The sequence below is a fragment of the Brienomyrus brachyistius genome, chromosome 16, assembly GCF_023856365.1.
Source record: "Brienomyrus brachyistius isolate T26 chromosome 16, BBRACH_0.4, whole genome shotgun sequence".
NCBI classification, from domain to species: domain Eukaryota; kingdom Metazoa; phylum Chordata; class Actinopteri; order Osteoglossiformes; family Mormyridae; genus Brienomyrus; species Brienomyrus brachyistius.
In genome coordinates, this window is record NC_064548.1 from 21,618,896 (window position 1) to 21,730,811 (window position 111,916).

At 43.5% G+C, this 111,916-nt stretch overlaps 2 protein-coding genes and 3 long non-coding RNA genes across 7 annotated transcripts; 4 read left to right on the top strand and 1 right to left on the bottom strand.

The window, feature by feature from the left end:
* Positions 1-6,995: 6,995 nt before the first annotated feature.
* col6a3 (collagen, type VI, alpha 3) lies at positions 6,996-77,874 on the top strand. The gene is made up of 47 exons (XM_048979949.1): positions 6,996-7,382; positions 7,590-8,189; positions 8,397-8,996; positions 9,204-9,803; positions 15,660-16,259; positions 30,186-30,785; positions 44,712-45,194; positions 46,002-46,118; positions 53,589-54,188; positions 57,604-58,215; positions 58,382-58,978; positions 60,521-61,114; positions 61,437-62,048; positions 62,837-63,171; positions 63,276-63,354; positions 64,124-64,275; positions 64,462-64,554; positions 64,980-65,033; positions 65,788-65,859; positions 65,967-65,993; positions 66,097-66,141; positions 66,281-66,334; positions 66,525-66,587; positions 66,688-66,753; positions 67,081-67,134; positions 67,245-67,280; positions 67,494-67,556; positions 67,942-68,004; positions 68,349-68,411; positions 68,494-68,556; positions 68,935-68,985; positions 69,260-69,295; positions 69,429-69,491; positions 69,745-69,807; positions 70,562-70,594; positions 70,688-70,724; positions 70,977-70,988; positions 71,635-72,128; positions 72,245-72,347; positions 72,704-73,408; positions 73,544-73,652; positions 73,932-73,984; positions 74,208-74,471; positions 74,590-74,670; positions 75,673-75,723; positions 76,776-76,949; positions 77,203-77,874. Exons 1-47 carry the CDS (start codon positions 7,244-7,246, stop codon positions 77,241-77,243), a joined length of 10,506 nt encoding a protein of 3,501 aa, XP_048835906.1. The 5' UTR covers positions 6,996-7,243; the 3' UTR covers positions 77,244-77,874.
* Positions 77,875-92,416: 14,542 nt separating this feature from the next.
* Positions 92,417-94,679, top strand: LOC125709905 (uncharacterized). The gene is made up of 3 exons (XR_007382864.1): positions 92,417-92,496; positions 93,827-93,930; positions 94,319-94,679. It is a non-coding gene; the product is annotated as an uncharacterized LOC125709905 (long non-coding RNA).
* A 299-nt stretch (positions 94,680-94,978) lies between these two features.
* On the bottom strand, positions 94,979-106,318 carry LOC125709902 (COP9 signalosome complex subunit 8). 2 transcript variants are annotated; one of them, XM_048978892.1, is made up of 7 exons: positions 106,161-106,318; positions 105,462-105,532; positions 104,177-104,225; positions 103,242-103,374; positions 96,614-96,721; positions 96,379-96,441; positions 94,979-95,889 (listed from the first exon to the last, which is right to left on the bottom strand). In XM_048978892.1, exons 1-7 carry the CDS (start codon positions 106,230-106,232, stop codon positions 95,810-95,812), a joined length of 576 nt encoding a protein of 191 aa, XP_048834849.1. In that variant the 5' UTR covers positions 106,233-106,318; the 3' UTR covers positions 94,979-95,809. The 2 variants fall into 2 exon arrangements, with proteins under 2 accessions (XP_048834849.1, XP_048834850.1); XM_048978893.1 differs by lacking the exons at positions 94,979-95,889; positions 96,379-96,441; positions 96,614-96,721 and adding an exon at positions 98,160-99,685.
* Positions 100,585-102,715, top strand: LOC125709906 (uncharacterized). Its single transcript, XR_007382865.1, has 3 exons — positions 100,585-101,108; positions 101,592-101,720; positions 102,644-102,715. It is a non-coding gene; the product is annotated as an uncharacterized LOC125709906 (long non-coding RNA).
* On the top strand, positions 104,253-105,446 carry LOC125709904 (uncharacterized). 2 transcript variants are annotated; one of them, XR_007382863.1, is made up of 3 exons: positions 104,253-104,595; positions 104,751-105,060; positions 105,123-105,446. It is a non-coding gene; the product is annotated as an uncharacterized LOC125709904 (long non-coding RNA). The 2 variants fall into 2 exon arrangements; XR_007382862.1 differs by having other exon boundaries at positions 104,751-104,905; positions 104,999-105,446.
* Positions 106,319-111,916: the final 5,598 nt, after the last annotated feature.

Genomic DNA, 111,916 nt, shown 5'->3' on the forward strand with positions numbered 1-111,916 from the left:
ACCTAGATATGCTCAGTCTGTCTCAGACTTCAACGAGCTCCCAAGGATGCAAGAACAGCTTCTGTCTTCTGTAGATGCGGTTGTAACTAGTATATCAACAGAAGGACCAACAGTCATAGGTATGAGAAGGGTTTTGCCATCAAAGCTAGTCTGCCATGTTAAATGTAGTCTTATGGGATTTCTCAGGAGTGCATGCCTTCTTTGAAATCAGTAGCTCCTTTCAGCAAGCACAATGCTCGAAAGATAACTGCTTCTATCTCTTACAAAACATGGCCTGGATCCACTTCTCTCATTCACTTGCTGTGTTTTCTCCTTTTTTCGAATAGTGGACCGTGGCGTTACAGGAAAGGATGTTGTCTTGCTGCTGGATGGTTCTGATGGCACTAGAAATGGATTCCCAGCAATGCGAGACTTTGTTCAAAGAGTTGTGGATAAACTGAAGCTGGAGGAAAAGCAAGACAGAGTCTCAGTGGTGCAATATAGCGGAGACCCTACAGCTCATTTCTATTTGAACACATACCAAAGGAAAGGAGATATCCTTGATGCTGTTAGAAATCTGAGACACAAGGGAGGACGAGCCGTGAACACTGGAGCGGCTCTCCAGTTTATTAGAGACAACATCTTGACCGCTCCTTCTGGCAGCAGGCGTCTGGAGGGTGTTCCTCAGATTTTGATTCTGTTGAGCGGCGCAAAGTCCACTGACAATGTAGATGCACCCGCTGCTGCTCTGAAAGAGCTTGGGGTCTTGACTTTTGGAATTGGAAGCAGGAACGCGGATAGCCGAGAACTGCAGAAAATATCCTATGAACCTAGATATGCTCAGTCTGTCTCAGACTTCAACGAGCTCCCAAGGATGCAAGAACAGCTTCTGTCTTCTGTAGATGCGGTTGTAACTAGTATATCAACAGAAGGACCAACAGTCATAGGTATGAGAAGGGTTTTGCCATCAAAGCTAGTCTGCCATGTTAAATGTAGTCTTATGGGATTTCTCAGGAGTGCATGCCTTCTTTGAAATCAGTAGCTCCTTTCAGCAAGCACAATGCTCGAAAGATAACTGCTTCTATCTCTTACAAAACATGGCCTGGATCCACTTCTCTCATTCACTTGCTGTGTTTTCTCCTTTTTTCGAATAGTGGACCGTGGCGTTACAGGAAAGGATGTTGTCTTGCTGCTGGATGGTTCTGATGGCACTAGAAATGGATTCCCAGCAATGCGAGACTTTGTTCAAAGAGTAGTGGATAAACTGAAGCTGGAGGAAAAGCAAGACAGAGTCTCAGTGGTCCAATATAGCGGAGACCCTACAGCTCATTTCTATTTGAACACATACCAAAGGAAAGGAGATATCCTTGATGCTGTTAGAAATCTGAGACACAAGGGAGGACGAGCCGTGAACACTGGAGCGGCTCTCCAGTTTATTAGAGACAACATCTTGACCGCTCCTTCTGGCAGCAGGCGTCTGGAGGGTGTTCCTCAGATTTTGATTCTGTTGAGCGGCGCAAAGTCCACTGACAATGTAGATGCACCCGCTGCTGCTCTGAAAGAGCTTGGGGTCTTGACTTTTGGAATTGGAAGCAGGAACGCGGATAGCCGAGAACTGCAGAAAATATCCTATGAACCTAGATATGCTCAGTCTGTCTCAGACTTCAACGAGCTCCCAAGGATGCAAGAACAGCTTCTGTCTTCTGTAGATGCGGTTGTAACTAGTATATCAACAGAAGGACCAACAGTCATAGGTATGAGAAGGGTTTTGCCATCAAAGCTAGTCTGCCATGTTAAATGTAGTCTTATGGGATTTCTCAGGAGTGCATGCCTTCTTTGAAATCAGTAGCTCCTTTCAGCAAGCACAATGCTCGAAAGATAACTGCTTCTATCTCTTACAAAACATGGCCTGGATCCACTTCTCTCATTCACTTGCTGTGTTTTCTCCTTTTTTCGAATAGTGGACCGTGGCGTTACAGGAAAGGATGTTGTCTTGCTGCTGGATGGTTCTGATGGCACTAGAAATGGATTCCCAGCAATGCGAGACTTTGTTCAAAGAGTAGTGGATAAACTGAAGCTGGAGGAAAAGCAAGACAGAGTCTCAGTGGTCCAATATAGCGGAGACCCTACAGCTCATTTCTATTTGAACACATACCAAAGGAAAGGAGATATCCTTGATGCTGTTAGAAATCTGAGACACAAGGGAGGACGAGCCGTGAACACTGGAGCGGCTCTCCAGTTTATTAGAGACAACATCTTGACCGCTCCTTCTGGCAGCAGGCGCCTGGAGGGTGTTCCTCAGATTTTGATTCTGTTGAGCGGCGCAAAGTCCACTGACAATGTAGATGCACCCGCTGCTGCTCTGAAAGAGCTTGGGGTCTTGACTTTTGGAATTGGAAGCAGGAATGCGGATAGCCAAGAACTGCAGAAAATATCCTATGAACCTAGATATGCTCAGTCTGTCTCAGACTTCAACGAGCTCCCAAGGATGCAAGAACAGCTTCTGTCTTCTGTAGATGCGGTTGTAACTAGTATATCAACAGAAGGACCAACAGTCATAGGTATGAGAAGGGTTTTGCCATAAAAGCTAGTCTGCCATGTTAAATGTAGTCTTATGGGATTTCTCAGGAGTGCATGCCTTCTTTGAAATCAGTAGCTCCTTTCAGCAAGCACAATGCTCGAAAGATAACTGCTTCTATCTCTTACAAAACATGGCCTGGATCCACTTCTCTCATTCACTTGCTGTGTTTTCTCCTTTTTTCGAATAGTGGACCGTGGCGTTACAGGAAAGGATGTTGTCTTGCTGCTGGATGGTTCTGATGGCACTAGAAATGGATTCCCAGCAATGCGAGACTTTGTTCAAAGAGTAGTGGATAAACTGAAGCTGGAGGAAAAGCAAGACAGAGTCTCAGTGGTCCAATATAGCGGAGACCCTACAGCTCATTTCTATTTGAACACATACCAAAGGAAAGGAGATATCCTTGATGCTGTTAGAAATCTGAGACACAAGGGAGGACGAGCCGTGAACACTGGAGCGGCTCTTCAGTTTATTAGAGACAACATCTTGACCGCTCCTTCTGGCAGCAGGCGCCTGGAGGGTGTTCCTCAGATTTTGATTCTGTTGAGCGGCGCAAAGTCCACTGACAATGTAGATGCACCCGCTGCTGCTCTGAAAGAGCTTGGGGTCTTGACTTTTGGAATTGGAAGCAGGAATGCGGATAGCCAAGAACTGCAGAAAATATCCTATGAACCTAGATATGCTCAGTCTGTCTCAGACTTCAACGAGCTCCCAAGGATGCAAGAACAGCTTCTGTCTTCTGTAGATGCGGTTGTAACTAGTATATCAACAGAAGGACCAACAGTCATAGGTATGAGAAGGGTTTTGCCATAAAAGCTAGTCTGCCATGTTAAATGTAGTCTCATGGGATTTCTCAGGAGTGCATGCCTTCTTTGAAATCAGTAGCTCCTTTCAGCAAGCACAATGCTCGAAAGATAACTGCTTCTATCTCTTACAAAACATGGCCTGGATCCACTTCTCTCATTCACTTGCTGTGTTTTCTCCTTTTTTCGAATAGTGGACCGTGGCGTTACAGGAAAGGATGTTGTCTTGCTGCTGGATGGTTCTGATGGCACTAGAAATGGATTCCCAGCAATGCGAGACTTTGTTCAAAGAGTAGTGGATGAACTGAAGCTGGAGGAAAAGCAAGACAGAGTCTCAGTGGTCCAATATAGCGGAGACCCTACAGCTCATTTCTATTTGAACACATACCAAAGGAAAGGAGATATCCTTGATGCTGTTAGAAATCTGAGACACAAGGGAGGACGAGCCGTGAACACTGGAGCGGCTCTCCAGTTTATTAGAGACAACATCTTGACCGCTCCTTCTGGCAGCAGGCGCCTGGAGGGTGTTCCTCAGATTTTGATTCTGTTGAGCGGCGCAAAGTCCACTGACAATGTAGATGCACCCGCTGCTGCTCTGAAAGAGCTTGGGGTCTTGACTTTTGGAATTGGAAGCAGGAATGCGGATAGCCAAGAACTGCAGAAAATATCCTATGAACCTAGATATGCTCAGTCTGTCTCAGACTTCAACGAGCTCCCAAGGATGCAAGAACAGCTTCTGTCTTCTGTAGATGCGGTTGTAACTAGTATATCAACAGAAGGACCAACAGTCATAGGTATGAAAAGGGTTTTGCCATCAAAGCTAGTCTGCCATGTTAAATGTAGTCTAATGGGATTTCTCAGGAGTGCATGCCTTCTTTGAAATCAGTAGCTCCTTTCAGCAAGCACAATGCTCGAAAGCTAACTGCTTCTATCTCTTACAAAACATGGCCTGGATCCACTTCTCTCATTCAGTTGCTGTGATTTCTCCATTTTTCGAATAGTGGACCGTGGCATTACAGGAAAGGATGTTGTCTTGCTGCTGGATGGTTCTGATGGCACTAGAAATGGATTCCCAGCAATGCGAGACTTTGTTCAAAGAGTTGTGGATAAACTGAAGCTGGAGGAAAAGCAAGACAGAGTCTCAGTGGTGCAATATAGCGGAGACCCTACAGCTCATTTCTATTTGAACACATACCAAAGGAAAGGAGATATCCTTGATGCTGTTAGAAATCTGAGACACAAGGGAGGACGAGCCGTGAACACTGGAGCGGCTCTCCAGTTTATTAGAGACAACATCTTGACCGCTCCTTCTGGCAGCAGGCGTCTGGAGGGTGTTCCTCAGATTTTGATTCTGTTGAGCGGCGCAAAGTCCACTGACAATGTAGATGCACCCGCTGCTGCTCTGAAAGAGCTTGGGGTCTTGACTTTTGGAATTGGAAGCAGGAACGCGGATAGCCGAGAACTGCAGAAAATATCCTATGAACCTAGATATGCTCAGTCTGTCTCAGACTTCAACGAGCTCCCAAGGATGCAAGAACAGCTTCTGTCTTCTGTAGATGCGGTTGTAACTAGTATATCAACAGAAGGACCAACAGTCATAGGTATGAGAAGGGTTTTGCCATCAAAGCTAGTCTGCCATGTTAAATGTAGTCTCATGGGATTTCTCAGGAGTGCATGCCTTCTTTGAAATCAGTAGCTCCTTTCAGCAAGCACAATGCTCGAAAGATAACTGCTTCTATCTCTTACAAAACATGGCCTGGATCCACTTCTCTCATTCACTTGCTGTGTTTTCTCCTTTTTTCGAATAGTGGACCGTGGCGTTACAGGAAAGGATGTTGTCTTGCTACTGGATGGTTCTGATGGCACTAGAAATGGATTCCCAGCAATGCGAGACTTTGTTCAAAGAGTAGTGGATAAACTGAAGCTGGAGGAAAAGCAAGACAGAGTCTCAGTGGTCCAATATAGCGGAGACCCTACAGCTCATTTCTATTTGAACACATACCAAAGGAAAGGAGATATCCTTGATGCTGTTAGAAATCTGAGACACAAGGGAGGACGAGCCGTGAACACTGGAGCGGCTCTCCAGTTTATTAGAGACAACATCTTGACCGCTCCTTCTGGCAGCAGGCGCCTGGAGGGTGTTCCTCAGATTTTGATTCTGTTGAGCGGCGCAAAGTCCACTGACAATGTAGATGCACCCGCTGCTGCTCTGAAAGAGCTTGGGGTCTTGACTTTTGGAATTGGAAGCAGGAACGCGGATAGCCGAGAACTGCAGAAAATATCCTATGAACCTAGATATGCTCAGTCTGTCTCAGACTTCAACGAGCTCCCAAGGATGCAAGAACAGCTTCTGTCTTCTGTAGATGCGGTTGTAACTAGTATATCAACAGAAGGACCAACAGTCATAGGTATGAGAAGGGTTTTGCCATCAAAGCTAGTCTGCCATGTTAAATGTAGTCTCATGGGATTTCTCAGGAGTGCATGCCTTCTTTGAAATCAGTAGCTCCTTTCAGCAAGCACAATGCTCGAAAGATAACTGCTTCTATCTCTTACAAAACATGGCCTGGATCCACTTCTCTCATTCACTTGCTGTGTTTTCTCCTTTTTTCGAATAGTGGACCGTGGCGTTACAGGAAAGGATGTTGTCTTGCTACTGGATGGTTCTGATGGCACTAGAAATGGATTCCCAGCAATGCGAGACTTTGTTCAAAGAGTAGTGGATAAACTGAAGCTGGAGGAAAAGCAAGACAGAGTCTCAGTGGTCCAATATAGCGGAGACCCTACAGCTCATTTCTATTTGAACACATACCAAAGGAAAGGAGATATCCTTGATGCTGTTAGAAATCTGAGACACAAGGGAGGACGAGCCGTGAACACTGGAGCGGCTCTCCAGTTTATTAGAGACAACATCTTGACCGCTCCTTCTGGCAGCAGGCGCCTGGAGGGTGTTCCTCAGATTTTGATTCTGTTGAGCGGCGCAAAGTCCACTGACAATGTAGATGCACCCGCTGCTGCTCTGAAAGAGCTTGGGGTCTTGACTTTTGGAATTGGAAGCAGGAATGCGGATAGCCAAGAACTGCAGAAAATATCCTATGAACCTAGATATGCTCAGTCTGTCTCAGACTTCAACGAGCTCCCAAGGATGCAAGAACAGCTTCTGTCTTCTGTAGATGCGGTTGTAACTAGTATATCAACAGAAGGACCAACAGTCATAGGTATGAAAAGGGTTTTGCCATCAAAGCTAGTCTGCCATGTTAAATGTAGTCTAATGGGATTTCTCAGGAGTGCATGCCTTCTTTGAAATCAGTAGCTCCTTTCAGCAAGCATAATGCTCGAAAGCTAATTGCTTCTATCTCTTACAAAACATGGCCTGGATCCACTTCTCTCATTCAGTTGCTGTGTTTTCTCCATTTTTCGAATAGTGGACCGTGGCATTACAGGAAAGGATGTTGTCTTGCTGCTGGATGGTTCTGATGGCACTAGAAATGGATTCCCAGCAATGCGAGACTTTGTTCAAAGAGTAGTGGATAAACTGAAGCTGGAGGAAAAGCAAGACAGAGTCTCAGTGGTGCAATATAGCGGAGACCCTACAGCTCATTTCTATTTGAACACATACCAAAGGAAAGGAGATATCCTTGATGCTGTTAGAAATCTGAGACACAAGGGAGGACGAGCCGTGAACACTGGAGTTGCTCTCCAGTTTATTAGAGACAACATCTTGACCGCTCCTTCTGGCAGCAGGCGCCTGGAGGGTGTTCCTCAGATTTTGATTCTCTTGAGCGGCGCAAAGTCCACTGACAATGTAGATGCACCCGCTGCTGCTCTGAAAGAGCTTGGGATCTTGACTTTTGGAATTGGAAGCAGGAATGCGGATAGCCAAGAAATGCAGAAAATATCCTATGAACCTAGATATGCTCAGTCTGTCTCAGACTTCAACGAGCTCCCAAGGATGCAAGAACAGCTTCTGTCTTCTGTAGATGCGGTTGTAACTAGTGCATCAACAGAAGGACCAACAGTCATAGGTATGAAAAGGGTTTTGCCATCAAAGCTAGTCTGCCATGTTAAATGTAGTCTAATGGGATTTCTCAGGAGTGCATGCCTTCTTTGAAATCAGTAGCTCCTTTCAGCAAGCATAATGCTCAAAAGCTAACTGCTTCTATCTCTTACAAAACATGGCCTGGATCCACTTCTCTCATTCACTTGCTGTGTTTTCTCCATTTTTCGATTAGTGGACCGTGGCGTTACAGGAAAGGATGTTGTCTTCCTGCTGGATGGTTCTGATGGCACTAGAAATGGATTCCCAGCAATGCGAGACTTTGTTCAAAGAGTTGTGGATAAACTGAAGCTGGAGGAAAAGCAAGACAGAGTCTCAGTGGTGCAATATAGCGGAGACCCTACAGCTCATTTCTATTTGAACACATACCAAAGGAAAGGAGATATCCTTGATGCTGTTAGAAATCTGAGACACAAGGGAGGACGAGCCGTGAACACTGGAGCGGCTCTCCAGTTTATTAGAGACAACATCTTGACCGCTCCTTCTGGCAGCAGGCGCCTGGAGGGTGTTCCTCAGATTTTGATTCTCTTGAGCGGCGCAAAGTCCACTGACAATGTAGATGCACCCGGTGCTGCTCTGAAAGAGCTTGGGGTCTTGACTTTTGGAATTGGAAGCAGGAACGCGGATAGCCGAGAACTGCAGAAAATATCCTATGAACCTAGATATGCTCAGTCTGTCTCAGACTTCAACGAGCTCCCAAGGATGCAAGAACAGCTTCTGTCTTCTGTAGATGCGGTTGTAACTAGTGTATCAACAGAAGGACCAACAGTCATAGGTATGAGAAGGGTTTTGCCATCAAAGCTAGTCTGCCATGTTAAATGTAGTCTCATGGGATTTCTCAGGAATGCATGCCTTCTTTGAAATCAGTAGCTCCTTTCAGCAAGCACAATGCTCGAAAGCTAACTGCTTCTATCTCTTACAAAACATGGCCTGGATCCACTTCTCTCATTCACTTGCTGTGTTTTCTCCATTTTTCGAATAGTGGACCGTGGCATTACAGGAAAGGATGTTGTCTTGCTGCTGGATGGTTCTGATGGCACTAGAAATGGATTCCCAGCAATGCGAGACTTTGTTCAAAGAGTAGTGGATAAACTGAAGCTGGAGGAAAAGCAAGACAGAGTCTCAGTGGTGCAATATAGCGGAGACCCTACAGCTCATTTCTATTTGAACACATACCAAAGGAAAGGAGATATCCTTGATGCTGTTAGAAATCTGAGACACAAGGGAGGACGAGCCGTGAACACTGGAGCGGCTCTGCAGTTTATTAGAGACAACATCTTGACCGCTCCTTCTGGCAGCAGGCGCCTGGAGGGTGTTCCTCAGATTTTGATTCTGTTGAGCGGCGCAAAGTCCACTGACAATGTAGATGCACCCGCTGCTGCTCTGAAAGAGCTTGGGGTCTTGACTTTTGGAATTGGAAGCAGGAATGCGGATAGCCAAGAAATGCAGAAAATATCCTATGAACCTAGATATGCTCAGTCTGTCTCAGACTTCAACGAGCTCCCAAGGATGCAAGAACAGCTTCTGTCTTCTGTAGATGCGGTTGTAACTAGTGCATCAACAGAAGGACCAACAGTCATAGGTATGAAAAGGGTTTTGCCATCAAAGCTAGTCTGCCATGTTAAATGTAGTCTAATGGGATTTCTCAGGAGTGCATGCCTTCTTTGAAATCAGTAGCTCCTTTCAGCAAGCACAATGCTCGAAAGCTAACTGCTTCTATCTCTTACAAAACATGGCCTGGATCCACTTCTCTCATTCACTTGCTGTGTTTTCTCCATTTTTCGAATAGTGGACCGTGGCATTACAGGAAAGGATGTTGTCTTGCTGCTGGATGGTTCTGATGGCACTAGAAATGGATTCCCAGCAATGCGAGACTTTGTTCAAAGAGTAGTGTATAAACTGAAGCTGGAGGAAAAGCAAGACAGAGTCTCAGTGGTGCAATATAGCGGAGACCCTACAGCTCATTTCTATTTGAACACATACCAAAGGAAAGGAGATATCCTTGATGCTGTTAGAAATCTGAGACACAAGGGAGGACGAGCCGTGAACACTGGAGCGGCTCTGCAGTTTATTAGAGACAACATCTTGACCGCTCCTTCTGGCAGCAGGCTCCTGGAGGGTGTTCCTCAGATTTTGATTCTGTTGAGCGGCGCAAAGTCCACTGACAATGTAGATGCACCCGCTGCTGCTCTGAAAGAGCTTGGGGTCTTGACTTTTGGAATTGGAAGCAGGAACGCGGATAGCCGAGAACTGCAGAAAATATCCTATGAACCTAGATATGCTCAGTCTGTCTCAGACTTCAAAGAGCTCCCAAGGATGCAAGAACAGCTTCTGTCTTCTGTAGATGCGGTTGTAACTAGTGTATCAACAGAAGGACCAACAGTCATAGGTATGAGAAGGGTTTTGCCATCAAAGCTAGTCTGCCATGTTAAATGTAGTCTTATGGGATTTCTCAGGAGTGCATGCCTTCTTTGAAATCAGTAGCTCATTTCAGCAAGCATGATGCTCGAAAGCTAACTGCTTCTATGTCTTACAAAACATGGCCTGGATCCACTTCTCTCATTCACTTGCTGTGTTTTCTCCATTTTTCGAATAGTGGACCGTGGCGTTACAGGAAAGGATGTTGTCTTCCTGCTGGATGGTTCTGATGGCACTAGAAATGGATTCCCAGCAATGCGAGACTTTGTTCAAAGAGTAGTGGATAAACTGAAGCTGGAGGAAAAGCAAGACAGAGTCTCAGTGGTGCAATATAGCGGAGACCCTACAGCTCATTTCTATTTGAACACATACCAAAGGAAAGGAGATATCCTTGATGCTGTTAGAAATCTGAGACACAAGGGAGGACGAGCCGTAAACACTGGAGCGGCTCTCCAGTTTATTAGAGACAACATCTTGACCGCTCCTTCTGGCAGCAGGCGCCTGGAGGGTGTTCCTCAGATTTTGATTCTGTTGAGCGGCGCAAAGTCCACTGACAATGTAGATGCACCCGCTGCTGCTCTGAAAGAGCTTGGGGTCTTGACTTTTGGAATTGGAAGCAGGAATGCGGATAGCCAAGAACTGCAGAAAATATCCTATGAACCTAGATATGCTCAGTCTGTCTCAGACTTCAACGAGCTCCCAAGGATGCAAGAACAGCTTCTGTCTTCTGTAGATGCGGTTGTAACTAGCGTATCAACAGAAGGACCAACAGTCATAGGTATGAAAAGGGTTTTGCCATCAAAGCTAGTCTGCCATGTTAAATGTAGTCTTATGGGATTTCTCAGGAGTGCATGCCTTCTTTGAAATCAGTAGCTCATTTCAGCAAGCATAATGCTCGAAAGCTAACTGCTTCTATCTCTTACAAAACATGGCCTGGATCCACTTCTCTCATTCACTTGCTGTGTTTTCTCCATTTTTCGTTTAGTGGACCGTGGCGTTACAGGAAAGGATGTTGTCTTCCTGCTGGATGGTTCTGATGGCACTAGAAATGGATTCCCAGCAATGCGAGACTTTGTTCAAAGAGTAATGGATAAACTGAAGCTGGAGGAAAAGCAAGACAGAGTCTCAGTGGTGCAATATAGCGGAGACCCTACAGCTCATTTCTATTTGAACACATACCAAAGGAAAGGAGATATCCTTGATGCTGTTAGAAATCTGAGACACAAGGGAGGACGAGCCGTGAACACTGGAGCGGCTCTCCAGTTTATTAGAGACAACATCTTGACCGCTCCTTCTGGCAGCAGGCGTCTGGAGGGTGTTCCTCAGATTTTGATTCTGTTGAGCGGCGCAAAGTCCACTGACAATGTAGATGCACCCGCTGCTGCTCTGAAAGAGCTTGGGGTCTTGACTTTTGGAATTGGAAGCAGGAACGCGGATAGCCGAGAACTGCAGAAAATATCCTATGAACCTAGATATGCTCAGTCTGTCTCAGACTTCAACGAGCTCCCAAGGATGCAAGAACAGCTTCTGTCTTCTGTAGATGCGGTTGTAACTAGTGTATCAACAGAAGGACCAACAGTCATAGGTATGAGAAGGGTTTTGCCATCAAAGCTAGTCTGCCATGTTAAATGTAGTCTCATGGGATTTCTCAGGAGTGCATGCCTTCTTTGAAATCAGTAGCTCATTTCAGCAAGCATGATGCTCGAAAGCTAACTGCTTCTATCTCTTACAAAACATGGTCTGGAACCACTTCTCTCATTCACTTGCTGTGTTTTCTCCATTTTTCGAATAGTGGACCGTGGCGTTACAGGAAAGGATGTTGTCTTGCTGCTGGATGGTTCTGATGGCACTAGAAATGGATTCCCAGCAATGCGAGACTTTGTTCAAAGAGTAGTGGATAAACTGAAGCTGGAGGAAAAGCAAGACAGAGTCTCAGTGGTGCAATATAGCGGAGACCCTACAGCTCATTTCTATTTGAACACATACCAAAGGAAAGGAGATATCCTTGATGCTGTTAGAAATCTGAGACACAAGGGAGGACGAGCCGTAAACACTGGAGCGGCTCTCCAGTTTATTAGAGACAACATCTTGACCGCTCCTTCTGGCAGCAGGCGCCTGGAGGGTGTTCCTCAGATTTTGATTCTGTTGAGCGGCGCAAAGTCCACTGACAATGTAGATGCACCCGCTGCTGCTCTGAAAGAGCTTGGGGTCTTGACTTTTGGAATTGGAAGCAGGAATGCGGATAGCCAAGAACTGCAGAAAATATCCTATGAACCTAGATATGCTCAGTCTGTCTCAGACTTCAACGAGCTCCCAAGGATGCAAGAACAGCTTCTGTCTTCTGTAGATGCGGTTGTAACTAGCGTATCAACAGAAGGACCAACAGTCATAGGTATGAAAAGGGTTTTGCCATCAAAGCTAGTCTGCCATGTTAAATGTAGTCTTATGGGATTTCTCAGGAGTGCATGCCTTCTTTGAAATCAGTAGCTCATTTCAGCAAGCATAATGCTCGAAAGCTAACTGCTTCTATCTCTTACAAAACATGGCCTGGATCCACTTCTCTCATTCACTTGCTTTGTTTTCTCCATTTTTCGTTTAGTGGACCGTGGCGTTACAGGAAAGGATGTTGTCTTCCTGCTGGATGGTTCTGATGGCACTAGAAATGGATTCCCAGCAATGCGAGACTTTGTTCAAAGAGTAATGGATAAACTGAAGCTGGAGGAAAAGCAAGACAGAGTCTCAGTGGTGCAATATAGCGGAGACCCTACAGCTCATTTCTATTTGAACACATACCAAAGGAAAGGAGATATCCTTGATGCTGTTAGAAATCTGAGACACAAGGGAGGACGAGCCGTGAACACTGGAGCGGCTCTCCAGTTTATTAGAGACAACATCTTGACCGCTCCTTCTGGCAGCAGGCGTCTGGAGGGTGTTCCTCAGATTTTGATTCTGTTGAGCGGCGCAAAGTCCACTGACAATGTAGATGCACCCGCTGCTGCTCTGAAAGAGCTTGGGGTCTTGACTTTTGGAATTGGAAGCAGGAACGCGGATAGCCGAGAACTGCAGAAAATATCCTATGAACCTAGATATGCTCAGTCTGTCTCAGACTTCAACGAGCTCCCAAGGATGCAAGAACAGCTTCTGTCTTCTGTAGATGCGGTTGTAACTAGTGTATCAACAGAAGGACCAACAGTCATAGGTATGAGAAGGGTTTTGCCATCAAAGCTAGTCTGCCATGTTAAATGTAGTCTCATGGGATTTCTCAGGAGTGCATGCCTTCTTTGAAATCAGTAGCTCATTTCAGCAAGCATGATGCTCGAAAGCTAACTGCTTCTATCTCTTACAAAACATGGTCTGGAACCACTTCTCTCATTCACTTGCTGTGTTTTCTCCATTTTTCGAATAGTGGACCGTGGCGTTACAGGAAAGGATGTTGTCTTGCTGCTGGATGGTTCTGATGGCACTAGAAATGGATTCCCAGCAATGCGAGACTTTGTTCAAAGAGTAGTGGATAAACTGAAGCTGGAGGAAAAGCAAGACAGAGTCTCAGTGGTGCAATATAGCGGAGACCCTACAGCTCATTTCTATTTGAACACATACCAAAGGAAAGGAGATATCCTTGACGCTGTTAGAAATCTGAGACACAAGGGAGGACGAGCCGTGAACACTGGAGCGGCTCTCCAGTTTATTAGAGACAACATCTTGACCGCTCCTTCTGGCAGCAGGCGCCTGGAGGGTGTTCCTCAGATTTTGATTCTGTTGAGCGGCGCAAAGTCCACTGACAATGTAGATGCACCCGCTGCTACTCTGAAAGATCTTGGGGTCTTGACTTTTGGAATTGGAAGCAGGAATGCGGATAGCCAAGAACTGCAGAAAATATCCTATGAACCTAGATATGCTCAGTCTGTCTCAGACTTCAACGAGCTCCCAAGGATGCAAGAACAGCTTCTGTCTTCTGTAGATGCGGTTGTAACTAGCGTATCAACAGAAGGACCAACAGTCATAGGTATGAAAAGGGTTTTGCCATCAAAGCTAGTCTGCCATGTTAAATGTAGTCTCATGGGATTTCTCAGGAGTGCATGCCTTCTTTGAAATCAGTAGCTCATTTCAGCAAGCATAATGCTCGAAAGCTAACTGCTTCTATCTCTTACAAAACATGGCCTGGATCCACTTCTCTCATTCACTTGCTGTGTTTTCTCCATTTTTCGATTAGTGGACCGTGGCGTTACAGGAAAGGATGTTGTCTTCCTGCTGGATGGTTCTGATGGCACTAGAAATGGATTCCCAGCAATGCGAGACTTTGTTCAAAGAGTAGTGGATAAACTGAAGCTGGAGGAAAAGCAAGACAGAGTCTCAGTGGTGCAATATAGCGGAGACCCTACAGCTCATTTCTATTTGAACACATACCAAAGGAAAGGAGATATCCTTGATGCTGTTAGAAATCTGAGACACAAGGGAGGACGAGCCGTGAACACTGGAGCGGCTCTCCAGTTTATTAGAGACAACATCTTGACCGCTCCTTCTGGCAGCAGGCGCCTGGAGGGTGTTCCTCAGATTTTGATTCTGTTGAGCGGCGCAAAGTCCACTGACAATGTAGATGCACCCGCTGCTGCTCTGAAAGAGCTTGGGGTCTTGACTTTTGGAATTGGAAGCAGGAATGCGGATAGCCAAGAACTGCAGAAAATATCCTTTGAACCTAGATATGCTCAGTCTGTCTCAGACTTCAACGAGCTCCCAAGGATGCAAGAACAGCTTCTGTCTTCTGTAGATGCGGTTGTAACTAGCGTATCAACAGAAGGACCAACAGTCATAGGTATGAAAAGGGTTTTGCCATCAAAGCTAGTCTGCCATGTTAAATGTAGTCTCATGGGATTTCTCAGGAGTGCATGCCTTCTTTGAAATCAGTAGCTCATTTCAGCAAGCATAATGCTCGAAAGCTAACTGCTTCTATCTCTTACAAAACATGGCCTGGATCCACTTCTCTCATTCACTTGCTGTGTTTTCTCCATTTTTCGATTAGTGGACCGTGGCGTTACAGGAAAGGATGTTGTCTTCCTGCTGGATGGTTCTGATGGCACTAGAAATGGATTCCCAGCAATGCGAGACTTTGTTCAAAGAGTAGTGGATAAACTGAAGTTGGAGGAAAAGCAAGACAGAGTCTCAGTGGTGCAATATAGCGGAGACCCTACAACTCATTTCTATTTGAACACATACCAAAGGAAAGGAGATATCCTTGATGCTGTTAGAAATCTGAGACACAAGGGAGGACGAGCCGTGAACACTGGAGCGGCTCTCCAGTTTATTAGAGACAACATCTTGACCGCTCCTTCTGGCAGCAGGCGCCTGGAGGGTGTTCCTCAGATTTTGATTCTGTTGAGCGGCGCAAAGTCCACTGACAATGTAGATGCACCCGCTGCTGCTCTGAAAGAGCTTGGGGTCTTGACTTTTGGAATTGGAAGCAGGAACGCGGATAGCCGAGAACTGCAGAAAATATCCTATGAACCTAGATATGCTCAGTCTGTCTCAGACTTCAACGAGCTCCCAATGATGCAAGAACAGCTTCTGTCTTCTGTAGATGCGGTTGTAACTAGTGTATCAACAGAAGGACCAACAGTCATAGGTATGAGAAGGGTTTTGCCATCAAAGCTAGTCTGCCATGTTAAATGTAGTCTTATGGGATTTCTCAGGAGTGCATGCCTTCTTTGAAATCAGTAGCTCATTTCAGCAAGCATGATGCTCGAAAGCTAACTGCTTCTATCTCTTACAAAACATGGCCTGGATCCACTTCTCTCATTCACTTGCTGTGTTTTCTCCATTTTTCAAATAGTGGACCGTGGCGTTACAGGAAAGGATGTTGTCTTCCTGCTGGATGGTTCTAATGGCACTAGAAATGGATTCCCAGCAATGCGAGACTTTGTTCAAAGAGTAGTGGATAAACTGAAGCTGGAGGAAAAGCAAGACAGAGTCTCAGTGGTGCAATATAGTGGAGACCCTACAGCTCATTTCTATTTGAACACATACCAAAGGAAAGGAGATATCCTTGACGCTGTTAGAAATCTGAGACACAAGGGAGGACGAGCCGTGAACACTGGAGCGGCTCTCCAGTTTATTAGAGACAACATCTTGACCGCTCCTTCTGGCAGCAGGCGCCTGGAGGGTGTTCCTCAGATTTTGATTCTGTTGAGCGGCGCAAAGTCCACTGACAATGTAGATGCACCCGCTGCTGCTCTGAAAGAGCTTGGGGTCTTGACTTTTGGAATTGGAAGCAGGAATGCGGATAGCCGAGAACTGCAGAAAATATCCTATGAACCTAGATATGCTCAGTCTGTCTCAGACTTCAACGAGCTCCCAAGGATGCAAGAACAGCTTCTGTCTTCTGTAGATGCAGTTGTAACTAGCGTATCAACAGAAGGACCAACAGTCATAGGTATGAAAAGGGTTTTGCCATCAAAGCTAGTCTGCCATGTTAAATGTAGTCTCATGGGATTTCTCAGGAGTGCATGCCTTCTTTGAAATCAGTAGCTCATTTCAGCAAGCATAATGCTCGAAAGCTAACTGCTTCTATCTCTTACAAAACATGGCCTGGATCCACTTCTCTCATTCACTTGCTGTGTTTTCTCCATTTTTCGATTAGTGGACCGTGGCGTTACAGGAAAGGATGTTGTCTTCCTGCTGGATGGTTCTGATGGCACTAGAAATGGATTCCCAGCAATGCGAGACTTTGTTCAAAGAGTAGTGGATAAACTGAAGCTGGAGGAAAAGCAAGACAGAGTCTCAGTGGTGCAATATAGCGGAGACCCTACAGCTCATTTCTATTTGAACACATACCAAAGGAAAGGAGATATCCTTGATGCTGTTAGAAATCTGAGACACAAGGGAGGACGAGCCGTGAACACTGGAGCGGCTCTCCAGTTTATTAGAGACAACATCTTGACCGCTCCTTCTGGCAGCAGGCGCCTGGAGGGTGTTCCTCAGATTTTGATTCTGTTGAGCGGCGCAAAGTCCACTGACAATGTAGATGCACCCGCTGCTGCTCTGAAAGAGCTTGGGGTCTTGACTTTTGGAATTGGAAGCAGGAATGCGGATAGCCAAGAACTGCAGAAAATATCCTATGAACCTAGATATGCTCAGTCTGTCTCAGACTTCAACGAGCTCCCAAGGATGCAAGAACAGCTTCTGTCTTCTGTAGATGCGGTTGTAACTAGCGTATCAACAGAAGGACCAACAGTCATAGGTATGAAAAGGGTTTTGCCATCAAAGCTAGTCTGCCATGTTAAATGTAGTCTCATGGGATTTCTCAGGAGTGCATGCCTTCTTTGAAATCAGTAGCTCCTTTCAGCAAGCACAATGCTCGAAAGCTAACTGCTTCTATCTCTTACAAAACATGGCCTGGATCCACTTCTCTCATTCACTTGCTGTGTTTTCTCCATTTTTCGAATAGTGGACCGTGGCATTACAGGAAAGGATGTTGTCTTGCTGCTGGATGGTTCTGATGGCACTAGAAATGGATTCCCAGCAATGCGAGACTTTGTTCAAAGAGTAGTGGATAAACTGAAGCTGGAGGAAAAGCAAGACAGAGTCTCAGTGGTGCAATATAGCGGAGACCCTACAGCTCATTTCTATTTGAACACATACCAAAGGAAAGGAGATATCCTTGACGCTGTTAGAAATCTGAGACACAAGGGAGGACGAGCCGTGAACACTGGAGCGGCTCTCCAGTTTATTAGAGACAACATCTTGACCGCTCCTTCTGGCAGCAGGCGCCTGGAGGGTGTTCCTCAGATTTTGATTCTGTTGAGCGGCGCACAGTCCACTGACAATGTAGATGCACCCGCTGCTGCTCTGAAAGAGCTTGGGGTCTTGACTTTTGGAATTGGAAGCAGGAATGCGGATAGCCAAGAACTGCAGAAAATATCCTATGAACCTAGATATGCTCAGTCTGTCTCAGACTTCAACGAGCTCCCAAGGATGCAAGAACAGCTTCTGTCTTTTGTAGATGCGGTTGTAACTAGCGTATCAACAGAAGGACCAACAGTCGTAGGTATGAAAAGGGTTTTGCCATCAAAGCTAGTCTGCCATGTTAAATGTAGTCTCATGGGATTTCTCAGGAGTGCATGCCTTCTTTGAAATCAGTAGCTCATTTCAGCAAGCATAACGCTCGAAAGCTAACTGCTTCTATCTCTTACAAAACATGGCCTGGATCCACTTCTCTCATTCACTTGCTGTGTTTTCTCCATTTTTCGATTAGTGGACCGTGGCGTTACAGGAAAGGATGTTTTCTTCCTGCTGGATGGTTCTGATGGCACTAGAAATGGATTCCCAGCAATGCGAGACTTTGTTCAAAGAGTAGTGGATAAACTGAAGCTGGAGGAAAAGCAAGACAGAGTCTCAGTGGTGCAATATAGCGGAGACCCTACAGCTCATTTCTATTTGAACACATACCAAAGGAAAGGAGATATCCTTGATGCTGTTAGAAATCTGAGACACAAGGGAGGACGAGCCGTGAACACTGGAGCGGCTCTCCAGTTTATTAGAGACAACATCTTGACCGCTCCTTCTGGCAGCAGGCGCCTGGAGGGTGTTCCTCAGATTTTGATTCTGTTGAGCGGCGCAAAGTCCACTGACAATGTAGATGCACCCGCTGCTGCTCTGAAAGAACTTGGGGTCTTGACTTTTGGAATTGGAAGCAGGAACGCGGATAGCCGAGAACTGCAGAAAATATCCTATGAACCTAGATATGCTCAGTCTGTCTCAGGCTTCAACGAGCTCCCAAGGATGCAAGAACAGCTTCTGTCTTCTGTAGATGCGGTTGTAACTAGCGTATCAACAGAAGGACCAACAGTCATAGGTATGAGAAGGGTTTTGCCATCAAAGCTAGTCTGCCATGTTAAATGTAGTCTCATGGGATTTCTCAGGAGTGCATGCCTTCTTTGAAATCAGTAGCTCATTTCAGCAAGCATGATGCTCGAAAGCTAACTGCTTCTATCTCTTACAAAACATGGCCTGGATCCACTTCTCTCATTCACTTGCTGTGTTTTCTCCATTTTTCGAATAGTGGACCGTGGCGTTACAGGAAAGGATGTTGTCTTCCTGCTGGATGGTTCTGATGGCACTAGAAATGGATTCCCAGCAATGCGAGACTTTGTTCAAAGAGTAGTGGATAAACTGAAGCTGGAGGAAAAGCAAGACAGAGTCTCAGTGGTGCAATATAGCGGAGACCCTACAGCTCATTTCTATTTGAACACATACCAAAGGAAAGGAGATATCCTTGATGCTGTTAGAAATCTGAGACACAAGGGAGGACGAGCCGTGAACACTGGAGCGGCTCTCCAGTTTATTAGAGACAACATCTTGACCGCTCCTTCTGGCAGCAGGCGCCTGGAGGGTGTTCCTCAGATTTTGATTCTGTTGAGCGGCGCAAAGTCCACTGACAATGTAGATGCACCCGCTGCTGCTCTGAAAGAGCTTGGGCTCTTGACTTTTGGAATTGGAAGCAGGAATGCGGATAGCCAAGAACTGCAGAAAATATCCTATGAACCTAGATATGCTCAGTCTGTCTCAGACTTCAACGAGCTCCCAAGGATGCAAGAACAGCTTCTGTCTTCTGTAGATGCGGTTGGAACTAGCGTATCAACAGAAGGACCAACAGTCATAGGTATGAGAAGGGTTTTGCCATCAAAGCTAGTCTGCCATGTTAAATGTAGTCTCATGGGATTTCTCAGGAGTGCATGCCTTCTTTGAAATCAGTAGCTCATTTCAGCAAGCATGATGCTCGAAAGCTAACTGCTTCTATCTCTTACAAAACATGGCCTGGATTCACTTCTCTCATTCACTTGCTGTGTGTTCTCCATTTTTCGAATAGTGGACCATGGCGTTACAGGAAAGGATGTTGTCTTCCTGCTGGATGGTTCTAATGGCACTAGAAATGGATTCCCAGCAATGCGAGACTTTGTTCAAAGAGTAGTGGATAAACTGAAGCTGGAGGAAAAGCAAGACAGAGTCTCAGTGGTGCAATATAGCGGAGACCCTACAGCTCATTTCTATTTGAACACATACCAAAGGAAAGGAGATGTCCTTGACGCTGTTAGAAATCTGAGACACAAGGGAGGACGAGCAGTGAACACTGGAGCGGCTCTCCAGTTTATTAGAGACAACATCTTGACCGCTCCTTCTGGCAGCAGGCGTCTGGAGGGTGTTCCTCAGATTTTGATTCTGTTGAGCGGCGCAAAGTCCACTGACAATGTAGATGCACCCGCTGCTGCTCTGAAAGAGCTTGGGGTCTTGACTTTTGGAATTGGAAGCAGGAACGCGGATAGCCGAGAACTGCAGAAAATATCCTATGAACCTAGATATGCTCAGTCTGTCTCAGACTTCAACGAGCTCCCAAGGATGCAAGAACAGCTTCTGTCTTCTGTAGATGCGGTTGTAACTAGCGTATCAACAGAAGGACCAACAGTCATAGGTATGAGAAGGGTTTTGCCATCAAAGCTAGTCTGCCATGTTAAATGTAGTCTCATGGGATTTCTCAGGAGTGCATGCCTTCTTTGAAATCAGTAGCTCATTTCAGCAAGCATGATGCTCGAAAGCTAACTGCTTCTATCTCTTACAAAACATGGCCTGGATCCACTTCTCTCATTCACTTGCTGTGTTTTCTCCATTTTTCGAATAGTGGACCGTGGCGTTACAGGAAAGGATGTTGTCTTCCTGCTGGATGGTTCTGATGGCACTAGAAATGGATTCCCAGCAATGCGAGACTTTGTTCAAAGAGTAGTGGATAAACTGAAGCTGGAGGAAAAGCAAGACAGAGTCTCAGTGGTGCAATATAGCGGAGACCCTACAGCTCATTTCTATTTGAACACATACCAAAGGAAAGGAGATATCCTTGATGCTGTTAGAAATCTGAGACACAAGGGAGGACGAGCCGTGAACACTGGAGCGGCTCTCCAGTTTATTAGAGACAACATCTTGACCGCTCCTTCTGGCAGCAGGCGCCTGGAGGGTGTTCCTCAGATTTTGATTCTGTTGAGCGGCGCAAAGTCCACTGACAATGTAGATGCACCCGCTGCTGCTCTGAAAGAGCTTGGGGTCTTGACTTTTGGAATTGGAAGCAGGAATGCGGATAGCCGAGAACTGCAGAAAATATCCTATGAACCTAGATATGCTCAGTCTGTCTCAGACTTCAACGAGCTCCCAAGGATGCAAGAACAGCTTCTGTCTTCTGTAGATGCGGTTGTAACTAGCGTATCAACAGAAGGACCAACAGTCATAGGTATGAGAAGGGTTTTGCCATCAAAGCTAGTCTGCCATGTTAAATGTAGTCTCATGGGATTTCTCAGGAGTGCATACCTTCTTTGAAATCAGTAGCTCATTTCAGCAAGCATGATGCTCGAAAGCTAACTGCTTCTATCTCTTACAAAACATGGCCTGGATCCACTTCTCTCATTCACTTGCTGTGTTTTCTCCATTTTTCAAATAGTGGACCATGGCGTTACAGGAAAGGATGTTGTCTTCCTGCTGGATGGTTCTAATGGCACTAGAAATGGATTCCCAGCAATGCGAGACTTTGTTCAAAGAGTAGTGGATAAACTGAAGCTGGAGGAAAAGCAAGACAGAGTCTCAGTGGTGCAATATAGCGGAGACCCTACAGCTCATTTCTATTTGAACACATACCAAAGGAAAGGAGATGTCCTTGACGCTGTTAGAAATCTGAGACACAAGGGAGGACGAGCAGTGAACACTGGAGCGGCTCTCCAGTTTATTAGAGACAACATCTTGACCGCTCCTTCTGGCAGCAGGCGTCTGGAGGGTGTTCCTCAGATTTTGATTCTGTTGAGCGGCGCAAAGTCCACTGACAATGTAGATGCACCCGCTGCTGCTCTGAAAGAGCTTGGGGTCTTGACTTTTGGAATTGGAAGCAGGAACGCGGATAGCCGAGAACTGCAGAAAATATCCTATGAACCTAGATATGCTCAGTCTGTCTCAGACTTCAACGAGCTCCCAAGGATGCAAGAACAGCTTCTGTCTTCTGTAGATGCGGTTGTAACTAGCGTATCAACAGAAGGACCAACAGTCATAGGTATGAGAAGGGTTTTGCCATCAAAGCTAGTCTGCCATGTTAAATGTAGTCTCATGGGATTTCTCAGGAGTGCATGCCTTCTTTGAAATCAGTAGCTCATTTCAGCAAGCATGATGCTCGAAAGCTAACTGCTTCTATCTCTTACAAAACATGGCCTGGATCCACTTCTCTCATTCACTTGCTGTGTTTTCTCCATTTTTCGATTAGTGGACCGTGGCGTTACAGGAAAGGATGTTGTCTTCCTGCTGGATGGTTCTGATGGCACTAGAAATGGATTCCCAGCAATGCGAGACTTTGTTCAAAGAGTAGTGGATAAACTGAAGCTGGAGGAAAAGCAAGACAGAGTCTCAGTGGTGCAATATAGCGGAGACCCTACAGCTCATTTCTATTTGAACACATACCAAAGGAAAGGAGATATCCTTGATGCTGTTAGAAATCTGAGACACAAGGGAGGACAAGCCGTGAACACTGGAGCGGCTCTCCAGTTTATTAGAGACAACATCTTGACCGCTCCTTCTGGCAGCAGGCGCCTGGAGGGTGTTCCTCAGATTTTGATTCTGTTGAGCGGCGCAAAGTCCACTGACAATGTAGATGCACCCGCTGCTGCTCTGAAAGAGCTTGGGGTCTTGACTTTTGGAATTGGAAGCAGGAACGCAGATAGCCGAGAACTACAGAAAATATCCTATGAACCTACATATGCTCAGTCTGTCTCAGACTTCAACGAGCTCCCAAGGATGCAAGAACAGCTTCTGTCTTCTGTAGATGCGGTTGTAACTAGCGTATCAACAGAAGGACCAACAGTCATAGGTATGAAAAGGGTTTTGCCATCAAAGCTAGTCTGCCATGTTAAATGTAGTCTCATAGGATTACTCAGGAGTGCATGCCTTCTTTGAAATCAGTATCTCATTTCAGCAAGTATAATGCTCGAAAGCTAACTGCTTCTATCTCTTACAAAACATGGTCTGGAACCACTTCTCTCATTCACTTGCTGTGTTTTCTCCATTTTTCGAATAGTGGACCATGGCGTTACAGGAAAGGATGTTGTCTTGCTGCTGGATGGTTCTGATGGCACTAGAAATGGATTCCCAGCAATGCGAGACTTTGTTCAAAGAGTAGTGGATAAACTGAAGCTGGAGGAAAAGCAAGACAGAGTCTCAGTGGTGCAATATAGCGGAGACCCTACAGCTCATTTCTATTTGAACACATACCAAAGGAAAGGAGATATCCTTGATGCTGTTAGAAATCTGAGACACAAGGGAGGACGAGCCGTGAACACTGGAGCTGCTCTCCAGTTTATTAGAGACAACATCTTGACCGCTCCTTCTGGCAGCAGGCGCCTGGAGGGTGTTCCTCAGATTTTGATTCTGTTGAGCGGCGCAAAGTCCACTGACAATGTAGATGCACCCGCTGCTGCTCTGAAAGAGCTTGGGGTCTTGACTTTTGGAATTGGAAGCAGGAACGCGGATAGCCGAGAACTGCAGAAAATATCCTATGAACCTAGATATGCTCAGTCTGTCTCAGACTTCAACGAGCTCCCAAGGATGCAAGAACAGCTTCTGTCTTCTGTAGATGCGGTTGTAACTAGCGTATCAACAGAAGGACCAACAGTCATAGGTATGAGAAGGGTTTTGCCATCAAAGCTAGTCTGCCATGTTAAATGTAGTCTAATGGGATTTCTCAGGAGTGCATGCCTTCTTTGAAATCAGTAGCTCATTTCAGCAAGCATGATGCTCGAAAGCTAACTGCTTCTATCTCTTACAAAACATGGCCTGGATCCACTTCTCTCATTCACTTGCTGTGTTTTCTCCATTTTTCGAATAGTGGACCGTGGCGTTACAGGAAAGGATGTTGTCTTCCTGCTGGATGGTTCTGATGGCACTAGAAATGGATTCCCAGCAATGCGAGACTTTGTTCAAAGAGTAGTGGATAAACTGAAGCTGGAGGAAAAGCAAGACAGAGTCTCAGTGGTGCAATATAGCGGAGACCCTACAGCTCATTTCTATTTGAACACATACCAAAGGAAAGGAGATATCCTTGACGCTGTTAGAAATCTGAGACACAAGGGAGGACGAGCCGTGAACACTGGAGCGGCTCTCCAGTTTATTAGAGACAACATCTTGACCGCTCCTTCTGGCAGCAGGCGCCTGGAGGGTGTTCCTCAGATTTTGATTCTGTTGAGCGGCGCAAAGTCCACTGACAATGTAGATGCACCCGCTGCTGCTCTGAAAGAGCTTGGGGTCTTGACTTTTGGAATTGGAAGCAGGAACGCAGATAGCCGAGAACTACAGAAAATATCCTATGAACCTACATATGCTCAGTCTGTCTCAGACTTCAACGAGCTCCCAAGGATGCAAGAACAGCTTCTGTCTTCTGTAGATGCGGTTGTAACTAGCGTATCAACAGAAGGACCAACAGTCATAGGTATGAAAAGGGTTTTGCCATCAAAGCTAGTCTGCCATGTTAAATGTAGTCTCATAGGATTTCTCAGGAGTTCATGCCTTCTTTGAAATCAGTATCTCATTTCAGCAAGTATAATGCTCGAAAGCTAACTGCTTCTATCTCTTACAAAACATGGCCTGGATCCACTTCTCTCATTCACTTGCTGTGTTTTCTCCATTTTTCGAATAGTGGACCGTGGCGTTACAGGAAAGGATGTTGTCTTGCTGCTGGATGGTTCTGATGGCACTAGAAATGGATTCCCAGCAATGCGAGACTTTGTTCAAAGAGTAGTGGATAAACTGAAGCTGGAGGAAAAGCAAGACAGAGTCTCAGTGGTGCAATATAGCGGAGACCCTACAGCTCATTTCTATTTGAACACATACCAAAGGAAAAGAGATATCCTTGATGCTGTTAGAAATCTGAGACACAAGGGAGGACGAGCCGTGAACACTGGAGCGGCTCTCCAGTTTATTAGAGACAACATCTTGACCGCTCCTTCTGGCAGCAGGCGCCTGGAGGGTGTTCCTCAGATTTTGATTCTGTTGAGCGGCGCAAAGTCCACTGACAATGTAGATGCACCCGCTGCTGCTCTGAAAGAGCTTGGTGTCTTGACTTTTGGAATTGGAAGCAGGAACGCAGATAGCCGAGAACTACAGAAAATATCCTATGAACCTACATATGCTCAGTCTGTCTCAGACTTCAACGAGCTCCCAAGGATGCAAGAACAGCTTCTGTCTTCTGTAGATACGGTTGTAACTAGCGTATCAACAGAAGGACCAACAGTCATAGGTATGAGAAGGGTTTTGCCATCAAAGCTAGTCTGCCATGTTAAATGTAGTCTCATGGGATTTCTCAGGAGTGCATGCCTTCTTTGAAATCAGTAGCTCATTTCAGCAAGCATGATGCTCGAAAGCTAACTGCTTCTATCTCTTACAAAACATGGCCTGGATCCACTTCTCTCATTCACTTGCTGTGTTTTCTCCATTTTTCGATTAGTGGACCGTGGCGTTACAGGAAAGGATGTTGTCTTCCTGCTGGATGGTTCTGATGGCACTAGAAATGGATTCCCAGCAATGCGAGACTTTGTTCAAAGAGTAGTGGATAAACTGAAGCTGGAGGAAAAGCAAGACAGAGTCTCAGTGGTGCAATATAGCGGAGACCCTACAGCTCATTTCTATTTGAACACATACCAAAGGAAAGGAGATATCCTTGATGCTGTTAGAAATCTGAGACACAAGGGAGGACGAGCCGTGAACACTGGAGCGGCTCTCCAGTTTATTAGAGACAACATCTTGACCGCTCCTTCTGGCAGCAGGCGCCTGGAGGGTGTTCCTCAGATTTTGATTCTGTTGAGCGGCGCAAAGTCCACTGACAATGTAGATGCACCCGCTGCTGCTCTGAAAGAGCTTGGGGTCTTGACTTTTGGAATTGGAAGCAGGAACGCAGATAGCCGAGAACTACAGAAAATATCCTATGAACCTACATATGCTCAGTCTGTCTCAGACTTCAACGAGCTCCCAAGGATGCAAGAACAGCTTCTGTCTTCTGTAGATGCGGTTGTAACTAGCGTATCAACAGAAGGACCAACAGTCATAGGTATGAAAAGGGTTTTGCCATCAAAGCTAGTCTGCCATGTTAAATGTAGTCTCATAGGATTACTCAGGAGTGCATGCCTTCTTTGAAATCAGTATCTCATTTCAGCAAGTATAATGCTCGAAAGCTAACTGCTTCTATCTCTTACAAAACATGGTCTGGAACCACTTCTCTCATTCACTTGCTGTGATTTCTCCATTTTTCGAATAGTGGACCATGGCGTTACAGGAAAGGATGTTGTCTTGCTGCTGGATGGTTCTGATGGCACTAGAAATGGATTCCCAGCAATGCGAGACTTTGTTCAAAGAGTAGTGGATAAACTGAAGCTGGAGGAAAAGCAAGACAGAGTCTCAGTGGTGCAATATAGCGGAGACCCTACAGCTCATTTCTATTTGAACACATACCAAAGGAAAGGAGATATCCTTGATGCTGTTAGAAATCTGAGACACAAGGGAGGACGAGCCGTGAACACTGGAGCTGCTCTCCAGTTTATTAGAGACAACATCTTGACCGCTCCTTCTGGCAGCAGGCGCCTGGAGGGTGTTCCTCAGATTTTGATTCTGTTGAGCGGCGCAAAGTCCACTGACAATGTAGATGCACCCGCTGCTGCTCTGAAAGAGCTTGGGGTCTTGACTTTTGGAATTGGAAGCAGGAACGCGGATAGCCGAGAACTGCAGAAAATATCCTATGAACCTAGATATGCTCAGTCTGTCTCAGACTTCAACGAGCTCCCAAGGATGCAAGAACAGCTTCTGTCTTCTGTAGATGCGGTTGTAACTAGCGTATCAACAGAAGGACCAACAGTCATAGGTATGAGAAGGGTTTTGCCATCAAAGCTAGTCTGCCATGTTAAATGTAGTCTAATGGGATTTCTCAGGAGTGCATGCCTTCTTTGAAATCAGTAGCTCATTTCAGCAAGCATGATGCTCGAAAGCTAACTGCTTCTATCTCTTACAAAACATGGCCTGGATCCACTTCTCTCATTCACTTGCTGTGTTTTCTCCATTTTTCGAATAGTGGACCGTGGCGTTACAGGAAAGGATGTTGTCTTCCTGCTGGATGGTTCTGATGGCACTAGAAATGGATTCCCAGCAATGCGAGACTTTGTTCAAAGAGTAGTGGATAAACTGAAGCTGGAGGAAAAGCAAGACAGAGTCTCAGTGGTGCAATATAGCGGAGACCCTACAGCTCATTTCTATTTGAACACATACCAAAGGAAAGGAGATATCCTTGATGCTGTTAGAAATCTGAGACACAAGGGAGGACGAGCCGTGAACACTGGAGCGGCTCTCCAGTTTATTAGAGACAACATCTTGACCGCTCCTTCTGGCAGCAGGCGCCTGGAGGGTGTTCCTCAGATTTTGATTCTGTTGAGCGGCGCAAAGTCCACTGACAATGTAGATGCACCCGCTGCTGCTCTGAAAGAGCTTGGGGTCTTGACTTTTGGAATTGGAAGCAGGAACGCGGATAGCCGAGAACTGCAGAAAATATCCTATGAACCTAGATATGCTCAGTCTGTCTCAGACTTCAACGAGCTCCCAAGGATGCAAGAACAGCTTCTGTCTTCTGTAGATGCGGTTGTAACTAGCGTATCAACAGAAGGACCAACAGTCATAGGTATGAGAAGGGTTTTGCCATCAAAGCTAGTCTGCCATGTTAAATGTAGTCTAATGGGATTTCTCAGGAGTGCATGCCTTCTTTGAAATCAGTAGCTCATTTCAGCAAGCATGATGCTCGAAAGCTAACTGCTTCTATCTCTTACAAAACATGGCCTGGATCCACTTCTCTCATTCACTTGCTGTGTTTTCTCCATTTTTCGAATAGTGGACCGTGGCGTTACAGGAAAGGATGTTGTCTTCCTGCTGGATGGTTCTGATGGCACTAGAAATGGATTCCCAGCAATGCGAGACTTTGTTCAAAGAGTAGTGGATAAACTGAAGCTGGAGGAAAAGCAAGACAGAGTCTCAGTGGTGCAATATAGCGGAGACCCTACAGCTCATTTCTATTTGAACACATACCAAAGGAAAGGAGATATCCTTGACGCTGTTAGAAATCTGAGACACAAGGGAGGACGAGCCGTGAACACTGGAGCGGCTCTCCAGTTTATTAGAGACAACATCTTGACCGCTCCTTCTGGCAGCAGGCGCCTGGAGGGTGTTCCTCAGATTTTGATTCTGTTGAGCGGCGCAAAGTCCACTGACAATGTAGATGCACCCGCTGCTGCTCTGAAAGAGCTTGGGGTCTTGACTTTTGGAATTGGAAGCAGGAACGCAGATAGCCGAGAACTACAGAAAATATCCTATGAACCTACATATGCTCAGTCTGTCTCAGACTTCAACGAGCTCCCAAGGATGCAAGAACAGCTTCTGTCTTCTGTAGATGCGGTTGTAACTAGCGTATCAACAGAAGGACCAACAGTCATAGGTATGAAAAGGGTTTTGCCATCAAAGCTAGTCTGCCATGTTAAATGTAGTCTCATAGGATTTCTCAGGAGTTCATGCCTTCTTTGAAATCAGTATCTCATTTCAGCAAGTATAATGCTCGAAAGCTAACTGCTTCTATCTCTTACAAAACATGGCCTGGATCCACTTCTCTCATTCACTTGCTGTGTTTTCTCCATTTTTCGAATAGTGGACCGTGGCGTTACAGGAAAGGATGTTGTCTTGCTGCTGGATGGTTCTGATGGCACTAGAAATGGATTCCCAGCAATGCGAGACTTTGTTCAAAGAGTAGTGGATAAACTGAAGCTGGAGGAAAAGCAAGACAGAGTCTCAGTGGTGCAATATAGCGGAGACCCTACAGCTCATTTCTATTTGAACACATACCAAAGGAAAAGAGATATCCTTGATGCTGTTAGAAATCTGAGACACAAGGGAGGACGAGCCGTGAACACTGGAGCGGCTCTCCAGTTTATTAGAGACAACATCTTGACCGCTCCTTCTGGCAGCAGGCGCCTGGAGGGTGTTCCTCAGATTTTGATTCTGTTGAGCGGCGCAAAGTCCACTGACAATGTAGATGCACCCGCTGCTGCTCTGAAAGAGCTTGGGGTCTTGACTTTTGGAATTGGAAGCAGGAACGCAGATAGCCGAGAACTACAGAAAATATCCTATGAACCTACATATGCTCAGTCTGTCTCAGACTTCAACGAGCTCCCAAGGATGCAAGAACAGCTTCTGTCTTCTGTAGATGCGGTTGTAACTAGCGTATCAACAGAAGGACCAACAGTCATAGGTATGAAAAGGGTTTTGCCATCAAAGCTAGTTTGCCATGTTAAATGTAGTCTCATAGGATTTCTCAGGAGTTCATGCCTTCTTTGAAATCAGTATCTCATTTCAGCAAGTATAATGCTCGAAAGCTAACTGCTTCTATCTCTTACAAAACATGGTCTGGAACCACTTCTGTCATTCACTTGCTGTGTTTTCTTCATTTTTCGAATAGTGGACCATGGCGTTACAGGAAAGGATGTTGTCTTGCTGCTGGATGGTTCTGATGGCACTAGAAATGGATTCCCAGCAATGCGAGACTTTGTTCAAAGAGTAGTGGATAAACTGAAGCTGGAGGAAAAGCAAGACAGAGTCTCAGTGGTGCAATATAGCGGAGACCCTACAGCTCATTTCTATTTGAACACATACCAAAGGAAAGGAGATATCCTTGATGCTGTTAGAAATCTGAGACACAAGGGAGGACGAGCCGTGAACACTGGAGCGGCTCTCCAGTTTATTAGAGACAACATCTTGACCGCTCCTTCTGGCAGTAGGCGCCTGGAGGGTGTTCCTCAGATTTTGATTCTGTTGAGCGGCGCAAAGTCCACTGACAATGTAGATGCACCCGCTGCTGCTCTGAAAGAGCTTGGTGTCTTGACTTTTGGAATTGGAAGCAGGAACGCAGATAGCCGAGAACTACAGAAAATATCCCATGAACCTACATATGCTCAGTCTGTCTCAGACTTCAACGAGCTCCCAAGGATGCAAGAACAGCTTCTGTCTTCTGTAGATACGGTTGTAACTAGCGTATCAACAGAAGGACCAACAGTCATAGGTATGAGAAGGGTTTTGCCATCAAAGCTAGTCTGCCATGTTAAATGTAGTCTCATGGGATTTCTCAGGAGTGCATGCCTTCTTTGAAATCAGTAGCTCATTTCAGCAAGCATGATGCTCGAAAGCTAACTGCTTCTATCTCTTACAAAACATGGCCTGGAACCACTTCTCTCATTCACTTGCTGTGTTTTCTCCATTTTTCGAATAGTGGACCGTGGCGTTACAGGAAAGGATGTTGTCTTCCTGCTGGATGGTTCTGATGGCACTAGAAATGGATTCCCAGCAATGCGAGACTTTGTTCAAAGAGTAGTGGATAAACTGAAGCTGGAGGAAAAGCAAGACAGAGTCTCAGTGGTGCAATATAGCGGAGACCCTACAGCTCATTTCTATTTGAACACATACCAAAGGAAAGGAGATATCCTTGATGCTGTTAGAAATCTGAGACACAAGGGAGGACGAGCCGTGAACACTGGAGCGGCTCTCCAGTTTATTAGAGACAACATCTTGACCGCTCCTTCTGGCAGCAGGCGCCTGGAGGGTGTTCCTCAGATTTTGATTCTGTTGAGCGGCGCAAAGTCCACTGACAATGTAGATGCACCCGCTGCTGCTCTGAAAGAGCTTGGGGTCTTGACTTTTGGAATTGGAAGCAGGAACGCGGATAGCCGAGAACTGCAGAAAATTTCCTATGAACCTAGATATGCTCAGTCTGTCTCAGACTTCAACGAGCTCCCAAGGATGCAAGAACAGCTTCTGTCTTCTGTAGATGCGGTTGTAACTAGCGTATCAACAGAAGGACCAACAGTCATAGGTATGAAAAGGGTTTTGCCATCAAAGCTAGTCTGCCATGTTAAATGTAGTCTCATGGGATTTCTCAGGAGTGCATGCCTTCTTTGAAATCAGTATCTCATTTCAGCAAGTATAATGCTCGAAAGCTAACTGCTTCTATCTCTTACAAAACATGGTCTGGAACCACTTCTCTCATTCACTTGCTGTGTTTTCTCCATTTTTCGAATAGTGGACCGTGGCGTTACAGGAAAGGATGTTGTCTTGCTGCTGGATGGTTCTGATGGCACTAGAAATGGATTCCCAGCAATGCGAGACTTTGTTCAAAGAGTAGTGGATAAACTGAAGCTGGAGGAAAAGCAAGACAGAGTCTCAGTGGTGCAATATAGCGGAGACCCTACAGCTCATTTCTATTTGAACACATACCAAAGGAAAGGAGATATCCTTGACGCTGTTAGAAATCTGAGACACAAGGGAGGACGAGCCGTGAACACTGGAGCGGCTCTCCAGTTTATTAGAGACAACATCTTGACCGCTCCTTCTGGCAGCAGGCGCCTGGAGGGTGTTCCTCAGATTTTGATTCTGTTGAGCGGCGCAAAGTCCACTGACAATGTAGATGCACCCGCTGCTACTCTGAAAGATCTTGGGGTCTTGACTTTTGGAATTGGAAGCAGGAATGCGGATAGCCAAGAACTGCAGAAAATATCCTATGAACCTAGATATGCTCAGTCTGTCTCAGACTTCAACGAGCTCCCAAGGATGCAAGAACAGCTTCTGTCTTCTGTAGATGCGGTTGTAACTAGCGTATCAACAGAAGGACCAACAGTCATAGGTATGAGAAGGGTTTTGCCATCAAAGCTAGTCTGCCATGTTAAATGTAGTCTCATGGGATTTCTCAGGAGTGCATGCCTTCTTTGAAATCAGTATCTCATTTCAGCAAGTATAATGCTCGAAAGCTAACTGCTTCTATCTCTTACAAAACATGGTCTGGAACCACTTCTCTCATTCACTTGCTGTGTTTTCTCCATTTTTCGAATAGTGGACCGTGGCGTTACAGGAAAGGATGTTGTCTTGCTGCTGGATGGGTCTGATGGCACTAGAAATGGATTCCCAGCAATGCGAGACTTTGTTCAAAGAGTAGTGGATAAACTGAAGCTGGAGGAAAAGCAAGACAGAGTCTCAGTGGTGCAATATAGCGGAGACCCTACAGCTCATTTCTATTTGAACACATACCAAAGGAAAGGAGATATCCTTGACGCTGTTAGAAATCTGAGACACAAGGGAGGACGAGCCGTGAACACTGGAGCGGCTCTCCAGTTTATTAGAGACAACATCTTGACCGCTCCTTCTGGCAGCAGGCGCCTGGAGGGTGTTCCTCAGATTTTGATTCTGTTGAGCGGCGCAAAGTCCACTGACAATGTAGATGCACCCGCTGCTACTCTGAAAGATCTTGGGGTCTTGACTTTTGGAATTGGAAGCAGGAATGCGGATAGCCAAGAACTGCAGAAAATATCCTATGAACCTAGATATGCTCAGTCTGTCTCAGACTTCAACGAGCTCCCAAGGATGCAAGAACAGCTTCTGTCTTCTGTAGATGCGGTTGTAACTAGCGTATCAACAGAAGGACCAACAGTCATAGGTATGAAAAGGGTTTTGCCATCAAAGCTAGTCTGCCATGTTAAATGTAGTCTCATGGGATTTCTCAGGAGTGCATGCCTTCTTTGAAATCAGTAGCTCATTTCAGCAAGCATAATGCTCGAAAGCTAACTGCTTCTATCTCTTACAAAACATGGCCTGGATCCACTTCTCTCATTCACTTGCTGTGTTTTCTCCATTTTTCGAATAGTGGACCGTGGCGTTACAGGAAAGGATGTTGTCTTCCTGCTGGATGGTTCTGATGGCACTAGAAATGGATTCCCAGCAATGCGAGACTTTGTTCAAAGAGTAGTGGATAAACTGAAGCTGGAGGAAAAGCAAGACAGAGTCTCAGTGGTGCAATATAGCGGAGACCCTACAGCTCATTTCTATTTGAACACATACCAAAGGAAAGGAGATATCCTTGATGCTGTTAGAAATCTGAGACACAAGGGAGGACGAGCCGTGAACACTGGAGCGGCTCTCCAGTTTATTAGAGACAACATCTTGAGCGCTCCTTCTGGCAGCAGGCGCCTGGAGGGTGTTCCTCAGATTTTGATTCTGTTGAGCGGCGCAAAGTCCACTGACAATGTAGATGCACCCGCTGCTACTCTGAAAGAGCTTGGGGTCTTGACTTTTGGAATTGGAAGCAGGAATGCGGATAGCCAAGCACTGCAGAAAATATCCTATGAACCTAGATATGCTCAGTCTGTCTCAGACTTCAACGAGCTCCCAAGGATGCAAGAACAGCTTCTGTCTTCTGTAGATGCGGTTGTAACTAGCGTATCAACAGAAGGACCAACAGTCATAGGTATGAAAAGGGTTTTGCCATCAAAGCTAGTCTGCCATGTTAAATGTAGTCTCATGGGATTTCTCAGGAGTGCATGCCTTCTTTGAAATCAGTAGCTCATTTCAGCAAGCATAATGCTCGAAAGCTAACTGCTTCTATCTCTTACAAAACATGGCCTGGATCCACTTCTCTCATTCACTTGCTGTGTTTTCTCCATTTTTCGATTAGTGGACCGTGGCGTTACAGGAAAGGATGTTGTCTTCCTGCTGGATGGTTCTGATGGCACTAGAAATGGATTCCCAGCAATGCGAGACTTTGTTCAAAGAGTAGTGGATAAACTGAAGCTGGAGGAAAAGCAAGACAGAGTCTCAGTGGTGCAATATAGCGGAGACCCTACAGCTCATTTCTATTTGAACACATACCAAAGGAAAGGAGATATCCTTGATGCTGTTAGAAATCTGAGACACAAGAGAGGACGAGCCGTGAGCACTGGAGCGGCTCTCCAGTTTATTAGAGACAACATCTTGACCGCTCCTTCTGGCAGCAGGCGCCTGGAGGGTGTTCCTCAGATTTTGATTCTGTTGAGCGGCGCAAAGTCCACTGACAATGTAGATGCACCCGCTGCTGCTCTGAAAGAGCTTGGGGTCTTGACTTTTGGAATTGGAAGCAGGAACGCGGATAGCCGAGAACTGCAGAAAATTTCCTATGAACCTAGATATGCTCAGTCTGTCTCAGACTTCAACGAGCTCCCAAGGATGCAAGAACAGCTTCTGTCTTCTGTAGATGCGGTTGTAACTAGCGTATCAACAGAAGGACCAACAGTCATAGGTATGAAAACGGTTTTGCCATCAAAGCTAGTCTGCCATGTTAAATGTAGTCTCATGGGATTTCTCAGGAGTGCATGCCTTCTTTGAAATCAGTATCTCATTTCAGCAAGTATAATGCTCGAAAGCTAACTGCTTCTATCTCTTACAAAACATGGTCTGGAACCACTTCTCTCATTCACTTGCTGTGTTTTCTCCATTTTTCGAATAGTGGACCGTGGCGTTACAGGAAAGGATGTTGTCTTGCTGCTGGATGGTTCTGATGGCACTAGAAATGGATTCCCAGCAATGCGAGACTTTGTTCAAAGAGTAGTGGATAAACTGAAGCTGGAGGAAAAGCAAGACAGAGTCTCAGTGGTGCAATATAGCGGAGACCCTACAGCTCATTTCTATTTGAACACATACCAAAGGAAAGGAGATATCCTTGATGCTGTTAGAAATCTGAGACACAAGGGAGGACGAGCCGTGAACACTGGAGCGGCTCTCCAGTTTATTAGAGACAACATCTTGACCGCTCCTTCTGGCAGCAGGCGCCTGGAGGGTGTTCCTCAGATTTTGATTCTGTTGAGCGGCGCAAAGTCCACTGACAATGTAGATGCACCCGCTGCTGCTCTGAAAGAGCTTGGGGTCTTGACTTTTGGAATTGGAAGCAGGAACGCGGATAGCCGAGAACTGCAGAAAATATCCTATGAACCTAGATATGCTCAGTCTGTCTCAGACTTCAACGAGCTCCCAAGGATGCAAGAACAGCTTCTGTCTTCTGTAGATGCGGTTGTAACTAGCGTATCAACAGAAGGACCAACAGTCATAGGTATGAGAAGGGTTTTGCCATCAAAGCTAGTCTGCCATGTTAAATGTAGTCTAATGGGATTTCTCAGGAGTGCATGCCTTCTTTGAAATCAGTAGCTCATTTCAGCAAGCATGATGCTCGAAAGCTAACTGCTTCTATCTCTTACAAAACATGGCCTGGATCCACTTCTCTCATTCACTTGCTGTGTTTTCTCCATTTTTCGAATAGTGGACCGTGGCGTTACAGGAAAGGATGTTGTCTTCCTGCTGGATGGTTCTGATGGCACTAGAAATGGATTCCCAGCAATGCGAGACTTTGTTCAAAGAGTAGTGGATAAACTGAAGCTGGAGGAAAAGCAAGACAGAGTCTCAGTGGTGCAATATAGCGGAGACCCTACAGCTCATTTCTATTTGAACACATACCAAAGGAAAGGAGATATCCTTGACGCTGTTAGAAATCTGAGACACAAGGGAGGACGAGCCGTGAACACTGGAGCGGCTCTCCAGTTTATTAGAGACAACATCTTGACCGCTCCTTCTGGCAGCAGGCGTCTGGAGGGTGTTCCTCAGATTTTGATTCTGTTGAGCGGCGCAAAGTCCACTGACAATGTAGATGCACCCGCTGCTGCTCTGAAAGAGCTTGGGGTCTTGACTTTTGGAATTGGAAGCAGGAATGCGGATAGCCGAGAACTGCAGAAAATATCCTATGAACCTAGATATGCTCAGTCTGTCTCAGACTTCAACGAGCTCCCAAGGATGCAAGAACAGCTTCTGTCTTCTGTAGATGCGGTTGTAACTAGTGTATCAACAGAAGGACCAACAGTCATAGGTATGAGAAGGGTTTTGCCATCAAACCTAGTCTGCCATGTTAAATGTAGTCTCATGGGATTTCTCAGGAGTGCATGCCTTCTTTGAAATCAGTAGCTCCTTGTAGCAAGCACAATGCTCGAAAGCTAACTGCTTCTATCTCTTACAAAACATGGCCTGGATCCACTTCTCTCATTCACTTGCTGTGTTTTCTCCATTTTTCGAATAGTGGACCGTGGCGTTACAGGAAAGGATGTTGTCTTGCTGCTGGATGGTTCTGATGGCACTAGAAATGGATTCCCAGCAATGCGAGACTTTGTTCAAAGAGTAGTGGATAAACTGAAGCTGGAGGAAAAGCAAGACAGAGTCTCAGTGGTGCAATATAGCGGAGACCCTACAGCTCATTTCTATTTGAACACATACCAAAGGAAAAGAGATATCCTTGATGCTGTTAGAAATCTGAGACACAAGGGAGGACGAGCCGTGAACACTGGAGCAGCTCTCCAGTTTATTAGAGACAACATCTTGACCGCTCCTTCTGGCAGCAGGCGCCTGGAGGGTGTTCCTCAGATTTTGATTCTGTTGAGCGGCGCAAAGTCCACTGACAATGTAGATGCACCCGCTGCTGCTCTGAAAGAGCTTGGGGTCTTGACTTTTGGAATTGGAAGCAGGAACGCAGATAGCCGAGAACTACAGAAAATATCCTATGAACCTACATATGCTCAGTCTGTCTCAGACTTCAACGAGCTCCCAAGGATGCAAGAACAGCTTCTGTCTTCTGTAGATGCGGTTGTAACTAGCGTATCAACAGAAGGACCAACAGTCATAGGTATGAGAAGGGTTTTGCCATCAAAGCTAGTCTGCCATGTTAAATGTAGTCTCATGGGATTTCTCAGGAGTGCATGCCTTCTTTGAAATCAGTAGCTCATTTCAGCAAGCATGATGCTCGAAAGCTAACTGCTTCTATCTCTTACAAAACATGGTCTGGAACCACTTCTCTCATTCACTTGCTGTGTTTTCTCCATTTTTCGAATAGTGGACCGTGGCGTTACAGGAAAGGATGTTGTCTTCCTGCTGGATGGTTCTGATGGCACTAGAAATGGATTCCCAGCAATGCGAGACTTTGTTCAAAGAGTAGTGGATAAACTGAAGCTGGAGGAAAAGCAAGACAGAGTCTCAGTGGTGCAATATAGCGGAGACCCTACAGCTCATTTCTATTTGAACACATACCAAAGGAAAGGAGATATCCATGATGCTGTTAGAAATCTGAGACACAAGGGAGGACGAGCAGTGAACACTGGAGCGGCTCTCCAGTTTATTAGAGACAACATCTTGACCGCTCCTTCTGGCAGCAGGCGCCTGAAGGGTGTTCCTCAGATTTTGATTCTGTTGAGCGGCGCAAAGTCCACTGACAATGTAGATGCACCCGCTGCTGCTCTGAAAAAGCTTGGGGTCTTGACTTTTGGAATTGGAAGCAGGAACGCGGATAGCCGAGAACTGCAGAAAATTTCCTATGAACCTAGATATGCTCAGTCTGTCTCAGACTTCAACGAGCTCCCAAGGATGCAAGAACAGCTTCTGTCTTCTGTAGATGCGGTTGTAACTAGCGTATCAACAGAAGGACCAACAGTCATAGGTATGAAAAGGGTTTTGCCATCAAAGCTAGTCTGCCATGTTAAATGTAGTCTCATAGGATTTCTCAGGAGTGCATGCCTTCTTTGAAATCAGTATCTCATTTCAGCAAGTATAATGCTCGAAAGCTAACTGCTTCTATCTCTTACAAAACATGGTCTGGAACCACTTCTCTCATTCACTTGCTGTGTTTTCTCCATTTTTCGAATAGTGGACCATGGCGTTACAGGAAAGGATGTTGTCTTGCTGCTGGATGGTTCTGATGGCACTAGAAATGGATTCCCAGCAATGCGAGACTTTGTTCAAAGAGTAGTGGATAAACTGAAGCTGGAGGAAAAGCAAGACAGAGTCTCAGTGGTGCAATATAGCGGAGACCCTACAGCTCATTTCTATTTGAACACATACCAAAGGAAAGGAGATATCCTTGATGCTGTTAGAAATCTGAGACACAAGGGAGGACGAGCCGTGAACACTGGAGCGGCTCTCCAGTTTATTAGAGACAACATCTTGACCGCTCCTTCTGGCAGCAGGCGCCTGGAGGGTGTTCCTCAGATTTTGATTCTGTTGAGCGGCGCAAAGTCCACTGACAATGTAGATGCACCCGCTGCTGCTCTGAAAGAGCTTGGGGTCTTGACTTTTGGAATTGGAAGCAGGAACGCGGATAGCCGAGAACTGCAGAAAATATCCTATGAACCTAGATATGCTCAGTCTGTCTCAGACTTCAACGAGCTCCCAAGGATGCAAGAACAGCTTCTGTCTTCTGTAGATGCGGTTGTAACTAGCGTATCAACAGAAGGACCAACAGTCATAGGTATGAGAAGGGTTTTGCCATCAAAGCTAGTCTGCCATGTTAAATGTAGTCTCATGGGATTTCTCAGGAGTGCATGCCTTCTTTGAAATCAGTAGCTCATTTCAGCAAGCATGATGCTCGAAAGCTAACTGCTTCTATCTCTTACAAAACATGGCCTGGATCCACTTCTCTCATTCACTTGCTGTGTTTTCTCCATTTTTCGAATAGTGGACCGTGGCGTTACAGGAAAGGATGTTGTCTTCCTGCTGGATGGTTCTGATGGCACTAGAAATGGATTCCCAGCAATGCGAGACTTTGTTCAAAGAGTAGTGGATAAACTGAAGCTGGAGGAAAAGCAAGACAGAGTCTCAGTGGTGCAATATAGCGGAGACCCTACAGCTCATTTCTATTTGAACACATACCAAAGGAAAGGAGATATCCTTGACGCTGTTAGAAATCTGAGACACAAGGGAGGACGAGCCGTGAACACTGGAGCGGCTCTCCAGTTTATTAGAGACAACATCTTGACCGCTCCTTCTGGCAGCAGGCGTCTGGAGGGTGTTCCTCAGATTTTGATTCTGTTGAGCGGCGCAAAGTCCACTGACAATGTAGATGCACCCGCTGCTGCTCTGAAAGAGCTTGGGGTCTTGACTTTTGGAATTGGAAGCAGGAATGCGGATAGCCGAGAACTGCAGAAAATATCCTATGAACCTAGATATGCTCAGTCTGTCTCAGACTTCAACGAGCTCCCAAGGATGCAAGAACAGCTTCTGTCTTCTGTAGATGCGGTTGTAACTATTGTATCAACAGAAGGACCAACAGTCATAGGTATGAGAAGGGTTTTGCCATCAAAGCTAGTCTGCCATGTTAAATGTAGTCTCATGGGATTTCTCAGGAGTGCATGCCTTCTTTGAAATCAGTAGCTCCTTTCAGCAAGCACAATGCTCGAAAGCTAACTGCTTCTATCTCTTACAAAACATGGCCTGGATCCACTTCTCTCATTCACTTGCTGTGTTTTCTCCATTTTTCGAATAGTGGACCGTGGCGTTACAGGAAAGGATGTTGTCTTGCTGCTGGATGGTTCTGATGGCACTAGAAATGGATTCCCAGCAATGCGAGACTTTATTCAAAGAGTAGTGGATAAACTGAAGCTGGAGGAAAAGCAAGACAGAGTCTCAGTGGTGCAATATAGCGGAGACCCTACAGCTCATTTCAATTTGAACACATACCAAAGGAAAGGAGATATCCTTGATGCTGTTAGAAATCTGAGGCACAAGGGAGGACGAGCCGTGAACACTGGAGCGGCTCTCCAGTTTATTAGAGACAACATCTTGACCGCTCCTTCTGGCAGCAGGCGCCTGGAGGGTGTTCCTCAGATTTTGATTCTGTTGAGCGGCGCAAAGTCCACTGACAATGTAGATGCACCCGCTGCTGCTCTGAAAGAGCTTGGGGTCTTGACTTTTGGAATTGGAAGCAGGAACGCGGATAGCCGAGAACTGCAGAAAATATCCTATGAACCTAGATATGCTCAGTCTGTCTCAGACTTCAACGAGCTCCCAAGGATGCAAGAACAGCTTCTGTCTTCTGTAGATGCGGTTGTAACTAGCGTATCAACAGAAGGACCAACAGTCATAGGTATGAGAAGGGTTTTGCCATCAAAGCCAGTCTGCCATGTTAAATGTAGTCTAATGGGATTTCTCAGGAGTGCATGCTTTCTTTGAAATCAGTAGCTCATTTCAGCAAGCATGATGCTCGAAAGCTAACTGCTTCTATCTCTTACAAAACATGGCCTGGATCCACTTCTCTCATTCACTTGCTGTGTTTTCTCCATTTTTCGAATAGTGGACCGTGGCGTTACAGGAAAGGATGTTGTCTTCCTGCTGGATGGTTCTGATGGCACTAGAAATGGATTCCCAGCAATGCGAGACTTTGTTCAAAGAGTAGTGGATAAACTGAAGCTGGAGGAAAAGCAAGACAGAGTCTCAGTGGTGCAATATAGCGGAGACCCTACAGCTCATTTCAATTTGAACACATTCCAAAGGAAAGGAGATATCCTTGATGCTGTTAGAAATCTGAGGCACAAGGGAGGACGAGCCGTGAACACTGGAGCGGCTCTCCAGTTTATTAGAGACAACATCTTGACCGCTCCTTCTGGCAGCAGGCGCCTGGAGGGTGTTCCTCAGATTTTGATTCTGTTGAGCGGCGCAAAGTCCACTGACAATGTAGATGCACCCGCTGCTGCTCTGAAAGAGCTTGGGGTCTTGACTTTTGGAATTGGAAGCAGGAACGCGGATAGCCGAGAACTGCAGAAAATATCCTATGAACCTAGATATGCTCAGTCTGTCTCAGACTTCAACGAGCTCCCAAGGATGCAAGAACAGCTTCTGTCTTCTGTAGATGCGGTTGTAACTAGCGTATCAACAGAAGGACCAACAGTCATAGGTATGAGAAGGGTCTTGCCATCAAAGCTAGTCTGCCATGTTAAATGTAGTCTCATGGGATTTCTCAGGAGTGCATGCCTTCTTTGAAATCAGTAGCTCCTTTCAGCAAGCACAATGCTCGAAAGCTAACTGCTTCTATCTCTTACAAAACATGGCCTGGATCCACTTCTCTCATTCACTTGCTGTGTTTTCTCCATTTTTCGAATAGTGGACCGTGGCGTTACAGGAAAGGATGTTGTCTTGCTGCTGGATGGTTCTGATGGCACTAGAAATGGATTCCCAGCAATGCGAGACTTTGTTCAAAGAGTAGTGGATAAACTGAAGCTGGAGGAAAAGCAAGACAGAGTCTCAGTGGTGCAATATAGCGGAGACCCTACAGCTCATTTCAATTTGAACACATACCAAAGGAAAGGAGATATCCTTGATGCTGTTAGAAATCTGAGGCACAAGGGAGGACGAGCCGTGAACACTGGAGCGGCTCTCCAGTTTATTAGAGACAACATCTTGACCGCTCCTTCTGGCAGCAGGCGCCTGGAGGGTGTTCCTCAGATTTTGATTCTGTTGAGCGGCGCAAAGTCCACTGACAATGTAGATGCACCCGCTGCTGCTCTGAAAGAGCTTGGGGTCTTGACTTTTGGAATTGGAAGCAGGAACGCGGATAGCCGAGAACTGCAGAAAATATCCTATGAACCTAGATATGCTCAGTCTGTCTCAGACTTCAACGAGCTCCCAAGGATGCAAGAACAGCTTCTGTCTTCTGTAGATGCGGTTGTAACTAGCGTATCAACAGAAGGACCAACAGTCATAGGTATGAGAAGGGTTTTGCCATCAAAGCCAGTCTGCCATGTTAAATGTAGTCTAATGGGATTTCTCAGGAGTGCATGCTTTCTTTGAAATCAGTAGCTCATTTCAGCAAGCATGATGCTCGAAAGCTAACTGCTTCTATCTCTTACAAAACATGGCCTGGATCCACTTCTCTCATTCACTTGCTGTGTTTTCTCCATTTTTCGAATAGTGGACCGTGGCGTTACAGGAAAGGATGTTGTCTTCCTGCTGGATGGTTCTGATGGCACTAGAAATGGATTCCCAGCAATGCGAGACTTTGTTCAAAGAGTAGTGGATAAACTGAAGCTGGAGGAAAAGCAAGACAGAGTCTCAGTGGTGCAATATAGCGGAGACCCTACAGCTCATTTCAATTTGAACACATTCCAAAGGAAAGGAGATATCCTTGATGCTGTTAGAAATCTGAGGCACAAGGGAGGACGAGCCGTGAACACTGGAGCGGCTCTCCAGTTTATTAGAGACAACATCTTGACCGCTCCTTCTGGCAGCAGGCGCCTGGAGGGTGTTCCTCAGATTTTGATTCTGTTGAGCGGCGCAAAGTCCACTGACAATGTAGATGCACCCGCTGCTGCTCTGAAAGAGCTTGGGGTCTTGACTTTTGGAATTGGAAGCAGGAACGCGGATAGCCGAGAACTGCAGAAAATATCCTATGAACCTAGATATGCTCAGTCTGTCTCAGACTTCAACGAGCTCCCAAGGATGCAAGAACAGCTTCTGTCTTCTGTAGATGCGGTTGTAACTAGCGTATCAACAGAAGGACCAACAGTCATAGGTATGAGAAGGGTTTTGCCATCAATGCCAGTCTGCCATGTTAAATGTAGTCTAATGGGATTTCTCAGGAGTGCATGCTTTCTTTGAAATCAGTAGCTCATTTCAGCAAGCATGATGCTCGAAAGCTAACTGCTTCTATCTCTTACAAAACATGGCCTGGATCCACTTCTCTCATTCACTTGCTGTGTTTTCTCCATTTTTCGAATAGTGGACCGTGGCGTTACAGGAAAGGATGTTGTCTTCCTGCTGGATGGTTCTGATGGCACTAGAAATGGATTCCCAGCAATGCGAGACTTTGTTCAAAGAGTAGTGGATAAACTGAAGCTGGAGGAAAAGCAAGACAGAGTCTCAGTGGTGCAATATAGCGGAGACCCTACAGCTCATTTCAATTTGAACACATTCCAAAGGAAAGGAGATATCCTTGATGCTGTTAGAAATCTGAGGCACAAGGGAGGACGAGCCGTGAACACTGGAGCGGCTCTCCAGTTTATTAGAGACAACATCTTGACCGCTCCTTCTGGCAGCAGGCGCCTGGAGGGTGTTCCTCAGATTTTGATTCTGTTGAGCGGCGCAAAGTCCACTGACAATGTAGATGCACCCGCTGCTGCTCTGAAAGAGCTTGGGGTCTTGACTTTTGGAATTGGAAGCAGGAACGCGGATAGCCGAGAACTACAGAAAATATCCTATGAACCTACATATGCTCAGTCTGTCTCAGACTTCAACGAGCTCCCAAGGATGCAAGAACAGCTTCTGTCTTCTGTAGATGCGGTTGTAACTAGCGTATCAACAGAAGGACCAACAGTCATAGGTATGAAAAGGGTTTTGCCATCAAAGCTAGTCTGCCATGTTAAATGTAGTCTCATGGGATTTCTCAGGAGTGCATGCCTTCTTTGAAATCAGTATCTCATTTCAGCAAGTATAATGCTCGAAAGCTAACTGCTTCTATCTCTTACAAAACATGGCCTGGATCCACTTCTCTCATTCACTTGCTGTGTTTTCTCCATTTTTCGAATAGTGGACCGTGGCGTTACAGGAAAGCATGTTGTCTTCCTGCTGGATGGTTCTGATGGCACTAGAAATGGATTCCCAGCAATGCGAGACTTTGTTCAAAGAGTAGTGGATAAACTGAAGCTGGAGGAAAAGCAAGACAGAGTCTCAGTGGTGCAATATAGCGGAGACCCTACAGCTCATTTCTATTTGAACACATACCAAAGGAAAGGAGATATCCTTGATGCTGTTAGAAATCTGAGACACAAGGGAGGACGAGCAGTGAACACTGGAGCGGCTCTCCAGTTTATTAGAGACAACATCTTGAGCGCTCCTTCTGGCAGCAGGCGCCTGGAGGGTGTTCCTCAGATTTTGATTCTGTTGAGCGGCGCAAAGTCCACTGACAATGTAGATGCACCCGCTGCTGCTCTGAAAGAGCTTGGGGTCTTGACTTTTGGAATTGGAAGCAGGAATGCGGATAGCCGAGAACTGCAGAAAATATCCTATGAACCTAGATATGCTCAGTCTGTCTCAGACTTCAACGAGCTCCCAAGGATGCAAGAACAGCTTCTGTCTTCTGTAGATGCGGTTGTAACTAGCGTATCAACAGAAGGACCAACAGTCATAGGTATGAAAAGGGTTTTGCCATCAAAGCTAGTCTGCCATGTTAAATGTAGTCTCATGGGATTTCTCAGGAGTGCATGCCTTCTTTGAAATCAGTAGCTCATTTCAGCAAGTATAATGCTCGAAAGCTAACTGCTTCTATCTCTTACAAAACATGGCCTGGATCCACTTCTCTCATTCACTTGCTGTGTTTTCTCCATTTTTCGAATAGTGGACCGTGGCGTTACAGGAAAGGATGTTGTCTTCCTGCTGGATGGTTCTGATGGCACTAGAAATGGATTCCCAGCAATGCGAGACTTTGTTCAAAGAGTAGTGGATAAACTGAAGCTGGAGGAAAAGCAAGACAGAGTCTCAGTGGTGCAATATAGCGGAGACCCTACAGCTCATTTCTATTTGAACACATACCAAAGGAAAGGAGATATCCTTGATGCTGTTAGAAATCTGAGACACAAGGGAGGACGAGCAGTGAACACTGGAGCGGCTCTCCAGTTTATTAGAGACAACATCTTGAGCGCTCCTTCTGGCAGCAGGCGCCTGGAGGGTGTTCCTCAGATTTTGATTCTGTTGAGCGGCGCAAAGTCCACTGACAATGTAGATGCACCCGCTGCTGCTCTGAAAGAGCTTGGGGTCTTGACTTTTGGAATTGGAAGCAGGAATGCGGATAGCCGAGAACTGCAGAAAATATCCTATGAACCTAGATATGCTCAGTCTGTCTCAGACTTCAACGAGCTCCCAAGGATGCAAGAACAGCTTCTGTCTTCTGTAGATGCGGTTGTAACTAGCGTATCAACAGAAGGACCAACAGTCATAGGTATGAAAAGGGTTTTGCCATCAAAGCTAGTCTGCCATGTTAAATGTAGTCTCATGGGATTTCTCAGGAGTGCATGCCTTCTTTGAAATCAGTAGCTCATTTCAGCAAGTATAATGCTCGAAAGCTAACTGCTTCTATCTCTTACAAAACATGGCCTGGATCCACTTCTCTCATTCACTTGCTGTGTTTTCTCCATTTTTCGAATAGTGGACCGTGTCGTTACAGGAAAGGATGTTGTCTTCCTGCTGGATGGTTCTGATGGCACTAGAAATGGATTCCCAGCAATGCGAGACTTTGTTCAAAGAGTAGTGGACAAACTGAAGCTGGAGGAAAAGCAAGACAGAGTCTCAGTGGTGCAATATAGCGGAGACCCTACAGCTCATTTCTATTTGAACACATACCAAAGGAAAGGAGATATCCTTGATGCTGTTAGAAATCTGAGACACAAGGGAGGACGAGCCGTGAACACTGGAGCGGCTCTCCAGTTTATTAGAGACAACATCTTGACCGCTCCTTCTGGCAGCAGGCGCCTGGAGGGTGTTCCTCAGATTTTGATTCTGTTGAGCGGCGCAAAGTCCACTGACAATGTAGATGCACCCGCTGCTGCTCTGAAAGAGCTTGGGGTCTTGACTTTTGGAATTGGAAGCAGGAACGCGGATAGCCGAGAACTGCAGAAAATATCCTATGAACCTAGATATGCTCAGTCTGTCTCAGACTTCAACGAGCTCCCAAGGATGCAAGAACAGCTTCTGTCTTCTGTAGATGCGGTTGTAACTAGCGTATCAACAGAAGGACCAACAGTCATAGGTATGAAAAGGGTTTTGCCATCAAAGCTAGTCTGCCATGTTAAATGTAGTCTCATGGGATTTCTCAGGAGTGCATGCCTTCTTTGAAATCAGTAGCTCATTTCAGCAAGTATAATGCTCGAAAGCTAACTGCTTCTATCTCTTACAAAACATGGCTTGGATCCACTTCTCTCATTCACTTGCTGTGTTTTCTCCATTTTTCGAATAGTGGACCGTGGCGTTACAGGAAAGGATGTTGTCATCCTGCTGGATGGTTCTGATGGCACTAGAAATGGATTCCCAGCAATGCGAGACTTTGTTCAAAGAGTAGTTGATAAACTGAAGCTGGAGGAAAAGCAAGACAGAGTCTCAGTGGTGCAATATAGCGGAGACCCTACAACTCATTTCTATTTGAACACATACCAAAGGAAAGGAGATATCCTTGATGCCGTTAGAAATCTGAGACACAAGGGAGGACGAGCCGTGAACACTGGAGCGGCTCTCCAGTTTATTAGAGACAACATCTTGACCGCTCCTTCTGGCAGCAGGCGCCTGGAGGGTGTTCCTCAGATTTTGATTCTGTTGAGCGGCGCAAAGTCCACTGACAATGTGGAGGCACCCGCTGCTGCTCTGAAAGAGCTTGGGGTCTTGACTTTTGGAATTGGAAGCAGGAACGCGGATAGCCGAGAATTGCAGAAAATATCCTATGAACCTAGATATGCTCAGTCTGTCGCAGACTTCAACGAGCTCCCAAGGATGCAAGAACAGCTTCTGTCTTCTGTAGATGCGGTTGTAACTAGCGTATCAACAGAAGGACCAACAGTCATAGGTATGAGAAGGGTTTTGCCATCAAAGCTAGTCTGCCATGTTAAATGTAGTCTTATGGGATTTCTCAGGAGTGCATGCCTTCTTTGAAATCAGTAGCTCCTTTCAGCAAGCACAATGCTCGAAAGCTAACTGCTTCTATCTCTTACAAAACATGGCCTGGATCCACTTCTCTCATTCACTTGCTGTGTTTTCTCCATTTTTCGAATAGTGGACCGTGGCGTTACAGGAAAGGATGTTGTCTTGCTGCTGGATGGTTCTGATGGCACTAGAAATGGATTCCCAGCAATGCGAGACTTTGTTCAAAGAGTAGTGGATAAACTGAAGCTGGAGGAAAAGCAAGACAGAGTCTCAGTGGTCCAATATAGCGGAGACCCTACAGCTCATTTCTATTTGAACACATACCAAAGGAAAGGAGATATCCTTGATGCTGTTAGAAATCTGAGACACAAGGGAGGACGAGCCGTGAACACTGGAGCGGCTCTCCAGTTTATTAGAGACAACATCTTGACCGCTCCTTCTGGCAGCAGGCGCCTGGAGGGTGTTCCTCAGATTTTGATTCTGTTGAGCGGCGCAAAGTCCACTGACAATGTAGATGCACCCGCTGCTGCTCTGAAAGAGCTTGGGGTCTTGACTTTTGGAATTGGAAGCAGGAATGCGGATAGCCAAGAACTGCAGAAAATATCCTATGAACCTAGATATGCTCAGTCTGTCTCAGACTTCAACGAGCTCCCAAGGATGCAAGAACAGCTTCTGTCTTCTGTAGATGCGGTTGTAACTAGCGTATCAACAGAAGGACCAACAGTCATAGGTATGAAAAGGGTTTTGCCATCAAAGCTAGTCTGCCATGTTAAATGTAGTCTCATGGGATTTCTCAGGAGTGCATGCCTTCTTTGAAATCAGTAGCTCCTTTCAGCAAGCATAATGCTCGAAAGCTAACTGCTTCTATCTCTTACAAAACATGGCCTGGATCCACTTCTCTCATTCACTTGCTGTGTTTTCTCCATTTTTCGAATAGTGGACCGTGGCGTTACAGGAAAGGATGTTGTCATCCTGCTGGATGGTTCTGATGGCACTAGAAATGGATTCCCAGCAATGCGAGACTTTGTTCAAAGAGTAGTGGATAAACTGAAGCTGGAGGAAAAGCAAGACAGAGTCTCAGTGGTGCAATATAGCGGAGACCCTACAACTCATTTCTATTTGAACACATACCAAAGGAAAGGAGATATCCTTGATGCCGTTAGAAATCTGAGACACAAGGGAGGACGAGCCGTGAACACTGGAGCGGCTCTCCAGTTTATTAGAGACAACATCTTGACCGCTCCTTCTGGCAGCAGGCGCCTGGAGGGTGTTCCTCAGATTTTGATTCTGTTGAGCGGCGCAAAGTCCACTGACAATGTGGAGGCACCCGCTGCTGCTCTGAAAGAGCTTGGGGTCTTGACTTTTGGAATTGGAAGCAGGAACGCGGATAGCCGAGAACTGCAGAAAATATCCTATGAACCTAGATATGCTCAGTCTGTCGCAGACTTCAACGAGCTCCCAAGGATGCAAGAACAGCTTCTGTCTTCTGTAGATGCGGTTGTAACTAGCGTATCAACAGAAGGACCAACAGTCATAGGTATGAGAAGGGTTTTGCCATCAAAGCTAGTCTGCCATGTTAAATGTAGTCTCATGGGATTTCTCAGGAGTGCATGCCTTCTTTGAAATCAGTAGCTCCTTTCAGCAAGCACAATGCTCGAAAGCTAACTGCTTCTATCTCTTACAAAACATGGCCTGGATCCACTTCTCTCATTCACTTGCTGTGTTTTCTCCATTTTTCGAATAGTGGACCGTGGCGTTACAGGAAAGGATGTTGTCTTCCTGCTGGATGGTTCTGATGGCACTAGAAATGGATTCCCAGCAATGCGAGACTTTGTTCAAAGAGTAGTGGATAAACTGAAGCTGGAGGAAAAGCAAGACAGAGTCTCAGTGGTGCAATATAGCGGAGACCCTACAGCTCATTTCTATTTGAACACATACCAAAGGAAAGGAGATATCCTTGATGCTGTTAGAAATCTGAGACACAAGGGAGGACGAGCCGTGAACACTGGAGCGGCTCTCCAGTTTATTAGAGACAACATCTTGACCGCTCCTTCTGGCAGCAGGCGCCTGGAGGGTGTTCCTCAGATTTTGATTCTGTTGAGCGGTGCAAAGTCCACTGACAATGTAGATGCACCCGCTGCTGCTCTGAAAGAGCTTGGGGTCTTGACTTTTGGAATTGGAAGCAGGAATGCGGATAGCCGAGAACTGCAGAAAATATCCTATGAACCTAGATATGCTCAGTCTGTCTCAGACTTCAACGAGCTCCCAAGGATGCAAGAACAGCTTCTGTCTTCTGTAGATGCGGTTGTAACTAGCGTATCAACAGAAGGACCAACAGTCATAGGTATGAGAAGGGTTTTGCCATCAAAGCTAGTCTGCCATGTTAAATGTAGTCTTATGGGATTTCTCAGGAGTGCATGCCTTCTTTGAAATCAGTAGCTCCTTTCAGCAAGCATAATGCTCGAAAGCTAACTGCTTCTATCTCTTACAAAACATGGCCTGGATCCACTTCTCTCATTCACTTGCTGTGTTTTCTCCATTTTTCGAATAGTGGACCGTGGCATTACAGGAAAGGATGTTGTCATCCTGCTGGATGGTTCTGATGGCACTAGAAATGGATTCCCAGCAATGCGAGACTTTGTTCAAAGAGTAGTGGATAAACTGAAGCTGGAGGAAAAGCAAGACAGAGTCTCAGTGGTGCAATATAGCGGAGACCCTACAGCTCATTTCTATTTGAACACATACCAAAGGAAAGGAGATATCCTTGATGCTGTTAGAAATCTGAGACACAAGGGAGGACGAGCCGTGAACACTGGAGCGGCTCTCCAGTTTATTAGAGACAACATCTTGACCGCTCCTTCTGGCAGCAGGCGCCTGGAGGGTGTTCCTCAGATTTTGATTCTGTTGAGCGGCGCAAAGTCCACTGACAATGTAGATGCACCCGCTGCTGCTCTGAAAGAGCTTGGGGTCTTGACTTTTGGAATTGGAAGCAGGAATGCGGATAGCCAAGAACTGCAGAAAATATCCTATGAACCTAGATATGCTCAGTCTGTCTCAGACTTCAACGAGCTCCCAAGGATGCAAGAACAGCTTCTGTCTTCTGTAGATGCGGTTGTAACTAGCGTATCAACAGAAGGACCAACAGTCATAGGTATGAAAAGGGTTTTGCCATCAAAGCTAGTCTGCCATGTTAAATGTAGTCTCATGGGATTTCTCAGGAGTGCATGCCTTCTTTGAAATCAGTAGCTCCTTTCAGCAAGCATAATGCTCGAAAGCTAACTGCTTCTATCTCTTACAAAACATGGCCTGGATCCACTTCTCTCATTCACTTGCTGTGTTTTCTCCATTTTTCGAATAGTGGACCGTGGCGTTACAGGAAAGGATGTTGTCTTGCTGCTGGATGGTTCTGATGGCACTAGAAATGGATTCCCAGCAATGCGAGACTTTGTTCAAAGAGTAGTGGATAAACTGAAGCTGGAGGAAAAGCAAGACAGAGTCTCAGTGGTCCAATATAGCGGAGACCCTACAGCTCATTTCTATTTGAACACATACCAAAGGAAAGGAGATATCCTTGATGCTGTTAGAAATCTGAGACACAAGGGAGGACGAGCCGTGAACACTGGAGCGGCTCTCCAGTTTATTAGAGACAACATCTTGACCGCTCCTTCTGGCAGCAGGCGCCTGGAGGGTGTTCCTCAGATTTTGATTCTGTTGAGCGGCGCAAAGTCCACTGACAATGTAGATGCACCCGCTGCTGCTCTGAAAGAGCTTGGGGTCTTGACTTTTGGAATTGGAAGCAGGAATGCGGATAGCCAAGAACTGCAGAAAATATCCTATGAACCTAGATATGCTCAGTCTGTCTCAGACTTCAACGAGCTCCCAAGGATGCAAGAACAGCTTCTGTCTTCTGTAGATGCGGTTGTAACTAGCGTATCAACAGAAGGACCAACAGTCATAGGTATGAAAAGGGTTTTGCCATCAAAGCTAGTCTGCCATGTTAAATGTAGTCTCATGGGATTTCTCAGGAGTGCATGCCTTCTTTGAAATCAGTAGCTCCTTTCAGCAAGCATAATGCTCGAAAGCTAACTGCTTCTATCTCTTACAAAACATGGCCTGGATCCACTTCTCTCATTCACTTGCTGTGTTTTCTCCATTTTTCGAATAGTGGACCGTGGCGTTACAGGAAAGGATGTTGTCATCCTGCTGGATGGTTCTGATGGCACTAGAAATGGATTCCCAGCAATGCGAGACTTTGTTCAAAGAGTAGTGGATAAACTGAAGCTGGAGGAAAAGCAAGACAGAGTCTCAGTGGTGCAATATAGCGGAGACCCTACAACTCATTTCTATTTGAACACATACCAAAGGAAAGGAGATATCCTTGATGCCGTTAGAAATCTGAGACACAAGGGAGGACGAGCCGTGAACACTGGAGCGGCTCTCCAGTTTATTAGAGACAACATCTTGACCGCTCCTTCTGGCAGCAGGCGCCTGGAGGGTGTTCCTCAGATTTTGATTCTGTTGAGCGGCGCAAAGTCCACTGACAATGTGGAGGCACCCGCTGCTGCTCTGAAAGAGCTTGGGGTCTTGACTTTTGGAATTGGAAGCAGGAACGCGGATAGCCGAGAACTGCAGAAAATATCCTATGAACCTAGATATGCTCAGTCTGTCGCAGACTTCAACGAGCTCCCAAGGATGCAAGAACAGCTTCTGTCTTCTGTAGATGCGGTTGTAACTAGCGTATCAACAGAAGGACCAACAGTCATAGGTATGAGAAGGGTTTTGCCATCAAAGCTAGTCTGCCATGTTAAATGTAGTCTCATGGGATTTCTCAGGAGTGCATGCCTTCTTTGAAATCAGTAGCTCCTTTCAGCAAGCACAATGCTCGAAAGCTAACTGCTTCTATCTCTTACAAAACATGGCCTGGATCCACTTCTCTCATTCACTTGCTGTGTTTTCTCCATTTTTCGAATAGTGGACCGTGGCGTTACAGGAAAGGATGTTGTCTTCCTGCTGGATGGTTCTGATGGCACTAGAAATGGATTCCCAGCAATGCGAGACTTTGTTCAAAGAGTAGTGGATAAACTGAAGCTGGAGGAAAAGCAAGACAGAGTCTCAGTGGTGCAATATAGCGGAGACCCTACAGCTCATTTCTATTTGAACACATACCAAAGGAAAGGAGATATCCTTGATGCTGTTAGAAATCTGAGACACAAGGGAGGACGAGCCGTGAACACTGGAGCGGCTCTCCAGTTTATTAGAGACAACATCTTGACCGCTCCTTCTGGCAGCAGGCGCCTGGAGGGTGTTCCTCAGATTTTGATTCTGTTGAGCGGTGCAAAGTCCACTGACAATGTAGATGCACCCGCTGCTGCTCTGAAAGAGCTTGGGGTCTTGACTTTTGGAATTGGAAGCAGGAATGCGGATAGCCGAGAACTGCAGAAAATATCCTATGAACCTAGATATGCTCAGTCTGTCTCAGACTTCAACGAGCTCCCAAGGATGCAAGAACAGCTTCTGTCTTCTGTAGATGCGGTTGTAACTAGCGTATCAACAGAAGGACCAACAGTCATAGGTATGAGAAGGGTTTTGCCATCAAAGCTAGTCTGCCATGTTAAATGTAGTCTTATGGGATTTCTCAGGAGTGCATGCCTTCTTTGAAATCAGTAGCTCCTTTCAGCAAGCATAATGCTCGAAAGCTAACTGCTTCTATCTCTTACAAAACATGGCCTGGATCCACTTCTCTCATTCACTTGCTGTGTTTTCTCCATTTTTCGAATAGTGGACCGTGGCATTACAGGAAAGGATGTTGTCATCCTGCTGGATGGTTCTGATGGCACTAGAAATGGATTCCCAGCAATGCGAGACTTTGTTCAAAGAGTAGTGGATAAACTGAAGCTGGAGGAAAAGCAAGACAGAGTCTCAGTGGTGCAATATAGCGGAGACCCTACAGCTCATTTCTATTTGAACACATACCAAAGGAAAGGAGATATCCTTGATGCTGTTAGAAATCTGAGACACAAGGGAGGACGAGCCGTGAACACTGGAGCGGCTCTCCAGTTTATTAGAGACAACATCTTGAGCGCTCCTTCTGGCAGCAGGCGCCTGGAGGGTGTTCCTCAGATTTTGATTCTGTTGAGCGGCGCAAAGTCCACTGACAATGTGGAGGCACCCGCTGCCGCTCTGAAAGAGCTTGGGGTCTTGACTTTTGGAATTGGAAGCAGGAACGCGGATAGCCGAGAACTGCAGAAAATATCCTATGAACCTAGATATGCTCAGTCTGTCGCAGACTTCAACGAGCTCCCAAGGATGCAAGAACAGCTTCTGTCTTCTGTAGATGCGGTTGTAACTAGTGTATCAACAGAAGGACCAACAGTCATAGGTATGAGAAGGGTTTTGCCATCAAAGCTAGTCTGCCATGTTAAATGTAGTCTCATCGGATTTCTCAGGAGTGCATGCCTTCTTTGAAATCAGTAGCTCCTTTCAGCAAGCACAATGCTCGAAAGCTAACTGCTTCTGTCTCTTACAAAACATGGCCTGGATCCACTTCTCTCATTCACTTGCTGTGTTTTCTCCATTTTTCGAATAGTGGACCGTGGCGTTACAGGAAAGGATGTTGTCTTCCTGCTGGATGGTTCTGATGGCACTAGAAATGGATTCCCAGCAATGCGAGACTTTGTTCAAAGAGTAGTGGATAAACTGAAGCTGGAGGAAAAGCAAGACAGAGTCTCTGTGGTGCAATATAGTGGAGACCCTACGGCTCATTTCTATTTGAACACATACTCAAGTAAAGCTGAAATCCTCAATGCTGTTAGAAGTCTACGACATAAGAGAGGAGGTGCCGTTAACACTGGAGCAGCTCTCCAGTTTATTAGAGACAACATCTTGACCGCTCCTTCTGGCAGCAGGCGCCTGGAGGGTGTTCCTCAGATTTTGATTCTGTTGAGCAGTGCAAAGTCCACTGACAATGTAGATGCACCCGCTGCTGCTCTGAAAGAGCTTGGGGTCTTGACTTTTGGAATTGGAAGCAGGAACGCGGATAGCCGAGAACTGCAGAAAATATCCTATGAACCACGATATGCTCAGTCTGTCTCAGACTTCAACGAGCTCCCAAGGATGCAAGAACAACTTCTGTCTTCTGTAGATGCGGTTGTAACTAGCGTATCAACAGAAGGACCAACAGTCATAGGTATGAGAAGGGTTTTGCCATCAAAGCTAGTCGGCCATGTTAAATGTAGTCTCATGGGATTTCTCAGGAGTGCACGCCTTCTTTGAAATCAGTAGCTCATTTCAGCAAGCATAATGCTTGAAAGCTAACTGCTTCTATCTCTTACAAAACATGGTCTGTATCCACTTCTCTCATTCACTTGCTGTGTTTTCTCCATTTTTTGAATAGTGGAACGTGGCGTTACAGGAAAGGATGTTGTCTTCTTGCTGGATGTTTCTGATGGCACTAGAAATGGATTCCCAGCAATGCGAAACTTTGTTCAAAGAGTAGTGGATAAACTGAAGCTGGAGGAAAAGCAAGACAGAGTCTCAGTGGTGCAATATAGCAGAGACCCTACAGCTCATTTCTATTTGAACACATACCAAAGGAAAGGAGATATCCTTGATGCTGTTAGAAATCTGAGACACAAGGGAGGACGAGCAGTGAACACTGGAGCGGCTCTCCAGTTTATTAGAGACAACATCTTGACCGCTCCTTCTGGCAGCAGGCGCCTGGAGGGTGTTCCTCAGATTTTGATTCTGTTGAGCGGCGCAAAGTCCACTGACAATGTAGATGCACCCGCTGCTGCTCTGAAAGAGCTTGGGGTCTTGACTTTTGGAATTGGAACAAGGAACTCGGATAGTAGAGAACTGCAGAAGATATTGTTTGACACCAGATTTTCTCAGTTTGTGTCAGACTTCGACCAGCTCCCAAGGATTCAAGAGCAGTTCTTGTCTACTGTCGATGCAGTAGTAACTAGTGCTTTAATAGAAGGACCAACAGTTATAGGTATGGTATAGATTTTGGAATTTAATCTACTTTACTATAGTAAATGTAGCCTCATAGTATTATATCTGTACAGCCTTTCCCCGGTTACGAATGGTGTTACGTACATAAGTTGAAAATATTTTAAGGCGAAAATGTGCATTTATACAATACACCTATCCTAACAAATATCATAGCCTAGCCTTGCATATGTTAAAATGATGCATAGAACACTTGCTCACTAGTATTTAGTTTTCAGAAATGTTTTAATTTATGTTTTAAAAATTGTTTTCGAGAAGTACATAAGAAGTAGCTGGTATTCATCATACCTCTGAGTGCAAGTCGTATACCAAACTTCTGCTTGTGTTGACTTGATTAGCATAGTTTCCATTCAAAGGGGATTTTTTTAAGATTGTATTTTGGCCCACAATTTTTAAACTAAACGATGCATTACTATAATACAAATGCCATATCTTTCAGTTTTTATTATAAGTATAATTATATACATTTATGCATCACTCAATATAATTTCCCACCACATGTCTCAGGTCCCATAAGATTAAAACAGAATTTCATAAATTCTCAGCAGAGCAGTGCACAATAGCTATAAGTGGTTGTAATGCACTGTGTGTAGCTGGTGTAAAGTGACTGCCAGCCTCATAATGGTACAGTGTGCTATAATACCAATGATTCTTGATAGCGATATTAACCTTCTGATCACAAGCACAGCGTCTAACGTTCTATTGGACAGACCATAACCTGGGTGAATATAGATTATGTCCTTGTGATCAGACAGTCACTAGTTCAAACCCAGCTTCGACACGTCTGCAGGGCCTTGAGCAAGGACCTTAACCCCTAGCCCTGTGGGCACCGCAACAGGTGTCTGCCCTTTGCAGGCAGCTTTCTCTTATCTACAGTGTTGGGGGAGTTCTTATTATAAATGTCCCCCACAATTAAAATTAAAACCTGTTTTTTGATGTTGTGGGGACCATTTTTCAAGTCCTCACAAAGATCCGTGAATACAATCAAACTAAACATGCTAAACGTCTTATATTTTGTTTGGTTCCTTGTGGTTAAGTTTAAGGCTGGGTAGGGGTTAAGGTCGTCATTTTGGGATTAGAGATGACCCCATGGGGATCAATAAAGTATCGATTATTATTATTATTATTATTATCCCTTGATAAGGTGTTAAAGTTTAGTTCTTAGCATACTATCTATCTATCTATCTATCTATCTATCTATCTATCTATCTATCTATCTATCTATCTATCTATCTATCTATCTATCTATCTATCTATCTATCTTCCTGTAAGCCCATCATCTAAAAGGGAGGAGCTTAAGTATCTCACGGTCTTGCAGCTATGTATGCCAGTCTACTGTGCTGAAGCAAGTCAAAAGCTTTGGATGTATCATCCCTATCCTCTCTTATGGTTATGAACTCTGAGTAGTGACCAAAAGAATGAGATCATAGATACAAATGGCGCGAATGAGTTTCCTTTGCATTGTGTCTGAGCACAGCCTTAGGTATAGGATGAGGAGCTTGAACATTCAGGAAGGATTCAGAGTAAAGCCGCTGTTCTCCTGCATTGAAAGATGCCAGCTGAGGTGGCTTGGGTATCTATGAAGGCTGCCTCAGGACACCTCCTTGGGGTGGTGCTCTGGGTCTGTCCCCCCAGAAGGAGATCCAGGACACATTGGGGAGTTATATCTCCCAGCTGGCCTGGGAGCACCTGTTGGAGCTGTGGAGAGGGAGGTCTGGGTATTTCTGCTCAGACTGCTGTCCCCATAACCCAGACCCAGATATGCAGCCGACAATGGATGGCAGGATGGATATTCAGTATAGCCAATGAGCCAGACTATTATGATCTCTCGCACTTGAGGAGAATAATAATCTTGTAAAAACAGTGCGAGGGCTTGATGCCCTGTCTGTTGTGACACAATGATAGTTATAGTCCTATAACTATCATTAAAATTATGTGCAATCTGTACCACAGTAGTCTTCTGTTTGTTTGAACCAGACAGGATAGTCTTTATTTACATATCACAATAACAATTGTTCTGTAGATACTCACCATGACCATGAACCCCTCAGAGGCCTTGTATTTTGGGAGATGGTTTGACCCAGTCATCTGGCCATGATGATTTGGCCCTTAAGAGAGTCACTCAGGTCTTTACTCCTGCCCATTTCTTCTGCATTCAGCACATCAACTACAAGTACCAAATGTTGGCTTACCATGTAATTTATTCTTGACTACTGTGAAGAGGAGCATCCCTCATTCTTCATCAGCATGCTGCTAGTAATGTCTGATGCTAGAGTGGCCACAATACAGGAGGAGGCATGCACCTGCTTGGTGTTTGCTAGTTTTTTAAACATGGGGGAGAATGAGTTTGCAGTTTTTATGGGTGTTTGGATTTTTTGTGAGTTGTTAAGAGTCGGGGTGTTAGTTCCTCTGGGGAGCAGGGGCAACGTTTAGTATGGTTGGTATAGGGAGAGTATAAGGTTAATGGTATTTCTGTAGGTCCCTAATGTTTTTCCCGAGGCCTGTTTGATTGTCTCAGTGGTATGACCCTGTTAAGCTTAATTACTGAAGGCTGTATAAACCAACACTGTGACTCTGCAGCCTGTTGTGAGGCTGAAACTGCTAAAGCTTGGGTAATTGGTGACATTCCATTTTGGTTGGTAAATGAATTAATAAATCACTGCAACATTTTCTGTTGACAGTGATAAGCCATTATAATATTGATTAAAATACTTTATAAGCTGCAATGACATTCATCTATAATGTGCTATAGATACCTTCATAATACATTATACGCATTAAGGATGTTTTGTACTACATTATAATGGAATCTGCAGTATATTATAGATGAGTGCTTCATAATGCATTCATAATGAATAATAAATATGACTATAATGTACCTTTTTATTAATATTTTAGCTATATTTATAATGTCGTACTAATGCATCATAATGTTTCATGAATGTTTTCATATAAACGATGGCATTCATAGAAAGTGTTACCAAACTTACTGTAGCTATAACTTTAACTTAATGGGAACATTTTTACTTTTCTAATATTCAACTTATCATCCCACCCACAATAAAACTTGTGCTCCTTTCCTACATTTTATTCCTCCATTTAAACTGAAACTTCACATAAGTCTTAAATGTGAGTCTTAAACATTCTGGCTTCACTGCTTCCAGTTTTAAGTTATACACTTCCCTGCATGTATTATATTACTGTATGTTGCAAATGTGTTTTATTATGAGCTTTAACAAGAATCACCTGAAAGTACATGCAAAATGCACAGTTTTTGTGCATGTTTTTGTGGCAGTTATAGAATTCTAACTGCTATTAAGAAGGAAGTCAATTCTATTAAACTCTGGCATACACATGAATACAACGTATGAAAAGCTATTTATTTATTATTTTTCCAGCAGAGTCCCAAGGTCCCAAGAAAGACGTGGTCTTCGTGATCGATGGTTCAGATGAAGTGAATCGGGACTTCAGATTCCTACAGGAATTTATGAGACGGACAGTGGAGAATCTCAATGTTGGAGAAAATCGGATTAGGGTTGGGGTTGTGCAATATAGTGACACTGCTAATGCGGACCTGTATCTCAATTCCCATACAACCAAGGAAGGAGTCCTGAATGCCATCAAGAGACTGAAGCACAAAGGCGGAAGGCAGCGGAATTTGGGAAGGGCCTTTGATTTTGTGAATCGTGAGGTCTTGGTACCTGATCGTGGTGGCAGGAGAGAAGAAGGAGTACCTCAATATTTGATTGTTATCTCCGCCGGGAAGTCCACGGATGACCTGAGAGCCCAAGCCACTAGTTTAAAGCGATCAGGGGTGGTGCCTTTCAGTATTGGAACTAGAGGCGTGGACATCCAGGAAATGCAAGCGATTTCATATGTTCCACAATTTGCATATTCAGTGCCTAATTTCCCAGAACTCTACACAATCCAGCAGAGCCTCATCACCTCCCTGACAGAGCTTTCAAGTGAAGAGATCCTTCGCTTACCTCATGTGACCCCTACTGTGTCAGGTAAGAAACTGTTTCTCTTAATTCATAGAATTAATTACTGTCTAACAAGAAATTGTTCATTTTAAGAAAATTTTTATGGTAAAAAAAAAAAAAGTATACTAGAATGTATGTCAATTGTGTTAGTGATTTAAAACAAAATTCCCCATTGTGTCTATGTGCTTTTCAGTATCAGGAGACAAAAAGGATGTGGTCTTCTTGGTTGATGGTTCATCAGCTGTGCGCAGTGACTTTTCCAACATTCTAGATATGGTTTCAAGAGTCGTAAGGCAGTTAGACATTGGCTTGGACAAGGTGAGGGTCTCAGTCATTCAATACAGTGATGACACCAAAGTCGAGTTTCTCCTGAATGAACATTCAACAAAGCAAGAAGTCCTGGCTGCCATCAGCAGAATCAGGAATAAAGGAGGATACACACTGAATACGGGTCATGCTTTGAACTGGGTATCAAGAAACATTTACCAGAGGTCTTCTGGCAGCAGGATTGAAGAAAAAGTCCCTCAGTTCCTGATTCTTGTAACAGGGGGCAAATCTACAGATGATGTCTCTGGTCCAGCCAACCAGTTGAAAAGGAGTCGAGTTATTCCTTTAGCTATTGGTGCGAAAACTGCCAGTGCAGAAGATCTGAAACAAATTTCTGCAAAACCTGAATTTACGTACATGTTCAGAGATTTCCAGCAGGTATCAGGTATTGAACAGCAGCTATTGCCACTCATCAGGAGCATCACCACGCCTGATATCATCATTGATCCTGTGGAAGAAAATGGTAAGACAATACACCTCACAATGTACCCCACAATGCACCTCACAATGCACTTCACAATACACCTCAGCATACACCTCACAATGCACTTCACAATGTACCCCACAATTCACCTCACAATGCACCTCACAATGCACTTCGCAATGCACCTAACAATGCACTTCACAATACACCTCAGCATACACCTCACAATGCACTTCACAATGCACCTCACAATACACCTCACAATGTACCCCACAATGCACCTCACGATGCACTTCACAATACACCTCAGCATACACCTCAGCATACACCTCACAATGTACTTCACAATGCACCTCACAATGCACCTCACAATGCACTTCACAATGCACCTCACAATGCACCTCACAATGCACCTCACAATGCACCTCGCAATGCACCTAACAATGCACCTAACAATGCACTTCACAATACACCTCAGCATACACCTCACAATGCACTTCACAATGCACCTCAGAATACACCTCACAATACACCTCACAATGCACTTCACAATGCACCTCACAATGCACCTAACAATGCACTTCGCAATGCACCTAACAATGCACTTCACAATGCACCTCACAATACACCTCAGCATACACCTCACAATGCACTTCACAATGCACCTCACAATACACCTCACAATACACCTCACAATGCACCTCACAATGCACTTCACAATGCACTTCACAATGCACCTAACAATGCACTTCGCAATGCACCTAACAATGCACTTCACAATGCACCTCACAATGCACTTCACAATGCACCTCACAATGCACTTCATAATGCACCTCACAATACACCTCACAATGCACCTCACAACACACCTCACAATATACCTCACAATGCACCTCACAATGCACCTCACAATGCACCTCACAATGCACTTCACAATGCACCTCACAATGCACTTCACAATGCACCTCACAATACACCTCACAATGCACCTCACAATACACCTCGCAATATACCTCACAATACACCTCACAATGCACCTCACAATACACCTCACAATATACCTCACAATGCACCTCACAATGCACCTCACAATATACCTCACAATGCACCTCACAATGCACCTCACAATACACCTCACAATATACCTCACAATGCACCTCACAATGCACCTCACAATATACCTCACAATGCACCTCACAATGCACCTCACAGTGCACCTCACAATGCACCTCACAATGCACCTCACAATATACCTCACAGTGCACCTCACAATGCACCTCACAATGCACTTCACATTCCTAAATATAGAGGAGAGGTTCAAAAAGAAATCATTTTAGTATATATCTTCAACACACCTGTGCTCTGTATGATAATGTGTGGCAAATAATTAACAAATCTGTAGTTTTTATATATATGCAAAGTAAATAGGCACTTTTGTATAACATATGTGGTTTTGGAGTATCGCAGAAATAATTGACCTCGTCAGATGCGGTAGCACTGTAATGTATATTTGCTTTTCAGTAGATATACTCTCTATTTTCAATGAATGAGTTTAACCTTTTAAAATTTGTGTTTTTTTAGTTCATCTTGGAAAAAGGGACATTATTTTCCTTGTGGACGGATCAGATAATGTTGGTGCCACAGGACTTGTACACATACGAGATTTTATACTAAAATTGGTCCAGAATATGGATATCCAGCCCAATGAGGTCCGTGTAGCTGTTGTGCAGTACAGTGACAAACAGAAGACAGAATTTTCACTGAATACACACCACAACAAAGATGCAGTGATAGCCGCCATCAAACGACTCCGCCAACTTGGAGGCCGATCAGGCTACTTAGCAGAAGCTATCGAATATGTGCTCCGGAATGAACTCAAGGAATCTGCTGGGCTAAGGTTTCCTGAGGCTTCCCAGCACCTGGTGGTTCTCACGGGTGGAAGGTCACCATCTGATGTCTCTCATCACGGGCAGCAGCTCAGGACTGCTGATGTGAACTGCATAGGGATCGGCAGCAGCGGTGCTGACCGGAGACAATTAGGTGACATCGCCAAAAATCCAAGCAGTGTTTTCCAACTGGACTCCTTCTCAAAATTACCTAACCTCCAGAGAAACGTCATTGATCTACTCAACATGACCTATTTAAGGGAGACTCCGACTGACCTTGATGTAACAGGTAGGTCTTCCCTTTATCTTTGTTGTTGTTCATACTGTAAATAAATGGCTGATGTAATCCACATAACCCATATCTACTCTGTGATAGTAGCTCCATCTTTAGTAAATCCAAACAACTGTCAAAAACTCATCAGTTATGAAGAAATAATGAAGATAAATATTTTCGGCGGATTCTGCTTTCCGTTGTAGCTGTGTTGTTTGTGTTGTGTCTGATACACCCAAATCAACTGTATTTGCAATTTACCCATGTTTGACTAACAAGTCACTATAAAAAACATCATATAGGCTACCAATTGTTCTTTCTTGATACTTATTTCTACCAGATGAACTAGCACCGAAGACTGCTGACATCGTATTTTTAGTTGATGGATCAATTAATGTGGGCCGGGCCAATTTCAAAGAAGTCTTGGAGTTCATCTGGAACCTCATTGATCTTTTTTATACGGAAAGAGATGACCTACGTTTTGGTTTGGCGCATTACAACACCGATGTGACAGATGTATTTTTCCTCAACACCTATAAAGACAAAGACGCCATCTATGATGCTATCCAGAATGCCGAATTCAAAGGAGGCCACAGGATCAACACCGGCGCCGCCATTACGCATGTGAAGGATCATCACTTCATTAAGGCGAAAGGGAGCAGGAAGGATCAGGGTGTTCCTCAGATTCTGATGATTGTGACAGGCGGCAGGTCCCATGACGATGGCAAGTCTGCTGCCTTGGCGCTCAAAGCATCTGATGTAAAAATATACGCGATTGGGGTGGGCAATATTGAAGATGAGCTCAACAACCTTGGGAGTGGGAGCACCATGGTCTCCAGAGCCAGTACCTTCCAAGGACTTTCTGAGCTGAATGAAGAGATCCTGGAGACGCTGCATGATTCCCTGAAAGGCGTTAAACTATGCATCACTGGTACACAGGAAATCACAAGGGGTAAGAGCATTTAAATCTTATCATTATAGTTGTGTGTGTGTGTGTGTGTGTGTGTGTGTGTGTGTGTGTGTGTGTGTGTGTGTGTGTGTGGATTAGGTTCATATTACATTGTGGGGACCAACATGCGTGACCATAATCAGAAGGTCGCCAGTTCAAACCCAGCCTCGGCACGTCTGTGGGTCCTTGAGCAAGGCCCTTAACCCCTAGCTCCCTGGGTGCCACACCAGGTAGCTGCCTTATTCTACAAAGAGCAAGTTGGGGGAGGCATAAAGACAATTTCCCTACAGGTATCAATAAAGTATCTATTATTATTATAAATGTCCCCCACAATGTAATTAAAACCTGTTTTTTGACATTGTGGGGACCATTTTTCAGGCCCCCACAAAGATCCGTGAATGCAATCAAAAACTAAAAGTGCCAAAAGTCTCATATTCTCTTTGGTTACTTATGGTTAAAGTTAGGGCAGCGTAGGGGTTAAGGTTGCCATGTTGGGACTAGAGATAGAGATGAATGGAGAGTCCCCACAAAGATATAATTACAAACCCGTGTATGTATGTGTGTGTGTGTGTGTATATATATATATATATATATATATATATATATATATATATATATATATAGACATTAATCCATTCATTCATTTTAATTTTGACTCTGTTCTAAAGCATAATGGTAGTAGGCTTTATGTTTTTTACTTCACTCGATTGAACCTTACGTTAATCATTAATATTTGTTTTTATTTCAAAACAGTAATTTATGATGCATTTCACTGCATTGTATGTTAACAGAATGCAACCTGGAGGTCCTGGTGGGCTTTGATGTCTCTGCACAGAACATTTTTGCTGCTCAGAGATCTCTAGAATCCAAGATGGACGCCATTCTTCACACCGTTACACAGATGCAAGGCATCAGCTGCTCCTCAGGAACCGCCCCCTCCGTCTCAGTGGGAATTCTAGCTTTGGACTCTGCCTCTGAACCAGTACAGTTTGATTTCACAGATAACCCCTCTCAACTTTTGGAGTCCTTCAAGACCCTGCGCTCCCGGGGGCCGTACATTCTCAATGCCAAGACCATTGATGCTTACAGCTCCATGTTCCGAAATCGACCCTCAGATACTGTCAAGGTGCTTCCAACTGAATTGTCCATATTATATTTCTCAAATGTGTTTTTTTTTTTTTTTAATGAACTGTTAAAAATGCTTCCTTTCCCCACATCCAATACCTGCAGGTTATATTTCACCTAACAGATGGTCTGGATGGACAGCTGCAGCAGATGAAGGAACGCTTGGAAGCCCTACGACATTCAGGTGACAATGATCACTGCGGATTACTCTCCCATGTTCCACAAAGTCATCTAATGCTGGAAAGATTGACATTTGGTCCTCAAGATATGTTGTAGTGATATTCCTTATAAGCACGCAGTAAAATAAAACCACATATAGTGAACATCAGCATCCAATTGTGATACATTCCAGACTCAAAAATAAGTTTTTAATGGAATGTGAATAGGAAATACTAATTTTATTGTATGCTAGACTATAATACAAGATAATTTATGTATTTGCAAAATAATTATTAAACATTTAAATTCATATTATTCAAATAATAAAATATATATATTTATCATTGTTCTTCACTTAATGTAAAAATATGTCCAGGGTTTTGAGGTTTAAACAATATAACTACTAGCTTATAGTCGTTTTTACAGGCCTACATTGCTTGGCGAGGACCAGCACTATTTTCACAGCAAACTGTACTTTCCACCCTCTGACTTTCATTAAGGGGATTTCCCAGCCAAGTGATACCCATTCAAGAATTTTGCAATAATAAAGTGCAAATATATTCAATCTTTATTGATTTTACTGTCCCTAATTAATCAATAATGTGTACAAAACTTATATCGGTGCAATGACATATATATATATATATATATATATATATATATATATATATATATATATATATATATATATATATATATATATACTACATTTGAGATATGGATAGACAGACAGATAGATAGAAATGCACAGTGTAATTTAGCTTTTAACAAGTGGATTTTCTGCATCTTTATAGGTGTGAAGAGCTTCACCCTCGTGGGTCTCGAGACCATTCCTCGGCTGGAAGATGCTGCACTCTTAGACTTTGGATTTGGTCGTGGTTTCAGATACAAAGGGCCTCTTCGTGTTAACTCACATTATTTGGAATACGAGCTTAGGGAGGAACTGGTGAGCAGGCCGTCATGAAATCACGCCTATGCTGACTTTCATCTGTAGAAGTGGAATCAGTAAAGGAAACTGCTAAATCGCCATAATTACCAATGGCCGTATTAACGGGTGTATGAATGTGGACATGCATCTCATTAAGTCTTGACACTGTGACATAATGACACTGGACTTTTCTGTTCTGATCAGGACAACATAGCTGAACGAGAATGCTGTTCTGTGCCCTGTAAGTGCACTGGACAAAGAGGCGAACGAGGAAGAGTAGGTCCATTGGGATCCAAGGTTAGTGCAGTTTTGGTAGTACTGACTTTAGGTACTTTCAGTGAGGAATATTCTCTGTAGAAACTGTTAAGGTCAGGAAATGCTACAGACAGACATTGAGACATTCCTCATATTCTGGAATATAATGAGCCATATGCATATCTTCAGGATTAAGAAATTATAAATTGGGATGATTTAGCATGTTCAAGTAGTTCTTCACTTATTCAGTATAAAAAAATGTCAGTTCTGGTACCTGCCTAAAAACTCGCAGTTATCATGCTTCAGTAAATCCTAGTTGAGAAGGCCTATGGTGAAACGTAATGAAAATGTTGACATGCAGCCAGGGTGGATGAGCAGGGACAAGGCGACTGACAAATCCTACACTGTTGCAAATGCAGTGAAAGTTTAAGAGAGACCCACTGACGGCCACCATCTGTTCCTACCAGGGCAGTCCAGGAGGCATGGGCTACAGAGGACATCCGGGTGATGAAGGAGGACCGGTATGCCTGACCAGCAGCAGCACTTTCCGTCCTGTTTATCCAAAATAGTGGACCCTCACTGCTTCTATAAATGTTCATAAAAATCAAAGGACAGAAATAAATTACTTGCAGCATAGTGTAATATTTATGTGCATTTATATCCAAATGTCATTGTACAGTTCTGTTGCCTCACTTTTAAGTTGCAGTGGGCAAAAGCACCTGCTAAATAAAATTGAATGCAATATAAATGTTAGATTTCACATAATCTAACACTTATGGGAAATGCTGTCTGTAAGCAAATCATTTCTACCTCAGAAAAAATGTTAAATTTGCCCTTCACCCGACCCTTACAATCAATATGCCATTGACATCGTATTCATTTCATTAAACACACTATTTTATCATCATGGGAGCAGGGGTGGAACTTTTTTTTTGCTACTAGCCAACTGGGCTAGTTCAGTTAAAAAAAAGAAAACAGGAATGTAGTCCAACATGCAATTTGTGGCTAGCGTTCCGTTTTTTGTACTCGCTCTTCGTCTACATGGCTCGCCTCAGGGAAGTGGGCGTGCTCCATTTCCAGCCCTGGATTGGTGTGTAGCTTTGCTAGATTTCCAAAGCTGTACATGATACAGTAATACAAAAGAAAGCTATAAGCAGGTCACTACACTTTATCTGAAGAATAATGTTACCAAATAAATACAATGAATTAAACCTGAAAGTACTATTCTCCCAGTTCATGCCATAAAATAATGTGACACCTCCCTCTGTCTGACAGGGTGACAGGGGACCTCCTGGTGTGAATGGTACCCAAGGTTTCCAAGGTTGTCCAGGGCCAAGGGGTACTAAGGTAAGTCCCTTGTAGCCAGAAGACTCTGGGCCAGATCTGATATTTTTACCATGCTTTTTTATGGAGAGTCTAAAACAGCATTAAAATGGTTTATCTGTTTCATACAGGGTTCTCGTGGTTACTCTGGGGAGAAGGTAAGGCATTTTAATATACATTAAAATATAAATATATTTATGAACTCGAATTTACAAAACAAAAACGATGCAAAAATAATCCTTTTCTTGTGTTTCATTTCAGGGTGAATTTGGTGAAGCTGGTTTGGATGGAATTATTGGGGAGGAGGTAAGCACTGAAGTCTTTTAGCTTTCCTGAAGTCTTTTGTCTCCCTAAAAGCAGTAAGAAGTTACATCCATGTTGGGAAAGATGGATCGGATGTAAGTTACCTGAGGGGTGGATTACAGGTTTCTCCTGTATTATCCAGGGAAAACGCGGAGTACCAGGTCCTCCAGGCGAGCGGGGCGGTCCTGGGAGTAGGGTGAGTTTTCTTTGTCTAGCTATCGCTGTGCTTTTTCCTGTTTACCCTGCGCACTCTCAGATGGGACTCAATCAGTCCGTGACTGTGTCTCCTCACTGTACTGAGAGGGACACTTAGTGATCTTATCCTGGACCCAGCAGTGGGTGAGGTTAGGAAATCTGTGTATCTTATTACACAATTTAATTTTTAGGGTCCTAAAGGAAACAAAGGACAAGCAGGAGACATTGGCGCAGCTGGAATCCGTGGAGACCCAGTGAGTATAAGCCAGTTACGTTGACTTCTGGCCCGAAAAGCTACAAAGACTTTAGACTTTCAGCAGTAAGCATTTAACATCCTAAATGTTATTGTTTTAGGGTCTTCCTGGGGTAGATAATACTCAGAGAGGACTCAAGGGAGATGCAGGAGATGTGGGACCAGTGGTAAGTATCCTTGATTAACTTTTTCCACAGGTGTCTACTTTAATTGGTCATGGCATAGTACTGATCACAACTAATGACAAACCTCTATTTTTGTTGTTGAAGAAACTACCTTTCTAGCTCTAAAATTCACACTTAACCACCCCAAATCATCCCAGTTATGCCAGTATGAAAGTACTTTTCAGAGCATTATAACTGCATTTCATAGAATTAGCCATAGCAAATAACTGGCTTCTTTAAAACAGTAGAAATTTACAGAAATGATGTTTAAGGACGTCATTCTTATCGTGATTCCGATGACCTCTATAACTGCCCTACTGTTTTTACCAGGGAGATCCAGGGCCAGATGGTGTAAAAGGCCCCCCTGGTGAAGACGGCAGAAGGGTAGGGCTATGGTTCTCCGTATTGCCACAAATGTGACCTTCCATGCCATCGCAGAACCTGATTTCATTGTCTTTTATTTTTTGTGTGACTCATATTTCTCCCTGAATCAGGGTTCCAATGGACGGCGTGGCTCCCCGGGACAACCTGTAAGTGGCTGCTATGTTAATGCCAGTAAGGCACAAATACTTTCGCTCCAACAGTTCTCCTTATTTCTGAATATAATGATTCGCTAAATCCCTAACTAACGGTCATACCAATGCCTTATCCTACCCTCCAGCCACACAGGGTGTCGTCTTTAAAATGGGAAATGAATTTAGAATGTCTCAGGCTTGAGCTATCTGCCTGTATTTGTATTCCAGGGAGCAGCCGGACAGCCAGGGACAAATGGAGATCCCGGAGAGCCTGGAGTAGGGGGCTCTCAGGTCGGCCTCATTGCCTGGTGCCTAATGTTTGCTTTTCTGTTTGGCCAAAACACTGTTCCCTCTGACTGTTCCTGGGTGAAGCTTCATTGTTCACTCAATTTAATAATGAACCATAATGGTGGTCATATGTATGGTGGTTGTGTGCAAAAAATATGTGTAAGATGACGTTATTATTATTCCTTTGGATTTAAAACATGCTGCTGTTCTTAGTCAAAACACAGTCTAAAATTTCAGTGTATAAATGGAGTCATGCGTGATTAGATAATACTATTACTGATTGGTTTCTCTCTCTTTTTTTAAATTATTCCTACACTCCAGGAATGTGTATTTGAACATAAAAACCAGAGTTTGTATGGTTCTGACCAGGATTAAATGTGTGTTCTAGGGTGCACCTGGACCCATCGGAGCCCCAGGAATGCGTGGAGAGGATGGGAATCCCGGGCCTAGGGTAGGGCTTTAGCAGCTTCACTGCTTATTATCAGGTGCTAGTCAAGGGGCTTAAGTGAGATCTGTAAGTAGTGATAACAGGAATAAGCATTAAACTCAGCAGTGAGGAGACAAGGGGAAGTGACCAACAGTCTTTGCATAGCATTCAACAGTCCTACCCACTAGCAGCGTGAGAGATTTATTTGTGAAGAAATGCATCATGGGATGAAACATTCACATGATAATACAGATAGGGGATGCAAAGCATCTACGATAAGTGAATATATACACAGATACTTTAAATATAAGTGTTAATATACAACTTTTTAAGATAAAAGTTAAGAGGATTCTACTTGTCCTAAACAGGGTCCAGGAGGTGCACAAGGACTCTCCGGGGATAAGGGCAGAAGGGGCGCCACAGGCCGCAAGGTAACGGTGATGAACCTGTATAGTACTGCTTGGTTACACTTGGTCGGCTGAGGTTGCTGACAGCCACCGGACCTCTCCGCAGGGTGAGCCAGGAGAGCCAGGACCCCAAGGAGACCGTGGAGCGTCAGGTCCGCTAGGAGAGTCGGTGAGTGGCCAAGGCTCAGGTCAAGCAACAAGCTGACAAAATACCAATCTCACTCTCCTGTTATGGCAGCGTAACAGCTGTATGTATGTCCTGTTGTGCAAAACTCATAAATATGTACAGATTCATAAACACAATATTCTTCTGCAAAAAATGGATATTCTTTGCTGTTCCTTTGTCTCTTTTTCTCACTAAAATCAGAGACTTCCTAAGGAGCTTTAGTGCCTTCTAATAATTTTAAAATTTGAAGGTGACATGTGTGATTAGTTTCAAGATAACCAGAATCATTTTTCAGGGACATAATTCTGTAGGAGCTGAACCTACAGTTTTCTAGGTAGTCCTTACAGATTCAATCATGGACATGCCTCTTGTTTATAACAGGGAGAAGATGGACGAGATGGGTTTGGAATTCTTGGTCCGAAAGGAAGAAAGGTAAGATCCCCTTTAGGTTTCAGTGACAACTAAAGTAACTCAGTCTTCCTTTTAGTGCTGTAGTGAAGGATCAAGTATGTTCATTGAAGTGTGTACATACCCACATTATAGCGCTGTGCTCAATCAAAGTAAAATACCAAAAGTAAATACCAAAGTAACCTTGGTACCTTGGTACCTCTGGTCCTATGCTACTACTGGTCATTATTTATCAGAGCATAACATAACTGGAGTATCCTTTCTGGAGTATCCTAACTGGAGTATCTTTTAAATGCAGGGTGATGATGGCTTCCCTGGATTCCCGGGACAAAAGGCAAGCCAGTTGTTTCTTGTGAATGTCTGCCAAATTCTTTTGGCACCGTTTAAACGGCCCTTGTGGCTCCATCCAGACTCTTATTTGCCCCGCGCTTTCCCCATGTTGACCTCTGCTTGCCCCCTCATCAAAGGGCTCAGCAGGAGACCCAGGGTCTAAAGGCGGCCCAGGACCCAAAGGAAACCGTGGACAGCGGGTGAGTTATAAAGTGGCCCCCATTCACTCTGTTCTGCACCTGAGAAAGGCTTCCTGAGAATACGCTCGTAAAAATTCCTGCATGTGGGGTTTCGTCTGACATGCCATCAGGCCGGCTCACTAACTTGCTCTTTTTATTTTATGTAGCTGGTCTCGTTTGGCTGAGATATGCGACAATACTTGGCCTTAGTAAATAAAAGCACATGTGTTTTCACTGGAACGCTATCATAAGCTCAAATATTCCACTTCTTTAGGGAATTGCGGGGAATGCTGGACCACCAGGTCAGAAGGGAGACTTTGGAAATCCTGGACCTTCTGTAAGCACAATTTTTCAGGACGCTCACAAAACACATTAAAATATTATAAAACATGTATACCGTATATATAAATATCAATAAACAACCACACCGTGAGACTTGTCTGTGGATGGGCAGTTAAGGATGTTTTTGATCACTTTACACAAGAGCACCTATTTTGTGGTTGGGGTACAACAGGTTTACCTACCCATCATGATGTGCTTGTCATTGATTCGGTAACACTTTAATTAAAGCTGTCATTTATAATTCATTATGGATACCTTCATAATGCATTATAATAGTCAGTGTAAGATTTAATAAAGCACGACAGTATCTTCTATTGACAGTCATAAGGCATTATAGTGTTGATCATAATACTTCATAAGCTCCAATGAAGCTGTCATCTATAATGCACTGCAGATTCCATCATAATGCATTATAATAATCAGTATAAGAATTAAGGATTCTTTGTACTGCATTATGAAGGTATTTATAGTACATTATAGATGAGAGATTTATGAAACTTTGATAATGCATAATAAGCATAGCTATAATGCTTTTTACAAATATTTATATCAATGTTTATAATGCCTTATGAACACATTATAATGTATTATTTATGTGTTTACAGAGATTGGTCTGAAGTAATAATAATCATTAATAATTTAAGTAGTAATTCAGATTAGTTTTCTTGTATTGTATGTAGGTCCCTTCTCCACAGAAGATCTCTTAGCTGTTCAAACATGATGTAACCATGCTTGTGTTTTTTGTCTAGGGGTCGAAAGGTATACGAGGACCTGGTGTGGTGGTATGTCATTACTTGCTAATTGTAATATTTAGATAAATAGTTTTAATTCATCATGTGATGCACTGGAGTAAAAATATGTTGCTTTGTTTTCAGCAATGTGACCTGGTCAAGAAAATCAGAGATAACTGTCGTAAGTGTCAAGAATATGAATATCGCTATATGTAATACAAAGAAAAACATATATTTAAATATTACTACAAATCATATGTTGACTGGTTATTGTATATCGTTATATTGAGTTTTACTTTAAAATAAGATCGTCATAATATTGATAATGTAGTAGTATTAATCATGTGTATGTAACAGAGAGAGGGTTAGACATGATGCTTATACACAACGTCTAATGCCTGCTTGTTGTGTTTTGCATTTCAATCTTTTACAGCCTGCTGCTATGGTGAGTTGTGACATGGTGAAAACTGCAGTGTATAAATTACAAAATGACACATCAATATAACTTATGTGCAGTATTGATAGTGGTCCAGTGTCATTAAGCACCGGGCTACAGTCAGCCACATGTAGCAGAATAAGAATCAGATTGAGGTAAGAATGGCTGTACTATTAGGTGTTATGGCGTATTTGCCTGTCCCCCAAACACAGGCAGTGCTCCTTTAGTAAACAGAGGGCAGCAGTCACAAATAAGGATAGATGTCAGTAGTGAAGGAGCTGTCAGTAGTATGGATAGTTGTCTGTAGTGAAGGAGCTGTCAGTAGTATGGGTAGCAGCTGATAGTAAGCATAGCTGTCAGTAGTAAAGGGATGTTGTTCATAGTAGGAGGAGTCAGTAGTAAGGACAATAGTCAGCAGTGAAGGCAGCTGTCAGTGGTAAGGCTAGTGGTTAATTGGTATTAAGGATAGTTGTCAGAAGTGAAGGAGCTGTCAGTAGTAAGTGTAGTTGTCAGTAGTGAAGGAGCTGTCAGTAGTAAGGATAGTGGTCAGTAGATAGGGTAGCTGTCAGTAATAAGGGGAGCAGTCAACAGTAAGGATAGCAGTCTGTAGTAAAGGTAGTGGTCAGTAGCTAACTGCAGCTGGCCTCCTCCACAGGGGCTGAGGAATGCCCCCGTTACCCCACGGAGTTAGCGTTTGCCCTGGATGCCTCCAACGGCGTGAGCAGCACCGCTTTCAGCAACATGCGGCAGGCAATGCTTGGGCTGGTGAGGAACATCACCATTGCCGAAAGCAGCTGCCCCCGGGGGGCACGGGTGGCTGTGATACTCTACAACAGCGACGTGTACACAGAGGTGCGCTTCGCCGATGCACTGAAGAAGAAGAGCCTCATCGAGCTCCTGGAGGGGCTGCAGGCACCGCTGACCAGCAAGCATCGTAGCCTTGATTTTGTCATGACCTTCTTGGCTCGTAACACCTACAAGCGCATACGCAGCGGCTTCCTTCTGCGCAAAGTGGCTGTCTTCTTCGTCAATGGCGTCACACGGGCCTCTCCTGCCCTGAATGCTGCCGTGCTCCGCCTCTACGATGCTGGGATCTCGCCACTGTTTCTCACCAACCGCGATGACCGCGCCCTGTCCCAGGCCCTGCAGGTAGCCGGACTGGGATGATGATTCCAGTAAAGAAACATGCTGTCTCTTCATTCTATGAATCTGTGTTTCTTTGTTCGTTGAGGATGTTGATAAATCATACCTTCTTGTTGTAACAGATCAACAACACAGCAGTGGGACAGGTCATAGTCCTACCCCAACCTGGAAGTGCCCAGTACAACTCAGCAATAAACAAGATCATAAAATGTCACATCTGTCTAGGTGAGATTTCTACTGATGGCTTTACTAGTGGTGGCCAATAGTGTACTTGCCCTTTCTCAGACGAACTAATTATTACTGAAACATTTATTTGTACATCCATGAATGTATTTTATATACACTTACAATTTTTAGAGATTGAAAAGCTTTATTCAGTTGTTGCTCCAGTTACTTATTTAATCATCCAATGTATAATATTTGTAATATTCTTTGATTGTTTATAAATATTACCACCAATATTTATGTAGTAATTTTTAAAGTATAATGCCAAAAACAGTAGATGTTTCCTCAATTTTACCCACTGATATAGCATTCTAGAAGTTCTGTTAGAACAAAACTAATTCTCTGAATTCTTTCAGACTTCTGTGCACCCGAGCAGATTTGTGATTACATCCCCCCACAACCAAGCAGAGACAGGAGGTCGTCCACCAACGACGTTGACATTGACATTGCCTTCATAATGGATAGCTCTCAGAGCACGTGGCCCGTTGTGTTCACTGAGTTGAAGCACTACATCTCCCACATCATTGACCAGCTACAGATCACTTCGAACCCCAAGGGCTCAATCCACCATGCTCGTGTAGCTGTGGTGCAGCACAGCCCATACGAGTTCAAGCCCAATGGAAGCGTCGCACCTGTGCAGGTGGACATCGGTCTGACTGACCATAGCTCCAAAGAGGACCTCAAGCACTTCCTGCACACTAAGGTGCTGCAGCTGGAAGGCATGCGTGCCTTGGGCAGTGCGATGGAGTACACAATCGAGCACATCTTTGAGAAGGTGCCACACCCACGTGACCTGAAGGCTATCGTGCTCATGGTGACCGGCCCCATAAGTGCCCAGGAAGAACAGAGATTGGTGCACATTGCCACAGAGGCCAAGTGCAAAGGCTTCATCATGGTTGTCCTAGGTGTGGGTGAACAGTTGAGAGCAGACGATTTCCGAATCCTGAGCCGATTGGCCAGTGAGCCGACCAGCGTCTTTTTTAAGCGAATCGAAAGTTCCCCACACTTTAATGACGAGTACATCCAACGCTTCGGCCGTCTGCTTCCCAAATACCTCACCAGTAAGTAGAGATTCAAAGTGGCACCAGAATTACTGCCACAGATCCATAGGAACAGCAGTTTATGTGCTTTCTGCATGTCTTTCAACATGACACTGAACGGGACTCACACTCATCTGTCTGCATATCCTTCTACAGCTGACAATGCCGTACATCTGTCTCTGGAAGTTGCCAAGAACTGCAAATGGTTCCAGGGTGACCAGTCTACCAAAACGGCCATCTTACAAAATCAGGAGCAAGTTCCCATGTGAGTAAAGAAGCCATTTAATATATTTACACGCCAATTGTCTATCCCAATTGGCATCCCATTGTCAGCATTTTCATATTTTGTAGACATCATATCACTTTAAAATTCTGCTGCCCTTCTAACATACTTTCTTATATTTCCAAACTGCACACATTTCTTAGATCTTGCAGCCAAAATATGTATATCTTGAAATTATTATTTAAACCAATTGTAATTATCAGAAGTATCAGAAGACAACACCTTGATTGATGTTTTATATTTGCAAACCTGTTCTTGCAGGAATGACCAGCTGCAGCATGAAATCCAGGCTGATCAGTCAAGGAGGCCAAAAGGCAAGAAATCTAAATAGAGCTTCGGATAAAGTGGATTTCATCATGATTTCCAAAACGTTTTATTAATGGAAATATGATGGCGTTTTGGTATTTGACCTGAATATAACGTCTGGCTGTAATTTGTTGCAGATTTTCTGACGCAGATCCATGTCCCATGTTGATTTTTCTAGCTGTGTGGGAAAGTCACCCATTCCTTAGGCAATTCCTGTTTGCTTCCCCACAGAATGGCCAGCAGAAGAGCTGCACGTGGGAAATGTTACCTCCAGCAGTCTGGTGCTTCGATGGACAGGTCCTCATGCTGATAAGGAGGGCGAATTCCACGTCATCGTGACCCGCTTGCTGGACCACACCCTGGTGCTAAGGGAGAACATCACCGGCACAGAACTCCTGCTAACTGGCCTGGAAAGCTCTCAGAAATACCACGTAGTGGTTACCACCAACACTCATGGCCAAGATGGGGCAGTCTACAAGGGCATTGTCAGCACCAGTGAGTTTGTGACATACTGATGACGTTTTTCTTAAGCTCTGATTTGCCTTGGCTGGTTGACTTGGAGAGCGCCACCTGTTGGAGGAATGAGTGATAGCATGTTCTTCTAACCCATCAGAAGCAGCACAGAACAATGTGGCCGGGCCAGTGGGGATAAAAGTTGATTCACCCACAACTCCTTTGGAACAGCCAGAGATCGGTGAGAAGACTGCTTCATGCTTTGACTAGAGATATTTACATGTCTGTCAGTAACACTGCTAAAAGAGATGGTTTGTCACTCATTACATTCATAAATAGCATAGAAAATAAGTTCAGCAACTCCTTCACATTCGCATAGGCTTTGTTATGAAGAAAAAATGAGAAAATATGCAAATAATCCTCGGGGTCCGTAACCTCAACTCATAACACTCCGCTCGCTTGAATGAACATTAACAAGTCAATGTATTACCATTTTCTAAAATAGCAGTACTGTATTGAACATTTTGCATGTTAAATTGCCTTTTATCTAGAGCTTTTTGTATAATTTACAAGCCATCTAAGCTATGCCCCTATATGTACAAAGTTTCTACCGTACACACTGGGAGCACTATGGGTTGGACCCATTCTTAAAAATGCTAAATTATTGGCACTGAAAACTGAGTGAGGCTTGGTCCCAAAACAAAGATGTGTGATACCCAAGTCAACACATTAAATATTAAGATGTAGTGCACTTTCACTTAAGATTATTACAGCATGTATTAATAACATATATATATATATATAAAACATGATTTTATGTGATCAGAATCATTTTCACTATTGTTTTTGACCTGCGTGTCATGTTGGAGTTTCTGTGATCTTTCAGCAAGCTCCAAAAATATTTCCGTTCAATTGTCCACGGACAACTCGCAACTAACCGAAAATGCAAATGCAAAGTCGGTGAATGTGAAGGGTTTACTGTATAAGGTATCAAGTTTACTACCAGAGGAGCTGTGAAACTAAAGGGCAGACCAGAGCGGGTGTGTGGAACACTGAGGCGTATCAGAAGTGCATCAGAAGAACGGAAATGGGCTTTTGCAAAATCCTGAACCTGAAATTTTTTTGTCCAGTGAGGTATTCAGGTTAGACCTGGGCTTAGGCTGCAGCCGCTGCTTGTCGTCTCTATTTCTTGGCTTCCTTTGAGCCCTTAAGCCTTAATATTTATGCCTGTCTGTGGTTGCAGCTCCAGTGCAGCAACTCGGAGACAGTCAGACGGAGCAGCTGCCCATGCCAGGTAAATGCAAAACTTCAGCTGCAATGCTGAAAAATGAGGGGATTACTCCATAAATTCCCTGATTTTTAAATGATTTACTTGTTTCCTTAATCCCTTCCGTGGAAAACGCCAAATATTCCTCTATTTAAGTAATATTATTTATATGTTTTATGAACTATAAACTTTACATATTAAAATATTAAATATTTTAATATTTTTTAAAATAAACATTAAAATGGAATGATCTGGCAAAATCTGTTCCTTGAAAATAAATAAAATCGCCTTGCATATTCTTGCCAAGGGATACGTAAACACAAAGCGCAAATCAGAGAGCTTTTGGGCCCCATTAGCTTTTGGCAGCTGGTCATGTGACACTACAGTTTATCGAGACAAAAATAAATCTGTTGCTGGTTTCTCTTACGTTGAATTATTTAGCAGATCCTTTTATCCAAAACAATGTATCATTTAGAAACCGCGGTCAGCCAGTTACCTGAGCAGTCCAGTTAAGGGCCCAGCGGTGAAAACATTCTGCCAGTCACAGGATTTGAACCATCATCTAAACTTTCAATCATAGGCATAGCATCCCCCCCCCAAAGCATTAAAAGAACGATTCTGCAAACTTCTGTGTGCTAAGGAATGTATCAATAATACATGGATTCGGCTTAATAGGAGACCAGGCACCATCCAGCCTGTAGCGAAAATTCACTTCGCCCAACCCACCAAGTACTGGGAAGCGCAGTGCCTGTCCATCCCGCGATCGTGAGCCCTCATTTCAAGAATCACATCAAAAGCCATCTAAATATATTCGCGAGTAAATGATAATTCCTTTATTTGCACAAGCATGTTGGAATTCTCGTCTTTGCTTACCTCATCTTGCTCTGCATTGCTCATGGGTCACAGAGCAACAGCTCTGAGGCTGGGAATTAAGGGCCTTGCTCAAGGGGCCACAAATGTGTGACCGTTCTGAAGGTATAAATACATGCTGCATTGGAGAGGACCATCAGGAAATGGCTTCTGTGTGTACTTAGCCTGTCACTGCGCCCGTGTGACTCTCGCTTTCCTGTGACCCAAAGCGAACAGCATTTGCCAGCTTCCCAAGGAGGAGGGCACCTGCGCCACGTTCATCCTTCAGTGGCACTTTGACTTCCCCAGTAGGAGCTGTGCTCGCTTCTGGTACGGAGGCTGTGGAGGAAACCAGAACCGCTTCGAGACCCAGGAAGAGTGCGAAAAGGCCTGTGGGACAGCAGGTGAGTTCTGGACTACCCAAACCCAAACCTACGTTCTAATTCAATGCTTTTATAAAATGTGTATAAAACACTGAAAAAATGCTATAAAAATATATATATATAAAACACAGACTCTTTATTTTCTTTAAACCTGGAAGCATTATTTAAAAGTTTTTAAAACAGTATATCCTTGGTTTTAAGCAGTCAGGAAATGTGATGAATGTGATTTTCTGGTGAATTGATTGATAATATATACGGTCTGTCTTCTACACAGCGCCTTTCAATCAAGGACTGGGAGAAGCTGTAAGAACATAGGGAAGAGAGACATGAACAATCAGGTTTTACCTCTGCAAAAAGTCCAGTAAAAAAGGTGCAGCAAAGCGATGTTGGTGGCACTGAGACGCTCTGAGATCTGTCATCGTATCGTCACACTAAGCAAAGAAAATCAACAACCTGATGCATAGTTATCAAACTGGTGCTATCTTTTTTTTTTTTTTAATTTTGCAGTGGATGTATTAAATTTACCTGGTGTGTATTGTGAAGTGTATTGAATTTTATAAAATAGTTTGGAAATAATTTTATACAGTTTTTCCCACAATTAGTCGTACGAAAATAACCAAAAGTAACTACAGACTTACAGATGACATCCTGTTTGGTTCAGGTTTATTTCACCGAACACTCTTTCTGGGTCACCCAATGCTTTAACATAATTATCCACACTGATATACATTTTAAGCTAGTTTACATATCTCCATGTGTTAAAAAAAAAAAGACGACAGCCATTTTGTTCAAACACAGTGGGCAAACTTCATATTTTAAGTGCACTTCAAAACACACAGTCCTGTTCATACAAGACGGAATGTACTTGTCAAAACTGTTGATTTTTTTGTTTGTTTTATTACTTTGTTTCAGACTGAGGTGAGGAAATAAAAATGCTTTCTATTAACGTGCCATTTTCCAGTGTTTATTTTAAAGCAGCACTCTATCACTCAGTTGACAGTAGACTTTTAAATTTATTTCCTGTTAAATGGACACAAACAAGAGTTTTACTCTTAAGCTTACCACTAAAACAAAAGACTACACTACTCAGAATCCATATTTGATTCCCTGTGGTATAATATCCTCTATGTAAGAATGGCTTGCTTGTTTGCTAGTGTGCAATGTTTTATATTGCATGATTTTTATCTGTCAGGTAGAAGTACTGTATATGGTGTCAGTTAGCAGCACTTAGTAGCATCATTTTTAGGAACTCAAAATGGAACCGTTAATAATGATTTGTTAGTCTCCAGTTCATTCTGATTTTCATTGTACACCACTGAAGTTAAATCATTGACATTTTGGTTTTGTCAGCAGTGACTTTTCTAACCATGAAATCATTTAGACTCTCTGTCTCAGTGTTTCCCAGTCGGCTCCTTGGGGATACACTGATAGTCCATGTTTTTGCCCCCTTCCAGTTCCCTGCCAGACGGTCCACATTTTTGCTCCTCCTCCTCCCGATTAGCAAAAATGTGGACCATCTGCAGGTTCTGATGACCGGATTAGGAAATGCTCTTCTATCTGGTCTGGATCATGTAGGTTCTGAGGGCTGGAGGAGTTTTGTTGGTTGTTGTTATGTTTCAGGTAGGGTTTCCACATGCCTGTCCTCCAAAACTGACACGATTGTGTGTGGTCTCCTCCACCATATCACAGACCCCCCCCCAGAATACGTACTGGGATGGGTTTACGTATTAAGCTAAAAGTAAAAAGCCCAAACTGTCATTTCGGTTCTGTGCTAATCCCTCTTCTGTATAAATTGTTAATGTTTGGCTTAGCTTTAGCAATTGTTTATCAATATATCTCCCTGAGGATTATCGAGGTTTATTTCAGTTTTTTTTCACTAGTCGCAGAAGTTGGTGGGAATCCATATTCTTTGTAGTGCTAAGCACGACCAGGGGCCCTAGATAAAGCCAGGCATGAAAAATTTAGCAAAGGATGACCACTCTAAGGGCTAATAAACGGCAAGATTCCCCACAAAGGAAAAGCTAAGAAATCCAGGGTCGTCTCACCCTGTGAGCTGCAAGTTAACAAAGGAGTAATTTTATATCAAGCATTGATTCAGGCTCATATTCAGCCCTTTGATTTCTTCCATATGTGAATAATGGTTTTCACTCTTCATAACTGGAAGACTTTTTCGGATGAATCGAGCTTATGGTGCATAAAAATACATTTCATACAGTGTCACACAGCAACAATCTTTACGGGATTCTTATAATGTTTTTGTCAAAACAAGAAAAAAATTTATATTCAAGCACAAAGCAAAATAAATACTCAGGGCTGTATAATAAAGTTTACAAACCTGTATCTAAACTGGTCACTTTTAACTTAATCTAATCCATTAAATCACACTCATCTTGTTAAAAGTAATAAGTAACAGATAACCTGCCTATCACATTTCCTACAGGGATGCAGACTGACCACAACCATAAATGCTAAAGTGAATGAAACAGAGTTACAAGTTATTCCATGATTGTTTGAATACATACATGCTTTCCATTATTTGTTTTTTTTACAGTTGGCACCAGATGTTCAAAGAGAAATATACTGGATAAAAGAAATCCGAGATGGGGGGACGCTTATTACATTAGAGACGTCCTCTCAGGCTTAAATCTCAACCTACTCAACTCTGACATTTTCTAAATGAATCATCAGTTGGTTAAATACACATCCTATGTATAATTAATCTTGAATTGCTTTTTGAATGTTGGACGTCCACAACTGGTTTTTTAAAATGACAGCTAAATTTGAGAAGACTGAGAATGTGGTTCTTTTGCTACTGATTATTGGAGTACAGACAGCTGATGAGATGGGGTTGAACCCCCGCCTCAGCACATCTGCAGGTCCTGGAGCAAGGCCCTTAACCCCCAGCTCCCTGGGCGCTGCTACAGGTGACTGCCCTTCACGGATAGCTTTATTCTACAGATAAGAGCAAATTGAGGGAGGCGTAAAGACAATTTCCTTAAGGGGATCAATAAAGTATCGATGATTATTATGATTGTGATGACGATCACTGATTGGCTGACATGGTGCTTAAGGTAATCCCCTGTGCTGATGATAATTGTGTCTCTGGTGCACTGACACAAAATACACAATGAGAGCAATTTGTAAATACTCTCGCCAAAACCATAATCTTCAGAAGTACAGTAACTTCTCACGAATGTTAATGATGTCACAGCACTTAGGATAACTGACACCACCAGGACTGGACTGGAAATAAAAGTCGGTCCTGACTTTGGGGTCCCCCATGATGAATATTGCTAAGCGTGTAGGTGGGGGGGTCCAGCACACAAAGCCACTGGCCCACTGGGATAGCGGCCAGTCCAGCGCTGGACACCACAAAATTTCAAACGTCTCCACATTTCCTGCTCTACTGTGGATTTTCTTCAAGGTCAAGTTGAAGATGCAATCATTGGGTTGGGAATAATGCATGTTACAACCAAGAAAATGTAGCCTTAATTACAAAATTAGAGTCATGCATTAAGTAAGTTTTTCTGGGGGAGTGAAAGCAGTAATATGATATTATGATATTATGAAGAGCTAAAGTGCTTCCTAAAATTTGTCCTCCAGTTATTGGCTTTAGATGAAACATGATGTAAAGTCAGATTTGCCATGTGAAATGTTCCAGGGATGTTTGGAGTCAATTGTGTGTTTGCTTTGGGTAAAGTACTGCAGAAAGTGGAGACCAGTTACTGGTCTCCAGATTGAGCAGAACGTTGGCTCTAATAGGCGTGATTCACCCAAGACACAAATCCTACCACTGCCAAACAGTACAGGCCTAAATGGAGACATTATATAAACAACTGTGGGCTGAGTCACAGCACAAAATGTAACCAGGTGTTTCTCCCTAAATCCCATGGGATAGAAGTTCCATTGTGGAACAGACCGATGTACTACACATACTGAACACACACAAGACTAAAACCGATGTACTACACATACTGCAACACAAAAGACCAAAGATCTTGAACGGAGGAACAGAGCAGAATTCAAGGAAAAATGCCACACTTGTGACAGGACAGATTTTTTTTTCCTTAAATATTTATGTTCAGTGTTATTTATGGATCAGCATGAAAGAGACCAGGCAATAGCAAAAGAGTGAAATGAAAGGTGCACTGTCATCTTCAAACCAAATACTGAATATTGCATTCCATTGTCAGGCAAATATTACTTTTTAATCAATAACTGACCAATTGCAGGGAGACCACATATTACATAAATCATTAATTCACCAGTACATTCTGCTGAATGTTTCCGCTGCTGTGACAATGTAAAACATCAAGTGGTGCATTGAGAAGAGAGGATGTGTTGCTCCAACGCATTTAAACATGATAGCCAGAAACATGCTTTTGCTTCATTGCAAAATGACCAATGTGGTTAAAGCGGGTTTCAAAAGATTCTGTCGGTAGGTCTTCAAAATCCCAAGATGCTCAAACTTTACCAGAACACTAGTGAGTCACTGGAAAATATGGTCTCCCAAGTATGTTTCATTCCCTGGGAAAAAATGGTCCATTCTTAAAAGACTAGCCACACATGAGAACTTGGGAAAATTTTGTCATTTAAACAGCATACACCATTTAGCCCTTTGAGATCCTGGGATGTAAAGGGCATTATAAATAAAATGTATTATTATTTATTATTATTACCATCTGTAGTTCCTATTGAATAGTATAGTAGTCTAGTATGCCTATGGTATGAATTTATTAATTGTCATGTCTTACCTGAGAACAATTCATTATTTTGGTGATCTTTTCTCCCATTGAAATTCATACATGATAATGCAATACATAAGGCTAAGAATCATAGCAGTGTGAGACACTTCAGTGGCATGAACTGATATAGATCTTTTGAATAATGTCCCAATTTTACAAAAGAGCAAAACTGAACACTAAAGATTACAGCTTGCTCTGTAGTCAGAGAAAAACATCAGTTTGAGTGTACAATCTTTATCTGTGCTTTCATACAGATCTAAGCCTTCCTGTTCCTCTTAACTCTTGGAAAACAGAAAACAAAGAAACCTGGAAAGAGTTGCTGTGATGCTCTAACTCTTTTTAATATCTTAAACTATTGTAATTTACCCAGTTTACGCTCTTTTCTCTTTGTCTCTTAAGAATAATGTGTTGTTATTCAATGACATGTGGTTTTGATGAGCTGTTTGCACAAATGAAGGCAATGTGAGGATCAGAACTTGAAAATGCTTTTACTGAATGTTTTAGTATGTAAAATGAAACCTTAATGGGGGGGGGGGGGAGCACATGTAGTCTTATAAACAGTGAATAGAACACAGGCTGTCATTGTATGCTGTTAGAAGTAAGTGCATTGGGAATGGGAAATAAATTGTCGGATAACATTTCCCCACAAAACCAGCACACATTTATTGGAAGTGGTAGTGGGACCATTCAAATCAAACTGGCTTTCTAAATAGGTCTTTTTCTCTGACTTTCCCATCATTTCTGAATCAATTAAGCATTATATTCAATTTGAGGACTATAGACACTCAAATTCCAAAATTTAAAAACAAGCTGAATGCTGAAGAATCTTTCAGATCTTTTATTCATAGGCATAAAACAAAAAATAAACCCACAAATTTGACAAAACTGGTCATGAAAACTTCTAAGTAGGAATCCAAGACGTTTGTGGTGGCACGTTCTTCGTGGCCGTCTTAATGAGCTTCTTTCTGGTAGTAATCATGGATGTAGTGCTATGAACATTATTTGCCACACTAGCAGTTTTTGGACATTATGCCTGGATTGGAACTTCTCTAAACCATGAAAAATTACTATTACGAGAGCATATAGCCTTTAAGTCGTAGTAATTCAGTAATCCATTTCAGCTACCTTCCATTTTTATTCCAGTCAAGGATATGATCATTAATTAATTTATTACCAAATTCCATATGAAGCAACATCTCCTTTTCATCATACTGTATGCATATTTTTTTTACATGTGGCTTAATATATTTCTTTTATAGTGTTGCTGGTATGATCATTACACCACAACAAAAAGTTGTCGAAAGCCCTGACTTGAAATTAGACTTTTTCTAACTCAGTTTCATCTGAATGATGTCTATTGGGAATTAAATCTAATCTCACCTTGAGTTCTTTTAAGACCATGAGATCAGATGAGTGGTGTGCAGATGAGCTGACATCAGACACACCATGGACGAGTGACGGCCTCTTAATGTGTGCGCTTCCTCAGGTGTGAGTCTGCTCATGCCATCCGAGCCAATGTAGTTGCGTTATTCAACAATCGTGACCACAGAGTGTCGATCAGTCATCACATACCACATTGCTGTGGCATGTCAGCTTGCCTGCCAATTTGACTTCCCTCCTGATTTCTTAACAAATCTTAATGAAAACTGTCAAAAACTGTATGGGGAAAACAAGCATAGCCGTTGACAGAGAATCAGTAGCTTGCTCATGTCTCCACTATTTATATGTTTAATAAAAATACATGGTTTTAAGTTTTCATTATTTTTAAATTAAATATGTATGTCTAGCTTGGTAGGGTGTTTAAGCTTCGGTGTGCAAATGGCCTTTGACTAAATACTGTATAAACACTACCTTTTGTGGTTTCCTAATTCCACAAGTCTCTGGATTGTTTGGACAGTTTATTTAAGGACAGGTGATATTATCAGCCATCAGTGGCTTCAATTGCACAGCCTCCAGTTAGTACCCAGCAGGGTGCCACATGGCTCCGTGTTAGGCCCAGTATTGTTACTGCAATAATACTTCTGCCTAATTAAATATTTCCACATGTGCATTTTGCCCACTGTAAAAGTTTAGAAGTGGTGGAGTTTTATTTTGTATGAAAATGGTAATCTATGACAATGACAGGAACATTGTTTTCCGAAACATTTTTCCAGCTGCAAGACAAAGAAACAAATAAGCTTGATTTGGATTATTTATTTATTTCATATTGTGAAACAATAAAACGTTTCTTCTTCGAGGTAGAATAATGTATTTTTAGACCAAGCAGGGGCTGGTTATAATTATAGTTCTCTGTCTGTATCAAACATAGATTGTCTTTGAAGAGAAAACAGATCTCTGAGCACATTGTTTAAAAATATTGAAATTAAAACATGCTTTCCACAATTGAACATCTATGCACTAGTTTCAGCTGTTTTTTTTTCTTTTGGGGTGTTTGAGCTAATTCCACAATGTCTTCTGGTTTAAATGTGAAGTCACACATACCTACATGGTATAGGCTACAGTCACATTTAGTGGTTATTTACTGTAATGCAGCGTTTAGCTTGAGGGATTATATAATGACATTGTAAATTGACTGCGGAATTCTAAAATGTTCTGACTCTGTACAGACACCTTTTCCAGGATACACCTCTGCATTCATGATGCACAGTGGAAACAAACATGTAAAAATCCCCTCTCCCACCCCCATTTGTGCTAACAGGCTTTCTCTTTGAGTTTGTCCTGCTGCACAGTCAGCCTGGCTACAGTTTCTTAAAAATATGCCAGCTTTTACAAACCGCCCCTGCCAAGCAGAGTAACATCAGATATTAGATGCAATTTCCTTTTTCAATGCATGAATAAAAGGACTCAGTGGCAGGGATGTGGCGATGTGAAGCCAAGGTGCCAAGTGGGTGTAACAGAGATGGAGAAAAGTAAGCGAGTAAGAGCCAAGGCAGAAAGAAGGCAGCTGGATGGCCTGGCACAGGCACGATCTACCAGCACCCAAGTCCTGTGGGCAAACAAGCACAATTTGTAACAATTTGTGTTCAAATTGAGGCAGTCTTCTGTACTTAGTGGGGTCTTCTCGACCATGACACTCTTGACTGTAAGCCAAAGTGTGGCTCAAGGCTGGTTGGGGACATGTAGCACGGTGGAAAATGATCAAAAACCCCAATAGTACTCAACAAACCCCAAAAGTACCCTTGGGTTACATAGGTATATGTACAGACCTACGAGCTTGGACATTTACAATGGCACTTAAGTTTCATTTTAGTGGTTTTATGCATCATGCCAACAGAAATTGGTTCTAATTCATTTCTGTTTATTAATATACACAGGTTTCATTTATCTATCATGGACAAAATGTGGAAATAAATGCTAAAGTAAATGTAATGTAGGTATTATTATGTTATCAGAGTTGGGTAATTCAGGTCCAGATAGTAAAAATCCAGACCGGGATTTTGTTTCAGCCAACCAGTTGAGTACTCTGTGATTGTGACTCTTTATGCTGAGCTAGTTGGTTGAAACAAAATCTTGGTCTGGATTTTTACTCTCTGGCCCGGAATTACCAAACTCTGGTTATAATATATTAAATATATTGACACCTATCAACCTAGTGTTATTCCTTGGGGCGTCCTCTGATTTACAGTAATTAAAAACACAATAAGCATACAGTTTTATGACATGAGAAGCATGTGACTAAATCAAAGACAACTTCATGCTCTTGCAGTATTAAACGTTTAACAGGAATCATCAGGCTGGAATGATTTTTAATCTGTAAAGGGACGCAACTGACTTTTCTTCGCGAGGTCCTACAGGATCACATGGTGCTGTAGCTGTACGGCCTTCATGTTTGCTAAGTGGTAAAATCTGTGCATGTACAGAGCAGCCAGCCTACTGTACTGTGGGCACAGGCACTTGCTGAAGCTCATGCTTTTCCTACTTTCTTAGAGAGTATATTGTCTGCACCAGAATGTCAGCCGCCTCACACCTATCAGACCGACATGAAGATCAGCGCTTCCATATCTGGAGGCTGTAGTTTCGGCAGAAAAAGACAGATCTGCTTTTGGAGGGGGAGTTATTTAGGAGTCGGGGAAAAGGGAAGCATGGGGTTAACTCGCAACTTGGTACAACTCCCTGGAAAATCCCCCAGAGAAGCTGCATTTTGTATCCTGCTGAAAACTGAGATTTTAGGGCGTGAATCTTGCATCGTTTCACTTTCAGTGCAGTAACCGTTACGTCTGTTTCATATTTAGTGCCATGGTATCTTTCTCTGAGGATGTAACTGTGTGACAACGGCATAGAACGACACATGATGTCATATGGAAAAGATCCCATGGACAAGACCACCCAATATCTGATACTCAATCTAGTCAACAAGAAAATCTTTCATTTAATTGTAAAATATACGGAAAATGTGTGCTATTTACGAGTTCGGATACTAAAATCAATTAAAAGGAAATCATAACATAACATATTGTTTGAAATGAGGCATGGAGTCTCTTTCCATGTTATAGCAATCACTGAAATGTTGCTTTATGTAAATATTATTCCAATTACTGCAATTGTCTTTGCCAGCTTGCTTCGTTATGGAGGGTTATTATCCATAACTACACTGGATCTATGTAATGAAACATTTTTTAGGGAAAAGATATGTTTATGGAACATTTTCAGAGCAGACTGTGCCGTCATTTATTTGGTTCTTGGTGGTATAATGTAGCAATTAGTACAATTAAGTAGCTACATGCAATTTGTATGAGGTCCATTGGATCTGTTGTTTACAATCCTGGCAGTTTTCCTTTGTCACCCTTTGATCTTCCCCGTTGTGGGAGAACTTCATATGTTTGCTGTCTAGTCTGCAATCCAGATTTCTTTCAACACTGACAGGACATTAGTTTAAAAAAGAGAGAGGGGATTCAGGGAGAAACACTTTCTTCATTGTGACCTTTAATTTGGATGTAACAACAGACGATATAACATCTGAGTGATTTTTGAGCCTCTCTCAGCGTAACTGTCTCCCATGGTTTAGTCAGCAAAGTTTTGTACAATCCCTCCAAATGAAAGTCATCTGCAGTTGGGCATCAGGCATCGCTAGCTGGTGAAAAGGTTTGGCGCTACGTTGTTAGTCTCTTTCTGCTCTGCAAGAGTAGAATTTGATGATATTCCGTGTCACACTGTTTTCCATTTTACAGTGCTGGACTGTGGTTCTATCCCTCTGGGCCTGTGATCGGAAGGTGGCTGGTTCAAAGCCAGTCTTGGCACATCTGTGGGCCCTTGAGCTCGGCGCTTAGCCCTCAGCTCCCTGGGCGCTGCTGCAGGTGGCTGCCCTTCACTGCCAAGCTCGCTCTCAGTTACATAGAGCGAAATAGAGCAGGCGAAAAGGGAATTCCCCCTTGGGTAACAATGAAGCATAATCATTTCTTCACTTCATTTCATGTCACATCAGGTTCATGTTTTCTTGTATTCCTTATTATTACATGAGCAGATGGGCCTGTCAGAATAGATTTCAAACCTTCTTATTTTGTCATTCGCCCAACTCCAGGGACTGTCCTTTGACCTTGTGAAACGTGTTGTGAAGCTTTCAGCTAATTCTAGAATCCATAATTATCGTCATCCATCCATCACTCTTAACTGATCACCCAGTACCACCTCAGTAGGGGATTGCAGACCATCAACAAGCACAAAGTCAGGCACACAAAAACCAGGAGATACAAATACATTATTTGCTCATACTGTCATCTTTTTGGCAGTAGGTACTGAGATTTATTAGCACATCTGTAATAAATTCCTATCACGAATATTCATGCAATCTGTTGCTAGTATTTAATGTAGAGTATTTGCATTCCTATATGTCTTAATTGACTACTTAATTTCATTTTCATCTTAAATGCTTTTAGTTGAACAGACCAAGATAATCCCATTAAGAACCTAAGAAGATGTATAGGATGCTGATCCATCTGGATGCACATCAGGCCATGGAGATCCAGCCATAAAAAGCTTCACAAACAACAGACTTGTGACTCATTTAACGTCTTCCAGACATCTTTTGCAGATGGTTTAAATAATATCCTAGCAGAAGACGTAGTCAGCTTGCATTAGGGTTTTATGTCCTTGCTTGTGCTGGAGGAAGGATCCTTGAGAAAAGTACTGTTCACTATAGACAGTCAAATTCCATACTGCAAACAGGCATAAAGACGTGTCTACATCTAGGCAAGAACGCAAGAACATTAATACTATACGGGATGATGCTTTTCTGGATTATTCTGCACTTTGGGCTGTTGAATTCCTCAGGATGCAGCCTTTACACAATATGACTAACATCTGGCCAATGGCGATTTATGGACAAAATTCCACTGACATAATTTCCAGCCTATGTTTCCTGTTCAGTTCATGGGATCCGTGGCTTATAGCACGTTGCATTTATGGACTGATGGACATAGACAACAATTCACGTGAAAGTGGTGTTTTCCCAGATGACTATGTTGTGTTGCCTTCCACGTTTCAGCAAAGCAGTGGGTTTGAAACATCTTATGCATTTCTGTAATGATCGGTCACTAACCCAGTGAGGGGCACACTAATGTCGCTGGAGGCTATAGACTGACGGGGCTATTTTTTGAGCTAAAAGTGAAATTGGAGAGGGAATTGTTATGATGTAAAGTCAAAAATCTTATAATCAATGCACAGACTGTTGGTCTTAAAATGTGCGGAGCTGGTGAGAGGGGATGGTCTATGCATTAATCCACTCTTGACCCCTATGCTCACAGGCACTTAGAGTTCTGCCCCATTTGATGAAGACTTCTGGCACACAGCATCACCCAGTGGACTGCACTAAGCTTCCTCATTCTGTCTATTATCATTGTCAGGTGCAGTCAGGCAGGGGCAAAGCCAGACCTTTTACAATGGGGTGACAAATCCAGATCCGGAGATTTTATCGGAGTTGCCGTGGGATACAACACAAACTCGGCATCCAAAGAAACCGATAATGTGGTCAAAATTATAAATATAACAATATGCACAATAGAATACACAAATGTGCTTTATTGGTCCTCAAACCAGTAAAGAAAGAAAAAGTATGTGTACATTAATGTATATTGTCTTAGATCTCTGGGCAGTGTATCGTTTCACACACACACAGGTTTCTAATTGTATTTTTGTGGGGACTCCCCATTCATTTCTACCGGGAAAACTCTAATCCCAACATGCCAACCTTAACCCCTACCCAGCCCTAACCTTAACCAAAAGTAACCAAACAAAACTTTTGACATTTTTAGTTTTTTGATTGCATTCACTTTGTGGTGACCTGAAAAACGGTCCCCACAATACCAAAATATCAGGTTTTTATTACATTGTAGGGGACATTTGGTCCCCACAATGTAATATAAACATAATCCACACACACACACACAACAACAACAATTATTGTAATGTAATAATTATAATATTGAAGTGGCCAATGGGGTAGCCATGCTTCATGTTCGGATGGCATTGGCTACCCCGGCCACTCTTTAGCTCCGCCCCTGCCATCAGATGACATGATGTCTATGTTGCCTTCTGTCAACCATATTGACAGGGTTCCTCTGGAATGTCTTGTCTTCTTTATGCTTCATCAGGCTTCCCAAGGCCATGATAATTGCTGTGACTTTTGAGTCCATCCAGCTTCTTCTTGATCCATTTCCTCCTCAGCCTTTCCAAGTGTACTGGCACTTGTAGTAATATAGCCAAGATAAAATGGATTCAGCCTAGTTATTTTTACTCTATGTTCAAGTTTACGGGAAGTACTGGGGCCTCCCTCTGTCTTCTGAATTCTGAAGAATTCTGATCTTAGTTCTTAAAGATATGGGTCAATACTCCTGAAGATTCCACTGTCCATCAGATAGCAGTTACCTTTACCAGTGGGCAGTGCGGCGCCCCTAACTGATGAGGGCCACATCAGATTTTATTTGCATTTCCTACTTTTCCCTTTCCCATTTGGGTATCTTATAGAACATGGTGGAAAGAGTAGAGTTAGGTTCCTCCATGTAAATGGAAGCTTATAACCCATGACTTGACTGTGCGGTTGTGGTGTTTTTGAACTCGCAGAGCTGCGGGATTAATGTTCAATTATAGAGCGATAAGCAGAAAACTTAAATGTAATTTGATGGACATTTTGTTATCATCCAGACATAATCCATGAATGAGTAACATAATGTAATCAGCCTGGAGCTTCTCCCAGGATGCAAAGGGAGACAGAGGGAGGCCCCAGGCAGAAGACACCCTGGATGGGACGCCAACCCATCACAGGCCAGACACACTCACATGCACATGTGCACAGGGCCAATCTGAGGATCAAATCTTCAATCCCGGTGTTAAGGCTACAGTGGCAGCTACTGAATGGCCTTTTGTGGGATATAAAACCATTGGAAAGAGAAAATAATACGAAGATAGTACATTTTTGCAGAAGCTGTAGTGAAAAGACTGCATTTACAGTTAAGTCATTTAATTTTGTCTGGGCTCAAATCCACTATTTACTCACAAACTAGTCAAACAAACAGAAAAAGCTAGAAAAATGTATTGGAGCTGAATTACTTTTAGGTTCTGTTCATACACTGCAGTAATTCCATCTATATAAACTGCTCAGGGAAACTGAGTTCACTTTGCTGGAACTCAGCAATTGGTAAGAGGGAAATTGCATTCGTACAATGAGCTGAGGACCCAGGGAAAATCCCAATCTTCCGCTATTCACTGGCCTCTCATATTGCCCAGAAGCACAAGAGAGCAACAACACGAATGCAGCAAAAGCGAATGTAAACCAGCTGTTCTTCAGAGTACATTAAAACGCCTGTATGTCAAAATGTCTGCTCGTGTGATGCTCTGCAGGGAGCCTGGCATTTTAATAATGAGATTCTCTGTGTTTACAGCCACTACTTTCAACACAGTAAGAAAACAGCAGGCCTGCGCTGTTTCACTCATAACGAATAACATGGTTATGTTACATTAGTCTGAAGAAATTTATAGTGTAAAAACGGAGCTCAGCATTCAGAATAAGGCATGTAAGGGACCTTAGCTACGGCTGTGTCTCACCGCTAGCTGTCTGCTTAACCGCGTGAAAAATAAGGAGAGCAGGTTACCTGCAGGGTGCAGCACTAGAAAGATTTAAGCTGCTGCTAAGGGGGAATTGGGACACTCCTTTCAAGCCTTCTTACCCCTTTTTTTGGTTATATTGCAAGGCCTTGAGGAGAACCAGAGGCCCAGTTTCCAGCACATGCCTGTGGAAATGTGGACATGTGACAAGGGAGATTTGGCTTAGAGTTTTGTTTTCCGTTTATCAAGCACATCCATTAACTGAAGCTATAAAAACCGTATGACTCATAAGTACCACCAGACTGAAGCCATCTGCTCTCAACAATACTCCCACTAACAATTAAAAACAGGCCGCTGAAATATCTCATCATTTTCAGTGACTGACTTTTAAAATCATATACTTTTTCTATTGAGAAATTATCAAGGGAATTTAATTTAAAGGGCACTGGGGCTCTTTTTGTTTGATCTTGGCTTAGGCGGCTAACTCTGCCTCCAAATCCTGGAGGCCCTTTAAACAGTAGTCTGAGAAATATCTTGGCTTTGGATGTTAGACTCCCAAGCCAAGAGAAAAAGCAGGCTAGAGAGAGGGCGTGTGAAGGTGGGACGGATTTCCCACGCCCACCCCAGTGTAGAACTCCTTAGCTTCTGTTCACACAACAGGAGGTGCTCATCCAGGTACTGCTCACATGGACACACAATAAGGTTTCTGCGTAAGGAGGTTTACGTCAGGTGATCTTCCACAGAGTTCCAGTGCCCTCTTTTTGCTCAACATACACCTCATATTCTGCATCTGGACCAGAGGCTCAAACATCTGCCGTCATCTGCTTCAGACTTCTAAGGACTTTGTTGCGTGTGGGACATAAATCCCGCATCTAAAATGGGCGTCTAAAAGGAATTTACAAAAAGAGTGAGTCCAGTGCCCTCTCCCCCAGCCCCCCCTCCCCCCCGTCTGATGAGACCCTCTGGAGCTCAGACAGCCATGACTCACATGGAAACTTTTGAGCATGTGGTGGTTTGAGTGAAAAATTCTCACCATCGAAAAGCAAAAAGCAATAATCGTTTGCACATATTGCAAGAGTTTTTGCATTTTAAAATTGCCTTTTTCAGCAGTTTTTATGAAATTGAAAATGGAAGCTTCTGACGTTTGATAGTAATAATTATGGCTGAAGTATTTAACTACTAGCAGAAAAATAAAAATCATGGAAATTTTATATGCTTTTCCAAAAGCATTATGATTCTTTGGCTGCATATTATATATATATATATATATATATATATATATATATATACATATATGTATATATTAGCAATGATTTAATGAAAAGTTTCAAGGCATTTATTATCAGAAGATCATGCCAAATAAATGCAAGAAAATTTTTGCAGCAGCTGATAATTAACAGTAAATTACACCATCGTATATGCACTGTCAATCCAATCTAACCCATTTCTCAAATAAGTTACACAACTCCAAACGTATAAATGCCTCTTCTCACCAATGTAAGCAAAAGCTCCCTTGGTAGCAGTATTTACATTGAAACTTATGATCTATTTCTGACCTGGCTTTCCCAGTCCATTTTAAAGTCATGCTGCTATTGGTACCTCTCTATGTACTGCTCTACGTCTTTACACCAGTCTGTAACCCTTCAGCGACTGTATTAATAATATATCTATCAGTCCTCTTCTCCATGAAAATATCAGCAGATGATCTGCAAAGTCAGCTGCTCTAGCAGTAGAGTGCCGTTCTACTTTACTACTAACAATACCTACATCTGACTTTCAGACTAAGGGTAAGTATGCCGGGGAGCTGGGAAGCCAGTTGGTCTCTATGGCTTTTTCTTCTTCTACTATGGGTCCTTTAGATTAGGACCAAGCTGAGTTGAATCACGTTGCCAATTTTCTGCCTGTTTTCAGTGTTAAACAATCGCCAATCCATCTATATTGTGGCCATGACTTGATTGGGGGTGTGGAGAACCTGGAGCCTCTGCCAGGCAGTGCAGACCACGAGGCTGGGGTGCCTCCTAGTTTGGATGGTCTATCCTTCTCTTAAACTGACTGCTGCAACATGCAGGTCTGAACGCAAAGATACTAAAAAGTCATTGATTTCGAAGCCTCAGCGTTTACACAATGGTGCATGATATTGAAATATACCGTTTATTCATAATGGCATTTTTAAGGACAAAAAGAAGGAATAAGAATTACATGAAAATGCAATGTAAAAATTCTTTTAAAAATGCTTTCTCCAAATGGTAAAATGAAGTATCAGGAAACAGGAACAGTGGTCAAAAAGCCAAAACTCCATGAAAGATTGGAAGCTTAACAGGATAGTGACAGAGCACCGAAATAACGCTTCTGTGTCAAGCAAAACCGCATGGCGTGAGCTTAACGAAATAATATTTGTGGCACATCTGAAACTGCTTGTATCCAAAGCCAGTGGACGACAGCATGCAACACTGTATAAGCTGCCCTTAGCAACAGCAAATGAATCTGTCTGATGAGTCACCTCTCACTCTATTTTCCCCTCGAGGAAAGACCAGGCTGGGTCACACACTAAAATTAGCTGAGAGCGCAACAGCTAGCAGCTACACTGGCCAGCATCGGCCCTTGTTTTATGAATCAGTGTTTACCTAGCTGGGGACCAATCAGGGCAGACCAGAGGTGGGTTGCCATAGTTACAGCCCAGCCTGATTATCTACAGAGTACTACAGTGTATGCACACTATGCCACAGGTATTGCATCCAAATATACAGAGCATATCACCTTCACAAAGTCAATACCTGAACTTTTCCATATAACACATTCTGCACCAATAACTCATGTGGTGAGAGTTACAATTCATTACCTTGCCAGTCCACATCATAAAATACCCTCCATGATTATCCCATCCTACTTACTGGCATATAGAAAACAACAGTGCAGTCTCACTCCCGGGGTTGGGGATATGACTCCTGCCCTCAGCTCTGTATGTGAAGAGTTATGGTTAGGGCTAAGGTTCCAGTCTAGGAAGTGTCCTGCACTTCAAGAAACTCTGTACTGCATAAGAAATTAATTAAGAATAAATGGATGCACAGGAACGCGAATACAATTTTAGTTTTGACTAATAAGTTATATTTTCCACAGTGTTTGCTGGATAAACACCCAACACTTCTTGATGTGGTTGGTTTACATTGGCTCGGCTGATCCTGACGGATATTTGTCACAGGAAACCCTGACTCATCGAAACAGTTAAGTTACGTTTTGCATTTTCTGTTCTCAGTCTTTGCCATTCTGTTTCCCTCTGTTTACACATCTTATGTAGTTACAACACCTGAAATTTTTATATATACGCATATTTTCCATAATAATCAGCTTCCAGATGCAGTTCCCTAGATGCAATAAATAAAAATTCAGGTGGTAATAATTAGTGGCTGGAAGGATATTTTTGCATGCAGTTCCACAGGACTGTAGAGAAAAAACATGTGGGGCTCGATTTACCTTTTGTTAGCTAACCTCTGAAGCATGTATCTCTTCCTGCAGCCTCCAGTTAATTGGAAATGTGTGTGTGTGTTTAAAGAGCAAGACCGATCTCTGTGGCTATGATGCATTCTCTGCATCTTTTCATGTCTTACACAGACTGGTGGAATGACACGTCTCATCACCTACACACCTGTGAAGAACATCCTTTTGGACTGGAGTTACTGTGACTCGTGATAGTTGCAGCTGGAAAACTTCGCTGCCTTCTGACTTCCTGGCATCCCTCTCCAGCATCCCGTCATCCAGATCCTTCCCCACTTCTATAATTCAGATCAGACGACATGCAGTTTCTTTTCACAACAGGAAAAAAGCACAGCTTTCCATCCATGCATTCCTGTATTTACCTTCCAAGGCTTAACAAGAAAAAAAAAGATTTCCTGAATTCCAACATCAAAGTATAGTGTGTGTGTGTGTGTATACACACATATATACACTGTATAATACGCTGAATCCATGTGAATGAAGTGGTGTGTGTGTGTGTGTATACACACACACCACTTCATTCACATGAATTCAGCATAGTGCAAGGTGCACAGCAAATGCAAGTTTTGCTTTTTAAAATTTTCAAAATGTTTTTTTCCTGTCCGCGGTTGGTTGAATCCATGGATGCGAAATCTGTGGATACGGAACGTCATATGTTTACCCACTGATACAGACCTCGCACAGACCGACACAGCACATTCTACCTTAAGATGTCACTCACCACTCAGACCCGACATGCCAAAGTGATCACTCTCACACTCAAGATAAGCACAGCAGTTTAATTCTCAAATAAAAATTTATTTAACAACCATGGAAGAGCTTGGTACATGGTGAAAATGACCAGTGGAGTAAAGATGCAAAGCAGGGAGCCTTTGTACTGATCTCAGTACTCAGAGACACTGCCGTTACTGAGCGGTTTACAGAAGGGGGGGGGGTGGTGCATCCTCCTGGCAGACAGACAGCACTGCGAGGAGAAACATTTCATACGGAGCCTTTCCCCACACAGGAAAAAAACATGCTTGTTTATGGTCTGAGGTGGGAACAATCAGGAATTCCAGTCAGCGTGACAGTGCTTTCATAACAGTTCAGACGGCTGTTTTGAGTTAAAAATAATACCCATTTCAAGAAGGAAGGAGAAAACAGTGCCTGAATAATGACTGAACGGGTGACGGGAGGCAGCTTACACAGCACACACGAGGTGTAATGCAGCCACCGACCAGGAGTCTGTCTAATGTATACAACTACACAGAGGAGTATTGTACAGTTGGTGAGAATGTTTATTCTCCACTTTAGCGAGAAGTGAGCAAGAAAGAAATGCAAAGCAACCCAAAAAAATGAAGAAAAAAACATGCAGTAGTCAAAGACAGGGTGTGTATGACAGGATGCTTACCATGTGCTGGTGATTTTAAATCTACACAAACAAAATACCAGCACTTGGGAATCACTCCAAACTGGACACCCTCACTCCAGATCCTCAGCGACACAACTGGCTCAGCATGAGCAAAGCCCCCTTCTGGTGAAACGCATAACTGCGACATGTGTTCACCGCATGACCGGGGGGGGGGGGGGGGGGCTCAGAGGAGGGGCACCCAGCTGGGGCCGGGCTACTCAATTCTCCAGGAAAGCCACGTAGTCGGTCAGTCTGGCCAGCTGCTGCTCGTTGGGGACCAGCGAGACCGGTGGAGGATCTGGGGGAGACAGATATCAGTCGGTGTACGGCTGTAAGACTGGAGAGAGCACTCGTGACACAAGAGGACATTCGCTAGTCATTTAATACAAGTGAGGCCTCATACACACAGGTTATAGAAAGAGAATGTGTGTGCGCACAGGTGCATGGAGAGCTACTCGTGAGACGGTTCTCTGAGTTCAGGATTCCGGAGAACTGGATGGGCCGTGGGGTGGGGGATGGATTCAGTGCTACTGCCACAAATGTTCTGCAGATGTTAAGTCCTACAGGCCAGCCTCATACACAGAAATAGTGGGAAGTACTTTGGTAGCTAAGCAAACACAAAAAGATCAGCCTGTGGTTCCATGGGTCTTTATGAATGAGACACCTGAACTGTGAGAGTTTGTGTCACTTAATTACACACAACAATGACTGTTAGAGAATCTCCATAAAATGCAAATGCCAAAACAAACATTCGACTGCTGATTTATGGTAGAACAGTGCCACCTACCTGGCTTCTGTGGTATGACCATCCTGGTGTTTGGGTCTGCTTGCCAGCCCTGAGCAACGGCTCCTGCAGGGACAAGATAGCTAACAGTCTTTGGTTTTTTGATAATTTACTGATTTACGCAGGTTATAAGATGCAATCCGAAGCAGACAGGTGTTTTACAAGACCACCGCTTCGTAAGGAAGGACAGGCCGACGTGCTCTGAATCTTGCACACCCCAAGAAGTGAGGAGACCTACCCCTAACCGCCTCGTCCACCGAGTGTCCCACGAAGGCAGCGAAATCCTCGGCTGTGATGGACGTGTAAGCCTGAGCCACCAGGCCGAACGCCCTCCTGCGGGTGGACTCTGGAGATGCAGAGGTAACTGGCATTTAGGATTCTGGCACCTCGGCATCGTACAGGAGGCTGTGACAGACATGAGAACTACCACCTAGGGTCAAGCAGCTTCCCCGCTAAAAAAAGCTCCTCACTGGGGTCAGTTTAGCCCCACTCACAACTGACATCTCAGATTCACACTCAGTCACCATCGTTTCACAGAAAAGCCCCTTAACTTTCCATCCTGGTTCTTGGCAAGGAGCCTGTGTTTGTGCTGAAACCAAAGCCTTAAAAATGCTTTGAATATCTCTGATGGAATGAAGCAACTGAAAGGAAGAGTATTGATTAAATTCAACCCAGACCTTGAAAAGCGTATGGCCGATTACAAAGGAACGAGAGATTAGCACACTTACATTGCCTGCTTGAGTGATAAACAAAGAAACTATCAGCCGACACTCTACACATGACACGGACGTGCCAAAACCATTATTTATGCTGTGTGAAGATCACATGAAGAAATGCAAGACTATGTTTAGACGTCAGCTACCATCATCTGCTCAACACACAAGCTTCATCAGACAGGGGCTGTGTTTGCAGGCCTCAAACTAAATCCAGGCAAGTAAACCATGAATGGTTTTATGGAGACCACCTCTGAGTTTGCAGGCAGGAGTGACATCATTCGCCCCAGGGCAACAAAGACCACATCACGACTTGCACCAGAATATGTAAGCCTCCGCTTGAAAACCTCAGTAAAAAAAAAAACATGCTGTCTACCTTTTAGACTGACACATAATTGCAGATAAATCTGTTACATCCTGTAAAGTTCAACACAGCTGAACGCATGTTCAGGGTCCTGTAGGGTGACATGCGGAGCTCAACGCTCAAGGCATCAGTTTTGACTCTGGACCATTAAACATTTGGGCATAATCGAGACGACCCAAACATTTTAAAAATTTGTGATTAAAAGAAATTAATAATAAAATAAAACATTTCTTCCCTCAAATGTACTCACTCCCATACAGGATATGGCATCGGATACTTTCTGCACCACATGAAATATGCCATTAAACAAAAGCCATTGCGAACTAAAACATGAAAATCAAGGTGCATTGCTGTTCCTATGCTTCAGCACCTATTTTTACAAGCAAGTCACAAGTTGGGGGCAATAAGGCAATGTTTTCAAGGCCTGACCTCCAATCCCTTAGCTCCCCAGGAATGGGCAACGGGTGCCGAGCCAATGACTCTGCATACCTCCAAGCCACTGGCTATTTCCGTAGCTGCATCTCCTCTATCGCTCTCAGCCGATAAAAATAGCGCCTCACACCACCTAAGGAGAGTGTCAGCAAACTGTAAGCCAATCGATGGCTCTCTGGGGCCCTTATCCTTTAGGGACACAGGAAAAACTCAACTCAATTGCTCAATATTACTGTGGGTCTGATGTTGGCGATTAACAGGAACAAAACATGTCAAACTGTATATTCAACCAGTTTATTTCATCTAATGAAAATACCAGTCAGTAAAGTGCAGGCCATACAATCTAAATAAACAAGATGTCAAAAAGGCAGAATCACTTAAGCTATTCAGTTTGTTTTAAGCATAATAAATATGGTTGACAGAAAATAAGATCATAGAATGACAAACATATAAACATCAACATTTACCTTCAGAAGATAATCCTATAAATAATCCAGTACAAAACAAATACAAAAGTAAAAAAGGTATGTACAACATTGTACATTTTGTATTTTACATTTTAGTACATTATTGTATATATAACAGCAACTCTTAAATCACACTCGAAAGGCTTGCCATGGAAAAGCAATGCAGTCACTTTCCATATCCCTGAAGTGACTGGTCTTGTCCTAGATTAAACTATATCCTCTCTTAAACATTCAGATTCAAGTAGCTAAACTCCAAATTCACTGAAATGCGCACTTTCACTCCTCTTCCTCCTCCTCCTCTTCTTCTTCCTCTTCCTCCTCCTCATCATCATCATCATCGTCATCGTCGTGTGCTCCGAAATCCATCTTGGCTAAAACGGCTTCAGCATGTTCTGTGACCACAGTGAAGTGGTCCATTTTCTCGAAGCCTGGCTCTGGCCTCTGGATTCTGGAGTTTTTGGCTGCCTCCTTGGCCTGAGCGATGAGCTGCTTGCTGCTGAAGAGGAACTCCGCTACGCTGCTTTGCTCCATGGCCTGGACAGCGGCGTCCATCAGCTTGGTGCCATCCTGCAGTTGCTCTGTGTGTTGCTGCACCAGGGAATGCAAGGTCTGAACCTTGGTGTCCTCCTCCTGGCTGATCTTCTCCAGCAACAGTCCCTTCTTCTCCTCCAGCATGGCATAAAGTAGGTCAAACTTCTCCCCCAGGATCTTCTTCTGATGCAGTGTGTTCTCCTGGATAGCCTTGCAGGTGTCTTCCATCTGATTAAGCAGGGCCTGCACACAGCTGTTTCCAGTCACTAACAGGTCAATGGCATTGCTGAGCTCTGCCTTTTGTGTCTGGTAGATGTTCTGTAAAGGGGAAACCTCACAGTCTTTGTGAACCCCGAACACCTTGCAGAGAGAGCAGGTGGGTACCTGGCAGGTAATGCAGTAGATGTTGATCCTCTCATCCTCATGTTCTTGGCACAAGGGCTCTTTGCTGTCCTTGCTCTTCACTGGGGTCTCAAGACTGCCTTCCTGTTGCTGCTGCTGTTTGTAGATGTCAATAATGTTTTCCACCAGTAAGTTTCTCTGGAGCCCAAAGACACCATGGCGGTCCAGCACCACCTCAAAACGGCAAGTGGGGCAGCGAAAGATGCCCCCAGAGTAGTGATAAGGGTTGCGAGAGTCGTACAGGTCATTGGCACAACCCCGGCAAAGGTTGTGCTGGCAGGGCAGGATGACCACCGGTTTGGTGAACATCTCCAGGCAGATGGGGCAGCTCAGCTGCTTCTCCAAGCTCTCCATGGGGCTGGGGGGCCTCACCACTTGACCGGTCTGGATATCCATTCTGCCTTCCAAAATTTTGACCCACGGAACTGCTGTACAAGGCTGTCTGCTTCGTATGCAGTGCGTATTCTGGTTCTGCTGCAGTTGCTGTCTTCTCTCTGATCGTGATCTGCTGAGGGGCTCTCTGGCCAGCATTTATACCATGCGAGTGCTGTGAGGCACCGTCAGGGGTCAGAGATATCCGATCCCATGCACGGGATTCCTCATAGCTTGTTTGGGACTCTCGTTTCGGGGAAAACGCCTCCCCCCTTTCAGAGCAACTGACGGGTCACATGCCACACCTCGGTAGAGCAGACGACTAAGGTCAAATTCACTGCAGAAGATAAACAAGTCCCTTGTGACAGGCTGGACAGTCACACAGCTGGGACACCGTTACACAAACAACGCCACCTTTGCTCCACGTGCTGCTATGCTCTTTCCCAAACTCCTTTGCCCTACATTTTATACCCATGACACAGATCAGAATTTTTGTTGGTTATTTATTGAGAAACAATAAAACTAAATAATCATTCCAAAACAGCACCTGTAATTCAAAATAACACATTACACAACCAAAGGATGACCAGTCACATGTTGGTCCAAACACACCACCAGCCACCGGGAGTGGGTCTTATGCAATGCATAGATGAGGAACTTACTGTATGTTTATTGAAAAGTTACAAAACAACAGGTGCTAAGGGCAAGATCACAGTACACAAGATGTAGTATTTTTACCTACTCCAGAATGAATGAGGCAACCATGGGGCCAAAGAGGAGTGAGGTGTAACCCTAACATAAAATGAGCTAAACTTTAGCTCCGAAGTATTAGCATTACTGGGTAATTGCCACAGACTTCTAACCAAATTGCACTTTTGTAAATTTACATCCTCAGCCACATTACAAAAAATGGAAGGAATTACTTTAAAATAATGGTTCTCAACCTGTTTTTAATGCCCTGGGTTCAGGGGGGGGGCTCCCCAGGTTATGACAAAAATTGGTAACATTTATTAATGCATTTTAATTTGGTTACACTGCCAAACAATTTAATTTCTTTTTAATATGACTCAATGTTTCACTCCACTATGTTCAACTGTACATTTTCATTTTCATTGCTCTTAAAATAGAAGGTGAATGTTCATGAACAAAAAAAACTAAATCTAAAACACATTTGGCAAATGACTTGCATCAGAAGCCTGACAACAATTAAACATGACAATAAATTAAACATTTAATAATTGAAAAACCCTCATTTAAGGTATTAATCATCAACAAAATAAACCAAATATTGGTTTATTACGATATTTTTAACAATATTAACCAAGCTGATTCTTCACCGTTCCTATCCGTCGGCTTTTTAGCGAGATGCTAACTGAATGGTTTGATATCAGCTGGGAATTCTGGGATTCTACACAACGCCATGACTGAAGCTCTTCTACCGTTTACAATGAGGTACATTGGTTTCTACTAAAATTCATTGATAAGGCCCTGATTTCATGCACAACTAAAGCATACTGATAAACGGTTTTATATGTTGTTTTATATGTCACCTTATATGTTGTTTTGAAAATATATCGATAGCGATGTACTTTTTTCTGCGCTATTCAAGTAAATTGCATGTCCGCTCAAGGTCCTGCTAAGGTCCCCTGTTGGGCTGCGGACCCCAACTCAGAACCAACATTTAAAACATTTAGCCCATTCAGAGAATTAACAGCCAGAAATACAATGACAATTATGTTAATTTTCATAAGCTAATAATAAAACTAACAGGACGGCTTCCTGACCAGGTCTCAGTGCTCTCATTTCTGAAGGATGAAAAGCCAACAGTCAATGACAACAAGGAAAAGGATGAAACAGGCTACCATTGGTGGGCTTCCTAGCTATTAACAAATCCACTGGGAATGTAAGTGAAATTTTGCATTCCCTCCATTACAGTCCCAGGGACGGCAATTCCCAACTCTACACCAGGGGCCGTCAGGGGCAAAAACGTGACAGAAAACGACTGGCTAAAACAGGTGCCACCCAACAGTCAAGAGGAGAAGCACAGACATGTTTCACGTCGGGGTGGGTATAGACTCTGCCACTCCGAATCAGCAGATTCCAGTAACTATTATTAAAGCTAAGCTATTTATACTTATTTACAAAAGGCAAAGTACACACTCATTTACCGAGTACAACTCATTTTTTTTAAATGAAGTGTTCTTACATAGTCCGTAGTGCCTCTACACCAAGTCCATAATGCAAAGCAAAATTAATATAATATTCAAATAGCTTATTGCAATGTATTTTGCTTGAAATAATCATAAAACAAACTAAATAAAGCTGATCCACATCAGTTTTTTTTACATTGCATAATTTCTTGTATTAATGATTGCCATATCTAAAAGATATATACACGCTATGCTATAAGACCAGCTATATTAACTAGCCATTCTAAGGTAGCTTTGTAACCACCATTTGTCTTTTTTTCCTTTAAAAAACTTGAACAGTTTACAGCCAACAGGCCAATGTGGGATTTTACCTGTGATACAACAATGAAATCTTTGTTTGGAAAATAACAAGACTGTTCAGTGATTTGCAGCCACATCACTCAAGCATTAAACTATAAACATTACAGCCAAATTTATGATCTTTCTGGAACCACAAAAATATTTTCCATGATCCGGTCACCAGGACGGCTTTCACACAAGCTAGAAATCTTCCATACACTTCTAATGGTGCCCATGATGAAACAGAAAAAACTGCCCTGTTTACCTTGCACTTCGATGACCAACAGCTCCCTCACCTGGAGAGGAGGCAGTAATGCAGCTAGATGAAGCAGATCCATGTGGGAGAAATTATAGCCATTTCATAACGGGACAGGACACATTTTCCTGGCATGGTGGACTTGCGAACCTCACCCTAGGCAAGCTCAAAGAGGCACCCTATACTGCGTTAAGTGTGAGCGATCATCTGCAGCACATTACTGACCACTTTTTCCCCTACAGGAAAGGCTGCCTTCCAAGTAAAACAGTCCACAAGGCAAAGACTGTCACCACGTTAAGATTACAGAGGCCGTGTGGCACTGAGCATGCATCCCACAGAACACTGTGGGACTTTGTGGAGGGCTGCCAACTTACTCAGTGGCTGAACACCAAAACCAGCTTGTACTGGGGAATTTCCGCTGGGTTCAAATAGTGGTGGCCTTAACGTCACCCTAGGCCTGCTTAATACTGTTAAGACATTTGGATGTAATTCCTAAAGTGAACCTTTCAATAGCTTCAACTATAGTCCCTTATAGTCCTGTGTCGACACCAGAACCCAAAATTTACTAAAAGGCTGACAAATATCCATGCGTTTGTATGATAATCCATTCATCTTCAAACCACTTATCCTGGTTAGGTTATGGATGTGTCCAGAGCCCACTATTTCCTTAAGATTTAGAAAAATTAATGATCTAACAACAAAGCATAACACATACCATTTCTTCTGAGGACACCTTGTGGCCTCTCAGCCTTACTACACCCTGCCACTCAATATTTTCTTTAACCTCTGGTTAATACACCTTCCTGTAATGCAGACAGAACTACACGACGACGCAGGTACCTCGCAGGGCCTCCATCACAGGCAGGATGCTCTCGGACCACTGGTGGGCGGCGATGCTGCTGTAGATTCCTGGGAAGTCTCGCTGCCAGATTCGCTGGCCGACAGCCCAGATGGCCATAAGCTCAGGGTTGGCCTAGAGGGAGAAAAGCAGAGGAGCCTTTCAGCAGCAAATTGTTGCACCCCACAGCCAGCATGGTAAACACTTATTCTGGGCATTGTCACAGAGAACTGTCAAGATACTGTGGAGGGGAAAGTAGATGGAAAGTGGGCCATGCAGAGATCCAGCAGGAGGCCAGCTGTGCTCCTCAAAACCAGAGACCAGAAGCCACTACCACAGGAAACCACTGTCAGCAATTCACACAATTGTTTTTTTGTCCCCCAGCCCTGTATTTAATATTTTCGGTCGACTGAAGACACTAATCTATTAATGTGTAACATACACCTATTAAATTCATGCATATCACACTCAAAACTATTTACAGACTATTTACAGGTAGTCAGACAAGACATACAGGGTACAGTAAGTATTATTAAGCCACAAGGAAGCTGTTTCACAATGATTAAAAAAACTGAGTTAGCACTTTGATTTCTTGTGTTATTTATTTCTAGCAATTTTCAGATGTTGGTTACCTCGAAAACACAGGAATTCTTTCAATGGAAACAAATAAGTACAAAAAATGGTAAAAGAACATTTAATGAGATAGAAATCTAGCTCTTTAATTAAAGTGTCAATGAGATGAGCTAATCATGTAAAGATATTTAACGGATTTAATTAAGGTGCTTTTGAAGAGCAAGCAGAGAATGGACCAGCTAATCACAAACAACAATATTATATAACAGAAACAAACAACGGGAACGCAAAGCACTGCTACAAAAACAAGCTGCTCAAACAACAAAAACTAAAAGTGTTAATAATTCTTTAATAATTTACTTACGGTCTTTATTGCCTGAGGAATCCTCTTCCAAAGATACCGTGCATTGTTCCTGAAAACAGACTTTCATTTAGGACAAGAGTCCCAACATTCCTCAATACTGTATCCACACATCACTGCACCACAGCGATGAATACGCTGTCTGTGTATTAGTATTAACTGCAAACCATGGCAAAGTAACAAAACACTACTTATTTAACTTGAGTCTATATTTTATTTCTGCACCCAATCCAGTTATGATGGATTTTAACTATGCTCTTTTGTGCCCAGAAATCAAACAGGATTGATGTCTGTGATCCATACAAACTTCCAGGTCACGGAAAGGGGATGTGTAGGGCCTACGGGTCACGGAAAGGGGAGGTGTAGGGCCTACGGGTCACAGAATGGGGAGGTGTAGGGCCTACGGGTCACGGAAAGGGGATGTGTAGGGCCTACGGGTCACAGAATGGGGAGGTGTAGGGCCTACGGGTCACAGAAAGGGGAGGTGTAGGGCCTACGGGTCACAGAATGGGGAGGTATAGGGCCTACGGGTCACGGAAAGGGGAGGTGTAGAGCCTACGGGTCACGGAATGGGGAGGTGTAGGGCCTACGGGTCACGGAATGGGGAGGTGTAGGGCCTACGGGTCACGGAAAGGGGATGTGTAGGGCCTACGGGTCACGGAAAGGGGATGTGTAGGGCCTACGGGTCACGGAAAGGGGATGTGTAGGGCCTACGGGTCACGGAAAGGGGATGTGTAGGGCCTACGGGTCACGGAAAGGGGAGGTGTAGGGCCTACGGGTCACAGAAAGGGGAGGTGTAGGGCCTACGGGTCACAGAATGGGGAGGTGTAGGGCCTACGGGTCACGGAAAGGGGATGTGTAGGGCCTACGGGTCACGGAAAGGGGATGTGTAGGGCCTACGGGTCACGGAAAGGGGAGGTATAGGGCCTACGGGTCACAGAATGGGGAGGTGTAGGGCCTACGGGTCACGGAAAGGGGATGTGTAGGGCCTACGGGTCACAGAAAGGGGAGGTATAGGGCCTACGGGTCACAGAAAGGGGAGGTATAGGGCCTACGGGTCACAGAATGGGGAGGTGTAGGGCCTACGGGTCACAGAATGGGGAGGTGTAGGGCCTACGGGTCACAGAATGGGGAGGTGTAGGGCCTACGGGTCACAGAATGGGGAGGTGTAGGGCCTACGGGTCACAGAAAGGGGATGTGTAGGGCCTACGGGTCTTTGAGATGGATGTATAGTGCCAAAAACTGACCAGCAAAGCTGGGGAGGTAAAGGGGTGCAGGCGAAACTCACATGTCATTATGGAGGAGGTACAGAGCCAGCAGCTGGGCATATACCTGCGGTGTTGCCACTCCCCCAGGAGCCTGACAACACAGAGGACTACAGTAAACACTGTATCAAGTGCTTATTATCATCCATTAGAGACAACATGGAAATACTCTGTTATTGCTACATTTTCCACTTGCACATGTTGTCATTCCCAGTTTCATTTTCAAGAGGTTTTGTCTTCTTTCTTTTCTTAATAAAGCCAGGCAAAATGATACCTTGTTTTACTGCCGTGTTCTGCTGAAGCCTTCTGCATCCACAAGCATGTAGTGCTTAAACTGCTGCTTCTAAATTGATTTTACAATCACGTGATAAAACGTTCTTATAAATATCGTTAGTGCCATTTAGCTCTTTTGCATCTAGTTGTTGCATATCAACTGACATCTACGCGTCTGACAGAAACACACAACCGGCAACATACTACCGAAGCTGTTCTTCCAAAGTCAAATGAATTAAGCACCGACAACCGTTCATACAGATAAGCAAAGTAGGCGAAGCCAGGTAATCCTTATTTACTTCAAACAGCGAGAACTTTCGGACCAACAGCGACGAGCTCAGCTGTGCAGCCAAACCATGTGAGGCTGATGCCGGAGCTCAGTAACAGCGCTCGGCCTCCGCCACTCACCCACCAGCTTAAGTACCACTTCATTCAGCAGCACGATTTACCTCCAGCTCTTGTACTTCGCATTGCTCCAGCAGTTTGTCGTAATTTTCACTTGTCATTACAGCCGCTGGCATCTTCTCGTATTCATTCGCAACGAAGCGCCTGTTCCGCCCGCTTGAACAGGAAGCTCTCCGAGACGTAATTTCCCTTTAGAACACGTCATCAACAACGAAACTTCCTCTCAAAGATGCCGGCTAAACTTCCGGGGGGTATTTACGTCATTTTCCATTGCCGAAGGCCAGTTCCAATACTAAGAACACAAGTGCAGAGCACGGTACAAAATCCCCAGATGTTGGTCTTGCTCCGCCTCAAATATCAAGAATACATCAATTTGTATCCGAACGAGACCCAACACCATGAATCACTTTGCCTCAAGTTCGTTCTTGGGATGCAAATTAGGAAGACCAGTCTTGCCAAGACCACAAGTATGGTCGTTACGTTCTTGGTATTCAGAAACGCCCTGTTCTCCTAAATTCGGCAAGAAACGTCTCGTTCTTCGATTTGGACAGTCAACAGGCTTAGGGGAAACTTAAGCATGTAGTGCCAGTAATTGTGCTCTTCGATTATTATCTTCAGTAGTATGAGTATTATAGGACCGATGATTAACGTCTTTCCATATTCTGTTGTCTCAGGGAAGTATAAACATTGCACCAACCATTTTTTTCACGAAACAAAAATATTTAGATCATTATTACATATTTATGAAATTCAAGGACATAAATAGTATTTTTATAATGAATAATAAAATGAGTTGTTTGACAATATAGTATTGATTGCATTATAATAAGGGCGGCGGGGCGGCATGGTGGTGCAGTGGTTAGCACTGTTGCCTCACACCTCTGGGACCCGGGTTCGAGTCTCCGCCTGGGTTACATGTGTGTGGAGTTTGCATGTTCTCCCCATGTCGTCGTGGGGTTTCCTCCGGTACTCCGGTTTCCCCCCACAGTCCAAAAACATGCTGAGGCTACTTTAGTTACTAAATTGCCCGTAGGTGTGCATGTGAGAGTGAATGGTGTGTGAGTGTGCCCTGCGATGGGCTGGCCCCCCATCCTGGGTTGTTCCCAGCCTCTTGCCCATTGCTTCCGGGATAGGCTCCGGACCCCCCCGCGACCCAGTAGGTTTGGAAAATGGATGGATGGATGGATGTATTATAATATAAGAACATTAATTAGGGCAATGTGTAGTAAAATACTCTTGGAATTTTAAAAGTGTTTTAAGCTTATTTTAAAATAGTTTTTACTTCAACCAATATAATGGGATCAGGTTAATTTCCTAATTCAGCATCCTTTTCACGATATCTATCAGTAGTATTTTTCATGTAAGCCTAATATTAGCGCCTGGTGTGTGTTGTACGTTACTGCATTTGTAACACCGTAAAGTTCGTTGCATTTTATTATTATTCTAATAAATTCATCTAGAGTTTAAGCACCCGCATTTCTTAGTTACTTATCCAATGTAGGGTCACGTGTTGCGAGGAAATCTACATGAACAACGGTTATTTAGGCTATGTATGGGTTATAAGATTCGTTGAACACTGTTGCAAATAAATGATGATTTCATTTTTTTGTACAAACTATTTAGAAGATGGATGAATGAGTGAATTAATGAATGAATGAATGCATTATTTCCTGCAGAATCCGTCATAGTAAGTTTTATTTCATTTACAGTTCATAGTACTACCACCAGATGGCACTTGTTGTTCATTTACGACTCACTTGAAAATCATTAATATGACATTTTATGCACACAACACTACAAGTAAGTTCTAGCGTGAACTCAATTAATCTGCATACATATAACACTTGTAGTATTAGTATTAAAATATAACAACATAAACCCAACAAATTGTGATATTTATATCAGGGTGAAAGGCATAGCAAAAATCATCATGGTTATTTAAATTAGGTTCATCAAATCAATTCATTTCTGTCTATGGTATGTGGGTGTTTAACTGATTTTGGTGTTCAAATGTCTTTTTAAAAGTTAGTCATGAGCTTCCCCAATTATTCAGGCTGGCAGAGCCTTTCTCACTCACCACAACCTGCTAAAGACGCTGAAATGATTCAGACATACTTCCAAGATACTGCTCTGTGTTTTTACTCTTGATAAATTACATGTCTTATGTTTTATTTCACTTCCTTTTCTGAAAACCTTTTAAACTCTGCAACATATTCTCCCCACAAAGTATAACATATAATAGTTACATTCACAGAAAATTAAACAATTACTGCCCTAAACCGTGTTATAAATAGATAAAACTATAAATAGATGTAAATTAAATTAAAAAATCCTTGTAAATTTCTGCATCCCCAGTAAGCATGCAAAACTGTTTCTTTTTGACATGAAGTAGCTTTGAGTTTTCTGTCACATAATATTACTTATTAATTATTTTAAGCAGGGTATGTTTATGAAATAGTATTAAAAAAAACTTGACCAGGATAAGCTGGGGCAAAATGTGTTCCTGTAGCATGTGTTATTAGGACTGTGAATTAAGAAAACATGAATCCTTTGAGGGTTTAGAAGTAACATTCAGTGTTATTGACCTCTTAAAACACATACATGTCTCCTAGCCCATTATTTTTCATGGTGGAATTGAGGCGGCCTTTAAAATGAACGAGGAGGGACTCATTGAATTGCACTTTGGAAAGTAGGAGAGCAGTTGACTAAATCACAGTAGTTTTAAGAACAAACTACGTAGGGTAGGGAGCACTTTCTGTAGACCTGTAAGAACATCCTGGTTTAAAGGTCATGACCTCGTGCCCCTTTGCTTTGAAAGTAAATAAATTGTCTGAGCTGTGTGATAAAGTGTAGCAAGGAGAGGATGAACAGGAGCAGGCAGTGACCCTCAAATCTACATCATGTTTTTAGCGCAATTAGAGGAATGCGATCTCAGTTAATAAATATCATGCAAACATCTCCCTTAGTCACCAGCACAGCTAAACATCTTTAAAATATGATACATTTTTTAAACAAAGCAGTAAAAGTTAAGTTGCGTAACAATACGTACAACCACAAACAAAAGTTGTAATTACCAATGTGAGTGTATATAATGTATAAAAATAAGGCACTGTCTCCTACGCAGTAAAAACTCTGTAAAACTTATTTCTAAACACAAAAACCAATAAACTTGCATTGAAAGCCCAATTTCCCATAATGCCCTGGGTGGAGTTCAGTCTGTTATTGATGCATAATGAGCTGCTGGTAAGGATGTGGCAACAATGTGACGCTAAAAGGGGTCAGATATAGTACCACTAACTGTGACTGGAGCAAATGAAATATTAAGTCACAGGGCATATCCACAGGTCTGCGGTCATTTTGCAATGACAGAGGACAGTCTCCATTGTCTTTGTGGGCTTATGCAAAGATTATGTTTGCTAAGCCACCTTGGAGGTGTTAACCAGTGATATAGAAGTTAAATCTACAGAAACAGTTAAATCTAAGCAATCAATATTCTTCTAGGAATATAGATTTGGTAATACAGACAATGGTTATAATAACATTTTTAAAATGACTGTGCTGAGGTTTCCTTATGGAATAAAAGTTGCACAACCGAGTGTTGAAGCCTGTTCAATAAATGAGTAACTGTGTCAAAGAGGAGATTTCTTTCAGGAATCCATGCCAGCTTAAAAACCTCTCTTTTTATACACAGTTCTGGTTCAGAAACACAAAGGTGTAACACTGTAACTCAATGGTCAACATTTGAATAGCATATTTTCACATAGTTCTTTTGTCTTTGATTAACCATCTCAGACTTTCTTACTTGCATGTTCTGCCTTGCTGCTTTAGCCCTGCATCACACTGACATGCTGTGTATGATAAGCAGCCTGCATGAAGGGACAAAATAGGCTTTAACTATGAGAAGTACTGGATGTAAAGTTCAGAGGCATATCCAGATAAAGAAAGAATAAAAAAATGCAGCTTCTATTTCAGGAAAGCAGGGCTGGGAACAATTCTCTTATCCTGCTTTAAGGAACATTATTCTAATGTTTATGCATTTTAGCTAGAAACAAATCTGTATTTCCTGATTGGGCGATAACATCTAAGTTGGATTCTTTGTGTATCTACATTGAAACATAAAATGTTACAGATATCTGGCTCCTTCTGGTGCCAGTCTGATCCTGTGGCTCCAGGCTGGTGTTGAACCTCACCCTGGGTGTCCTGTATACATGGGGGGCACAGCTGCATGCCTTAGTGAGTGTCTGGAGGATGCACGCTGGCGGGAGGGGGTGCATATTTCGTGGGACCATCTGCCAGGCATGTCATTACGTGAGGGAAGGTTTAATTTCCTTCCAAGACAGGAAGTCATGTCCCAAAGCTGGGGCATGTCACATTGTAGCCTGATTTTGGTAATTATGTTGTTTATGGAGAAGCATAGTTTCCCACGAATGAAAAGAAGCCGAAATACATTTAAATGGGGCATGTTGAATGGAAGACGTCAGCGTGTTACTGGTGATTCACTGTTGGGATGAGTATAGAAGCAGATAGCGGAGCTCAGATTAACAGGATGACCTGGATCAGACAAAGTGTCGGACATCTTACCTAAACACAGGGCCGGCCCTGGTGTTCTGGTGCTCTAAGCAAAATTCTGCTTGACACCCCCAGAGCAGAAAAAAAATTTTCAAATTATTTTATTTTATTTTATTTAGTTTATTTTAAAAATATTTCAGTAGCACGGGCTATCTGGCTGCTAACTATTTAGCTCATGTCTTGATTAGTGAAATATTAAAGTAGTGAAATATTAAACCCAGTGTAAATAAGTAAAATGTCACAGAATGCAACCAGAGGTATTTTTTCTGAATTTTTTCACTCACGCTTCTGTTCCTCCTAATCAAACAGCGCCCTAGACCATCGCCTGTGTTGCCCAGGGTGGGTAGCCTTGTAGTTTGTCTCCTACAGAATTTATTATCTTCTCCTACAATTGCTATTCATATATCATAAGTTCAACAAAAAATCTGCCTGTAGTATTTAGATGAACAATGGAGAAAAGGGTGAAAGGCAGAATGAAGAATGTGGTGGAGGACGTTACTAAACAGAAAGTACGAGTAAAAGATAAGGCAGGATTTTATGGAGGGTAGAAGGTTTGATATGATGGACGACATGCTGAAGTGTAAAGGACGTTACATGATGAAGCGCTGGCCCAGGACGATGGAAGAGAATAGAATGAAGAGCATTACAAAGGAGGAAGAGTCTGAGTGAGATGGCAGAGGAAATTATGAGGTGATGTGTGGGACTCTGCGTAGCAGACGCTCTCATGAGGCTGCAGGGTCGCCCTGAAACCCGAAAGAGGGGAAGGTTACATTTTATCTCAGAACAATCCAACTGCTCTGGTTTCCTGCTGTCGTCAAGAGCCTTCACACACCGCCGAGGCCCCTCACCTTAGCGATGACACCATCACTTTCGATCTGATGTGGCTTTGTGCTCTTCACTGTAACTGACTATGGCAATTTCAACAACCCGCAGAAAGGCTAACTGTAAGTGCCTTCATCCGTCACGTCTGCACATGTTAGCATGCGGAATCAGTTGATTTTCTGATACCTACTACTGCAAAAGTCTTTTTAATGAACGTCCATTTATGTCCATTTGACATACAGCTCCGGACTAAATGAAAAGACCACGGTATGATTTTCAGCTTCACTCCTTTCTCAGTTTATGGGTAGGTGCATGAGTAAAATATACATTTATTTGCAAACCCCAGCCTGGTTCTTCCCTGCTTATCATCGATGAAGGGCTTCTTCCTTGCTTCTAGAAGTTCTAGCTG

Coding starts and splice junctions, on each gene's coding strand:
- col6a3 (XM_048979949.1), top strand. CDS start 7,244: ATGCAGAAAATATCCTATGAACCTAGATATGCTCAGTCTGTCTCAGAC. Junction 7,383..7,589: donor AGAAGGACCAACAGTCATAG/GTATGAAAAGGG, acceptor TTTTTCGATTAG/TGGACCGTGGCGTTACAGGA. Junction 46,119..53,588: donor AGAAGGACCAACAGTCATAG/GTATGAGAAGGG, acceptor TTTTTTGAATAG/TGGAACGTGGCGTTACAGGA.
- LOC125709902 (XM_048978893.1), bottom strand. CDS start 106,232: ATGCCAGCGGCTGTAATGACAAGTGAAAATTACGACAAACTGCTGGAG. Junction 105,533..106,160: donor GCGAAGTACAAGAGCTGGAG/GTAAATCGTGCT, acceptor CTGTGTTGTCAG/GCTCCTGGGGGAGTGGCAAC. Junction 103,375..104,176: donor TTCCTCAGGCAATAAAGACC/GTAAGTAAATTA, acceptor TTCTCCCTCTAG/GCCAACCCTGAGCTTATGGC.